We start from the raw sequence: 103,787 nt of genomic DNA, 5'->3' as shown, positions 1-103,787 counted from the left end.
TCCGGGAGGATCCCACATGCCGCGGAGCGGCTGGGCCCGTGAGCCATGGCCGCTGAGCCTGTGCGTCCGGAGCCTGTGCTCCGCAACGGGAGAGGCCACAACAGTGAGAGGCCTGCGTACCGCAAATAAATAAATACATACATACATACATAAAAAGCTTCATCTGGAGGATACCTAATTCTGTCCACAGAACTGCCAAGGCATTCCTTTCCCCAGAAATGTCTCCTCAAATCCAGCCAGTGATGGTATACTTGGCGATTCAACCCTGGACCCTGGACCCATCCCTTCACAGCCAGACCTCTGCCAGAAGGGCAAGCCATCCTGCCCCTTCAGACCTGCCACATCATGCCGTCAATAAACATGCACCGAGGACCTACTAGGTGGTAGGTGCTATAGTCCTGACAACAACATGGTGGCCATGATCCGTGCCCTCATGGGTCTTCTAATTTAGGAGTGAGGACAATTATTATAGAAGCAAATAAATAAATAAGCAAGATAATAGTGGCAAGTGCTATGAAGAAAATAAAATACAGTTATCTGAAAAAATTTCCCAGAGGACCTGCTTAATTCCAGGTTCAGGGAAGGTGGCTATGCTGGTGCTTATGGAGAGTAAGGTTCTGGAAATGAAAGAAAGAACGTTTCCTCTCCCTTTGCTCCTGTCTTTGTCTCTCTTCTTTCTTTCTTTTCTTTACCTTGGCTTGGCTCTCTGTTTTTCTGGTTAGATTCCCTCTTTGTCTGTTTCTTCTCTCCTCCTCTGCTTCCCTCCCTGCCGCTCCCTTGCCTCCCTCTTCTTCCCACCCGCCTCCCTCCCTTCTGCTCCCTCCGGAGAAACAGAAGAAACCAGATTCCTCTGTGCCTCTCAGGCTAGCCAGCAATAATTGAGCCGTGGGCTCGCTCAGCAGCTGGACCTGAGAGCAGGGCTAGAGGAAGAGAGCAAGGAGGTCAGAGGGGAGCTGGAGGGACGGGAGCCGGGAGGGGCCTCGGGAGGGTGAGGACACTCAGAGGGACTGGAGGTGACTGCTGTGCCAGGTAATCAAATCAGGGGGTGAGTCATAAAGATCACTCACTCCTGTGCACCAGACTGGCCTAGGAGATCACATTAATTTCAAGAGGGTGTAAAATCTACTGAGAATTCCCCCTCTTCACCACACACATGAAGATAAACCGTCTTCGGCATCCAGTATGATCTTACAACAGCTTGTCAGTGACAAAACAGCCTCAAATCCGCCCATTTATCAAACGGCCAATCCTGTTAACAGCTTAAAAGAGACATAATTACCTGCGGCCTATTGTGTGATTCTTTATACTAACGCCGCTTCCTTCTTCCTGGCAGAGTTCCAGAACGTGAGCTCAGAATTCATTCCTGGTGACTGGGGAGATCATCGGAGATGTTAAAGTTGGGGACAAGAGGGAATGGTTGAGGTGAGAAGTTTGCACTGTGGGCGGGTATATGGGTCAGCACCATGGACAGAGACAGGGCCGGGCGCCTGGGAGTGGTGGCCTGGATGGTGGGGGGAGGAGCCAGGCCCAACTCGTGTGGGCAGAGCGAGGGCCCGCAAGGGGCCTGACAGGCATCTCAAGGGCTAGGTTCCAGCTGCCTGTATAGAGAATGCAGTGGAGCTTCAGCTCGTGGTGCATCAGCACTGACAGTAGGGACAGTATAGAGCACAGCTTGACCTGTAGATCAGCAATTTGGGTAGAATTGTCCACCCTCAGGCAGAGCCAGGAGTCCCTTCTCTTGACTTCAGGATGGCTGACACACTTTGGGTTTTCATGGCTTCAGAATCTGCCATGCTGCTACCTGGGTGAGTAATAATGCTGGTTAGTAAAAGCTAACATTTACTGAATGCTTGCTATGGGCCAGGCTGTTCTAAGCTCTTTAAAGATATAATCTTAATCAATATAAACCTTATGCGAATCTATTATATGATCCAGTTTTATAGATGAAAACATGGGTGAGGCTAAGTTACATGTCCAAAGTCACCCAGAGCTGATTAAGACTTGTGGTCTGTGAGCTGGGCTGCCTCCAAGGCAGCCTCTGGCCATGATGGGAAATCAGTTTTGCTGCTCTGGTTTGGTCTCTCTCCCTCTCTGCACTTCTTGCTGTTCCTCAGGGAGCCCAATCAAGGCAGGTCTCTGCTCTCACAGCTTTGGGGAGAAGGATGGGAGAACAACATGACGTGACCTTTTCCTCCATGAGAAATAAGACACCCTGGAAAATGGCATCTCTCTAGCCAGGGCTGCCCTATTAATGTGTCTTCATTCCCTATCCCCTCCCTCTCTCTGCTGGCCCTAGGTACCTCTCCTCCACCCATTCCAAGAGGCCACCACACGCCTCTTCTACTTCCCAGTGCCAGACCCCCTACTTGCTACTAGCTTTTCCCACACCCCTTTCCATTTTCCAGCAGGTCCACGGGAATCCTCTCCTGGGAGGAAACCATCAGAGTCCATTTGGAAGCCAGATAAAGAGGCAGACAATGAGACAGACAGCAAGAGACAGACAACAGACAGACTGAAAATGAATTTTGAAGCACTGTTGTGTTAATGATTGTGGTTAAATCCTGTTGAGAGACAAGGCCAGTATTAGCTATCTGGGACTGTCTCACAGAATTTCTAGAACTCAGCTTTAACTCTGCTGGCTCCGTCTACCCGCCAGCCCTCCAGCCTCACCACTCTCCTTCCCTGGGCTGCCCCCCAAACTAGCATCCTTTCTTCCACCCCACCCAGCCTCAGGGCATTCATCACTTGGGTTAGTGATTTATCCAAGTCACCGACAGTTGCTGCTTGGCAAAAATCAATCTGTGAAGAATGGGACCAACCCAGGGCCCCCTGTTCTCCCAAGCCCCCACCATCATTCTGCCCCAAAGCAACTCAGCAGCTCCAACCTCAGTACTGCCTCCCTGACCTCACACTCACCCCAGCCTTGGTCGGGGGGTCTCTGGATCCCTTCCTGTTCTTAGAGGGAGGGGAGTGAGTGAAGGAGGACAGAGAGAGAGAGGTGTGAATTAGTGCCTTTCTTAAATGTTTATTTTGTTGTTTTTAAGTGAGAAAGTCCGAGCTCTATTAAATGCAATCAATACTTGGCCCAAGAGAAGCTTCCCTTCTCTGAGACATTTGAAATCTGGTCAAATCATTTTGCCCCAATACAAAGTAATTTATCAATTTCAAAACCCTTCTAATCAGTAGAGGCTATGGAGTCCCCATTCCTGCCATCTTCTGCGGCAGCACACACACACACACACACACACACACACACACACAGATGTGCGCTCTATTAAATGCAATCAATACTTGGCCCAAGAGAAGCTTCCCTTCTCTGAGACATTTGAAATCTGGTCAAATCATTTTGCCCCAATACAAAGTAATTTATCAATTTCAAAACCCTTCTAATCAGTAGAGGCTATGGAGTCCCCATTCCTGCCATCTTCTGCGGCCACACACACACACACACACACACACACACACACACAGAGCTGTGCACAAACTCCTCCGTCCCCCTCTCCCACCTCCCAAGGACTGCAGAATGTCTTCCCTTCAGCTCAGCCTCCATGCTGGGTGCCATCCTCAACGTCCCCAGCCCAGCCTATGTGCTTCTGGCCCAGAGAGGCTGCGGGGCCTCTGCAGGTCTGTGGCGCTCAGCCCTGGGGAAGTGGAGGTGGGCATGAGCCCAGCCACAGTGCACTGCTGAGTGCACTCCTCTTCACCCAGTGAAACAGCCAAGTGGGGACGATTCCTGTTCATAGACAGAGCCCAGAACTGGAGCCAAGGGGCTGGAAGGGGCTCAGAGCCACCAAAATCATCCCCTAGGACCTTGGCCCTAGTCTCCAAGGGTCAAGCAGGATCAGCTGGTTGGAGAGGGGTTTGCTGGCTGAACCTGGGGATGATGTCGCAATACTCTCCTGCCTCTGAAGCTGCTATTTTTGCCCTCGAGGACAGCCTGTGTCTAAAGGGAGACTGCGACAGCAGCGAAATCACCTTGCAACTCACCTGCCCGCTCCCAGGAAGGGTAGCTGGAGCCTTTGCCATGCCATTAGATTGGATTCTCGGCAAGCCTTTTGTGGCCACAAGCTGTGGTGGCCAGATAGGCCACTGACCTGTGGGGAGGGGCCACCCCCTGAGTGGCTGATTCAAACCGCTCTCCCCACAATGGACTCTGCACATTCCTCCCTCAGAGAGTGACTGAGGAAAGTGACTCAGCAAGCCAGAGGCCACCACACAAGGGAACTCAGGAGCATAGATGGCATAGGAGCTTTCTGAGAACTCCACCCACAGAACAGTCAATCCAAGGGTCTTACCTTGACCTCCAAGGCCCTGCCATGAGGCCTAACCTAAAACCTCCAAAAGACCTATGAAAGCATGCCCAGTCCTCCATAAATATGTGTGCAGTCAATGAATGTGTGGAACTCTCTGTGTAGCTCTGCCCCCTGCTTTGTGCATTCTCCCCCCAAATCCATCACAGCTCCTCTAGGGCTAGGTCTGAGGGTTTTGCATATCTTGGGAGCCCTCATAGTTTTTCCCCGAGGGTTCCGCACAAAGTAATATTAAACTAGAGTGAGCACTGTGCCCTACAGTTTATTAGGTATTTTAATATTAACTATCTATTCTGCAATAATGCTGGGGGGTAGGTATTATCCTAGTTTTTACTGAGAGAAACCAAGGTTCAGATAGGTGAAGTCACGTGTCCCAAATCACGCGGAAAGTGCTAAACCTGGGTTGCCGATCCAAGTTCTCTGAATCCAAATCCTAAAATCTTTCTACGTCGTTCACTCCTTCTTTTATCATATAGATATTGAGCCTCCTTCTTATGTCGAAAGCTTTTTTCATGGCAGTCTAAAGTTAGGTGACATTATCCCCTTTCTATAGACTGGGAAATAGAAACTCCATGGTGAAGTGATTTGCCCAGGTGGCACAGCGTAAGTAGGAGATGGAAGTAGATTAAACCCAGGTCTTCTGATCTCATATCTGCAGTTCTTTGCATTGCACCACACAAAATTTTCATGGCCATGCAGCATATCAAAGAGATATCACTGGAAAGGGGCCATGTTTCTCCTTGATCCTGTAGACCATCTGAGGGCAGCCGCCCCAGTCCAGCCCCCCACCATGACTGCTTGTGGGTGAGTTATGAATGTCATTCCCCCAGGAATTTGAGAAAAAAGCAGGAGTATGGCACCAAGAGCCACACTAGCTGGAGGTGGTCCCCAGTGCTAAGCAGAGAGGAGAGGCATATAGATCCAGGGCTGAACCCTTCTGGGAGACAAGTGGAAGCAGAGAATCATTGAGGAGGTGACTGGGAAAGCAGATGACTTCTGGGAACTACAGTGCCCATTACTGTCTTGGATCTCCCAACCCCGCGCCCCCCCCTCCCCAGACCTGAGGACTGCCCAAGCCTCCTCCAGGAGGGGACGTCCCCAACAAAGAATGGCTGCAGTACCAACCAGCTCCTCACTTACCCCGATTGCTTCCCACATTGATGGATGAAGGCGCCTCTGCAAATTGGAAAAATAACTAATGTGCTACTCCCAGATCCTCCTGCCTATGAGTGGAGGGGGCTTTTCTGGGCTAACCCAAGAAGTGGGTGAAATCAATCCCCTGAATAACAACCTGAAGCAGCAGCAGGGAGAGGCTCCTAGCCTGGTGGGGGTGGAATTACATTTCCTACGGGGTATTCTCAATGTCGCCTCTCATCACCATAATATTTACATGAAATGCAAAAGGCCTCCTTGGAATAGAACCCTGAGGTTGTAAATGCCCAATCCAAGAATGTTAGCAAAGGCAAAAATCAAGTTTTTTGAGCAGCAGTCTCTTCCTCCCTGCCAGGCAATGCGTGCCACAATCCCCCGGGGGGGAGGCGGGTGGGCCCCTGAGCAGCCCTGAACCTCACCCAAGATCGGGATTGGCTGGGAGCTTGCAGGGAGCTCAAGCTCCCAGAAGGGCACTCTTCTCTGGTCCTGGCATGCCAGGAGGCCTTGTCCCTTCCTCCAGGCTTTACACAAAGTCTGAGGAAATGTGTCCACATTTACTCCCTGTGAAGAAAGGACACCTCATGGACAGAAAGACAGGCGAACTCTCTTCTATGAACCCCAGAGCCTCCATGATCAGGCCTCAGTATGGTCAGCAACCCAGTTCTCAGCCCAGTGTGCCCCTCCCTTTTCTAGCTCCACACTTGGGGAAACTTTTCTGAGGTCATTTGCCCATCGAACATTTATTGAGCACTTACTAAGCACCAGGCCCTGGGAATACAATGGTGAACACCCTGCACAGCTTCTGTTCTCAAGGGCAAAACACAATGCTCTTGTGTTTTATTAATCGGTCAATATTGCTCAATAAATAACTTCAGATGGTATTAAGTGCTGTGAAGGAAAGAAATTGGGATGAAGGGATAGAGAGGGAAGGATCGAGGCCACTGTTGCCTAGGTAGTCATGGAAGGCCTCTCCAGAGAGGTGGCACTTGACCTGAAGAATGAGAAGGAGCCGCTCCATGAAGATTAGGTGGAAAAGCATTCCAAACAGGGAGGCACAGCAAGTGCAGGCGCCATGAGAAGAGAATGAGCGCATGTGCAAGAGGAACAGAAAGCCAGCCGGGCAGCTGGGGCAGAGTGAGCGATGAGGAGTGGGAGGAGATGAGGTTAGAAGTGCAGGGTCTTACCAACCACAGAACGGAAATAGATATCTTTTTTTTTTTTTTTTTTTTGGAAACGGATTTCATACTGGAGACACTGGGAAGTCGTGGGAGTGACTTAAGCAGGGAATGACACTATCTGATGTACATTTTTAAGTTTTGCTCAGATTATAAAAGTCTCAGTGTAGTTCCAGCTTCCCAACTTACTCACTGTGTGATCTTGGGCCAAGTGCCTGCATTAGTAAACCTCAGTTTTCTTAAGAACTTCTTGGGGAGTCAGAAAGATGACATGAGTTAACATGCTTAGTGTGTCTAGTTCAGGGCCTGGTGTCAGTAGGTGCACAATTAATGCCCCACATTGTGTCTCTCCCACTCTGTGTGTCCTCTGAGTCACAGCCTAGGCCAGGCTTCTCCCCAGGTGTCACACACTAAGTGCACCCAGGCCCTAGCTGGGGTCACAGAGCAGGGGGAGGGGCCTTGTCCACTGGCATCAAGACCAGCTGAGGTGCAGCCGGTGTTCCCTTCACCCAGCGTCCCAGAATTTGTGGTCCCCACCCCTTGGGCCACGAGAGATCAGACTTCATGGGACTCCCCAGGGGCCATCAGTGGAGTGGTGTCCGGGATGCTTGGGCACATTTGCATGCGGACACTCTGCATTTCTATGCCATTTGCTGCACCAGTAGGGCAGACACAGCATCCAGGGGAAAGGTTATTGCTGCTATCAAAGGTTGTGCTCCTCTATACTCATCTGCATTCCTCCCCAAGTCCTTTGCACCAGAAGTTGCCTGGAGAAGATTGGGGGAAAGGGTGGAAGCAATTGGAGGGAGCAGATTATAAAGGCTTTGGTCAGGCTGTGTGGAAACTGAACCAGGGCTGAGAGCAGATGGGTGACCCCACTTCTCCCTGGAGCTGGCCTCACTCTGCAGCCAGCTCCCATGTGGGGAGCAGGTGGCAGCTCTGAGAGAGAATCCTCCCAGCAGCTGCCTGGGTCCACATGTCCACTTGAATGTCCTCAAGAATAAGGTAGTTCTCCTCCCTCCCTCCCTGTACTGGGCTCCACAGAAAGGATATGATGAGGTTAATTAATTGCTCATAGAAAGTTCTTTGGAAAGAAGAGAAGAGGCAAGAGAGCCATCACATCTGGAAGCCAGAGGGTCCTCAGCACAGTGCTAGCAGTGAAGTCCTGCTAGACACAACAGGGAGTAAGGCGGGAGGTAAGGGGGTTGTGATGGCTGCAGGCAGGCACAGGAAAGGAGAGGGGCATCAGAGGAAAGGGATGTGAGAGAGGCCTCAGGTAACAGCCTCACGGAAGCCCTCCATCCTGGAATGTTTGGGAAGCCCACAGGAGGAAGAAAGTTTGGTTGGACAAGGATGGCAAGGCACAGATTGGCTCAGCCCAGTTCCTCAGGCAAGGAGGACGAGGAACGCAACGCAAGCCACAGGCACTTCCTCTCCCTCCTCCCCCCAACTCTAGTTACCCATGAGGGGCCCTCCTTCTCCCCATCCAACCTCTTAGAAACTTCTGTAGCCGCAGTGAGGCCCCCAACTCTATCTTGAACTTTACACGTAGGGCCACTGTACTTAGCATCTCCACCAAACCCAGAGGTATTAACATGGAGCAGGTTGGATACAAGCAGAGAAAGCGGGTGCTGCAGGAACCCCGAGGGTACTGATCAAGGTCCTGAACAGCCCAGTTCCTTCTACAGAACCTTCACAGTTCTTCCTATTCACCCTCTCCTCCCATCCCCACCCACACATCTACCCTGCTGCACTTCCAAGGCTTCATTCTGAACGTGAACCCTCGAAGGGCTGGTTAGTCAGGGAGCTGATCATAGCACAGGGAGATCACCTCTGTGCTTTGTGACCACCGAGAGGGGTGGGATAGGGAGGGTGGGAGGGAGGGAGACGCAAGAGGGAAGAGATATGGGAACATATGTATATGTATAACTGATTCACTTTGTTGTAAAGGAGAAACTAACACACTATTGTAAAACAGTTATACTCCAATAAAGATGTTAAAAAAAAGAAAAAAGAAGCTCCTCTAGGTTTCAAACCTCCTCCCGAAAGCAGCCGCCTCCCCCCCTCCCTTCCTCTCCCTAACACTGGCTCCGTCTGTTCTATCAGCCCCTTCAAGGACAGCCCCCTGTGTTCTGACCATGGCAGCAGCTGGCAGGGCCTCAGGCTGCACTTGACATCCTGATCTAACCATATTCTTGGAGAGGAAGCAGGTTGGGAGTTCCGCATGCTTGCACACACCTGCGCGTACCATGCTCACACCCTCAATGTCAGCCTGGACTAGAGAAATGGTTCTTAGATTTCCTGGGTCAGAGACCCTTTGGCTGTGATGAAAGCCAGGCACCCTCTCTCTGGAAAAATGCACACATACACAACCTTTTGTGTGTCCTATCAGGAGGGCCTGGAACAGGGGTAACCCTTCCCCTGATTCCTGCTCTCAGCAGCAATCCTTATCCAGGGGTTGGGGTTCCCCTAAGAAGACGTTTTCCAGGCAGATGGGGATTTGGCCAAATCACAGGGTGCCCTTTCATGGGTTGAGTCTTGAGGAATCTCCAGAAATAGTGCCAGTGGGGCTGGGCTAAGGGGGGCAAGAGGAGTCTGAACAATCTCCAATGCCACCTCCATTTCTCAAACTCAGGGACTCAGTAGTTCTGTCCCACGCATGCCTTTTGCTAGCCAGTGAAGTCCAGGCATTATCCTCCCTGCCTGTGGAGGTTCTTTCTGAACCAGGGCAAGTAAGCTCTGAGCTCCTGGTGTCTACTTGAATCATTGCACAGTCTGACCAGGTTTTTGCCATCCACAGTGAGCATCAACCATGTAGACAAGAAACCTGAGCTCTGTGAGGCTTCAAAGCTCCCTCTGACAAGGCACGAACCCACTGCCTTGGGTTCGGTGCACACCTGTAGACCATCCACACACAGGCACTGACACACAAAGCACGCACACACAAACTGTGCAAGAGCATAGAAAAACCACACAAGCAGGAGGAAGCGTGTAAAACTCCAAAAGGCACATACATGAACACACTAACTATTCATATACACATAATCACAGTCACGTAAACCATATGTGTGCACATACATGCTCTAATGTGTAACTTCCCATTCCCACCTCCTGGGGAGCATTCCAGCCCTACTAAACTATCTATTTCTCTCTGCCATACTTTTGTGTAGTCTGTTCCTTGTGATGGAATCACTCTTCCCTCCTTTTCCTCACATGGTAGATTCCTAGTTAGCCTAGCAAACCTTCGTATTAGGGTTTTCCTAGGGATGCCATAGCAAAGTACCACATGATGGATGGCTCATAACAACAGAAATTTATTCTCTCACAGTTCTGGAGGCCAGAGGTCTGAAATCAAGGTGTCAGCAGGGTTGATTCCTTCTTGGGAGCTCAGAGTGAGAATCTGTTCATGCCTCTCTCCTAATTTCTGGTGGTTGCAACACTTGGCACCCCTTGACTTGTAGACACATCACCCCAATTTCTGCCTCTGTAGTCACACAGTGTTCTTCCCATGTCTGCGTCCACATTTCCCTCTTCTTATAAGGATGGCAGTCATGGTATTAGGGCTACCCCAACCCACTATGACTTCATCTTAGCTTGATAACATCAACAGAGACTCAGTTTCCAAGTTAGGTCACAGCCACAGGACCTGGGAGTTAGGACTTGAGCATATCTTTTCGAGGGATGTAATTCAACCCTCAACAGACTCTAAGTCTTAGCCAAACTTTTCCTTTCTCCATGAGTCCTTCCCTGACCTGTCTCCCTAGACTGGCTAAAGTGAGCACCCCTGCCACATGCTCCCCCTTCATGACACTTAGCTCACATTATTGGTATTACTTCTTTAAAGATCTCTCTTCCCAGCTCCAAGGGGCTGGGGCAGTCTATTTCTGTATTCACATTTGTAACCCTAGCACCTGGTACAGTGCCCAGTTGTGACAGGGTCTCAGTAACGGTTACTGAATGAATTAAACCATGTATACGTGTGGTACATATATGTGAATCCTATTTATATGCATGAACACAGACACCCTACATATGTGTATAAACATGTAAATCAAGCATACACATAGACGCATGAAAACTATACACACATGCAAATCCAGCAGGTTCCAATTAGTGAACCACTAATGGCTGAGTTCCAAAAAAGTCTAACCCTTCTCTAGTGCACTGGGAGAGGCAAACAGGGGTCAACTATGGTCTCCCGTCCTCAAAGGACTGACAGGATAATTGGAAAAACAAGACTAATACGTGATGAGAGATACTACAGAATTTAGTTCTATTTTGTGAGCTACGAGGACTCAGAGGAAGGAGCTCTTGTTGTGGGCTGGAGTAGTCAAGGGAGGCTCCCTGGGGGAAGTGGAGGTTGAGCTTGGCCCTCCGGCGTGGACAGGATTTAGACAGAGAAGAGGGAGGGGAGGGGAAATGAGAGGAGAGGAGAGCATAGGAGGGGACACAGCATGTGTCAAGGCCCAGGGGCCTGTTCATGGGACCAGTCTGAGGCAAGGAACCCATGCTGGTAGGTTGGAATATGGAGGGGAGACCAAGATGCCAGCAGCCCTCAGTGCCAGGCTAAGATCTCCAGTTTGCCATGGCACCAGTCTCTTCCTGCCAAGTAATCTCTCTAGAGTCTTGTGACCCAGGCCTCAGGGGGCTGGGGATAGGTAGGGGTGTGCTGATTCTGTACCCCAAGCTGTGAGAACACGGGGGCAGCCCCTGGTAGGGCTCCTCTCCTTCCTCGGAAGCTGTGGGTAGCAGCAGTACCTGCTGGAAGGGCAGGGTCAAGCTCAGTCACAGTTCCCTCCACCCACTCCTTCCCTGGGAGAGGTTAAGTGACAAGCTGGCAGAAAGCTTCGCTGACACCTTTGTTGGCAAAGCAGCCCCTGTCGGCCATCGATGACAGGGTGGGGGCCGTGGCCAATGGGTAAAAGGAAATGGTGCCTCTGGCTCTCAAAGCTTCTTCCCATCCCCCGAGGCCTGGCACCCAAGGGCCCCTGAGGAAATGGCCAAGCAGTGGTGAGGGGAGGCTCAGCCAGGAAGAGGGGGGAGCAGCGCTTGCCCTCACCAGGGAGGGTGCAGAGATGGGGAGCTCTTTTCTGGGTACTGAGAGAAATGATCATTTGTTCTCTCATCCTGCAGCGACAAGGAAGGACTGAGTCTGGGGCTAGAGAAGCAAATATAAGGCCTCTGTCACCCTACAGGCCTCCTCTGTCACTTGCCATCTCCTAGGGATGTGGGGCTAGGAAGTAGCTGCTATCACGGGAGTTTGGAGAATCCACTAAGAAGAAAGTGGAGACCGCCAGGAAGAGGAGAGGGGCTGGGGATTCAAGGATGGGAAATTTGGCCTGAGCACCTTCCAACAGTAGACACCCTGTCCCTGTCCCTACAGGTCCTGCTTGGAAAGGCCCCCAGACGGAAGGAGGAAAACAGTAGGACAAGCTCTGTCTTTGGAAGGTGAAGTGATTTTCTTGAATCTGCAAGAGAGGGTTCTGGAAAACCATTCCCCTGGGGCACGTGGGTGAGTCACTGGCAAGCAGCTGGGCGAGCAGGTGGAGCTGGAGCAGGGAGCCAAGGAGGGATGAACCCTCACGGGCTCCCGGGTATCATCTGCAGCAGCTTGCTCTGCAGTGACCCTGGATACAGCTCTCCTGCAGGAAGCAGGAGTGTGGTGTGGATTGTCCAGCCCAAGCGAGGGCTACAGTGTGAGACAGGATGAGCAGCCCTGATGGAGGGCTGGCCGGCCAAGCAGGCTCCATGGAGAGAGATGGGCCAGAGGAAGCCCACAACTGGACATAAAGGACAGAAGTAGGTGGCAGCACAAAGGGGGCCAGAGGGCAAGGGAGGGGAGTTTGAGGTGCCAGGCAGACAGGAGAAAGCTCTAGCAAGCTGTCACGGGGCCATCTCCCCGCCACAAGGTCTCAGGGGTCCCCCAGTCATGCCCATCTGGGAGCCCAATGACAGCCTCCTAATGGGGCAACGAGGTCTTTCTCGGCAGCCCCCTGTCCAGCTCTTCACGAGGACTTGGTTTGCTAACTTGACACCATTCGCTCAAGTTTACCCCACCGCCAGCCAAAGATCATGGCCAACTGGGGAGTCTGCAGCCAGTTTTCTGGGCTTGCCTTAAGGTGGAACAGGGTACTCAGACCCCTGGATAGCCGAGCTCCCAGAAGAACTCTTCTCAGAGTCACCCACAAGCCCAGGGTTGTCAGCACCCACGTTCTACCTTCCCCCCGACCCCAGGATCAGTCTCCCAAGTCACAGCCGAGATTGGTGGGGGTCGGGCAGAGGCTGACCCAGATGCCGCCTTCTCTCCTCTTGCTCTTTGTCTGGCCCCCGCCCTGCCATGGCCGCAGGGCCCTACATGCCTCTGTGAAACCCCATTTCCTCTCCATTCAATGACACAGTCTCTCCCTCAGACTCTGACTTCCGTCCCACATCCTGAGCATTTCTAGGCCAGAACCCCTAGCCGGCAGGATCACAGAAGTCTGCCGGCCCGCAGCAGACAGCAGGGAGGAGCACTGATTGGTATTAACAGAGACCAGGCCACCAGATCACAAAAGACTCTCTCTTCCTGACCAGAGCCACGCCTGGGGCACAGCCTGCTTCCGGTGTCTGCTCCAGGGAGGAGGGGGCCCCTTTGGGGGGAGGGGAACAAAGGTGGGGGGGGCGGGGGCGGGGTGCCCGCTGGGACCCTCCTCCTGGTGCTCATGTACACTCAGCAAGGGGCTGGCCCTTCTCACTGACCTGCAACACAAGTCCTTGCGTAGCACAGAGCACACCAGGGACCTTGTCCCCTCAAAGCCCACCCTGTAGGCTCATTTAAATCTAATCTCACCTGGAACAAAAAGCTCTGAGTTCAGAACGCCTGCACTAATATTCCAGACCACACTAACGTGTGTGACCTTGGACCAAAAAACAGTGCCTCTGGTTTCTCGTCTGTGAAAGGGAATAACACTACCTAACTCACGGGGTTGTCATGCAGATTAAATGCTATTCATAAAAAGCTCCTAGCCTTGTCCCCAGCATGTAGTATGCACTTCCTCAATAAATGGTAATTGCAGTTATAGGATTATGATTATTATTTCCTGGATTCAGTTCCCTTTATTGTAAGAAGTTCCCATTTCAGGACTTCAACACTGAGCACAGAGAGTGGAATAGAGAGGCATCCCAGAGAAGTTTGTTGAATAGATGGAAGGAAGGCAAGGAGAGAGGGAAGGAGAAAGGAAATCGGATGTATTTATCACAGGTCAAATCAGTTTTACGGGTAGACAAGAAAGACAAGAAAGACCCCTATTTAATAATCCACCTGATAGACAGACTGTCACTTCCTAAAATTTCACCAATGTTGATTCATTCCTCTGAGTGAAGCACCTCCCTCTTCCCATTGGTCCCCCCTTTTTTTTTTTTTTGCTGTACGCGGGCCTCTCACTGTTGTGGCCTCTCCCTTTGCGGAGCACAGGCTCCGGACGCGCAGGCTCAGCAGCCATGGCTCACGGGCCCAGCCGCTCCGCGGCATGTGGGATCTTCCCGGACCGGGGCACGAACCTGTGTCCCCTGCATCAGCAGGCGGACTCTCAACCACTGTGCCACCAGGGAAGCCCCATTGGTCCCCTTTAAGATGCAGACAATCACACTTTAGTTTGAATGAGTTATAAGACTGACTGATGAGAGGAGGTGGTTGGAGAGCACTAGAGCTCTCCAATGGAAGAATTTTGACGTGAAAAGTGAAGGGATCATACAGTTGTGCAGGAGGCTGGCTGTAAGAAAATTGAATGCAGGACACTGCAATTTGCCTTAGTAACAGTTTAGATGTGACTGAACCTTATATTAAAGAATGTCTTCCTTATCTTTGTCCCAGATCCTTCATGCTATGGATTATAGAACAAAATGGTCATCTATTTCTCCACGTTATGGGCCGCCCAGCACAGAATGTATGACTGTATTTGTTCCTGAAGATTTTTTTTTCTCGTGGTAGGAACTATCCATATGCAATCTCAATCCTAAAGTGACTTTCAGTTGCTGGGGAAATTTGAAGACTATCTTTTGCCAGTCTGAGGTTAAACACAGAGGGAAATCTAAATGCAATTTTCCTGTTTGAGAAGCAATTACAATATTTTTAAACAATTGAAGCTTCAAAATTTCAAATTCAACATACAGTTAGGCCTCCACCACAGGAACTACAGATTTTGCAAAGTTTACAAAACAGTGAAATAGCTCCATGGCTTTTCCCCGAGTGCTGAGTCTTTGAATATTTCACAAATGAAGATGTCCCGGGAGACTAGGTGCAGTTTTCTTGGTGTTTGGCTTTTGGCTGGGGCCTTTTAAAGTAAGTGTTACATGGGGAAAAATTAAGAGGAAAGATGGTATAACAATGTATCAGAGCAACAATACATTTTTCTTTTTTTTTTTTTTTTTTTGCGGTACCCGGGCCTCTCACTATTGTGGCCTCTCCCATTGCGGAGCACAGGCTCCGGACGCGCAGGCTCAGCGGCCATGGCTCACGGGCCCGGCCGCTCCGCGGCATGTGGGATCTTCCCGGACCGGGGCACGAACCCGTGTACCCTGCATCGGCAGGCGGACTCTCAACCACTGCGCCACCAGGGAAGCCCAACAATACATTTTTAATAGCATTATTTATCAACATTTATTGGCGTTTGGACTTAACAAACACTCTGGTCCATCCCCATTGAGCATCTGAGTAAATTTAAAGAACTTGCCTTGCCTTTGACGCAGTGAAGATGACCCAAGTAGGGTCCTTGTGCCATTTTGCAGAGATGGACTTTCGGATGCTGGGCCAGAGAGGATAGATACAGAGACCGTAGCCAGTCCCTACCTTTTCCCTGGTCCATTTCCCAGGCCTGGAGAACTCAGTCTGCTTTGTGAGTTCCCCCCAGGCTTTCTCATAAACCCCACCCACTACAGCAGGTGGACAGAGGGTTCTGAGGACACGTGAATCGTGCTGTTGTTCTGCCCACCAAGACTACCAAAGGGGCAGCCATAAAAGACCTATCTCTGTTGCCACAGCTGATTTATCATTATCAGAAATTTGGCAGATGATACACAGGCGAGGAACCCCATCTGGGGTCTGGTGGGCGGAAAAAAGTGAGATGGGTTAGTCAGAGTTTCTCTTCAAGGAGACTAAATAGTCAAGCATAAGGACCATGATGGACAGGTACTGTTTTTATCTGCCCAGCACTCATTTCACATTTCTCTAATAATAACACCTCCATATTCTTTGGGGGAGCAACTGCTCTACCTCTTTCAGTCCCTAGAGTTTAGGTAAGCTGGTCCCACCCCTAGATTCAGGGATAGAGCCTCAATCCCAAGTCTGACCAGTCAGCAGATTTTATCCCCTGACCACAATGGTGGGTTCAAGAGGGGAAAATGAATAAATTAAGGTATTGGTCTGGCTACTGTAACAAAGAGACCCATATAGCCATCGCTTAAACAAGACAAAAGTTTGTTTCTTTTTCATGTAAAAGCCCAAGTGAATGCAGTAGCTCTGCTCCATGGAAGTCCTCAGGAACCCAGGACTTCTGCTGGACTTCTTCTGTCTTCTGCTCTGCCCCTCTGGGGTTTATTCTCATCACCTCCATGACCACATGGCAGCCAGAGGCAGGAAAAAAGGAAGGGGAAGCCGTGACCTTTCCTTTTAAGGGCACAGCCCGAAAGTTGCACATGTCACTGTTGCTTACAACCCATTAGCCAGAATTTAGCCCCAAACCACACCGAGTTGCAAAGGAAGCCTTACGGCCAGCTAAAAATTTCTACCAAGTTGGAAGAAGAAGAGAATGACAACTGTGAGACAACCAGAGGCCCTGCCATAGCAGCCATCCTGTCACCATCATGGGAGAGTCTGTTCAAGGATGGAGTTAACACAGAGGAAAGAAGAGATGACTGATGGCAAGAACGTCACTGAGGCCCACAGATCCAGCCATGCTGAAAGCCAGCTCTACCTCTGATTTTTCAGTTATGTGACCCAATAAACTCCTTTCCTTTTCTTCTGTTTTCTTTCCTTTTTGTTTTTGATTAAACTAGTTTGATTTGGGTTTCTGGCACCAGAACCCAAAGAGCTCCTGCTAATCCATGGCAACATTAGAAGATAAATGGTCGTAAGGAAGAAAGAGGTCAAAGAGACCATGACGAGAAAGCCAAAGGCATGAGGAAACAGGACCCTCACAAGACAAAGAAAAGGGGCAGAGAGTCAAGGATGGTGAGAGGGGAAGAGGTGGACACACAGAGGGAAGATAAGCTTTCATCTCCTTCTGTAAATGTCCCTCCTGCCAAGCCACTCTGAGGTTCAAATTACCTTCTAGTTCAGTTACAATGTAGGGAAAGTTGTTTTATTGTTGAAAATATTTGCTGCTCCTCTCTTGGGTGCCCTTTCTGAAGGAGGAGTAGACTTGCCATTGATGTCAGCCTTGGCCATGTGATTTACTTTGGCCAATAAAATGTGAAGGGAAGCTTTAAGCCCCAGTGTGCTCCTCTGTCCACCTGGGCTCCAGAGTGAAGAAAACATGTAGCAGAGCTGCAGCTGACCCACAGCAGACATGTAATATAAAGGAGAAAAAAAATTTATCATAAGCCTCTGAGATTTGGGGATTGTTTGTCACTGCAGCATAACCTAATGTAAGCTGACTCATGCACATGTCTTTAAGGCCTATATTTCCTGCAGTTCCTGCTGATCTTGAAGCTTGATTGTTCATCTTTCCATGGGTTCCCAAGCCCATATTTCCTTACAGCATTCCCTCTCCTCTACTTGGAACCGACAGGGAGTATGCCTTGGAGAATCATCCTGATGTCTAGTAAATTTGGAGAGTTCTGTCAAGTCAGGAATGACAGGCCTATGCTTCAGGAGCAAGTACCCCTTATTACCAAGTCCTTTTCCAATTCCTTCTCCCCAGTTCCACCTGTAGCCCCAAGAGGACATGGAACAGATCTGATTATTATAAAACTGAGTAACTGCATGATTATGTAGTTTCATACTTGCAAATCTTACAGAATTTCTGTAAGACAAAATCAGAAATGGATCATTTTACCGATGCTGGCTTCTCGAACTTGAGGACGTTTCACGTTAGCGTATGTGCTGTACTAGCAACGATAATGATGATGGACAAATTCATGCAGTGCCTTCTATTTTCAAAGCATGTCATATACTTGCTTGCTTTAAATTCACAATAGCCTGCACCCCATTTTACATATAGGGAGACCGGGGAAGAGAAAGTTGAAGAGACCTTACAAATTTTGGAGCTCTGGCTCTTTGTCCTGCTTCTTCTCCCTTCCTTCTACCTGAATCACAGCAGGAAAACACCTCCTCCATGACAGGAGCTTGGGAAGGGCAATCAGAGACAACCTGATTTAAATAAATAAGTGAATGCATGAATGTATGACTAAATGGATGGCTAGGTACATAGGTGGATGGATGGATGATGGATAACTGGACGAGTGGATTGATGGACAGATGAATGGTTGGATGCCTGGCTGGATGGATCCCTTTTGTATGGATGGGTAATCGGTAGGTGGATTGGGGTGGCTGCTGTGGTCGGAGAGAAAAGGCAGTGGGGCTCTCTCAGAGTCTGGAAAGTGTGCACAATACCGCTAATACTCTGCCACCCAGAATGCCTTATACTTGGCCAATATCTTAACTCTACCTGCCTAAGTATTCTAATTCCCCCTCACCCCCAAGAAAATAGAATGTGTTTTACCCAAAAGGTTGCCTACTGTTACTCTACAACTTATAAACCATGTTCACTACACCTCTCCATGCCTCAGTTTCTTCATTTGTGAAATGGAAATAGCACTTCCCTCTTAGGGTTGTTGTGGGAATACAAATATATGTAGATCATTTAGTAAAGTGCTCAATGTATCATAAGTTCTCCATAAATAATAACTATTAAAATTATTATTTCCTAAAGTTCAGGATGGTTGCCTGTGGAAATCAAGTTAAGTCCCCGCTAAGCATACCCAATTGTGATTACCGTCTTTAGCCCTTTTTCATTAGTGGTGGAATCTGTAATAATACAATAACCTTTATTTTATTACACAGCCCTTGGAAATTGAGGGTTTCATCCATGTCAATTAATTCCTTCACAGCCCACGTTGGCAGCAACAGTCAGGATGTCAAAATGTCTCAGAGGATTCCTAGGAAATCTGAGGCCCTTCACGACGAGCCTGCCTGGGTGAGAGCCCAGCCGGAGTGAATCGTTAATGTACTTCACAGGAAGCGGACTCTTCCAAAATGCTAATACAATCAACCTGAAAGGCAAACTAAGCGTCCTGCTCAGTGATCACAGAGGCGCTCCCGGAGCTGGGACGCTGTCCGCTGAGGAGGCCAGAGGCCCTGCTTCCCGCCCAGCCTTCCCGGGGAGGAGCAGCCCGTCAGCTGCCTCGTGCAAGGTCAGCAGGCGCTTCTTGCCACAGACAGCCGGGCAGCGCCCTCACCGACTCTGGCCACATGGACCTGGGTCCGCCCCAAGGAAATCGCACATTCTGGAGGAGGTTTATCCAGGAAACCCACGTGGAGCGAGAAAGGAGATATCTGGATGAAGGAGGAACTGCCTAATTCCCAGCATTTGCTCCTGGGACCCTGTTTGCCGCACCCTCTGGAGCCAGACTGCTTCAGTTCAAACCCTAGCTCCCCCGCTCCGCTTCCTAGGAGTGTAGCCTCGGGTACAGTACTTAACCTCGTGCGCCTTACTTTTCTCATTTGTAAAGTGCAGATAATAACAATATCCACCTCCTAGGGTTGTGTGAGGATTTAATGATTTAATAAATATAAAGCACTTAGAGCAATGCCTGGTGCATGGAAAGCACTGTATACACGTCTGCTATTATTCATTCTTTCTTAAATCCCTTCCTTCATGCTTGCATTAATTCTTCCACCCATCCATTTATTCCTGCACTTGTGCATTCATCTATCCAACCTGCCTATCTGAACCTCTGATGAGGTCATGTTAAAAATGAATAAATAACAAGGTTAGGTTTGAGAGACGAAGAGCTGCCCTGGGTAGCTGGGGAAGGTATCCTAAATCCCCAATTCCTGAGGCAACGTTCCACGCAATCCACAACTGGATGCCTTCGCTCATGTGGTTGTCTCTCTTTGGATGCCTGCCTCCCTCCCTCTTCTCCCCTCAGAAAACTCTTACTCATCCTTCAAGGCTCAGTTCAAGGGTCACCTTTTCTAACTCCCAGGCATAACTATTCTCCATCTCCTCAATGAATGCTTATTTTAATGAGTGAATGAGTGACCGAATGAATAAAGGCTCCCAATGCTTTGTTCATATTAGTATTATAGCCAGTATCACCTTGTGTTACAATTAGTCATTAGTACTCTCCCTTGTGCCTGGAACACTCTTTCCCCTTCTAGTAGGCCATTCCTATTTGTCACTCAGGTCTTGGTTTGGAAGTCACTTCCTCCAGGAAGCCTTCTTTGACTTACCAGATGGAGCTTTGGAGCCTCTCCTGTAAACTCTTGCAGCCCCTGCTCCTCCCCATCACCTCACTGGCCACACTGTGAGATAATTCCTAGTTCATCTGACTGTCATCCCTTTGGGACGGCATCTTCTGTGAGGTTAGGGGCCAGGTCAGGCATTCCCAGCACCCAGGAAGGTGTCAGGTACACATGCCCACAGAATGGACAGCAACCCAAATGGTTGGGCACTGCACAACTGTGGATGGCAGCCCTGCCCTGGAACGGTAAATTCATAGATGGTGGCAAAGCCTAGCACTCCAGGTCCCTGTGCTTGGTGTCTCTCCTCTGCTGCTCCAGGCCCCTTCTGGGTGCCGCAGACGTGTTGTGGCTTCTCTCTTTCTCCTCCGTCAGGAGGTTTTCTGTGTTTGTGAACCTCTCAGTGCACCTGGAGAGAAGTGGATGGTGGAATGGAATGGGATGGAGAGAGGTGGGTTCCCTGAGCCTGAAAGAAAGGACGCTGTGGCTCTCACCTTGATAACAGTAAATGCTGAGCATTTTCTGGGGATAATGTAGGCCCTGCCCGAACACCTCCCTCCAGCTCTGACAAAGGGTGCCTGGAGCCCCTCCTTCTCAAAACATTTAGGCACTGCAGGACTCTCCCCACAGAGGGAAGGACAGGGGAGTGGTTAAGAGCAGACCACACTGCAAATTCCAACCCACTTCCTACTGGCTGTATGGCTTTTGGCAGGTTGCTCACCCTTTCTGAGCTTCATTCTCTCACCTGTTTAAGGATCATACCTCACAGGAGAAATGTGAGAATTAAATGAAATGGCACATGTAATATGTCCAGCCCAGAGTAAATGTTCCACGAGTGTTTGCTAAGATTATTATTGTTGTTATTAATCATCTTGTCAGAATCAGACGGGAGCTCAGAACAGATGCGTAATGTGGTGTTGATCTCTCCCCACCTCAATGCAGTCCCTCATTGAGTCCTGGAGGCAAATGACGATTTGTCAGAAGCACAATCTGGCAGCAGAACCAGAACCCTCCCATCAGTGCTCTCCCCACCACATTGTCAGTGAAATGTCACTTACTTCATTCCTTTCCCCAGCGTCTGGAGGCTACATATACAGTGGAGGGTGAGGCGGGACACTGGATTGAAATTCTGTGTTTAGCACCTACCAGCCATGTGAACTTGGGTGAGTTACCCTCTCTGACCTTCGGCTTCCTCATCTGTAAGATGGGAATAATCATAATAGTTCCTGCCTTAGTGCGAAGCATCAGTAGATTATCAGAAGTTAATCAGGAAATTCAAGGAGAGTACTCAGTACACTGTCTGGCACAGAGTAATAACTGTTCATTATTATTATTATCTTATTTTATTAGTAAGTCTTAGGGTAGATGGCTGTTGGGGGAGGGAGGATTTAAACTGTGTCCTTGAAGGAGGCTTTTATTCTCCCTGGAAGTCCAGGCTACGGTGCTCCTGACCTGGGCACACCATTCCCATCTCAGGCCCGGGGACCACCCCCGATGCCCCACTGTGCGATTCCTCCCCACTCCCTTCCATACTGCACCTCCCACTCCACCCAGGCAAGCTGTGGCCTGCTTCTACTTTCCTGGTGACCTCACCAGGGGACGCTAATCTCAGATGCTTCTTTCTGCGAAATGCAATCCATGTCTGATGACAGAGGAACCCAGGCTCCCCAGGCTGGGTTGGCTGCTGGGATCGCTCTGTCTCGTAAGGCAGACAGAAACCTCTACTAACCACGGGGGAGCCGGCTGCTGGCTGCCTTCTGTGTGCTCTGCTCTACCTGTCTGCAGCCGGAGCCGCTGGCTGGTCCTTGAGGACGGGCAACTGACCTGGGGTTTGTTCCTAAGCTGGCATCACCGCCCTCACTCCAGTGTCATCCAAAGAGCTATTTGTCCCCCTAGGTCCCAGAGCAACCTAGATGTCTGGGGGCCCCTCTACTCTTGTCGTACCCGGGAGCTGTGGGATTCTGGGGAGGGGAGAACCCCTGGCCCCATCCCGCCCTCGCATCTCCCACCCTCGCATCTCCCACCAGCTTCTTTTCTGGGAGCAGATCTGGGGGACCCCCACCTGCAGGCGCCCAGAGGCCTGAGGAGTTGTCAAAACCACTGAACCTGACATGTATAATCATAGGAGATGCCAGCCGTCTCCTCCAGATGCGGACTAAAAATACAGAGGAGCAAGGGCCCTTGGTAATGGAGACTTTAAGAGCCTGTGACATGCGGCAATGGCTGCGCGGTCGCTAATGAGCTCTGAGCCGGTCGATGCCTGAGCCCGCAGTGAGCGCGTGGGCTGGGAGCAGGGATGGGGGTGTCACTCAGCATTTGTCCATCCTGGCTCAGAAATCTGGAATGCTGGTGTGCGACAGGGACTTGGGGACCAGCTTGAACGACCTCTGGACGACCAGATGGGGAGACTGAGGCCAAGTGACAGGAGGTAGGAAGACATCCAGGGCCCCCGGCCACACACCCCAGAGCTCAGCACACAACCTGCACGGGGACAAATGGGTGACAACTGACCAACTGAGTAAATGATTGAATGAGTGAATGAATAAATATCTTCCTCACTGCAATGTGAGCTCCCCAATGACGGGGACTGTAACTTAGTCCCCTGTCACTCTAGGAGTGCCTGGCACAGAGTAGGCACTCAGACACTGCTTGCTGGCTGAATGAACACATGATCTGCTTCTTCATCTACCCTCTTCCTGAGTGCAGAGAGAAGGAAGCCTGTGCAAACTGTTCCTGGGGTCTCTTTCCATGGGTCCTACCGCTCAAAGAGCCAAGGTGTAGTCCCACCTACCAGAGAGAAAAACCACCACGACACAGCAGACGTCTCTTAAACACCCTCCTAAGAACGTGGCACAGATTATCTCATTTAGTCTTCACGTCAACCTTATGAGTTAAATGCCACGTTTACACGCATTTTGCGCAGGAGGAAGCTGAAGGGCTCAGAGGGGTTGTGTGACTTGCCCTGTCATGCCTCGAGGAAGAACTGGGGCCAGGTTTCAAACCGGACCAGCCTGCCCCCCTCCCTCCTGAACCACTGTGCTACCCTGCCTCCCCTAAAGTACAGCAGGAGAGGAGAGGAGAATTGCGGGCCAGAGAGAGCCAGCAGCATGGAGGCAAAAAATACCTCCAGGGCTCATAAAGTGTTTGATAAATTCCAGGAGAAGAATAGGAAGAAATAATGAGCATTTGTCAGAGTCTTTTATAGCGTATAATATGCTTTCCCCTGCATTCTCTCATGTGACCTTCACCACAGGCCTGGGAGGAAGGTATTATCATTATCTACATTTTACTGGGGAGGAAAGGAAGGCTCCCACACGTCCTGCTCAGGCTGGGCAGGCTGCATACCTTTGGCGGTGGGGTCTGGGGAGATGGTGATGTGGTGATGGGGACTTGCTTCCCATCTCCTGGAGGTTGCCATAAACTCTTCCCAGACTGTCACTGGCTCAAAGGCTAAATCCAGGCTGAGGCCCATGACATTTCTGAGCTCCCTATCACCACAGGAGAAAGGCCAGAAGAGGGCAGAGGGCGGACCAAATGCCACCTCCGCCAAGGAGCCTGCCTGGGCCTGCCCAGGCCTGCAGGCCCCCAGGAATCTCACTCTTCTCTGAGCTGTTCAGCTCCTCCATTTCTTTGGCAGCCCCTCCCAAAGTAGGGCCGAGCTTGCTATTTCTGCATCATCACAATAGGTATTAGCCAACAAATAGTTACTCTCAGGCAGTGGGAAAGTAAACACCTGTGCAAGTTTGCTGGTGCACTGGTTTGTGATGGTTTCAGGGCTGAAAGTATGTGTGGAATGAAGCCAGAGGCCCTCACCCTCTCTTTGCCCCTCTGGCTCCCCCCAGCTCCTCTGTCAGCTTCTCAACCATCAGAGCTTGTGGCCGAGGTTGGGCACAAAATGGGTGTGGTGAGACCTTTTCTGAGGCTCCGCATGAGAAATGAAATTCAGAGATAACATGATGGAGGGCTGGTGTAAGGTTCCTGTCGTACGCCCAGTCACTGTGCTCCAAAGTGAAGGAGGGTGTCAGGAAGTGACTGCCCTGTGATTATTTGGAACTCCCTCAGCTCAGCATAGGGTCAATTGTGTTCAGCGTAAGTCATCATCATTACTTTTTGTGCCAGTTCTGATGGATGGAAAAAAAATATTGTTTCTCACCAACCCTACAAAAATGAGAACCCAGGGGCTTCCCTGGTGGCACAGTGGTTAGGAATCTAACTGCCAATGCAGGGGACATGGGTTCAAGCCCTGGTCTGGGAAGATCCCACATGCCGCAGAGCAACTAAGCCCGTGCACCACAACTACCGAAGCCTGCCTGCCTAGAGCCCGTGCTCCGCAACAAGAGAAGCCACCGCAATGAGAAGGCCGCGCACCGCAACCAAGAGTAGCCCCTGCTCGCTGCAACTAGAGAAAGCCCACATGTAGCAACGAAGACCCAACACAGCCAAAAATAAATAAATAAAATGTAAAAAAATAAATGAGAACCGAGGTTTTATGTGATTGAATTTCTTGGACCGCGGTTAATGCATATGGTGGAGTTTTACAGTCCTTGTGATTGAAAGGGGGAAGCCAGAGCAGGAATGTGCCTGAGCAGGATGCAGGCAGACGGTCCACACATGTATACGGAGCCCCTGCTGCGTGCCAGGCACTGTGCTAGGCTTGGAGGACACAGTGGTGAACCAGGTAGACACTCCCCGTTGTCAGGAGTTTCCAGTCCAACGGGGGACGGGCAAGCAAACTTCACAGGGCAGTAGGTGCTCCTAGGGCTGGGGAGGGGGAGGGTGTTTTGTGCACAGAGAGCATGAAAGCCCACGGAAAGCTCCTGACACAATTAAGGAAAGAGAAGACTTCTGGGAAGAGGTTGAACCTGGGCTGAGTCCTAAAGGATGTGTCGTGATAATGAACGCCTGACCTGGAACCTGGGCTCTGCTACTTCTAGGGGGTGACCTTGGGCAAGTCACTTGAACACTCTGTGCCTCGGTTTCCTCATGTATAAAATAGGGATAATAACGGTAACTTATCCCATGCGGTTGTGAGGATCAAGGGAGTTAACACATATAAAGCACTTAGAAGAGTGCCCAGCAAATGGTTAGCATCTACCACATGTCAACTATGACTATTTTTACCTCTTAGGTTGTTGTGAGGATGAAATAAGATAACACTGAAGCACTCAGCACAGAGAGTAAATGTCAGCTGCTATTATTTTTGTTATTAAGTAGGCACTTGCCAATGCTGGCCAGGTGGACGGGAGGGCCGGGCAGAAGAGGAATCCAAGGCGGACACAACAGCATATGCAAAGAAAGGCCTGGAGGCCACAGAAAGCCCGGTGCATTTGGCAAAGTTTAGACATTCAATTAGACTGGCACTTACCTAGCTTCCAGGAGTGAGGCAGGACCGGGCTGGAGAGGTAGAGGTAGGGGCTGGATGGGGAGGTGTTGGGAATACTGAGCCTCCTGCCCCTTACTGACAGCCCAGCTGAGAGTGCCTAGGCGTTAAAGGCTTGCCTGGGGTCGGGGGCTGCTCGGCTCCATCCCCCACCCTGCCCAGTGCCACTCTGCGTGGAGCTGCCGGCTGTCAATTAGGCAGCCTCAGTGCAAGAGGCTCTCTTTCCTCATGCAATACATGTCACATCCGGGAACGATCAAAACAGCTTTGCTTTGGCAAAACGTCTTGTGCTGCGTGTTTGTTCTTTGGTGTCTGAGTGTAACTCCTGTTGTTCCTGAGACACCTGTGATTTGCTGGTCCCTGACAGCCATTACCTGCTCAAAGTCTCTGCCTGCCACACACCCCGCCTGGTGGCACCACCATTCCTTTCTCTGCCAACCCCATAGCAATAAATGCCTCTCCAGGCCGCAGGGGTTGAGGCTTGCATGGAATCAGACATAGCTGGCAAGAATGGCCAATTTTAGGGCTACCCTGGTGGCTCAGTGGTTAAGAATCCACCTGCCAATGCAGGGGACATGGTTTCGAGCCCTGGTCCGGGAAGATTCCACATGCCGCAGAGCAACTAAGCCCGTGCACCACAACTACTGAGCCTGCGCTCTGCAGCCCGCGAGCCACAACTACTGAGCCCGCACACCACAACTACTGAGACCGCATGCCACAACTACTGAAGCCCGCGTGCCTAGAGCCCCTGCTCCACAATAAGAGGAGCCACCACAATGAGAAGCCCGCGCACCACAACGAAGAGTATCTCCCACTTGCTGCAACTAGAGAAAGCCCGTGTGCAAAAACGAAGGCTCAACAAAGCCAAAAAAAAAAAAGAATGGTAATCACCTCTGCTATTGGGGAATACCTACTGTGTGCCGGGTGCTTTAAATGCCTTATTACTCTGCCCAACAACTCCACAGTTCAGTTTTATTATCTTTATTTAACTGAGGCACAGTAAAGCTAAGAAACTGGCCCAAGTCCACCCAGTTGATTAGAGTCCAAGGCAGCATTTGAACCCAGATCTCTTGGCCACCACAGTCTGCACAGCTGCAACGACACCAGGCTGCCTCTCTCCAGCTCACTTCCTCCACAGCCTGCTGCTTCTGAAAGAAGGGTCTTGGGGATGGCTGGATTCAACATAGGCAGGAGATCAACAGATGAGAAGTCAGCTCCTCTGGCCCCAGGGCCTCCCAGCCCCTGAGGACAGGCCCCTTCGCAGGGAGCAGGCCCCCAGCGTTTGTCTCCAGAGCTCAGGCCCTGACCAGCTCTTCCTGCAGGCAGCCCCTCCCCTGTCTCTTTCGGCTCCTGGACCCATCCTTTGGCCTCCACCAACTACCCACCAAATCTCCCTTTGAGTTTATACATGTCAAGCATTCCATTCAAGCTAACTGTTGTTAGTACTATAATGGGTGCAATCATAGCCTTATGTAAGGCTTGAGGGCCCTGCCTTTTTCCCTACTTTTCCCCCTTTCTGGGACCAAAGGAGGTACAGGCGCTCCATTTTGTGATAAGCTCCTTGAGGGCAGAGCCCTGTCTGATTCACCCTTATTTTCGCAGTGCCTTGAACCACAGTAGGTACTCAGAAAGTATTTGTTGAATCGTCCTCTCCACAGTTGCTATAATTGAGCTGCCCTGAGCATTTCACTTACATGACCCCGTTTAGTTGTGATAGTCACCATATAAAGTGGGTATTATCTTCCCCTCAGATGAGGAAACGGAGGCTCTGAAAGATGGGGCGATGTGTCATCAACCACAGTTAGGAGGTGGTGGAGCCAGGCTTCAAAGCTCAGGGCTGCTGGGCCCCAAGCCCGTTTCTTACCCTCCATCCTCTACTCCCTGTTAATGTAATCAGTCAATGAATAGTCAGTCCGTGAGTGAATGGAGGAGTCTCACGTGCCCTCTGCAGTTAGGTGCACCTGGCCTGAGCCCTCCCACCATCTCCTAGGACACTGGAGTCCCCTGCCTATCCTGCCCCTCCCCTGGCCATGGGCTCAGAACAAAGCCTCTTCCAACAAGGCTTATTATTTCTAATCTTAGGAGAGAAGCCTCAGTTCAAAGGCATTTCAATTCCATTGGAGACATGGAACACTTGGCCCCTCTGACCCCCTTCACCCCTACCTCCTCCTCCACCTGGCGCCAATAACACAAGATAAATCTTTCCTCAGAAATATAATAGTTGTTCTTCCTCTTCCCGTTGAAGTCTCTGCCAGGTAATTAGCATACGCTGACACCTTGATAGATGAAAAGAAAGGCATGAGATAATTCCCTTTTTCTTTAACCATTATAGTATGAAGAAGCCTTTCAGTTTGCCAGTTACCCAATCCAGCATTCCTGAACGCAGCCCACTGTGTGACATGTTATTCTAGCTGATGCTACCATCTCCGGTAATCATCACCAAGCCCAGGTCACACTTGATAGAGCAAATTCTCCCTCTTCACACTGACACCTCTCTAGTAGGAGGGGCAGCCAGGGTTCAGATGGTCTGGAAATTGTAGGGATGATGCCATCACACTTGGTTGGGCACCCCCAGCTGGCAGCCTGAGGCCTTCCAAGGGCCACACACCTCCAGGGGCACTTTCAGAATCCCTCCCCTCTTTCCTGCTCCCCAAAGAAGCTGGCCTTTGACCAGGGCTCTGGAATCCCTGCATTTGATGCAGCAGGAGCTTCAGCTTGCACCTGGTGGTTTTTCTTTCTCCTCACCGACACACACAACACACACACACACACAACATACATATACACACACGCGACACACACACACACACACACACACACACACACACACACACACACACACACTCTGGGCTCATGGGCCTGGCATCTTGGGGTGGTGCCCAGCCTCTTTAGAGGGGCTGTTCCTCCATGGTCATATGTATGTTTACATGTATATGATTTTCTCCTTGTCCTTTTTGGGGGTGAGGGATAGGAGAATGAATTCACTTAATTCATTTTACTAAATGAAATAAATAATTTATTAAGTGTTTATTAAGTGTTTACTATGTGCCAGGCAGACAGGGATGGACAAGACAGGTTAGAGTCCCTGCCTCATGGAGTTTATAATTCAATCCAAAGAAGCACACAAGGAATTATTAATTAACTAGTAAAAGATATGACTTCAGATGGTGATATATGCTGTTTAGGGAAACAAAACAAAACAAGTGAGGGCATAGGGAGGGCATGGGAGGACTCTCTGAGACAGGATGGCCAGAGAGGGCCCGAGATGTGAACTGATAAATGATGAAGGTGAACAAGCCAGCTGTGTATGAGCTCGGAGGGAAGCATTCCTGGAAGTGAGAACAAATACTCACCACTCACAAACAGGTTTGAGAATGGGTCATCCTGCAGCTGGGACCATCACTTTGGAGGGGTCTGTCCCACCCTGATGCAGTTTGACTTTCCCTGGGACCCCAGAGGGTGGGGCAGGGTTGGGCGAGCAGCTTGCTCCTCCATCAGGAGATGGTGAGAAATAGCTATCTGGGTCTACCAGTCACCCAGGCCATCCGCAAGGCTGGGGACCAGGCACCCACACCCGAGCAGAAACCGAAAACAGATCAACCCTATCATCTTCCCAAAGGCAGCCCAAAGAAATCTAGCCCCCCTGCCTCAATCCTCTTCCACTCCAGGCAGGAGGCTCAGCTGCCCCTACCTTTCCCTCCACTGTTTGCCCATTGGCTCCTCCTCTTGGATGGGACAGGCTCCTGACACCCTCACACTGGGCCCAGGGGCTGGGGGCTGGGGAATGAGAGCCTGCCAGCTGCCTGCATCAGCACAGACACTACTCTTGTCAGTTAGCTAAGAGAAAGTAAGAATTTTCTTTAAAGGAAACTCATCTAGCAAAAAGAGGAAAAAATAAAAGAGAAAGAAGTCGAGGGGGGCGGGTGATGCAGAAGCTGGGAAACAGGTATCCACAGAGCTGGGGTTCTGGACTCAAGAAATTCAAACCTAGCCACAGCTCACTTGGCCTCCTGCGGACTTCACCCCACCACCATCTTGTGGCTCAAGATGCAGGATGACCTTGGGACAGAGCTCAGGTTGCCAGGTGACTGGTCAGCCATTCTGTCGGGGGCTGAGGAGCACAGGCCCAGAGCCCAGCTGGGCCACGTGGAGGCTCTCCTTCCCCTGCTTCACAGGGGACCTGTTGGCGCTCCCGGCTGCCTCAGCCTCCAAACCTGTCTCCCCACCTCACCCTGTGCCCTCCCCCCACCTATTCTCCATACATGAAAACCAGTGATTCTTTTTAAAAACAGTATATATGAATCAGACGACATCATTGATGGATAAAACCCTCTACTGAATAAACACTAGGATGGGCAAAAGAGAAAGGCCTGGATACATGGGATGAACAACATGAACCGCCAGCCAGACCTCCCACCTCCCTTCAGGGAAGGGCCGGTTGCCCCAGGTGCTGGAGTGCTGTGGGCAGACAGCTGCCAGCTCTCAGCCCCTCCAGGGACTGCCTCAGCTGCAGAGAACACGGTTCAAGGCCACGCCCCTTCCTGGGGTCTCCGAATCCTAGCACTGACTGATGTAGGGCATGAAGGACAAGCCATCAGCTCAGCTCCGAAGGGCCATGCCAGCTGTAGAGCTCCCCATCAGGTTGGCCAAGGCTGTCCTCGGCCTGGATCCCAGCTCCACCTCTCTCTCTACCCTGGCCAGCCTCCTTCCACAGGTGCTGATCCCAAAGGAACACCTTCATAAAATCTTGCACGCTAAAGCAAAATCAAAAACGGAAACAGAAAAATTCCACTGACCTCCCATAGTATTTTCAATAAAAAAATCATATTTTTTACGAGGGCCAACAGACCTTGCATGCATGCCCTGACCCCAGCCTGCCTTTCTCACCTCGTGTCACTGAGGTCCTCCCTGGCCACCTTGTCTAAAATGTCAACCTCACATAGCCATTATTTTTTTTTCTCTTTACCATTTATCACTATCTATCATACTACACATATTTTTTTTTTTTTTTTTTTTTGCGGTACACGGGCCTCTCACCGCTGTGGCCTCCCCTGTTGCGGAGCACAGGCTCCAGACGCGCAGGCTCAGCAGCCATGGCCCACGGGCCCAGCCGCTCCGGGGCATGTGGGATCTTCCCGGACCGGGGCACGAACCCGCGTCCCCTGCATCGGCAGGCGGACTCTCAACCACTGCGCCACCAGGGAAGCCCTACACATATTTTTTAAACTTATTTATCTAGTTTATTTTCTGTCTCCCTACTAAAATATAAGCTCTAGGGGGGCAAGGGTTTTGGTCTTTTTGTTCCTATTGTGCCTCCACAGCTTAGCACAGTATCTGGCACGCCGTAGGTTGTTCAGTGAAATAATCAATGAATCTCTTACCTACTGCTGTCTCACACAGCATCTGGAACATAGTAGGCATGAAATAAATATCTGTGGACCAAATGAATGAAAGAAAGAATGGAGCTGTGTCCACCAAGTGGGCCTCTCTCCAAAATCCTCCATTTGTTCTCAAGGGCTCCTGCCCCCCCAGTTCCTTAAGTTCTCTCTGGTAACCCCTCCAGGAGCCCAAGGTCACAGGGATCTGGTGACAGAGTTGTATGCCTGTCCCCCACCACCTGTAAGCCTCTGATCATAGACTCTCTGACCACGGGCTGTGTGGTCAGTGGTAACAAACTAGGGCTCTGGAACCAAACTGCCCGGATTCAAGTTCTGGTCCAACCGCTAATCAATTGGGTGGCCTTAACATCTGTGAACCTTTCAGCTGCAAAATAAGGAGAATGACTGTGCCCACCTCATGGGGTTCTGGCATGTGCCTACTGAACGCTCATCCCCTACTACCTCCTGAATGCTCAGAGGGCAGGGACCAAATATACAAGGTCACAGCTGACCCCTCAGCACTTAATAGGTACACGATAAATTGGAGAAGGAAATTCCGTGTTTCCCACTGTCCATGGCTCCCCAGATGTGCATGAGTGAGCAAAACTGGTCGGACGGCACGGCAGAGGCGGATCCCTAACGGCCGCACTCCGGGTCTCTGCCCGATTATCCAGGGTTTGCTTTCTCCTTCCTTCGCCTGAGGACTGCCTCTGTTCTCTTATTTGGAGGTGGAGGTGGGGAGGAGGAAGTCCAGTGGTGGTCATCCTACACCCAGGGGTCCCTGCGTACCCCCAGATGACCACTCTACCCTGCAGCTTCTCTGCTCATGGGCCTCTGACCGAACCCCAATCTCTTCTCCGGCACCCCCTCTCCTTACTCCAGGATCCAGCCGAGTCCTCCTACAAACAGCCTCCGACAGCTCAGGCCACAATATTCTCTCCCCTTCCTGACCACCCACTGCATCTATTGACTGAATCGTGCTTGCTGGCATTTGCTTCCACCTAGGTTGGCATTTGATTAGGTTCTGCCACAGGTTCCCATCTCACTTGCCTGTTAGATCTCTCCAAATTGACTTTAATAATAATAATGCTCCCACACATCTGGGAACCCGCTGGGCACTCATACAAAAGGTTTCAATTGCTTTTATCTCTGTCTCCACAACCACTCCAGAAAGGAGAAAGTGGGGACGTAGAATCTTCCCCACTCTGCAAGTAAGGCAACCGACGCTCAGATAGGCTCACATCAAAAACTCCTCACCCCGACCCATTCCCCTTTCACTAGCTCAGTCACTGGCACCACTGTCCACTAAGATGCCCAAGCCAGAAATGGGGGTGACATCACCATGCTTCACCTCATCCTTTCTCTCACAGCCAGACAGTCCCCAAGCCCTGCCCCGGTCACCTAAGTCTCTCCCCCGACCACTCTCCAGCTCTGCCGTCTTGGCCACGTGAGCTGGCCATACCCTTCCCTAGAGGATTGCAAAGGTCTCCCTCCTCACCTCCATTATTGTCCCGCCCCACCCCATCCTTCTGTACACTGCATCGGAGTGGTCTTTCTCTGCTGCATACTCATTTATGTATTCATTCATTTACTCACTCAACAGTTCTGAGAGCTTACTCTGGGCCATGCCACTGTTCTAGATGCTGGAGGTTCAGTGATGAACTAAACAAAGCCCTTGTTCTCACAGAGCTTATATTCCAATGGAGAGGTGGGGGACCAATAAGAAATAATCGAGTAAATACATAGCATCTAGAGAGTGTTAACCTTCATGGAAAGAAAAAAAGCAGAGGGAAACAAGGAAGTGCTTGGGCAGGAGAGAGGCTTGGGATTACACAAGATAGGGAGGGAAGCAGACTTCTGGAACAGAAAGTGAGGGAGTGAGCCTCATTAACACCTGGGGCTGTTCCAAGCAGATGGAACAGCAAGTGCAAAATCCTCAGGTGGGATTGTGCTCAGCAAATTCATGTTTGAGGAAGTGCACAGCGACCAGCAAGGCTACGGGGGGTAAGAGAAGAGGGAGGGATTTGGCAGGAGGCCACAGCTTGCAGGGTTTGTAGGCCATCTTCAAGATTTTGGCTTTGACTCTGAGTGAGATGTGGAGCCATGGGAGGGTTTGAGCAGAGGATCGACACGATTCGTTGGACATTCTAACAGGATCCCGCTGGATGCTCGATAGAGAACAGATGACAGGGGGACAAGAGTAGAAGCAGGGAGACCAGTTAGGAGGCCACTGCGGCAACGAGGGAGAGATAATGATGGCCTGGACCAGGGAGGTGGCTGTGGAAGTGGTAAGAAGTGGTCAGGAGTCATACGATTTACAAAGGTAGAGCTGACAATATTCTCTAATGAATTGGATATGGAGTGTGAAAGAGAGGATGCAGGAATGACACCAAGGACGACTGCAGATTTGATCTTGTCACTCCACTACTTCCCCATTGCTCTTTGGTTTGTCCAAACCCCTTAACAAGGATTATAAGGTCCTCATGATCTGAAGCCCCCCTTTACAGAAGAGAAAACTGAGGCCCAGAGAGGTTAAATAGCATGACCAAGGTCACACAGCTAGTAAACAGCAGACTCAGGATTTGAATCCAGGCATCCGATTCCAATGCTCCTTCTTTAACGAGAGACTGAAATTTCAGTTCCACAACCAGCCATGAGCTCATTCCCCTAAACTCTGTGACTCCCAACAGGCAGCTCCACGTGTCGAGAACATTCTCCCACCACTCACACACCCCTAACCCCCGCCCCTACTTTTGTCTGGCTAAATTGCCTTCCTCTGGGACCACTTAGGGTGAGGCACCCCTGCTCTGAGCAACCACGGCTGCCTGTGCTTGCTGTGTGACAGTCTGCCACGCTGCCTACCTAAGAGCCTGTTTATCTACCTACTAGACGATCTCTGTGTGCACAGAGGCCAGTATCCACAGAGCAGGAACGAGGGCCTGGCATCTGTAATTATCTGTGATGGATGAAGGAGACAGAGCTCAGACTCAGACATTCTACCTCTAAGAAGGATGCACTTTGTATCCCCCCTCTAATAAACTCTAGGTCTGTGCCCCTCCACTTTGCCTTCTCACAGCCCCTACACTGCTACCTACGTAGTAGATAATAATAATAGCTGACATTTACTGACTGCTTACTTTGGACCAGGCACAGTACTAAGCAGTTACATGCACTATTTCACTTAATCCTCCCAACACATCTATGAGATAAACATGCTTATTATCTCCATTTTACAAGTGAGGTAACTGTGGCTCTCGGAGGTTAAGTAAACTCCCCCAGGGTCAGAAGTACTTGGACGCTAAACTAATAGCTGATGAACTGAACTGATGACATTGGCAGTAACCTGTGCCTGCTTTCTGCGGGTCCACGGCTCTCAGCCCAAGACCTGGCACAGAGTGGACAATCGGCTCAGCCAGTGAACAGATCCACAGCCCAGCTTTCAGGCCACAGAGGAAGGCCTCCCTCCTCTCCTCCAGCGCTTCCCTCTCCTCATTCTTCTCCCCCCTTCACACCCTTAATAAAAGTCCTGAGAGTGACCGACCGAAGGCTGTGATTTCCTCCGGAGAGCAGCACCATTTACGTGGGAACATTCAAACGGGAACAGAATTCTTCCGCGAAGGCATGAGCTTCAGAAAACAGCTGTGGATGGACAGCTTGTTGTTGCGGAGGAGGGGGGTGCCCGAGGGATGGGGAACGATCCTTTATTTATTTCCCTCTCAGAGCCTTCACCTTTCATTAAAACAGCCTCCGGATGTGGGTGCAAACATTCATTAGACAAGCAAGGTACATTTAAAAAAAAACTAACAATGCCCAAACGCGCACGCGCACAGAGCAATAATCTGCGTAATGAAACCAGTCCTTCAGGCGAGAAAAGCAGGCTGTGAGCCTCCGCATGGTGCTCCCGAGGCCCTGGGTCTAGCCCTGGTGACCGTGGCTCCCTCCCTGGCTGCGTGCCCGTCGCGGTCCCTTAGCTGTCTGCCCCGAAGCTACGACCCTGGGATATGGCCCCTGTGGGATACTGCACCTGCGGAGCAGTCCGTTCCCCCACCAGCGGGTCTGACACAAGGGGGTCCTTCCTGGTGCTCCCACTCCCCACCTCGACAGGTTTGCCCACCGGTCTCAGACGCACACAGAGTTCTCACTTGCATCTGTTCGCACATCCTGACCCGAGGCTCAGACCTTGGCCCCGGGGGTCGTCTGCACAGAGCAGTGGCATTTCCCCAAAGCCCGGTGGTTGGGGGAGTGGGGGATGAAAGGCAGTTGTCCGGACACCTCGGCTCTCCTCCCCTCAATCACGACCGGCTTCCCGCAGGAGACGGCGGCGGAGCCCGGAACGGGGCAAGGAAGTGGCTCGACAGATGGGGCGTGGGAGGCTCTTCCCAGCATGTGGGGCTGCGTGGGCGTAAGGAGTCTGGGCCGGGCATGGGAGAAGGGGCACAGGGCTGCGGAGACGGTCCCCGGAGTCGAGACCCGCGCTGGAGTGGGGGTGGGCATGTGAACTGCACGGAGAGGGGAGGAGGTAACTCCCCGAAGGTGGGGGCGGGGGAGTGGGGGAGGCCTTGGATGCGCTCATCCCAGATCCTTCGGAGTGCGCAGCACGCCGAGCGCCTTGCACAAGAGCGCCCCCTGATGGCGCTTCTCGCATCAGACACGGTTTCCATTTTCTTCTCTTTATCAGTTTAACAAAATCCTTCATGGAGAGCTCCCTAGGAGCCAGGCGCTGGGCTGAGATCTTTGGAGGATCCTACCATGCCCATTTTTCAGCTAGGAGAATGGAGACCCAGCGAGGTTATACCGCTAGACCTGGGTGGCAGGAGGCAGAATTCCAACCCGTGCACTCATTCATTTCACAGTCATTAAGAAGTCCCTCCTGTGTGCTGGGGGCTAGGGATACTGCAGTACACAAGACCAACGGGTCCCTGGCCTCGTGGGGCTTATGGTCTAGGTGAGGAGACAGACAGTACACAAGTAAACAAATAAATGAGCAAGATAATTTCAGTGCTGCAGAGGAAATAAACCAGAGTGTGGAGCTAGGCAGCAACTGTTCTTGGCTTCCCCCAGCCAGCCTCCGCCTCACTGCTCCATGGGGGACAGGGATTTGTCAGCCTTGGCTTCTAGGCAGGCAGCAAAGGAAGGTGGCTCTGGGGGTGAAACTAAGGTGCAGGGGTGTGCAGATTCCCAAGGCCAGGAGCTGCTCCCCTCCCTGGCACCCCCTCCCACGTGCCACCACCAGCACCTGCAGCCCAGGCTTTCCCACTGTGGCCAGCAGGCTGAATTATCTTCTCATCTCAACCCAATGAGTTTTTAATCTGTCTTTACACAGGAGCCTGGCTTCCTGCGCCGGGATTATTACTGAGTTCTCTGCACATCGCTCCTGCCTCCCCTGGCTGTTCTGACCAAGTGAGGCTCTGAGAGGGAGGCTGGAGGAGTCTCCACTCCAGAAAGATCTAGGGGAGCACCAGTGCTTGCTGTGGGCAGGGTCCTGAAGCATTCAGGAAGCAGATGCTCAGGAGTTCAGGGGCACTGTCCTGCAAGATGGGGTGCAGCCAGGGTGTAGAGGTGTGGGGAGGAAGGGGCAAAGTTCACCATTTGAGCTCAGGAGATGGGGCTGTTCCTGTAGTACCAGGTGACTTGGCAGCTCCAAGGGGAGAGATGAAAGGGGGCAGGAGAGGCTGGGACGGCCTAGGAAGGGACAGAGATCAGGAGAACCGGGTTCCGGTCCCACCTCTGCTATTTACAAGCCATGTGCCCTTGGGCAATTATTTTTTCTGTAAAATGGAGGTGAGGAAAATATTCTGATGATATTTAATGAGGTGGTGTATGCACACGGTATTCACACAGTAAACACACGGTCGTGTCAGCTGTGGTTATTGATATCATTATCTGTAAAATGGGAGTAGGAGTGCTGGCTCTGCTTCCTGGACAGATCTCTTGTGAAACTTAAGTGGACAGAGGCACCAGGCACACGTGAAGACTATTGTTGATCTGCGGCCAGCTCACCGAGGCTAGTAAAGGTGTGAGGAGGTGTGAGGCAGACACACGTAGTCAGTCGCTTCCTCATTGGGTCAGTGACAGACACACGCTGACAGCTGTTTATTAGACATGCAGCCTGGATAACCCCATCCCCACGCCGCACCCCGCCTTCGCACTAGGCCTAATAGCAGGCACTGTGGAACGGAAGCTCCCACACGCAACTTTGTGTCTGCCCTGGTGCCGGTGGGTACTTGAGAGTGGACTTTCAAGCACGCAAATCTGAGCATCTCATTCATTGCCCTGGGATAAGACCCCGATGCCCTCTGTGGTCTGGGTATGTCTTCTGTTTCCGCCTTGCCACTCACCTCTACTGCTCCTTGCAAGCCGAGCTCCTTGAGACTCCTATGGTATACTTGGCCTCTCTCATCTCTTCCCCTAAACATGCAGTTCCTTCTTCCTGGGACACTTTTCCCTTCAGACTCTAACCCCCAATAACAGAGACTTGGTCTATTGGTTTATCCAAAGTGGATGATCAGTAACTATTGGTTGAATTGAATTGAATCCACCCCCATCCCAGCTGACTCCTTCCAGCCTCAGCTCAAACCTCAATTCTCAGGAAGAGCCTTCCTGCTGTGGAGGCTGGATAGAGCCTCGTTTCCCCTCAGAAAACCACCTGTACCTTCCCTGGGAAGTGGACTAAACTCCACAAGGGCAGGGACAGCTCCTTCTCATTTACTTTTCTGTCTTCAGTTACCCAGCTTGTAGTAGGTGCTCAGGAAATATTTTGAATGAGCAAATAAATGGATGGATGGTACCAGGACTCCCTGCTTCCTGTTTTAGTCCCTCCCACTCACCCTCCTTCCCCATCTTCAGAGGAATGACTTCTGGTATCTCAGGACCAGGTCTTTATTCTCCAGTCCCTCTTCCTTCTGTCTCCTTCTTCCATACCCATTCACTTCTAGGCCACGCCCTGGCTCCTGGGCACACTCCTCTGGCTGGGCCCTCTCAGCTTTGGTGGCCCCTCCCTGATGAAGAGTAGGGTCAGCTCTGAAATCCTGGGGCAGGCCTGGCCCTGGGCACCCTGGGCCCACCTCCCTTCCCCGCTCCAGAGATCATGGCTCTAAGCCTGCAGACACAGTGAGGCTGGGCGCCTCTCTCCCCTCACCAGCCAGCCCCGCCTAGCAAATGCTGAGTCATTGGCTGCTGCTTGTCTCCAGCTCCTCCAGCCTGAGGAGCTGCCAGGAGCAAACCCAGAAGAGCTGCCCCTGGCAGCATCTGAAGCACTTCACACCTGGAGCCAAGGAACCTCTGCTCCCTTTGTGCAGACTCCCACTTCTGCAAGGTAGGTGGAGGCCCAAAGCTGGGTGGGACCACTGACCCATCTCAGTGCCGCCTCCCCACCCCAACCTCCACTGCCAAGGGCCTCTGGACACATGCTGACAACCAGCCTCAGTTTCTCCACGGGGCCCTTTCCATTAAGGAGCTACCAAGGGAACTGTGCCAAAGCTTTAGTGCCTATGAATGCAGACTAATAATTAAGCCCCTACAAACTGCCTGTAGATAAACATAATCCCTGCATTTATACAGCCCTGCACGAATTTCAAAGCCTTTTCACATATATTATCTCATATGATCTGCCACAATAATCCTATTGGGTAATTACTGGGAAGAAAATTAATGTCCTTATTTTGTAGAGGAGAAAATCAAGACTCAGAGAGGGAAGAGTCTTGTCCGAGGTCGCACAGTTTGTGGGGGACCAGGGTCAGGCCCAGGACACAGGTTCCTAATAGTCCGTGGCTCATAATTATCCCCTTGCCTGGGATCCTGGAGTAGCCTCTACAGCACAAACCCTCTCAGCTCTTCTGCCCATGTTATAGATGAGGTGGCCAAAACTTAGAGAAGTTAAGTAATAGCTTAAAGTCACACAGGCTCTTCAGATCCAGGACATAATGCTCGTCAGTTTGACCAATCTGACTTTAATCCCTATCCTTAGGCTCTTTCTGGCTTAACTGAGGCTCCTTCTCAGACCCCAAACCTTCAGAACGTCTTCCTTGAAGTCTGGGACTATTAGAGAGCTCCCTTTTCCATGGCTGTCTGCACTCCCACGTCCTCATTCACTCACACGTTCATTTGACAAACATTCACTGAGGCCCTCCTCTGTGCCTGGCATTATGAATACCGCAGTGGACAGTGGGCCAATCTCCTGCTCTGGAGGAGCTAACCCAGGCCGGGGAAACCTGGGAAGGCTTCCTGGAGGAAGGGGCACCCAAGATGAATCTTGAAATATGATTAGGGGGCAGGCAGCAGAGAAAGAAGGAAGAATGTTCCAAGCAGAAAGAGCCAGAGGTAAGAGAGAGCAGCACCTGTTCAGAGATGCCATAAGTGAGGCAGTTTGGCTGGAGGAGAGAAGAGAGGTAAAGCTCATGCAGTGCTGGAGAGGGGCATGTGGCAGGGTCATCATCCCGTCAGGCCTGTGTTAAGGATGCTGTGGAGGCTGTGTAGATGGTGGGGCTGGCAGTGGGGACACTGTGTTCCCAGTCCTTTCTTGTCCAGGACCCTTGGAGCCAGCCTTGCAGGCTGTGGGGATGTGGGAGGGGCCTTCCAGGGCACTCTTGGCTGAGCTTGGGGGAGACTTTGGAGGCCAGGGGTGGGGGGTGGTTTGTGGATGGGGTAAGATGTGAAAGCCAAAGCTTCCCACCAGTGGTCCCCAGGGAGGTACCCATTTGAGAGCAAACAGAAGGAAGGGCATTCTAGACAATGGGAACACCATGTGCAGAGGCCCAGAGGCAAAAGAGAGCAAAGCCAGTTGCGGAGCTAGAGCCGTTCAATATGGCTGAAGAGGGGGTCTGAGCTGGGTGGAGCCCCTACTGTGCAGTAGGAGTGAACTCCGACTTTAAATGGGTGAGAGTCCAGGGGTTCTGCAGATGGTACACTGCAGGTTCCAATCCCAGCTCCTACTACCCAGGTGTCCTGGGGCACATTATGTCATTTCTCTGGTTCTCAGTTTTCTCCTCTATAAAATGGGATTGTTGTGAGGATTATACAAAACAATACACGAAACCCTTAGCATATAATAAACACTTAATAAATGCAACCTATGTTATTATCGCTCTTATTAGTATTACCATTATTAGCAGTTTTGCAGTGAGAAATCCAAAGTGGAGTACCACGTTGTAGGGGAGGAATCTCATTTTAAAAAGTAAAAACAAGTTGCAATGTGTGCTTATTTGTAATCTCCACATTCACAGATATGTGTGAAATTTCATCTGCAACTGTTTTCTCACCACGTCATCCCATCCCAAATCAAATGATGATGTTGGATGTTGGATGTTGTCACAGGAATAGTAGGGGCATCATAGCAACTGGTAACAGGCTTGAGGCTGGGAGTGGGTGCAGGGGAGGGGAAAGGGCCTCTCTCAGTCCCCAGAGGGGGGACAAGCCGCATGTTTCTGAGCTGGGATGGTGGGGGACACTTTGAGGACTGGGAGTGAATCTACCTGCCCCAGTGAGGATGAGAGTTAGAATCAGCCACACTTTTCTGGAGTGAACGCTGTGAGCAGAGTCTGGGACACGGCCCCTGCCTCCAGAAGTTTATCATTTTGTAGAGTTATGAATTAATCTCATAGAATCTGCACTGTTTAAGCACGGGGATTAAGATTTTCAGGTGTTAACCGCGAGACCCCATAGCTCCAACACGGTCGGACAGGCCAACGAGGACCAAGAAGCCTGTGCTCCAGAGTCCTGCCTGGCCGGAATCCTGCCTCCATCTGTGCACCTATGAGCCTTAGACAAGCTACTTGTCTAGGTTTTGGTTTCCTTCCCTGTACAACTGAACCAATAATTAGACCTACCTCAAGGTTTGTGTTAAGATTCAAAGAAATAACGCCTGTACAGTGCTTGACATGGGGCCTCCCACGTGATCAGGGCTCAGAAACTAGCAGTGGTAATTGCTGATATGATGTGGTCATTGCCAATATGATGTGCTTCTCCTTCTGGGAAGCTTGATGACCAATCTCGGAGCTCCAGGTAGACTGCCCATGGAGAGGGGCAACAGGAACCTCTAACAGCAATTGGGGAACAAACTGGTCCTTGGCCTCAGCAGTGAGAACAGGGAAGGAGGTCAAACCAGCCACAGGGCTGGCTGGACCAGGACCTCTAACCAGCACACGGAGTGCAGAGCCTGGGGCAGGGTGAGGTCTGCATCGGGAGTGCTGGTCTACGTCTTGGTGGAGGTAGGGAGCAAGGCCAATCATTTTCCAGGCCTTCTGAAATTCAGAAACATGAAGCTTTAAAAAACAGCACACACACAAAGAAATGGTTTTTTGCAGCTGTTTTGGCATTTGGAGTGTAATTTACCAACTTGGAGTTCAACTTAATGAAGTCGGGGGTGGGCAGCTTCCATGGGAGTTCTGCTTCCTAGCAATCTGTGTTCGCTCAGCCGGCAAAGAGGGCCGAGCGGGTGGTTGGTGGGGAGCATTAACGGTAACATGTTTTGTATTTGTCATCAGAATGGAGCCCCCAGGCACAGGGGTAGTGCCCATGGCTGCTCAATGATGCATTTGTCATGTGGCCACTGACACAATCAATTGACCCCCTTACACACCTGTGTTTACTAGCCATTGTATAAATATTTCACCCCTCCCCGGCTGACACATAATCTCTTCTTTGCTGCCTCTGACAAATGAACATTTCTCTGTAGACTCTTAAATGAGTATGTGTCACAGCTATGTCACTGATTAATTTTTTTTACCACCACGAACAACGATGCATAGAAATGTAACTTATATTCATTTCCCGGCTTGAGCCTAGCTGTCTAAAAAATTCCACCAGCAGATACGACTGACAGACAGCTATCCTAGCGCTTGGGCGTGCTGACATGTGGTTGTGTGAGTGCCAGCTTGTTAATTACGGGCTTTCTCTTCCCGCCTGGCTGCCGAGTAACCAGCCACAAGGACCTTAATCACTGTTGGGGCCGGGAAGGGCCTGCTTCGGAAGGTTCCGGGGGCTGCCTCCCCAGCCCAGCCTAACCACACACATTTTTTTCCTCCAAGCTTTGGCCACATTTGCCTCTGGGCCTTGGTTTGGGAATGCCCCTGACGTCATCCTGGTTACACTCATTGCCACCTTGAACTCTTCACCCACTGATCTGTGAGATCATGAGGGTAGGGACTGGGTCTTATTTGCTAAGCACAGGGTGGATGCTCCCAAAATATTTGCAGACATTAAATGAGCCATGGTGTAATTATTGAACAATGTAACAGCCACTTGACATGTATTGTTCATTTCATCTTTTCAATGAATGTTCTTGGAGCCCCTACTATGCAGACCTAAAGACCTGGGGCCAGAGGAAAAGGTGACCATTGCTTGGAGAAAAAAATGGAGTGCATGGTTAGACTGTGGTGGGAAGCCACTCCCGGGAGTCTTCAGAAGCTGCCATTCCTGGGCCCAACAGTGATTAAGGTCCCTGTGATGGTTCCTTGGCCGCTGGGCCAAAATGAAGTTCAGGTTCTAGTGGTGCAGGATTAGACGTTCTCGGAGTAGGCACTATTTGTACCCTGGTTTGCAGCTGAGAAAACTAAAGGGCAGTTCTTGCCATTGGAGTCTGGCTAAGAGCCTGTGTCATCGACACCAGAGCCTGCACACCTAACCATCCTCTGTCAATCTCCCCACACCCACCGTCCTTTCCTGGGGCTGCCTTAGTGTCCCCCCACTGCAGCTCACCTCCCCGCCTGTCCTTTCCTCTCCTTCATATTTTCCTCTTCCTGGCAGGTTCCAGACTCACCTTGGGCTTCAGAGCCGACTCAGCATCCCTGCCCCCACCCCGACCCTGTCCATCTACTGCTTCCCCCTCCCTAGCCACCCACCCACGGGCACAGGACTGAGCCTGCAGCAGGTGTCTAGGCTGCTCCCACCCCACCCCCTACCTCCATGCACCTGTGTCCCATGCACCTGTGTGCCTTCTCTGATGTCGTGTAACCACTGGCTGGGAGCCAAGTGCACGACACCTGGGGGCACTTCCCATAGATTAACTAACTCACAGCAGCTCCACTGTCACCCTCAAGGCTCTCAAGAGACTGACCTGAGGGAATTCCTGGGCGGTCCAGTGGTTAGGACTCAACATTTTTACTGCCGAGGGCCCGGGTTCGATCCTGGTTGGGGAACTAAGATCCCACAAGCCTTGCAGCATGGCCAAAAAAAATAAAGGGAGATTGACCTGAGATATAGGGATCCTTCCCCTGCCTAATGTCGTGTCCCTGGAGTCCACACAAATCAGTCAAAACCACTGGTGTATGTAGTACGGTAGAGAGCCTGGAATGGGAGACAGTCTGAATCCCAGTTTCTCTCTTTACCCACTGTGTATCCTTGGGCAAGTCACCCATTTTCTTCTTGTCTTTGACACTGGGGATGCTGATACCCCTTTCACAGGGCTGTTATAAGGGTGAAAAGAGCTCACGTGGAGCAACACCAGGCATGGTGCCTAGCACACAGTAGGTACACAGTAAATGGCAGACATTTCAAGGAAAGGACTTTCAAGACTCCTTCCCATCTTGACCAATCATCTCCCAGTCAGAGAAGAAAAGCTGATCGAACCCATCTCCCGAGACACACGCAGGCGCCTGTTGATACCCAGCCCACACGGACCTAGGAGGTAGCCCTCTGAGACCCCACGTATCAGATGGCACTGCCCACCTTCTCCCCTCCTGGCCTGAGTGGTGTGGGAAGAGGGGCAGCTCTAGGGAATGAGATGAAACTGCTGGGGCCGGAGCTGCCCAGAGGATCTGCTCTCACTTTCAATAAGCATCATCCAAAATGATGGCCACATATGAACATTCAGTCCAGGCAGCACTGAATGAAGGACATTTTTATGTGCATTATTCCCCCGAAAAGTCCCCCAAACCCTCTGAGCTAGGTATGACCGACCTCCTTCTACTGGTAAAGAAATTGAGACCCAAAGAGATTAGGGAAACTATAAAAGGTCATACAGAGCCAGAACTCACTTGAACTTGGGTCTACCTCCTTCCCAATTAAATGCTCTTAACTACCACCATATGTCACCTCCTTCAGATCTCCTTCCCCACTATGCCTACCAAGTGTGCTCCAGGGGGCAGGTACCACCTGCTCGATGATGTCATCCAGGGCCTGTGCTGTGACGTCACAGCCCCAGTGGGCCTGCCTTGCCCCACCTGTAGGGACTTAGTGGTGCTGAGGGCAAGGTCAGGGGAAGGAAAAGCCCAGATGATGCAGTACTGGGTCAGAACCAGGATGACAGGAGGTCCGGGGAGGGGGCTGATGCAAGAGAGGGGCCCACACAACTGGCCCTTCAGTTGCAGGCTTGGCTGTGCCATCCCCCATACATTTCCTTGTTCGAAATGGAGCGTGGAGCCCCGGAAATCAGGACAAAAGCACCACCCACAGCTCTGGTCTCGATGACTCAGATTCCACCTCCCACAGCCTCTTCCTGTGTGTGTTTCTGAATGTGTGCGTACCCGAGCATGCACCCCGCCAGTGCATGAAGCTGTCAGCTGTGCGTGCACGTGTGTGCATATGCACACACAGGGATGAGTCCACATGTTTACCTGTGTCCATCTGCAGACCTATTTCCAAGCTCGAGCCTGCAGAATATGATGACCAGCAGGGTCAGTGAATAATCATAATGTTAGTAGCAGACGCACTTCCTCTGTTCAAAGACACTGTGCTAAGCACTTTACATGTAGCATCATGAGGAATCCTTACACCAGCCTTATGAGAAAGGTACTATTATTATTCCCATTCCACTTATGATGCAACCAAGGCTCAGAGAAGTTACACTACTTTTCCAAGGCCACACAGCCAGGAAATGGTGTAATCTTCAGATGCCAAGGCCTGTGTCCAATAAGATGTGCTTTCCTCCTTGCCCCCTCTAGGGGGTTTGGAGAGAAGACCCCCAAGGGTCTTTTGTATGCAGAAAGCAGCCAGGGTCCCTGAAGGAAAGGGGTCCAGAAGCCAGAGTCTTGGAGGAGAAGGGGGCAAATAGCACATAGATGCCTGAGCAGGAGGGGGCAGGGCAGCTGTCTTTCAGAACAGGTGTTAGAGAAGCTGTGACAGCCACTTAGAACCATAGTGGTAAGCCTCCTTTACATGGCTATTTGCATATATTTGCATGTATTTGCATCACGAAATCCGTGGAATCGGCCTTAATGGTCCCTGCCTCGGAAGACTGGCAGAAGCTAAGAGGGTAGGAGTGACAGGGAGGGCCTGGGGAATTCTGGAAGGGAAGGAGGGAAGAGGCAGTTCTGTGGAGGCACTGGGAGGTGCTGGGCACTGCTAAGAGACAGTTTCTAGGGGAAAGCAGGAAGATTCTTCCCCCTGTGTCCTGAGTCCATCTCCTGAGGGCAGCGGGGAAGAACGGGGTGGAGGTGAGGGGAAGGGAGGTGGGGGTGGATTCAGAAATCAGAGAGAGCGGAGTGGGGTGTGGGACATGAGTCAGGGGGTAGGACTCGACAGGAAGGCCTAGGCTGAGTCGGGAGCCCCCAGCCCCGGGTCCTGGGAAGACTGGCAGGAGGACAGGGGAGGGCCTTGCACCGCGTGTCCCCGCTGGACGGCCGCCCACTCAGCCGCTGGAGCTCAGTGGCTCGGTGTTGGGCGCCATCTAGTGGACATATGCGGGAACGCTCCTTCTTCCTGCCTACTCTGGCGCAGCACCTTCCTCTGCGTGCCTGAAGAAAATGGGTATCTGCTTTGCCCCTGCGGAGGAAGCACATCGTGGACCACGGTCCTGCAGTCCGCCGTCTGAATGGGCCAGGGAGTTGCGACTTTCCGGAGGATCACCAGCAGGGAGCTTCCTAAGGGGCTCAGGTCAGGCTAAGATAGGCTAGTATAGCTAAGTGATGAAGAGCCTAGGCCTTAAAGTCAGAAAAACATGGCTGTGCCAGTTACTAACATTGTGACTTTGGCAAATTAACTTAACCTCTGAATCAGTTTCCTCATCCGTCAAAGGGGGGTGATAATAGTTATTTGTGGGACTGAAAGGAGCGAATATATGTTAAGAGCTTATTAGAAGGATCAGGATTAGGGAAAGGCAAGTGAGGTGACCAGGATGCAAAATTTAAGGACTTGGGACTTGCAGGACACAGAGACCTCTTTAAAATTTGTGTCCTAGGCCCCACATTCTTTTCCCCCTAGTCCTGGCCTTGCTTATTAGCACATTGCCTGGCACCGAAGGAGCTATTGTTGGTGTTATCATCATAGCGTTACTGCTGCGAGGATGCTAAGCCTTGGGAGGCAGCCATACCCCCAAGGCCCAGAAGGAAGTAGCACCCCAGGTCCCATCTGGCCTGGTCTGGCAAGGATGTGAAGCGAAACTGGAACCCAGAGAGGTGAAGGGTCACTTCCCAATGAGTTAGGAATAGAGAGGAAGTCACAGGCAGATAGGATGGAGGGGGATATTGGGTCACAAACTGTGTGGCTTCTTAGATTCCCTGTGCCCCAACTGATAGACAAGGGTGGGACTCGGGCCTGTTTCACAGAGGGTCAGTGTGATATGTTGGTGAGAGTTGGAAGTCGACTGTGGCCACATTACGGCCCTCTCAGGGTGACCCTAAAGGGCATCAGTGAGGGGAAGTCCCACCCAGTGTACAAAGCTTTAAGCGGTACTCTTGGTCCAAAAGAAGAGATGGACTGAGGTGTGGATATTCCCTGACTCCTGGGAAGTAGTGAATGTCTTGGCTGGTTGGTCAGGAGGCTGGAATGAACAAGACCAGTGTCAGTGGCAAAGAGGACTAGGGAAAGGTAGATGGACAGACTTCTGGGAGTGGGCATAAAGTATGCAAACGTCCGGTCTCAGGTAAACACCCCGCAGGGCGTCCACTGCCAGGAGGCTCTGAACCAGGCAAATAGAGTGACTCATCAGGTGGGTGAATCTCTTCCTGTCCACCCCAAATGCCTGCACCACAGCCCTTGAACAGAGCGGTCATGGTGCCAGGGATGGGGATGATGCGTGGGCCCAACAGCCTGGGCTCCCCTCACCAAGGCTGAGCTGGTCTACCACTCTGCGGGCTCAGCCCACCTACCGCGAGACCTACCCTGAGTGCGTGATGACTCTTCCTCAGAAGACCAGCCAAGCCCCTGGTGGCAGGTGGATTGCGCTGAACCCCTTCCTTTCACCCTGGAGGGAACAGTGACTCATCCTTCCTGGAACCAGTGAAGGCTCAGGATTCGGGCTTGTCTTCCTTGTCCACAGAGCCTCGGCAAAGAAGGTACAAAAAAGGGGTCATCTAAGACTTTTACACTTTCAGCTCTTACATTTAGGTCTTTGATTGTTTTGAGTTAATTTTTACATATGGTATGAGGTAATCGTGGGACAGTGATCCGCAGATTCATCGCTCTTACTCGCTTGTACCTCATCACCCACAAGCAGTCAGCCTGGCAGAACAGTGGAGCGGCCTGTTGAATGCTCAGAAGATGCCGGCAGGGGTACACCTGTGGGTTTGGGCCCTGACCTCTTTGACAGGGTATTTGTTTTCAACAGCACTGTGTTCCCTATACCTAGAAATTACAGGTCCCAGAATCAGTGTGGCAGTGGAAGTGGCCCATCTCACTCTCAGATTTGCACAACTTTTGCTTCCTGTCCCCCAGACTTTAGGCTGTGCCAGTTAGAGGTCCTAGCTCCCAGAGAGGGAGAACTTATACCAGGGAACTCAGTAATGTTTCCACTAAACTGAAAGCTGTGACTGCCACCTGGCCACCTTAAGCTCCTCATACCAGGGGACCAATAGCCAAAAAGGGCATCACTGTACTGTTCAAGGTCATTGGGACTTCCCTGGTGGTCCAGTGGTTAAGACTCCACTCTTCCAATGCAGGGGGCATGGGTTCGATCCCTGGTCGGGGAACTAAGATCCCACATGCCGTGTGGCGTGGCCAAAAAATTAAAAAATATTAAACAACAACAACAACAACAAGGTCATTGATCCTGGTTTCCAGGAGGAACTAGGGCTGTAGCATGTAGATACAATGAAGGCAGGGCAGGGTAGATCTGGACCCAGTCAGGAGATTCATGGGGCATCTCCTAGAACCTCCTACCCAGTGCTAATTGACAATGGACAACTTCAACAATGCCAATCCCAAAAGGGCAGACAATCAAAGAAGCAGACCTTTCCAGGATGAAAGGCTGTATGATCTCATCAGGTTAGTAGCCCAGATCTGCAAAGGGCTAGTTGAGGGGAGGCAGGGAGGGAGATAACATCATCAGTTATGGACTCAGGACCAGCTACAGGGGTGGGTCCTCGGCTTGCTTCATTAACCCTCTTGCCTATATCTTCCTTGAGATCCCATCAGGCACTATCTTTTTTTTTTTTTTTTTCCGGTACGCGGGCCTCTCACTGCTGTGGTCTCTCCCGTTGCGGAGCACAGGCTCCGGACGCGCAGGCTCAGCGGCCATGGCTCACGGGCCCAGCCGCTCTGCGGCGTGTGGGATCTTCCCGGACCGGGGCACGAACCCGCGTCCCCTGCATCGGCAGGCGGACTCTCAACCACTGCGCCACCAGGGAAGCCCCAGGCACTATCTTAAAGGGGATTTGTTGACAGTGGACTGTGCCTCCCTTTGAGGAAAAAGTGATAACAACTTTGTTCTCACGGAAGAAAACGGAGGCCCCGTGGTGTGGTATGGAAGTCAGGTATAACGGGAGGGCTCTAGGGGATCTCAGTGGCTCGAGCGGTGGGCCGTGCGGAGACACAAGCCTTCCTTCTCAGATGCCTTAGCTACCTGCTCGCTCCTGACGCTGCCCCTCCGCTCTCAGGCCTAGACGAAAGACCGCACTGTGCAATGTGGGATCTGGTTTCCGAGTGCCACCAGGTGCTGGATGACAGAACTCAGAAGTTTGGGGTGCACTTGACGCCCCGGGCTAGGTTGTGGGTGGGAGCTGTGGGCCCCTCCAAGGTGTGATCCTCCTCACAGGCTTCAGCAGAAGCCCCCTACCCCACGCTGCGAGCACACCGGCTGAGCCCTGCAGCGCCTCTCTGTGGCCAGTTTGAAGCACAGCCAGGACAGCAGGGCATCATTGCCCCAACTGGCCTTGCAGCTTCCCCGCCCTCATTTCCCTTTGCCTCACCCTCTGCCCCCTGGTTTTCACCTGAATCCTAGCCACAAGCTCTGCTTCTAGAGGACCTAAGACAAGGGGTGTCTGAGAGCCATCTCCCCCGTGTGTCCCACTTCGCGGCCACTGCCGGAGCCTGTCTGACCAACCCAGCCCTGCTGCCGAAGCCAAAGAAACGGAGACCTCAGGGGGGGCAGGAACCAACCAAGGACTTTCCAGATGGGGTACAGAGAGGGTGGGCATCTGAGAGATGAAGGAGGAAGCACAGAGCAGAGGGTAGAAAGTTAAGTCCAGTGAAAGTTGTCTCCTGTAAATGGGTCTATGCAGGGAGTTTTGGGGAGGGAGTGGCTGGAGCCTGGAGGTGAGAAGGGAGGACAGTATTTCCTCCCCACATCGGATGGACATGCCCATCTTCGCAGGGCCAAAGGCAAGTTCCTCCGAGCCCCCCTCAGACCTCCATATTCCTGGGTTGGGGAGTGTCTGATTCGCAGATGATCTGGACGGTGAAAAGGGCAGGCGCGAGTGAGTGGTGCTGCGGGCAGGAGGAGGCGGCATCAGGCAGAAGGTCTGGAGCAGCAAACAGTGACCGCTCCCTTTTCTAGTGCAAGGAGGCCAAGAGGGGCTGGACAGGGGCTGAGCGACGCCCCTCCTGGCCGAGGTCTCCCCGCCTCCTTTGGCTACTCCAAATCCCCCAGTTCATAAACACTGCAGGCTTCCGGCAAGACCTCATCTCTAGAGCACAGCTTCACACTACAGTGGAGTTGTGCGCCCCAAGAGGGACCATCCCAGTGGCAGTCTGGTGGTTTTCAGGGAGGCCGGGCAGGAGGAAGTTCAAGCAGACACTGAGACCAAATGTCCCTAATGTCACCCCTGCCCCCATCCTGCCTTTCTTTAGATGTATGGGAAGTACTCCAGGCTGGGGGCAGAAGTCCTGGCTTAAAACTGTTCTGCTTGGAATATAGCCAATGTTTTATAATAACTATAAATGGAGTATAACCTTTAAAAATTACGAATCACTACATTGTACACCTGTAACTTATATAATACTCTTCATCAACTATGCTTCTATTTAAAAAAAAAAAAAAGGACTGTGTTCTGCTAGTTCCTAGGGTCTTCCTAGTCATTCTTCTACCTCCAGGCCAGACCCCACTTTTCTGCATTTTTAAGGCAGAAAGAGGGGCAGGTAGACCAGGGACCTGAGCCCCAGGCAGGGGACCCTGCCTGCTGGGGCCACATAAGTGGGACTGGAGGGGGCCATCTATGATAGAGTGCGTGAGAAGGGGTCCATAACTGTCACTGGAATTCTCATAAAAGTTTTGCCCCGCCATGCAGCTTGCAGGATCTTAGTTCCCCGACCAGGGATTGAACCTGGGCCACGACAGTGAATATGCTTTCCTGGTTAGGAAAGTCAGTGGTTAGTGGCTTTCCTAATCACTAGGCCACCAGGGAACTCCCTAAAAGTTTAAGATCTGCATGTGCTGTCCAGTATGGTACATGTGGCTATTTAAGTTTAAATTAATTACAATAAAATAAAACAAAATAAACTCATTCAGCTCCTCCAGGTCACCAGCCACACAAGGTCTCAATGGCCACATGTGGCTAGTGGCCACCATGCTGGGAAGCACAGATATAGAACATGTCCATCATTGCAGAAAATTCTACTGGACAGCACTGCCCACTAACTTAAAAAAAATTTTTCCCACCTTTATTGAGGTACAATTGACAAATAAAACTGTATGAATTTCAAGCATATGTGCAACGCAATGTACATATATATATTGTGAAATGATTATCACAATGAAGTTAGTTAACACATTCACCACCTCACATAGTTACCATTTTTTTGTGTGGTGAGAGCATTCAAGATCTACTCCCTTAGCAAATTTCATATATATATATTTTAATTTATTGAGGCTGCACCAGGTCTTAGTTGCAACACACCGGATCTTCACCGCGGCATGCGGACTCTTAGTGGTGGCATGCAGACTTTTAGTTGCAGCATGCATGCATACAGGGTCTAGTTCCCCGACCAGGGATTGAACCCGGGCCCCCTGCATTGGGAGCGCAGAGTCTTACCCACTGGGCCACCAGGGAAGTCCCTCCCTTAGCAAATTTCAAGTATGCAGGACAGTATAGTTAACTGTAGTCACCATGCTGAATATTAGATCCCTGCCCACTAACTTTACACACCGGGAAACTGAGACCTGTGGAGCGGGTGACCTGCCCAAGGTCCCAAAGGGAGTCTAGTGGTAGCTGCAGGACTAGATGCTCTTCATAAAATGTCTTGCAGTGAAATTGCATTAAAATATCTCCTTATAGATACAGCTCACATCAACAGCCTGGGGTGGAAGGGACAGGGCTCTAGTTTCAGGGGTGGGGATGGGGGGAAGGGAGGTGTTCTGTGTTTGTTCCTCCCCTCTCCGCTCCCAGGGCTGCCCCAGCCCTCCAAGATAAAGGAGGCTTAGAGGCCTGGCACTCCCTCCCCTCCCCCACGATGACCTCATCCTCACAAAAATGTGCAAAGGGCACTGGGGAGGCGCTGCGTGGAGGGGAGTGTATGGGTGGGGGAGATGGCACAGTCTTCAGGCCAGAGAAACTGGGGGTGGGGAGAGCTGTGTGGACCCTAACCGATCTTCTGTGCGGGCATCTTGCTAAAAATGCAAGGGTGGGGGCTTCCCTGGTGGCGCAGTGGTTGAGAATCTGCCTGCTGATGCAGGGGACACGGGTTCGAGTCCTGGTCTGGGAAGATCCCACATGCCGCGGAGCGGCTGGGCCCGTGAGCCACAACTACTGAGCCTGCGCGTCTGGAGCCTGTGCTCCACAACAAGAGAGGCCGCGACAGTGAGAGGCCCGCGCGCCGCGATGAAGAGTGACCCCCGGTCGCCGCAACTGGAGAAAGCCCACGCACAGAAACGAAGACCCAGCACAGCCAAAAATAAATAAATAAATAAATAAAATTTTTTAAAAAAAATGCAAGGATGAACCTATCACCTGTTTGAACTCTTCTTGGAATGGAGACCAAATCCCAACCAAGAACAACAAGGGTCTTCATGGCCTGGTCCCTGAGGTCCCTTAATCTTGGGTGGCCTCAAACTCCCAGCCTATTTGATCAGTCTCTATTCACCAGGCTTTCGTCCCCCTTGGGACCTTTGCCTGGAAGACCCTCCTTCCCACCCACAGTTAACTCCTAACCATCTTTCTGATCTCAGCTTAAGCATGGCTTCCAGGAAAAGCTTTCCCAGACCCCCAGGCCAGGTTGGCTTCCTCTGTTTCATGTTCGTATAGTGCTTCCCTTCAGAACCTCATTGTGGTGTGTAACTATACATTTATTTGGGGTACTTTGATAAATGTCTCACTCCCCTAGTAGACCATACTCTCCACAGTCTGTTTCTGCTCATGGTTGTACCTTGTTGGGAAGGGGGGAATTTCCCCCTCTACCCCTCTTAAGCTCTTGTGGCTAGATTAATAATAAAATTGACACAGAGAGATTAACAGAGAAAAAGAAACAAATTTTAATTCATGGGCATGGAGATCTCATAGAAGTGGGACCTAAGAAGTGGCCAAAGCAGGCAGCTTTTAGAGTTTTTAGACAAAGAAACAATAAATGTGTGAGAAATTAACAGGACAAAGAAACATGGGTTTTGGGTGCCCAATTAGTGAAAAATTTAAACAGAGTTTGGGCTTGGGGCAGTACATTAAAGAAGTAACAAGGTTTGTTTATATAGGCTTCTTGGCCTGACTTCCTATCTTTGGTGATAAGGGTATCCTTCTACCTCCAGATGCAGGGAGTGCATCTGTCAAGTGAGAGATTGATTTCCTGCTTTCAGGGAGACAGAAAGGAAAGTCAGGGTGTCCCTCTTGCTTTGGCTGTTTCTTAAGTCACTTCAATTCAAAACAATCAGTATGTCATTGAGGCACATTTTGGGGTGGCCAACCACGGACCCCAACACTCTCTAAACCCTTGAGCAGCGGTTGGTCCATAAGAGACACTCAGTAAAAATATGAGAGATGTCTAAACATGGGGAGAAATATGAGAAATAAATGAAATGATCGAATGGGAGTATTTCTTCCTGCAAGAAACGTGCCCCTCAGAGCCCACCCCCACCCAAGCTGGCCCAAATGTGGGTGACGGTTGTGCCCTCTACCACACAGAAGGGGAGTGAGACCTGGAGGCCACTGGAGACAATGGAGGTGATCAGGAGTCACAGGGGTGACAGGAAATTAGATGAGGAATAACAAAATTGGTGGAATGGACAAGATGACAACCAGGGACCTTGGGGGATGGTAGAAATAGGACAAGTGCAACGTGGTCTAATTTAACAATAGGATGCCATGGGATGATTGATTAAAACAAGATCAGGGGATGTACCGGGGCGATGGGGTAACAGGCAAGCTGGTTGTAGTCTAAAGTCACCGTGGAAGTAACTGGCGAAAATAGTAACAAAGAACGGGAAGTGTTTATGAGCACTTGCTGTGTTTCAGGCCCTTTTGCCCATATTATCCATATATCTCCATGGATTAATCTTTACAACAACCCTGTGAGGTAGGCACTATTATTATCTCCACTTTGCAGAAAAGGAAACTGAGGCACCAAGATTTAAGTAACTTGCTCAGGTCCCGGCGCTGGTAGAGGTGGGGGTCAGGGTTTGACTTTAGAGATTTGCTCTTAATTACTACATCATACCATCCCCTTCCAGTGAGCAAAATGGTATTCTAAGTGACAGGGGCTGTAGCAGTCAGTCTATGGTGCAGGTGGGGAAGGGGAGGAGCACAGAGCCATGCAAAGGGGTATTGGAAAATTCCCTTCCATACCTCTGCTCACTAGTGCCCCTTTGTCCCGTGTGTTAGGGTTAAGATTTACTAATGTCACATTTCATTCTTACTCCTCTCTCCCTGCAAAATGCCAGAGAGGCTGAATCAAACCGCACAACAAAGACAGAAAGGCAGCGCTGGCTATGGGAAGGTCTTTGGGGAGATGGAGTATCAAGGAGTGAGAAGACCCAGACAACTGAGGTTTGTGAAGCACACAGAAGTGTTGCTGTAGGTTATAAGGTCTTTTGAGAGATGAAACATTGGAGAACCTGTCCATTGTTTTTGGTTTCTGGACTGTACCTTATTGTTAAACCGTGGCACCATGCATACTCTGGGTCATGTGAGCCCTGCAGCTTATGTTTGGATTAGACCAGAGCAGGCAGATCAGACGATGATGGTCAGTAATGCAGTCTCTCTTGCCAGGGCGAAGTGGTAGGGGTCCAGGGTTAAGGTTTGAAGAGGGACCTTTCTAAGGGGTACCTTTTGCACACGCGGTACCACTGAAGGAGCCACAGACGATAACCCCAAAAGGAAAAGGCAGCTCAGCTCAGATTACCAGCCGTGGCTGTCCATGGAGTAAAGTGAGTTCCCTGGCTCAGCCTGGCATTGCTGATCTTGCTGTAGGTGGACTCCTTGGGCAGTGAGAATGAAGGAGGTCTGGTTAAGGAACAGGGATCCAAGACAGCCCTGCAGGGAAAGAGCCCCTGCAAGGGACATGAGCCACCGACCCAGTCTCCCTCTCATTCCTTTGAGCTGGTTTACCCTGCACACTACCATTTCCCCTCTCTACCCCCAGTTTCTGAGACCAACAGCCCTCCCCTGGTCCAAATCATCTTGGGAGGCATACACCCCAACAAGGGAGGAGCTGACTTGGTACTCCACCCCTTTCTTAAGTATTCAGAGAAAAGATCAACCCCAGAACTCCATGCTCCCCTTCCTTGAGGCCACTGACCTCCCTTCAGCCCATCCATTAGGGGCCAGGGCTGACATCTGCTGTAGGCTTACTCCAGAGCCCCTGTGCCCTCAACCCAGACCTGGTCAATTGCTCAGTGCTCTCCTGGAGGCCTGGAGGAGGGCAGAGGACAGCCTCGACCTCTGGATTCCTGGACTGCAGCTCCACGGAGTGGAGCTCAGGGAAAGATCCCTTGGACCCAAGTCCAGGATCACAGGGGCTTCAGCCCTTGTCTTCTGGAGTCTGGGATGCCCCATTCCCTGCCTTTGTTCTCACTCATCTCTGTCTTGGCCTGTTTCTGCCCCTAAGAAGGCTGAGAATGGAAGAGGGGGTGGGGAAGGAAAGACCTGCATCTCCCCCCAGAGCCCGAGGCTCAGGGACATTCCCTCTTCCAGCTCCCAGTGACCCTAGAATTAAAGAGTTCTCCTTGCCCCACTGTGCCCAGGCTACAGGAATCCCCTGAGTCTGCCCTGTTCCCTCAGTGACATAATTCCCTCAGTGATTATGGGGACACAGAGAGAGACACAGACAGAGGCACGTAGAGACAGAGACAGAGATTAGAGAAACTGGGAAAAAGAGCCAGCGAGAAAGAGGGAAGGAAGATACCAGCCAAGGACCAGATGCTCCACCAGCCCCAAAGGGTTGAGTCAGAGAGGGGAAGTAGGGTTGGAGGAAAGGAGCTGGGTCTCCTTCTCTGTGGCTCTGCCCTGACCCTCTGACTCCGGTGTCCTTATCTTGGAGTCACTGAACTTGGATGGGAAAAAAATTACATTATTTTCACTAATCTCTAGCTGAAATGTAGCATGTCCTTCAATTGTGACAGCAGCAACAAACCAGTCATATTAGCCACAACTATGGCTTTGTCACCAATAGAAATCATATATATATTTGTATCATATTATTACAGTATTGCAGATAGTTTGAAATACCATGCATGCTCATCACTGCTTCACAATGATGTGAGGAATCAACCTACTGCTAGATCTTATTTAAAGCATTAATAAAGAAGTACATATATTACTATATCACTTAAAAGTTTTATAACAGTATTGCAACATAATTGGTTTCCTTTGTAATCCTACACATTTCACTTTATGCATTTTAAAAACATTATTCTGAGATCGGGACCATATACTTTACCTGTTTGCCAAAGAGGAACCTGACACAAAAAAGGATTCAGAACTCCTGCATCTGGGCCCTGACCAGGACCCCCCAGCGCCCATCCCTGCAAGCTCCCCCGTGCCCTCTACTAATTTACCCAACTCTCCTCTCTTGCTGGGTTACTCTGAGTCCTCCAAGAAGAAGCCCCAAGGCAGGATGAAATGTGCAAGGACCTGATTAAAGCAAAGCAAGGGAGCCAGGAGCTGGGAGAGCTATGAAAGAGAGAGGGAAGGAAGGAAGGGTGAGAGGAAATATTCTAGACCACTTATGCAGAAGAAGGAAAGTTCAGCAAGCCCATGGGGGGAATTCTCGAGTCAATGTCAGCTGTGAGAGGAGCCCCCTGTCTCCCAGGGCTAGGCCTGCCTTAGGATCTCTGCTGAGCTTGGTCATTGGCTGGGAGCAGCCCAGTGGGAAGCTGGCCTTAGAGTAGGAGCTGATGCATTTCAGAGAGAAGCAGCTGGGGCCCTTGGTCAATTTTCACTCCTTATAGTTGGAGGTCTATGAGGACCATTCTCCCGCCCCGCACCCCCCAGTTAACCATCCAAAACAAAGACATCCAGGAAACTGTCTCCTTATTTGTAAAATGGAGGTGATAAAATTCCCTATCTTAAGGGTTGCCGTGAGAATGAATCAAACTTTGCAAAGCAATGTTTGCACAGGGCCTGGGACACAGTCAGCTTTCAATAAGTGGTAGCCATTATTATGGCCATTTGAAGTATTAATTATTATCATTCTCTTTCTCAGCTAGAAGGGCTCCAGGAGGCTGAAAATGGCAGTCCCCTTCCAAGCTGGGGCAGCTGGGAGAGGCGGGGACCACTTCCCCACATTCCCTTCACCTTCCCCTCAGGCAGGGGTCTTCCCCTAGCTACCGGCAGTTCCTGTGTCTGCTGACTCACGGCCAACTTCCTCTCATACAAACCGGAAAGCACAGCCCGGCCAGCGGGCGCCCCTACCCCGCCCCCCAACGCCACACACAGCTAAAGGCCAGCCCCACTCGGAGGGGGAAGCGCCTCAGGCTCTGGGGGGCAGGCTCTAAGGTTAGGGCTCCAGGCAAGATCCCGAGAGGGGAGAGGAGCCGTTTCTCCTCAGGGACCCCTCTCCCGCCCCCCTCACCACACACACACAAAAACTGCAGTGGGAGGGTGGGGAGAAGGGGCTTCGCCCCAGGATGCAAAGGCTGCTCGATGGGTCACCGTGCTTACAGGGCACCAGCCTTATCTTCAAAAAGGCAGCCCCGAAACCTGACCTTCATCTCTGGGAAGAAACCTAGACCAGGCCCTTGGAGAGGGAGAAGCAGTCGGGACTCCTCCGCTGGGCCTCTGCCTCTTTCCCCCAGGTCCTACGGCTGGGCTCCTGAAGGTTCGCCAGCTTGGAAGACTGTGGGTATCCGTGACTTGTGGATATCAGCTTCTGTTCCCCCATTAACTGGGTACCAGAGTCCAGCCACCCTGAGGGGCGTGGGAGAGATGCCCTGGGGACTTAAGGCCCTATTCTTTTCCCTCCCCTTTCGGCCTGACGGGGTGGGAACAGCGGAGGGCCTGCAAAGCTGTCCCCCGCAGCACTCTCCATCTCTCTCTGGTTCTACCCCTGTCCCCATCTCCGTCTGGTCTCTGCCTTTTTGTCCTGCTCTCTAAGGCTGTCTCGGCCTCCAACCCTGTTCCGGTCCCCCCCTTTCTTGGCCTCTAAAGGGGCTGAGCTAGCCAGGCTGCAAGATAAGCGCAGCGGTTGGGTAAGGAGCCCAAACCTTTTGGAGGCCGCCGCTTGCACAAGGAGTGGCCGGGGCCCCGCCGAGGGAACCGACGAGCGGGGCGGGGCTGGGCCCCGTCGGGGGAGGGCTGAGGGGAGGCGGGGCCGGCGCGGCAGGACCCGGAGGCTCCGGCAGCGCGTCGGGCACCTGGGAGCCGACTGCAGCCGCTTAGTGAGGTGAGGACCCCCGCGCCCCCGGGACCCTGCCTCCCAGACTCCTCCCCATCACCTCCTCGAGAGCGTTCGTGGGATCCCCGGCCAGCTCCGCGCCGGGGGCCCTCCCCTCTCCCCCTCCCCGCCGCGACCGCCCCTCCCTCCGGTTGCCGGCCTCTGCCCCCTCCCTCCTTGCCCCCTCCCTCGTCGTAGCCGGAGCTGCTCCGCGCGGCCTGGCCCGCCCCCCCCTCACTCGTGCCCCGCGCACCTCCTAGTTTCCAGTCCCATGCCCTCGAGTCGGGCCTGAGTCACCGGGAAACTGGACTCTGAGTCAGGGCGGGAGGCGCAGCACCCCGGCCCTAGCTTGGGGAGGGGGCTCGGCCACAGAGAGGCAGAGAGAGGCCAGAGCTAATGCTGGGGCGAGAGGGAGTCCTGGCCGGGACCCCGCAGGAGAGAAACTGGGAGAGAGCCGTCAGGGCAGAGGCAGTGACAGAAACCTAGAGCCAGTTTCATGTGGCCAGAGACACAGATGAAACTGAAGATCTAGTTAAAATTGGAGACGGAGGCAGGGAGAGGCTTAATGACAGAGAGCAAAACAAGGAGAGGGACCAAGATGGATTTAGAGGTAGAGATGGAGATGGAGATGGAGTGCGGTAGGGACAGGGACAGAGTAGAGATAAAACTCAGGGAGACAGAATCCAAGGTAGGTCTAGGTAGTAGAGCAGGGTCAGGGTCAGGCTGGTGGAATGGGACAGAGCCTCAGAGACCTGAGTCCAAAGGCATGAGCAGGGCAAAGGAAGGCTCAGAGAAGGAAGACTTGGAGAAAGCAGAGGTAGGGGGCTGTCATTTCACATTGTGAGTTCCTGCAGGGTGGGTGCTCCTGTTTGCACACACGTACGTGAGAAGATGCTGCAGAGTGAAGACCCTGGTGTACCCCTGGTCCCTCATCTCTCTGACTCAGTTCTCTGCCCCATCCTCACTCCCCAAGTGGCCTCTGCTCAGATGTTGGTACTGCTTAGAGTTCTCTGGGCAGCCTGACCAAGGGAGGCAGGATGTGGGGGCAGCCAGAGCCAGAGGGACAGGAAGGAAGTCTGAGTAGAGACAATAGGTGGAAGGGGAGGGGGAACTGGGAACGTCCAGGATTAGGATGGCCCGAGCCTGTACCTCTGGAAACCAGCGCTGGAAACCAGTGGGAGTGGGATCTGCATCTCCCCTCTCCTCTTGTGCCACAGCTGCCCTATCCCCACTCTATGCCACAGCAGGATTAGGGCACATCATGGGCCCTTCCTCCCCACCATCCCCCCTTCACCCTGCAGGGGCAGGGTTCCGGCCTCTTGTCCCAGACTTACTTAGTTGAACGTGCAGTAATGCAGAGGCAGAGCGTTGACCCAGACACAGGGTGGGCAGGAGCTAAGGGACCAACACTGCCATCGATAAGCCAACTTGCTGTGAGCTCTGGGCAAGCCTCTTCCCCTCCCTAGGCCTCAGTTTCCTCATCTGCAAATGAAGGGGTTCACCTGCAATGAGAAAGCATGTTCTGGGATGGATCTGCCCCCGGATTACAGGCCTCTGGTCATTCTTCTTTGGAGGAAGACTGGAGTCTGGTACCCCTGTCCAGGCCTCAGACTTTGGGACAGGGAGGGGGAATCTCAGCCTGAGCCCTCCCTTCACCCTGCCCCTCCCCCCAGCAATGGCCTGAGCCCCCATGGCTGCCCCTCAGGACCTGGACATCGCTGTGTGGCTGGCCACGGTGCACCTGGAGCAGTATGCAGACGTGTTCCGGCGGCATGGCCTGGCTACAGCGGGTGCAGCCCGGGGCCTGGGCCACGAGGAGCTGAGGCAATTGGGCATCAACGCCACAGGGCATCGGAAACGCATTCTGCGCCTGCTGCAGGCGGGCACGGCAGAGGTCTCCCCGGATCCCCAACTGGAAAGTGCCATGGAGCCATCGCCCAGCCCAGCCCCACAAGCGCAGCCCCCCAAGCCTGTGCCTAAGCCCAGGACGGTATTTGGTGGGCTCAGTGGCTCCACCACCACCCAGAGGCATGGGTTGAGTCCAGCTCTCTGGAGACCAGAAGCATCCAAGAGCCCAGAGCCCAGCCCGAGGTCCCCTCCTGTCCCTCATAGGTCCCCCTCTGAGCAGCCTTCAGCCTTGAATACTGTGGAGATGATGCCCAATGCCATCTACTTCGGCTTGGACTTAAGAGGCGGGGCACACACGGCTCAGGACATGTGAGTGGAGTTGGCTCCCTGGGGATCCCATGCTGGGGGCAGGGAGAAACAGAGCATGAGGGCTTGTCCTTCCTTCTCTTTCCTTTAATGACACTAGACCTTTCCCCTAAGGACCCCAGACAGCTCCCAGACAACTGCCCCCACTCCTGCCCTCAGGCCCGCAACGGGCACAGGTAGGTGGGTTATCATGGGTTGGGGGAAGAGGGGCAGTGCCCTTCAGGACCTCAGACACTCTCACCTGACCTCTTCCCTGTCTCCCCCATTTTTCCTCCGGCCAGTGCACATCATGGACCCTGGTTGCCTGTACTATGGTGTCCAGCCTGTGGGGGTCCCAGGGGTCCCCGACAGAAGAGAAGGCAGAGTTATCTGTCAGGAAAGGGCTGAACACAGGTGAGTGGTCCATGGCATGATGATGGCAGGAAGAGGGGCAGCTTGAGGAACGATTGAGCTGGTGGTGGCCGTGTTTCCCGTTATTTGTCAAATGTGCATTGAGTGTCCACTGTGTGCCAGCTGGGTTCTTGAGCTACAGGATGAATATGACAGACCCAGTCCCCCATTAGGGAGCTTGTGACTCAGTAGGGACAGACAGAAAATAAAACAGGTAGACAAAGAAATGGATATATGATTTAAAATAGGGAGAAGTGACTTTCATTCCTTCATTTAACTGTCTTTATTGAGCACCTACTGAATGCCGGATATCGTTGTAGATACTTGGGATAGATCAGAAATCCCTGCCCTTGTGGGGAGATAGTTAATTAACAACAGATATAATAAATGAGCTACACCATATGTTAAAAGCTGATAAGCGCCGTGGAAAAAATCGAACCAGGTAAGAGGGCTGGGATGGAGTGAGGGGGGTAGTGGACTGCAGTTTTTCATTAAGAGTTGCCATTATTAAGAGGATGACATTCGAGCCAAAACTTGAAGGAGGGGACGGAGTTAGCCCTCTTCTAGGACAAAAGTGTTGCAGGTGGGAAGAGTGGCCAGAATAGAGGCTTTAAGGAGGCCAGTTGCCCAGGGGGGATCCAGGAGCGATGACAGGGTCGGCCGGGCTGGGGCACAGTGGGGCAGGGTGGGAAGAGTTGGGGGAGACGCTGCCATCAGAGAGGTAAAAGGAGCCAGATGGGTAGGACCTTGTAAGGACTTGCTTTTACTCTAAGTGAAATGGGAAGGCAGCCATCGGAAGGGTTTTGACTTACATTTTAAGAATCCCTCTGGTTGCTGTGTTGGGAATGGTCTGTAGGGGGCAAAAGCAGAAGCAGAGAGACTAGTTAGGAGGCTCTTGCAGTGATCTAGGTGAGACATCTCAGGCTAGCGTGATGGGAGTGGAGATGGTGAGAAGTGGTTGGTTTAGGTTGTATTTTGAAGGCGAACCGTCCTGGTAAATTGAGGTGTGAGAGAAAAGAGCAGTCAAGAATGACTTCAGGGGTTTTGGTCCAAGCCTGCACTGTCTGTTGTGGTGGCCAGTAACCAAGTGTGGCTGCTGAACATATGAAACGTGGCTAGTCTGGTGTGAGCTGTGCTGTAACTATGAAACAACCACATTTCAAAGATTTAGTTCCACAGCACTGTTCTGAGCAACTGAAAGTCCCTGGAGTTGCCATGGTCGGAGATGGGGAAGACTGGGCATAAAGCAGAGGTAGGTGGGGGGCAGATTAGGAGTTCAGTTTTAGATGTGTTGAATTTGAGGTGTGTACTATACACCCAAGAAGAGGTGGCAAATAGGCCACTGGATATACAAGTCTGGAGTTCGGGGAAGAGGTCCGAGCTGCAGATCCAGATTTGTGAGTTGTCAGCATTTAGATGGGTATGTGTAGCTGTGAGTGAGTGTTTATAGAGCAGAGAACCAAGCACACTCCAGTATCAAGAGGTTTGGGAGGGCTTCCCTGGTGGTGCGGTGGTTGAGAATCCGCCTGCCAATGCAGCGGACAAGGGTTCGATCCCTGGTCCGGGAAGATCCCACATGCCGTGGAGCAACTAAGCACGTGCGCCACCACTACTGAGCCCCCGTGCTGCAACTACTGAAGCCCGGGCGCCTAGAGCCCGTGCTCCACAACGAGAGAAGCCACTGCAATGAGAAGCCCGCGCACTGCAACAAAGAGTAGCCCCGGCTCGCCACAACTAGAGAAAGCCCGTGCGCAGCAACAAAGACCCAACACGGGGCTTCCCTGGTGGCGCAGTGGTTGAGGGTCCGCCTGCCAATGCAGGGGACACGGGTTCGTGCCCCGGTCCGGGAGGATCCCACATGCCGCGGAGCGGCTGGGCCCGTGAGCCATGGCTGCTGGGCCTGCGCGTCCGGAGCCTGTGCTCCGCAATGGGAAAGGCCACAGCAGTGAGAGGCCCGCGTACCAAAAAAAAAAAAAAAAAAAAAAAAAAGACCCAACACGGCCAAAAATAAATAAATAAAAATAATAAATAAATTTATAAAAAAAAAAGAGGTTTGGGAGAAGAAGAACAATCAGCAAAAGAGGCTGAAAAGAAATGGTTAGTGAAGCAGAGGGAAACTCAGGAGAAGTTGATGCCACAGGAGCTAAGTGAAGAAAATGTACAAGGAGGAGGGAGAGGTCAGCTATGTCAAATGCTGCTGAGAGGTTGGGTAAGTTGAGGACAGAGAATTGACCTCTGGAACTGGCAACATGGAGGTCACTCGGGACCTTGACAAGTGCTGAGGGTGAAAGCTTGATCAGAGTGGGCTCAAGAGAGAACGGAAGGAGAGGAGTTGGAAATGTGAAGACAACATTTTTGAGGAGTTTTTCTGCAAAGAAGAGCAGAGAGTTGGAGTGGTTATTGAGAGTAGAAGTGGAGTCAAGAAGGGGGTTTTTGTAGCATAGAATGCTACGTATGTTCATAGGTGAATAGGGATGACCTGGTAGAGAGGGAATACTAGCTGATGTAGGGGAGAGAAAAGGGAGAAGGTCTGGAGCAATGTCCTTGTGTAGGTGAGGAGACTGGGATCAAGTGCCCAGAGGACGGACCAGCTTTAGACAGGGCTATTTATTACAGTACCAGGAGGAAGGCAGTGTGTGTGTAGAATGGGGCAGATGAGGCGCTGGGAGTCTGCGGGGGTTCTCGTCTGATTGCTTCAGTTTCTCAGTGAAGTAGGAAACAAATGGGGTAGAGGTTCTCAACCTCAGCTGCACTACATCCTGGGGAACTTTTAAAACAACAGATGCCTGGGCCTCATTCCCAGAGACTCAAATTTAAGTGTCTGGTGTGGGGCTCATATACAGGTATTTTTAAGTTTCCCAAGTGATTCTGTGCAGCTGAGGTAAGGAACCACTGGAAAGTGATAGAGAATAATGGAGGACTTTCTGAGAAGGAACACTTGAAGGATGAGAAGCAGCAGCCCAGGGAAGTGTGCTCTAGGCAGAAGGAACACCATGTGCAAAGGCTCCGGACTGGGGAAGAGAATGTGGCTGGACTGTAGTAAGCGAGGTGAGGGCGATACAGGGTGAGGTCAGGGGAGTTGCCACGGGTCTCACTGTACAAAGTCTTGCAGCCCCTGGTAAGGAATTTCAATGTATCCTAAGTGCAAATGGGAAGTCATTGTAGAGGTTCATGCTGGTGAGTGAAATGCTCTCATTTACATTCTTAAAAGAGCATTCTGGTGTCAGTGGGAGAACTGGTGGGAGGGTGCGAGTGGAAGCAGGTGACCAGTTAGGCGATTCCCTTCACCTCGGTGAGAACTGATGGGAGCTTGGTCCCGGGAGAGAAAGGCAAGAACATTCTGGAGCAATAACCAGTCAGGCTTATTGATGAGATATGGGCAACTGTGGCAGAAAGCCATCTACTCAGCCCTTCCCCAAATTTTCCACCAAGTAATCCTAATGGCAGAGGCGAAGGACTGAAATTTTTCAAATGCAAAGTCCAAGTGTGCTTGGGGAAGAAGCTCCATGCTAGTGTTTTGGGTTCTCAACCTCCCTGTTCCCCTGTTTGAAAAGCAGATCCAGTACCTGCCAGGCATTCCACTAGGCGCTGAGGGTGGGGCTGTCCAGGGAACTGGGTCTAATGTGTGTCCCTCTCTGTCTTGGCCCCCAAAAGGCTCAGCAGGCAGGATCTGGAGGCACGAGAGGACGCTGGCTATGCCAGCCTTGAGCTGCCGGGGGATTCCACCCTCTCACTGCCCGCCCTGGACACGGAGACCAACGATGACCTCATTTCACCCTATGCCAGCTTCTCCTCCACGGCAGACCGCCCCACGCCCCTGCTCAGCGGCTGGCTAGACAAGCTCTCCCCTCAGGGGTGGGGCTGCTGGGAAGGGAAAGGGAGGGGGGCGCGGGAGGCTGCGTGGTGGTGGTGGAGGTCAGGTCCCAAGTTCTCCCAGCTCCTAGGACGCCCCGGGATGCAGCTTCCACCACTTACTGATCTCGGCCCCTGCCTTCCCCAGAAACTACGTCTTCCAGAGGCGCTTTGTGCAGTTCAATGGGAGGAGTCTGATGTACTTTGGCAGTGATAAGGTAGGTCCGGGAGATGCTACATGGGGCCTGGGGAAAGGGAGAGGGAGAGGGAGGGCTGAGGGAGGCGCAGGATTGGAAGGCCAATCCCCCCTGGTGGGGAGGCAGGTACTGCATGACTGGTGTCAGCATCTAAAGGAGCTAGGTTAGCGGCTGTACCCCACTGCTTGCGGAATGAGTGCTGATCTCATTAAAAGTTGGCACTGGCCCCACCGGGGTCAGCGCACATGGCTGAGTTCCTGTCCCCATGGGCCAATGGTCTGTCCCTGCAGGACCCCTTCCCCAAGGGTGTGATCCCCCTGACAGCCATCGAGATGACCCGCAGTAGCAAGGACAACAAGTTCCAGGTCGTCACCGGCCAGAGGGTGTTCGTTTTCCGCACAGAGAGCGAGGGTGAGGGCCAGGGCCTCCCGGGCCAGGGCAGGGCTGGGGAGGCCAGGTGAGCACACAGCCGGCTGACCCGCTTCCCTGTCCCCCGCCAGCTCAGCGGGACACGTGGTGCTCCACGGTGCAATCCTGCTTGAAGGAGCAGCGCCTCCTGGGCCACCCCCGGCCCCCACAGCCACCCCGACCCCTTCGCACGGGCATGCTGGAGCTGCGTGGGCACAAGGCCAAGGTGTTTGCTGCGTTGAGCCCCGGAGAGCTGGCCCTGTACAAGAGTGAGCAGGTGAGGAGGGCCGGCCTGGGGCCGAGGGGCCTGACCTAGCCCATTCTGGCCTCACTGTGCCTGCCCCCGACCCTTCCAGGCCTTCTCTCTGGGTATCGGGATCTGCTTCATTGAACTGCAAGGCTGCAGTGTCCGGGAGACCAAGAGTCGCAGCTTCGACCTGCTCACACCGCATCGCTGCTTCAGGTGGGTCCCAGACTGGCAGGAGGCAAGGCTCGGGGAGAGACATTGATGGAGGCACAGGGGTGCAGAGGACCCGGGACCTCCTCAGTAGGATTCAGTGGGCATGCACTGACAGCAGGCCAGTGAACAGGGTCAAGGATGTCAGGAGGGTCTGGGCTGGCCCACATGTGGCCGGTGGTGGCCCACATGTGGCCAGGGGGATGGAACAGGTCGGGGTGTGTGTCCATGCCCACGGACTGGCTGTCCACCCCTCAGCTTTACAGCCGAGTCTGGGGGGGCTCGGCAGAGCTGGGCGGCCGCTCTGCAGGAAGCAGTAACCGAGACCCTGTCTGACTACGAGGTGGCTGAGAAGATCTGGTCCAATCGGGCAAACCGGCACTGTGCGGACTGTGAGGCCTCCCGCCCGGACTGGGCCGCTGTCAACCTGGGGGTGGTCATCTGCAAGCAGTGCGCAGGTGAGGGCTGGAGCCTGTAGCTGAAATGGGGAGAAGGAGGGAGTTGGGGGCAGGAGGGCTCAGGGTGCCCCTGCCACATGCCCTTCACACCCTAACAGGTCAGCACCGGGCCCTGGGTTCTGGGATCTCCAAGGTGCAGAGCCTGAAGCTGGACACAAGTGTCTGGAGTAATGAGATAGTGCAGGTGAGGAGTCTGAAGAGGAAGAAAGTTTGTGTGGGGGGCCTGGGGTGGGGATGGAAGGAGAGCATGCAGAAAAGGCCTTGGGTCCTGCTTGGGGCAGGATTGGAATGTCTGGGGACTCTTGAGTTCCTGTCACTTGCCTCTGCCCCTTGTCATCCTACAGTTGTTCATTGTCCTGGGAAATGATCGTGCCAACCGCTTCTGGGCAGGGGCACTACCGCCAGGTGAAGGGCTGCATCCAGATACCGCCCCTGGCCCTCGGGGAGAGTTCATCTCCCGGAAGTACCGGCTAGGTCTCTTCCGGAAACCCCACCCTCAGTATCCAGATCATAGCCAGCTTCTCCAGGTAGGAGGGAGGGCCGGGGCTGATGGGGAGTGGGGAAAGCAGTCTCTGAGTTGAAATGCCTAAACTTGCAGTGTGGGCTGTTTTAGGTGACAGGAGGACTGAGCCCAAGGCTCTCAGGTTGTGTCTTGGGGTTTCTCCCTGTAGGCACTATGTGCAGCTGTGGCAGGACCCAACCTGCTAAAGAACATGACCCAGCTCCTCTGTGTCGAGGCTTTTGAGGGAGAGGAGCCCTGGTCCCCCCCAGCCCTCGATGGCAGCTTCCCTGGTCTCCTGCCCGCAGGTAATCCTCACAAATGCCTCCTCTCTCTCCCTGCAAGAACTCTCAGCCCCAACCTGAGCCTTGGTCCTTCCAGGGGGTGGGGGGCGGGGCAATTACCTCTCACCCAGCCCATGACAATGGTCCAGCCTGGGCAGTTTCCCAACCCTCCAGGTCCTTCAGGTCCTATTTCTTGATGTTATGAAATGACCAGTGTCTGGAGTGGATCTGGAGGTTTGAGGTGTTAGTGCTGGCCTAGCCCTGATGGGATCAACAAGTAAGCCGGGTCTCACCTCCCCAGGGGTAGTCTAATCATAGAGATGGTCATGTCATAGAGGGTGGTCTCCAGTAGTCATGCCAAAGGGGCCAAGACACTTACAGGATGGCCCATGCTCTGAGGCCTCCACCCAGAGCTGACTTGTTGTTGACTGGCTGGTGGGGACAGACAGTGGGCAAGGCCTGGCTTAGAAGCCTCGTCACTCCCTGCCACCCTCTTTTCTAATCTAGGTGGTGAGACGTCCCCACTGGGCTCTACTTGGCCATGCTGCCAGTGGAGTTGGGTCCCACTGTCTTGCTTGATTCAATCCCTTCCCAAGGAGGTCAGGCTGTCCCATTACACTGGCTTGACCTGACCGCTTCTCCTTCCCCTTGCAGACCCCTCCCCTGGCGTGTACAATGAGGTGGTGGTGCCTGCCACTTACAGCAGCTTCCTGTACTGTGGTCCCATTAGCAACAAAGCTGGACCGCCACCCCCTCGCAGGGGCCGAGATGGTAAGAAGGGAGCTAAGGGATGCGAGGAGGTGGGCAGAAACCAGGATGGGCACAGGTGTTCCATAGAGGGACAGGGAAGAGAGGACGGGGCTGGGACATGCCTTGGAGTGGACTGGGTGCCGGGAGTCAGAGAGGGACCATGGCAGGTGGCAGCATTGGGTGATGGTTGAGAGGCTGTGCTTTGAAGTCAGACTGTGGAGGTCAAATCCCAACTCTGCTACTTTCTACCCATGTGACTTGGGCAAGCTACTCAAATTCTGAGCCTCAGTTTCTCCTTCTGAAAAACAGGAGTGAATATAAAACCCACCTCATAGAGCCGTGGAGATTACGTGAGATCATACACAGGCAGAGGGCTTGGCATAGAATAAATATCTGGTAAATGGGAATTCTGACAGTGGGGACAGAGGTCAGCTGCCTGCTGACCCTCAGTTTCCTTCTTAGCTCCCCCCCGACTGTGGTGCGTGCTGGGTGCAGCTCTGGAAATGTTTGTGTCAGAAAGCAGCCCTGAACCCCTCAACCTCATTCAGCCCCAGGATGTCGTATGTCTGGGTGTGAACCCCCCACCCACTGACCCAGGTGACCTCGACAGGTAATACCCGCCGTGTTCCCTGAACTCCCCTTTTCCCTTCCTGAGCCTGAGCCTGCCAGCCCCCTCACTCACCCCCATTCTCCTCCTGGACCTCATCTTCTCTCCAGGTTCCCCTTTTCCTTTGAGCTCGTTCTCACTGGGGGTAGGATCCAGCATTTTGGCACAGATGGAGCTGACAGTCTGGAGGCCTGGACCAGCGCCGTGGGCAAGGTGAGATAGCCGAGACCCCCTCCCTGACAGCTCATGGTTTCCCTGTCCCCACCTGTCCCCATCCTGTCCTCTCTTATTCCTACAGCCACTCCTACCCCTTCCACTAACAGCTAAGGTTGACTGAGCGCTTATTCTGTACCAGGCCCTGTGTTAAACGCTGCCCACTCAATGTCTCAGTTAAATTTCACAACAACCCTCAGAGGTAAGGATTATTAATACTTCACACCTAAAGAACTCAGAGGTTATGAAGTCATGTGGTCAAGGTCACAGAGCTAGGAGGCAGCAGAGCACAGGATGAAAATCAGGCCTCTGTCTCCAAAGCTCATGGGCCAAACCTCGCTGTGCTGGGCCTCTTCCCACAGAGAGGCTGCCTCTGACTCCCGCTCCCTTCTCCCAACCCTCGGATCTCCAAGTCCACAGGCAAAGCTGCCTTCATCTGTTCCACCTTCTCCATTCCCAGGCAAGCCACTCTCTCTCCATCCTGCACCCCCTCTGTGGCATTAAAAGTTCAGGAGCGAGAGTCAGATATCCTGGGATTTGAGTCCTCCAACTCTCGCATGTGAGCTCTTCCATATGAGTAGAGTGGTGTAAAAGACCCCACCCACTAGTGTTAAGGATTAAGTGACACGCGAGGCCTACACTGCCCGGCACGCAGCAAACCCTCTACCTGTGGGTGTTGACGTAGTAATGGCAATGATGTTGACAATCGCTGCCATCCTTAAACAGCTTTTCCCCCAGCCCTGCTCCACCTTCAACTCATCATCCTGGCGCCCTCCTGACAACTCCTTAGAAAGTTGTGTGCTCTGGCAGCCTGCAGTTCTTCCTTAACCCCTCGTGGCTGCCCCCCTCTGCCATACTCTTCTGAGCTGCTACCCTGCAGGTGGCTGGTGACTTGCCCTTGGTAAAGTCCAAGGGCCTCCTTCTGGCCTCACCAGGTAGTCTCTGCATCTCACACTCCTCTGTGGGAAATGCTCCCCTGCTTTGGCTTCTGACCCCACTCGCCTGGTTTGCCTGTAACTCCTCACACCAAGAAGTTATCTCCATATCCTCTAAGGGCTCTGTCATGGCCCTCCCAGCCAGGTCCAAGTCTCTTATTATTATCTACTTTCCAAAAATCGAGCCCATCCTTTAAGGCAGTGCTACCCCAAGTGTGGTCTGTTAACCCATCCTGCCCCAGGGACTCTGTTATGGCCCATGACAGCTTAAGTACAGGGCTTGAGTTAGCATTTAGAGTCTTTCATAGCAATTTGACAGAGAGATTTTATGTGTGCAATCTAATTTTAAAAATTGGGGGCTTATTTTGTATGTCTTTCTCTTCTCATTTCATTTTTCTAGTAATTCGTTTTGTTGCTTTTTAATGAAAGTGTTGGTTAGTGACAGATTGGAAAATTTTTTTAAAACTCCCTGTTCCTTCACCGCAAGTAGCTTGAGAAGCACTGCTTTGAGGTTCACCCCGAATAGGCCTTTCTCCATGAAGCCTCTGCCTGGCCCCAAGGGGGTGGGACTTCCCGGGGCCTCGTGACTCGTCGGTTACAGCATGTAGCTACCCATTCTGTCTTCCCCTACATCCCAATGAAGGGCATAAGGCTGCCTGCCACACAGGGGTCTTCTCTGGGTTGGCTGGAGCAAGTCAAATTGAATTGCATTTCTTTCTTGTTTTTCTCCATCCATCTCCTGTCTCCTTCACCGGTCTTTCCTTCACTCTCTCCCCATCCCTTTCATTCCTCTGTTTCCTTGGCTTTCTCTCCATGTCTTTCTCTGCCTTTCCCTATCCCTCTCACTCTTACTTCTCTCCCCCACCCCTTGTCTCTTTCGCCATTTTCCTCTCTCCCCTTGTCCTCCTCCTGCCTCACAGTGGTTCTCCCCACTGAGCTGTCACCAGCTGCTGGGCCCTGGGCTGCTGCGGCTGGGCCGCCTGTGGCTGCGGTCCCCTTCCCATACTGCCCTGGCCCCTGGCCTCTGGCTGTCTGGGTTCGGACTTCTTCGTGGAGATCGCCTCTTCTTGTGCCCAGCATCGGGCCCTGGCCCCCCAGCCCCCGAGGACATGGTTCATCTGCGCCGGCTGCAGGAGATCAGTGAGCAGGGCTGGGGGCAGGGATGAAGGGTGGCTATGGGGGATTAGGGTGGGTAGTGGACCTTCATCTATTTGGGGGTCCCTATGGGAGACAGCAGGAACAGTGGATTCAGGCACAAGTTCTGGAGTCAAATTGCCCAGATTTAGACCCCCACCTCCATCACTTCCTGGCTGTGTGACCTTGGACAAGTTACTTAACCTCTCTGTGCTTTAGTTGCCTCATCTTCACAACAGGCACAATATTAGGGTTGTAATGAGTTTCAAATAAGGCAATGCATGTAAAACACTTATCACAGAGCCTTTCAGGAGGCATCTTGTAGGTGTTCAATAAATGTTATTTGTTATAAATGTTATTGTTATTATCATTATTTGGGGTTGCTTGCTTGTTGGGAACTGGAAAAAGGGACTGGGAATTCTCATTTCCTCCTAAAAGAGGAACAGTGTAGGATAGTGTTTTGAGGTTTTGGAGACAAACTTGAGTTCTATTTTATAGCAGGTAATCTGAGGCAAGTTACTTAACCTCTCTGAGCTTATGTGTCACCTGTAAAATGGGGATAACAATATGTAACTCACAGGATTTATTGCAGTATTGTTTGTAAGGCTCCTAGCATGGAACCTACCTACCTTAAATACTTAATAAATATTAGTCACTATGATGAAGATGACGATGATGATAATGTCCAATGATTCTCCTCCCAGGTGTGGTCTCAGCCACTGACACCCCAGACAAGAAAGAGCATTTGGTTCTGGTGGAGACAGGAAGGTAAGTCTTGCCGCTACCCTTGACTCTGCGCCCCCCTTTCTAGAGCACAGCTCACACCCTCCACCCTGGCCTGCTGGACCACTGCCCACTTCCTCAAAGTCACTTCCCTAGTTCAGGGGCCCTGTCTGGGTTGGGTGTTGTTGCCCCCTGCTGGTGTCTCTGGGAGGTCTGGTCCTTGTGCTCCTGGGCCTCTTAGTCTGAGGACTCCTCTGGAGCTGGCTCTGACTCGGGTCTCTTGGGTCTCAGGACACTGTATCTGCAGGCAGAAGGCCGGCTAGACTTCTCAGCGTGGAACGCGGCCATTGCCGGGGCAGCCGGCGGGGGAGGCACAGGGCTGCAGGAGCAGCAGATGAGCCGGGGTGACATCCCCATCATTGTGGATGCCTGCATCAGTTTTGTCACTCAGCATGGTGAGTGGGTACTGGCTGACACCGAGTGGGGGATGGGGAACATGGGCGCAGCGTGGGGGCGGGTATTTGCCCTGTGTGTGTGTGATTTGCCTTCAAAAGCTTTGCCTCCAGAGACTGCAGCCTGACAGCAACGACTGTATGACCCTTGGCAAGCTGCTTTGCTTTTCTGAGCCTCAGTTCCCTCATCTTTAAAATGGGGCTACTAACAGTCTCATCTTCCAAGATAGTTGTGATAGTGAGATAACACATGTAAAGCATTTAGCGCAGGACCTGGCAGGTAGTGAAGTGTTCCAAGGCAGCTGTTACTGGGGTGTGGGCATGGAATGAGGGTGGCACTGAGTTGTGACTGGAGATGCAGAGCCATGGAGAACAAAGAGGGAGCAGCTACAAGGCAAGAGCCACGCTGTGCAGCAAAATCCTTGGGGCTCTGAGCAGAATTATTCTGTGTGGGAGGTTTTCCAGCCATAAAGGATCAGCTATGCAAGGGGTTCCCAGAATTCTTTGTGAGTTTTTGGCCTCCGTTTTATTTTCTTTCCCAAGTAAGGACTAAGTTGAATCTTTTCTCCCTGCAAACCCTCTTTAGAAGGCTGGGCTCTTGAGAAGGAAAATTCACAGAAAACTAAGGAGGACAGTCAAGGGGAAAAAGGCACATCCACGCACCGACAAGTAGTCGTGCTTACTACATGGACAATGGGTAGTCAGTGGCTAAAGACATTCTCCACGCCTTGGCAGCAGCCTCGTGCACTGACTTCTCCCACTCACTAGACCCCTATCCCCTTCCCAGCCTCCCTCGTGTTCATAAGAGGATTGAAGTCAGAGGCCCAGTGAAAAAGCCCTGGGGAAAGTGTGGGTGTTCTTCCCTGCTCCTCCACGGTTCCTGCACTGCCACTCTTCATTCAACAAATGTTTATTGAGCTGCTCCCCTGTGCCAGACACGGGGGATATGGCAGTGAACGAGGAAGGTTCTATGAAGCTCAGAGACTGGTGAGAGAGATGGGTAATAATTAAGAAAACAAATACAGTCAGTTCTTGTGATTCACGGTAGTTATATTCTATAAAGTCACTGAGAGGACTGGATCAATGAATGCTGAACCGTTGCCCCAGTGGAAATACAGGGTTAGGTTCCTGGGAAACGCTGGTTATATTTTCATTAATTGATCAATATGTAACTTTGTTTTATGTGTGTTTCTGTTTAAAGACACATTTTTTTTAAGCTTCCATCTTTTTTTTTCCTCTTTTTTTTTTTTAAAGTGAAGTATAGTTAATTCATAATGTTGAATGTGTTAGTTTCAAGTATATGGCAAAGTGATTCAGTTATATATATATATATTTATATATATTCTTTTCCATTATAGTTATTATAAGATATTGAGTATAGTTCCAAGCTTTCATCTTTAAAAAAATTTTTTATTGAAGTATAATATTAGATAAATTACAAGGGTACAATACAGTGATTCACAATTTTTGAAGTTTATAGTCCATTTATAGTTATTCTAAAATATTTGCTGTCTTCCCTGTGTTGTACAATATATTCTTATAGCTTATTTTATACCAAATGGTTGGTACCTCTTAGTCCCATACCCCTGTACTGCTCCTCCCCCATTCCTTCTCTTCACCGGTAACCACTAGTTTGTTCTCTCTATCTGTAAGTCTGCTTTAAAGATACTTTATTTAATATAAATTGTTGATTCGTTAATTTTGACCTCACAGCCAGCAATACTCAGCAACTCATGCCTGAACAAAGTTTATCTGACACATGTATTTTCTCAACAAGGCACATCACAGCCTTCTTGTGCTTAGGAACACTAGACAGCACTTCAGCACTACACTTGGGGCTAGTTTAAACAGTGAAATCCTACCCCCCCCAAAAAGAAGCACAAGATGCAAAAAATGTGACTTTAACTATACCACGAAATGACACTTGTTTACCGCATGAGGCCTTAGCTAGAAACATGTCCATCAGGCAACTCAAAATTTTCTCCACTTGGGCATGTTCACAAGTGACTGCAAAGTGCTACAAGTATTGATTTGGGGGTTCCAAATAAACTTTAGCAAGTAGATGAATTCATAAATATAGAACCTGTGAATAACGAGGCCTGAGTGTAATGTGATTTCAGAGAGTGCTATTTAAAGATCAAAGTGGTGAGGGGAGAGAGAAAGAGAGAGAGTGAAGGGGGCTGCTGTGATAGTGTGGTTAGGCAAGGACCTTCTGATGATGAGGGCTGGCCCGGGACCTGAGAAGCAAGACCACAGAGGCTGATTTCTTCCTCTCTGACCCTCCTACCTCCAATAGCCACATACCATGAGGGGTGATGGACAGGATGCTGGGTGGGTGGTGGCGGGTCTTTGGGCAGCGGTGAGCTGAGATGATGGCTGTTCTCAGGGCTCCGGCTGGAGGGTGTATACCGGAAAGGGGGTGCCCGCGCCCGCAGCCTGCGGCTCCTGGCTGAGTTTCGGCGGGATGCCCGGTCAGTGAAGCTCCGACCAGGGGAGCACTTTGTGGAGGATGTCACCGACACGCTCAAACGCTTCTTTCGGGAGCTTGATGACCCTGTGACCTCTGCTCGGTTGCTGCCTCGCTGGAGGGAGGCTGCCGGTAGGTGCCTCCAAGATCCCTAAGAACTCCTCACCGACAACGAAGACGCAACCAGGAACTCCACCCACCCCACCAGAATCCCTGAGCCTCCCTTGTGGGATTGGGCGGCCCCCCTCGCCAGTACTCCCCCACTGGAAGATCACCCAGGAACTCAGCTCAAGGCAAGGTGGGAAGGGGGCAGAAACACATCCATCCTGGGTTTGTTTCTCTAAAAATCCCTCTACTGTTCCTTCCCTGACCCTCTCCAACCCTTCCCCGACCCTCTCCAACCCTTCCCCATCCCATCCCCAGAGCTGCCCCAGAAGAACCAGCGCCTGGAGAAATACAAAGAAGTGATTGGCTGCCTGCCACGGGTCAACCGCCGCACGCTGGCCACCCTCATTGGGCATCTCTATCGGTCAGTACAGCCAGACCCCCTGCAGGCTTCCTCCCTGACCCTTCATCACCTCTGTCTACCACCCTGGCTTACATTCACATATTCATCCCACAGATAATTGTTAAGTGAAGGTATCACAACATAAAGGCTCACAGCATGGACTTTGGAATCAGACAGACCTAGGCCTTAATCTGGCTCCACTATTCTAGCGCATGACTTTATTTTTTTATTTATTTTGGCCTCACTGCGCGGTCTGCAGGATTTTAGTTCCCTAACCAGGAACTGAACCCGGGCCCTTGACGGTGAAAGCTCAGAGTCCTAACCACTGGACCGCCAGGGAATTCCCTAGCGTGTGGCTTTAGAGAAGTTATTTGCTGTCTCTGAGCCTCGGTTTCCTCATTTGTAACAGGAAGACGGTATAAGGAATAGTATCCACCTCATAGGTTATACGAGATTTAAATGAGATGATCCTTGTAAACTTCTTACTACAGCACCTGGCATGTATGTAGTAAGCATTCAGAAATGGTGAGCAATCAGTATTATTTTGTTTTATTTATTATCTATGCCGGGCAAAGATTAGATGTTGAAGACACAAAGAAGAATAAGATGCACATCTACCTTTACCAGTCTATTGGGGAGACAGAGTTTTAAATGATTCCAGGGAGAGCCTCAGCTCTGTTCCACTGATTACACTATATCACAGGGACTGGACAACTATGGCCTATGGGCCAGATCCAACCCATTACTTGTTTATGTAAATAAGTTTTGTACATAAAATATAAAGTCATGCCCATTCATTTATATATTTTCAATGGTTCCTTTCACCCTACACAGCAGACTGTATAGCCTGAAAGCCTAAAATATTTACTCTCTATCCCCTTACATAAAAAGTTTGCTGACCCCTATTTATAAGTCTGTCTGTCCCCTAGACCGGGAGCTCTTAGAGCCAGGATTTTGTCTAACTCACTGCCGAATCCCAAGTGCTTAGCTCAGGGCCTGGCATACAGTAGAGACTCAATAACCGTTTGCTGAATGAAGGGAGGGGTCGATGAACGAGTGAGCAGAAGCTCACTGCATTCCTCATGACACTCACACCCCTCTGCAGGGTGCAAAAGTGTGCGGCTCTAAACCAGATGTGCACGCGGAACCTGGCCCTGCTATTTGCACCCAGCGTGTTCCAGACGGATGGGCGGGGGGAGCACGAGGTGCGGGTGCTGCAGGAACTCATCGACGGCTACATCTCTGTGTTTGATGTAAGCTTTCCCAACCCCTGACCTACAGTCCCTCTTCCTGGACTCTGGATCCTCCTCACCCTAACAAAGGCCCAGCCTAGCCCTCTGAAGGCCTTCCGTATCAGGAACCACCACCCAGAGCCCTGGGCCCCAATCTCCTGTAACCATGCCCCTAACATCCTTGCCCCATTGGTTCTTAGCTCTTCTGGCCTCTAACCCTCTCCTTCAGGTGCTCCGGTCTTGCACATCTCTCCCTGCTTCCCTCCTTTCCCGGCAACTCACCCTCCCCAATGCACACACGCACAGCGCACGCACAGCGCGCGCGCACGCACACGCACACACGCACGCACACATTTACGCGCACGCACACACGCGCACACACACACACACCCCCTTTTGGCTCTTCCACAGATCGACCCTGACCAGGTAGCTCAGATTGACTTGGAGGTCAGTCTTATCACCACTTGGAAGGATGTGCAGGTAACTTGTCCTGACCCTAGACTCCCGAGTGGGCCAGGAGGGGACATCAGGACAGGAAGGTGACCTTCTGCTTCTGGACACTGGCCCTCAGCTCTTTGGGACACAGGAAACCCAAGGAGAGGAGTGCTTTGGGGAAGGGTTTTGGTTTAGGATTTGTTCCATTTATTCCACCATGAGGATTCTTTACAAAAGGGTGGCAGGAGCACTTCAGTTTCATGTGTAAGAGATCCAAGGAAGGGTTAGCTAAGTTAGACAAATAGGTGAGAATAATAACAAATACAGTAGCAAACAGCTGAGGACTAATTATATTCCAAGCACCTGTAATCTCACTTTAGCATCACCCAACTCCAGGAGGTAGGTAGTCCCATTTTTTCAAAGAAACTGAGGTTTGGAGGGTCACTTACTCAAGGCTGTACTGTAGCAAGTGGCAGAGCTGGAACCCAGACAGTCTGACTCCAAACCTGTCTTCCCAAGCACAACTGCACTGCCTTGGGAAGCTCTGTACATAGTTCCGCCATGCCTGGAGTTTTTTCTCTTTGAAGGACCTGAGCGATGTTTGGAGTGAGGGTTGGGAGGAGGCTTCTGTGGGGCGGGGAAGCACTCATGAGGCAACCTGAGGAGTCCTCTGACCTTGATTCTTTGCACCGTATGGGTCCTCCTGATTTCTTTACCCCTCCCCTCAGCTGTCCCAGGCTGGAGACCTCATCATGGAGGTTTTTATAGAGCAGCAGCTCCCAGACAACTGTGTCACCCTGAAGGTCAGTCCTGAGGGGACAGGAGGGGAGATGAGAGGATGGTGGGGGACAGGGGCAATGGCCTGACCGGCACGGGTCCTGTGCTCTTGCCCTGACCCCAGGTGTCCCCGACACTGACTGCCGAGGAGCTGACTAACCAGGTACTGGAGATTCGGGGGACGGCAGCCGGGATGGACTTGTGGGTGACGTTTGAGATTCGAGAGCATGGGGAGCTTGGTGAGTATGACCGTGCATGTGCGCGTGCACGTGTGGTGCGGGGTGAAAGTCACCAAGACTTCTGTGTCACCAGATGTGCAGTTGCCCACTTGCTCTTCCTCAGTTCTCTCTGCTCTCTTGGCTTTCGTGGGCCCCACAAAACCTTGGTTTCCCTTCCAACTCAAAGGAGGCTTCTCTTTCTCCTTTGCCCAGACTCCAAATGCTGGAGGGACCCAGGGCTCAGTCCTCAACCCTCTTCCTTTTCTCTGTCTACGTTTTTTCCTTGGATGAGCTCATCCATTCCCATGGCCCTAAATGCCATTAATAAGCTGGCCCTCAAATGTTTATGTGTGACCCAGACCTCTCCTCTGAACTCCGGACTCACATATCCAGCTGGCTACTTGATATATCCACTTGTACATCTTATAGCATCTCACATTTAAAACGTCTAAGACCAGGACTTCCCTGGCAGTCCAGTGGTTAAGACTCCACGCCTCCACTGGAGGGGCTGCGGGGTCGATCCCTGGTTGGGGAACTGAGATCCCATAAGCCACATGGCACAGCCAAAAAAAAAAATGAAAAAAAAAACAACAAAAAAAGTCTAAGACCAAACTCAATTCCCAGTTCCCTCCCCTAACAAAATGCCCAAGCCATTTCCTAGTTTCCCTAACTCAGTCAGTGCACCAGCATTCACCCAGTTATCAAGGCCAGACACTTGGGAGTCCTCTGGGACTCCTCCCTCTCCTTCATCTTCATACCCAATGGCCAACTAGTCCTCTTGAGTCGTTTCGAATCTATCACCTCTCCATTTGCATCGTTACCACCAACCTAGTTGAAGTCACCATGATCTTCCTGCTCCCCAGCATTCACCACTAAAATGTACAGCCCGGGAAAGGGCATAGCTGGCCAAGGTTCCCTTCTCGCCCCCCAGCAATCCATTTTCTGCGCAGCAGTCAATGAGCATTTCAAGCATAAATCATCATGCTCTTCGCATGGTTAAACCCTTCCAATGGCTTCCCATTGAACTTAAAATAAAATTCAAACCCCTTACTATAGCCCACAAGACCCTGAATGTCTGGCCCTCGCTTATTTCTCAGACCTCGTCTCACATAACGTATTCTCTTTGATTGAGCCACACTGACTGTTAGTTCCTCAAGCACATCTTTCCTAACTCAGGCCCTTTGGTGTTGCATTTTGTCATGCCTGAAGTCTTCTTCCCCCGATCTCAGCATGACTTGTTCTTCCCAATCCTTAGGCCCTCTGAGTCTCACCTTCAAATGCCTCCTCTGAAAGGCTTTGCCTGGTCACCCTATCTCAGTAGCTGCCCTGTTACTCTCTCTCAGCTTCTTATTGCTTCTTTCAGAATAATGGTTTGTCTTTAGTTACCTCATTTACTTATCTGTTATTCTCTGCTCCCTCGCCAGGCTGTGGGCTTTGTGAAGGCAGGCCATGTGTTTCATGCTCCCCACTGTATCCCCAGGGCAGCCTAGCAGCTGGCACAGTCAGTGCTAAATAATGTCTGTGGCTGGCTGGTGGAATGGACGAATAATTGAATGAGTGACTGGTGGGTGAGGAGGTGGGGGCTCCAGGCTGTGGATCGATATCTGGTTGATACCTACCCTCATCTTGCCCATTAGAGCGGCCACTGCACCCCAAGGAAAGAGTCCTAGAGCAGGCCCTACAATGGTGCCAGCTCCCAGAGCCCTGCTCGGCCTCCCTGCTCTTGAGAAAAGTCTCCCTGGCCCATGCCGGCTGCCTCTTCACAGGTGAGCCTCCTGCTTCAGCCCAGCACCTCCCAGGCCTCTTTCAGAGACCCTCCACCTAGCCCTGCCCATCTGTGCCCAGGTATCCGGCGTGAGAGCCCACGGGTGGGCCTGTTGCGGTGTCGGGAAGAACCGCCCCGCTTGCTGGGAAACCGCTTCCAGGAGAGATTCTTTCTGCTGCGTGGCCGCTGCCTGCTGCTGCTCAAGGAGAAGAAGGTGGGCCCTGGGCGAGCAGGGAGGGATCCTGGGTGGCCGTGTGGGAGGAGCCCTGACTGCACTGACCCTGTCACTCCACAGCCCATGTTCTCATCAATCTCATTGCTTCCCTGGCCCTTTGACTTCTGTGACCCTTTGACCTCACACAACCCCAGTACTTCCATGACTTCTTGACCTCCTTAACCACGATCCTTCTCTCTCACCTCTCAACCTCACTGACTGCCTTCATGTTGTCAGAGCTCTAAACCGGAACGGGAGTGGCCTTTAGAAGGTGCCAAGGTCTACCTGGGAATCCGCAAGAAGTTCAAGCCTCCCACCCCGTGAGTTTTTTTCCCCAGTCCACACTTCTAGAGCCTTCCTGCTGCCACCCTTCTGGCCTTTCTGATTACCCATCACTGTTCTCCTTTGCCTCTCAGGTGGGGCTTCACGTTGATCCTGGAGAAGATGCACCTGTGAGTACCTCCCAGCCTGGCTTCTCCTGTGGTGCAGTCAGGCTCCCTGTCCTCTACCTCCTCGCTTTTTCTATCTTCCATCCCTCTAGTTGTGCCCCCTTCCCCTCCTGCTGATTCCCCTCTGATCACCCCCAGCTACCTGTCCTGCACAGACGAGGATGAGATGTGGGACTGGGCCACCAGCATCCTCAAAGCCCAGGTGAGGGGAAGGAGAAAGCTGAAGGGTAGGTCTGTGGGCTCAGCACTAACCCTCAGCACCTCCCATGCCCACCAGTGCCACCCCCTCACCCTCTCTCCAGCACGATGACCAGCAGCCAGTGGTCTTACGACGCCGTTCCTCCTCTGACCTCGCCCGTCAGAAGTTTGGCACCATGCCTTTGCTGCCCATCCGTGGGGATGACAGTGGGGCCACCCTCCTCTCTGCCAATCAGACCCTGGTGAGGTCCCCCTAGCCTGCCCCAACCCCTCCGGGTCCCTGCTCACACCCTTGCCACACTGCAGGAAGGAGTGGCGTGCCTGCCAGCCTGGTGCCCCCTCTGCCTTCTCTGTGCCCCAGTCTCTACCCCTGCCTCCTGTTGCCAGGCCTCACTGTGTCTCTGTGTCTCTCCCTCCCTGCCTCCCCACCCCACCTGTGCCCAGCGGCGACTTCACAACCGGAGGACCCTGTCCATGTTCTTTGTGAGTACTGTGCCTGCTCCAGCTGTGTGCCTGTCAACCCTGTGTTCCTCTGTGCTGCCTGAGCCGGTGTGCTCTCTGTATTTGTCCTGATGCAGAACATCATTGAGTGTGTGTGTGTGTGTGTGTGTGTGTGTGTGAGAGAGAGAGAGAGAGAGAGAGAGAGAGAGAGAGAGAGAGAGAGAGAGTGTATTGGGACCAAAAGGAATGAGGAAAACAAGGGATGGTAGGATGCAGTGAGGAAAGGGGGAAGTGGTCGCAGGACCTGAGAAATAGAAGGGAAGTGGCTAAGTGAATGCATTTTGGAGTCAGACAGACCTGGGTTCAAGCCCCAGCACCACCTTTTACTTAACTGTGTGATCTTGGGCAACTTATTTAACCCCTCTGTACCTCAGCTCACTCACCTGCAGTGTAACCATCCTACAGGGTTGTTTTTGACATCATACATGCAAAGTATTTTGCAGCATTTGGTAAAGAGGAAGAGCTCAATAAATGTTAGCGATTAATAATCTGGTAACTCTAACTCTGTGCCTGCCTCTGGTTACCCCATCCCCATCCAGCCGATGAAGTCATCCCAGGGGTCTGTGGAGGAGCAAGAGGAACTGGAGGAGCCTGTGTACGAGGAGCCGGTGTATGAGGAAGTGGGGGCCTTCCCCGAGCTGACCGAAGACACCTCCACCTCCTTCTCCATCACACCGGAGTGGACAGCCAAGCCAGAGACCCCACTGGCCAGCCAAAGGTCCTTTGATCAATCTCCTCTGTCCAAAGTAGGCCCCCTGGGCTGGGAGGAGAGACCACCTGAGCCCCCTCCGGGGCCCCCTTCAAAGAGCAGCCCCCAGTCACATGGGTCCCTGGAGGAGCAGCTGCTCCAGGAGCTCAGCAGCCTCATCCTGAGGAAGGGAGAGACCACTGTAGGCCTGGGCAGCCCCACTCAGCCCTCCAGCCCCCAGCCCCCGAGCCCCAATGGCCTTCCGACACAGACACCTGGCTTCCCCCCCCAAGCTCCCTGTACTTCCAGTCCATCCCCCAGCCAGCCCCTCACATGACCCCGGGACCAGCAGTCTGAGGGGTAGGTAACCAAAGACCCAAGCTCTCCCCATGGCAGACACTGCTGGGAGCATCCTTTGCCCTGGTTGATAAGACTCTAGAATCCAGTATGGTGCTGTGGAAGGAGAACGGGGCCGAGAGCTCCCGAGGCTGCGTCCTGCTCAGAGAAAGGCAGGTCGTGGTGCCTCTCTGGGCCTCCGCTGACTTACCTGTACCATGAAGTAACTGAAATAAGGAGAATGGTGAATCTCAAACTGTTTCTCAGAGGTGTAAGCCCCACATAGTTTCCCTCGAGAAGGGCAACTTCCGCTTTATGTATTTGATATGTAGGGGTTCTATGAGAGATTTGGGGTTTGAAAAGAATGGTTTTATGCATTAACAAAAAAAAGATTTGGAAGGCACAGATTTGAATGATCTCCAAGTTTATCCTACCCCACCTTCAACATTCAGAGACTACAGTGAAGCCCCAGAGTGGGGAGGTTGATTAGGGCTGGGAACTGGGGCAAAGAGGAGCCAAAAAGGATGGGTCATTGTTAATAAACCTTGGAACAAAAACTGCCATTTTTTACTTCATTCATTCATTCATTCAATTATTCAACAGATGTATATTGAACACCTAATTGGTGCCAGCTATTGAGGATATAGTGTGAACAAAAGATATGGGGATCCTTGCTTTAAGGGGAACAGGAAATGCGCACAGAAACAAAGTCAGGGCTGTGAAGAAACTAAACCAAAGTGATGTGCTTGTGGAGGTGACATTTGGGCTGGGTGGAAGGGGAAAGCCTCTGTGAAGAGCTGAAATGTAAAGGTAAGAAGCCAGGCATGTGGAGTGCTGGGAGAAGGAGCACTCCAGAAGGAAAGGGAAGGCAGTAGGCATGAAGGCTCTGCAACGGAAAGGGAGATGGCATGTTGAGGGAAGAGCAAGGAGGCTGGAGTGGCTGGAGCACAGTGAGTGGGGACCTGGAGAAGAGTATGGGCTGAAGGGGGAAAGACTGGCAGGGACCCAATGATGAACAGCCTTGTAGGCCATGATTTTATTCTGAAGCAATTGAGGAGTCTTAGGGAAGAGAGGGATGAGATTTTGCTTCCTTTTAAAAAAAAGATTAATCACCCTGGCTGTTTTCTGAACAATGGGTTGTAGGGGGAAGACTGGAAGCAAGGAGGCCAGATATCAGACCAGGAGACTGATAATGGGGCCTTGGACCAGGTTGGTGGTTCTGGAAATTGAGGGAAGTTGATCAATGGGAGATAGAACCTATAGGACTTGCTGATGGATGGAAGGTGGGGGTAGGAGGAAGGGTACATAGACTCTGGCTTTCTGACTCTCCTAACTGGATGGAGAATGGTTCCATTTAGTATGTTACCTGGGGGAGGTGACTGGGGAAGGATCAGGTAGAAGGAGCCGTTTGAAAGTTTGAGGTATCTATTTAGATAAAGTGGTGGTGTCAGGTGAGCTGTTGGAAATGTGAATCTGGAGTTTGGGCCACAGATATCTGCCTTTTCCAAGTTGGGGGTGTGGTGAGGAGGTGTTGGGCCATGGATGGGTGAGGAGGATGAGGAAAGTGTGTGTGCAGATCCTCAGAAAGCAGTGCCAGGGCGGGGATAGGGGGTATGTCCTGGGGTGTAGAATCTTAAGGGCAGGCCCTAAAGGCGATAGGGGCTTTCTGGGTTGCAAGTCCCCACTCATCGCCCAGCTCATGCCCACTCGCTGGTTTCGTTTTCGTTGGCCCTGTCTTTTCCTCTGGTACTGGTTCCTTCCTGGCTCCAGGCGTCTTTCTCACCCTCACTCACGCTGGCTTTTCCAGTTCAGTGGGAATTGGGAAAAGGTCTGAGATCAGCCCTGTTTCTCTCATCACACGCATCTGCGCTCAGGCATCCAGTGATTCAGTTTCCCTGGTTACAGATTGAGTTCCTCACTATCCTTCACCCGTCGCATCGGGATTGGAGATCTGCATATGTAAATGAATGATTAGCAATAATTACGAGCTAAGTCAGCAGCGCTCCACCAGAAATAGAACCCAGGCGTCTTGACACAGAAACCTGGGGTTCCCCCTACCGCCCAGCGGACGCGGCGTCCACAGGGCGGCGCGGACCCTTTCCGGGGTATTCTCAGCAATAACAGAGGTTTAGTTCCTGCCGCTCTTGGCGCTTCGCGGCCCAGCGAAGAGACTGATCAGGCGTGGGGCGAGGGCGGAGCTGGGTCAGATCCTGGGCGGGGCTTAGCTGTGGGCGGGGCTTCCTCGAGTTCCGGAGTCGAGTTGCTGCCTGGGCCGGAGCGGAGATGCAGCCGCCGCCCCGAAAAGTGAGCTTGGCCTGGGGACGGGGACTCCTGGCGGGCTGGGGGAGTGATGCGGCCCAAAGGGGCACCAGACCTGCGGTGGGGGACGAAGAGTAGGAAGGGGTTCAAGGGCCAACCCAGAAGTAACCGAGGAAACAGCCCAGCTCCTCCCTGGCCCCGCCCCCTCACCGCTCCCTGCGCGGAGTGTTTTTCACGTCCCTGCGCCAGGGGTCTTCATCCTCTTCTTACCCACACAGGTGAAGCCATCCCAGGAGGTGAAGCTTCGCTTCTTGGAGCAGCTGAGCATCCTTCAGACCCGGCAGCAGAGAGAGGCGGACCTACTGGAGGATATCAGGTAGCCCTGACCCCCTCCACGTACCCCGACTTTCTCTGTCACACGCTCCGCCTCTTCTCCAACATACTACAGCTGTCGGGGTGGGCGGGGGGTGAAGAGCTCTCCAACCTGCCCATTCAAGGCCGTCATCCTAGGCCTCCCTCTCCAGATGCCGGATACGAATTATCCTTCCTCGCACCCCAACACACATAAACACACAGGGACCCTCCCTCAAACCCCTTCACTCCACACTGCCCCCTCCACACCCACAATCAAGCTTAGGACAGAATCCCCCCTCCCTCTTCCAGACCTGTTGGAAGGCTGGCACACACTGTACTGAGCTGACGCCCATCAGTCCTCACCTCCAAGCTCACTGATGGTTCTCCAGGGGTGGGGAGGATCCTGCTGAGGCTCTGAGCACTGAGGTGAGATTGTCCTTTGCTGCGGCTGCCCGAGGTGATCTCAAGGACTCTCTCTTCAGTCTCAGGCCCTCCTGGTATAGTCACACTCCAGGCCTGGCTCCCCTCTCCCTCCTGCCCAGGCTAAGGAGAGGGTCGAGGGTGGGAGAAAAGGACCAAACAGTAACACCACCCCATCCCCCTAATCTCCACAGATCCTACAGCAAGCAGAGGGCAGCCATTGAACGGGAGTATGGGCAGGTATGGGACTCCTTTCTCTGGACCTCCCCTTTTGTTCTAGCCTCCTTTACACTACCAGCAATGTGCTTCCACACATACTCCTGTTCTGGTCAAGAGCAAATTCCTAGAACCAGGCAAATTTGTGTCAAATCCCTGCTGTGGTACTTTTTAGCTGTGTGACCTTGGACAAGTTACTTAACCTTTCTTGGCCTCAATTTCTTTCTCTGTAAAATGGGAATAATAATAACTGTACCTTCACGCAGGGTTGTTGTAAGGACGGAATAAGTTAATGCGTGTAAAGCACTTAGCAAAGTGGGTGGCATCATTATACTCTGATCGTATGTTCTCCCAAGTGGGGAGAGTCTTTGAAAGGGAGCTGGGTCTGTGATGACTTTCCCACCAGGCACTCCAGAAACTGGCTGGGCCATTTCTGAAGAGGGAAGGACACCGGAGTGGCGAGATGGACAGCAGGTGGGTCCCATGGTGGGGTGGCAGGGAGGCCAGGGAGCCAAGAAGGGATGAGGAGCTCAACCTCAGGAACCTATGAGGAGGGCATGTGAGCGGCAGGTAGAGCTGACACAGCAGCGGGAGAGCAGCTGACCCAGCAAGGACACTGGATGGGGGCGGAGGGCATAAGTGATCCTTGTGGCCGAGCTAATGGGCTGATCGATTGATGGGCTCCCAGACGAGGGGGATGGGAAAGCAGTCTGTCTCCCATGGTGTTGGGGGGGGCAACTCGTGAAGATTTGGAGTGCTCCCCTCCTCAATGCAGACTTTCTCTGGGGAGAGGCAGGATGGTGTTTGGTGCCTGGCGCTGCCTGCTGGATGCCACCATGGCTGGGGGCCAAGCCCGGCTCCAGGCATCTGACCGATACCGTGACCTGGCAGGAGGCACAGGGCGGAGCGCTAAGGAGCAGGTGCTTAGGAAGGTATGGCTCAGTGGATGGGGTGAAGGAAGGGCTGACTCGGGGATGGAGGTGATCTGGATCAGGACTTGTGTGTCCATGCCCCTAGGGAGCAGAGAACCTCCAGAGGGCACAGGCCGAGGTGCTGCAGTCTGTCCGGGAGCTGAGCCGAAGTCGAAAGCTGTATGGGCAGCGTGAACGGGTGTGGGCCTTGGCACAGGAGAAGGCGGCTGATGTCCAGGCCAGGTGGGGTCATGGGGAGTTAGGAAGCCTGTGGCATCGGGGGGTGGAGCCAAGGTGCCATGGCTGGGCCTGACCTCCGCTTCTCTCCCTTGCCTGCACAGGCTTAACCGAAGTGACCATGGCCTCTTCCACACTCGGACCAGTCTCCAGAAACTCAGCACCAAGGTTCAGAGGATGTGGGCATGAGTGGGGCAGGGAGAGGTGGGCAGATTAGTCTAGTGGTTTGGAACCCAGGGGCATAAGTCAGAGAGACTGGGATGAACCCAGGCTACCCTGCTTCCTTGGTGCATGACCTTGGTAAACTTGATCTGTCTGAGCCTCATTTTCTTCATCTATAAAATGGAAATAGTACCTTTGTTTTTCATTCCTTTAATATGCAGTTATTGAGGACTTCTATGTACTTGGCATTGTTTGAAACACTGGGGATATGGTGGGGAACACTACCAGCAGAGCTCCTGCCTCCACAGCCTGGTTAGGGGAGACAGATAGTAAATAAACAAAGACTCACAATAAATGTAAAGAAGGTGATATGATAAAGCATAATAGGGGAGTGTAATTTAGAGGGAAAGCCTCTCTGAACAGGTGGCCTGAGTGTCAGGGAGGAGCCAGCCATGCAGAGATGTAGGGGAAGAACATTCCAGGGAGAGGCAATGGTGAGTGCAAAGGCCCTGAGGTGGGAATAACTTTGTAGGCTCGAGGAACTGAGAGAAGGCCAGTGTGGCTGGAGCACTGTGAGCAAGGGGACGAGCACTGTGGAAAGACTCAGAGAGGGTGCTGGGGCCAGCTCATGTTGGACCTGGTAGACCACGGTAAGGAGCAGTTGGGATTCTATCCTAAATGTATGCAGTTGCCACTAGAGGATTTTGAGCAGGAATTGTATGTAAAATTTTTAGTATGGTTTGCCAGTTATCTCAGTAATGTGAGAATCCATTCTGGATCTGGGTTGGCCGTGGAAGGACCCCAAGGGTCCAGGGCTCCCAGTTGACACCTATGTTCCTCTCCTAGCTGTCTGTCCAGTCGGCCCAGTACTCCCAGCAGCTGAGAGCGGCCCGCAATGAGTACCTGCTCAACTTGGTGGCCACCAATGCCCACCTTGACCACTACTACCAGGAAGAACTGCCGGCCGTGCTCAAGGCCAGTCTTAGCCTAGATACCCCTGCCTATTAGCAGGGAGGGCATCTCCCTGCTTCCCACCACCATCAGGCTGGGTGGGGCTGGGGACCTAGTCTGCTCAGAGTGGGCAGAAGATACATACCTGGGTTCTGCTTCTGCTTCTAGCTGGCTGCATGACATTGTGCAGAACACTTACCCCTCTGAACCCCAGTTTCTTCATCAGGACTAACCCCTGCTCTGCCTACTCTATAAGACTAATGGGGCTCAAGGGAGAGAATGAATGTGAAAATGCTTTTTAAACTGTTAAGTGCTGTGTACACATGAGGGCCTATTATTAGAAGCAATAATAATGTCTTATTCCTTCTCAATTTCCCATACCTCATACCCATCACCCATTCAAACCTGGACAGAGAGCCTGCTTGGGGGCAGGGTGGTGTCAGCATCTTGGGGTTCTCTTCAGGCCCTGGTCAGCGAGCTGTTGGAACACCTGAGGGACCCGCTGACTTCACTGAGCCGCACTGAGCTGGAAGCTGCAGAGATGGCTCTGGAGCATGCCCACCGTGGGGGGCAGGCGACCTCCCAGGTAAGCTCCCCAGAGATCCTCTTTACCCTTCTCTCCCAGTACAGCGCCCCCTCCACCACTGTATGTCTGCCCCTTTCCTTCTCACCTTGTCCTCTCTCTACCAAGAAGGCTGGGGACAGGCTTGGCGAGGGAGCCAGTGAGTGGCTGACTTTGATTTTTTCCAACTCCCAGGTAAGCTGGGAGCAGGATCTGGAGCTTTTTCTTCAGGAGCCTGGAGTATTTTCCCCCACCCCACCTCAGCAGTTTCAGCCAGCAGGGACTGATCAGGTGAGACCTCTCTGCTAGGTGGAGTCAGGCCACTTGGAAAGGGGACTGTGGTGTAGGCCTCTTCCCCATTTTCCTTGTCCCAGTTTTAACTTAGAGACTATTAAACCACGGAGAGAGGGTTTCAGAACCCCACTTCACCTCCCTCCCACCAGGACACAAAGTAACACACTTCCTCCTACCCTTCTGTCCCTTCACTGCACTATCTTCTTCATTCTACCTCTGTCCCTCAACCTGGATCCCACTTCTGGGACTCTCTGTGTGTCCACGTGAATGCACACCTGTGTCCACAGTCATAGGTGTGTGCTCCCACCTATTTGTCCCTGACCCTGGAGGTCAGGAGACAGGGAAGAAAAAAAGGAGGGAACTGGAGGGAGGGGGAATGAAGAAGGAGCAGCATCAGGTCATTCTGACAGCTCCCCATTCATTCAGGTGTGTGTCCTGGAGCTGGAGCGGGGCGCAGGAGGTGTGGCCGGGGAGAGTGGCCTGGAGAAAGAAGTTCAACGCTGGACGAGCCGAGCTGCCCGAGACTACAAGATCCAGAACCATGGGCAGCGGGTGAGGTGGGGAGTGCAGGTGTCGGGGGGTGGGCAAGAAGAGCTGAGAGATGGGGATCCCGGCGTCACTGGGGATGTCATGGGGCTGCAGGCAGGAGGGGAGGGAAGGGTAATTTAAGCCGACAGTGTGGCACAGTAATTTAAGAGCATAACCTTTGGGACTAGACTCACCTGGGCTCAAATCTTGCTCTGTTGCTTCCTAGTTATGTAACCCTGAGTGAGGGAGTGACTTAAGCTCTCTGGACCTCAGTTTCCTCATCATTAAAGTGGGGCTAATGATAGCACCCACATCACAGGGAAGATGAGATGACATAATGCATGTGAAACAACTAGGAAACTACCGGGTTATTAGTAAGTTGTGCCCCATAGTATCTCCACCCGCTCCTGTCCTCTGCGTCCCCAACCAGGTCCTGCAGCGGCTGGAGCAGAGGCGGCAGCAGGCTTCAGAGCGGGAGGCTCCAGGCATAGAACAGCGGCTGCAGGAAGTGAGAGAGAGCATCCGGCGGGCACAGGTGAGCCACAGCCCAGGGGTTAGAGCCACTGAGATCGCACCTTCTCCGGCAACACCCTCCTCCACTCCTTTATCTGATGGTGGGGAGACTGGAGGCAGGAGGTAGAGGGTGGACACATCTGGGGAGGAGGCTCCACTCACCTCCCAAGGGCAGGCCCAGCCATAGCCTTGACTGACCCCCTCTTCCCTGTGTCAGGTGAGCCAGGTGAAGGGGGCTGCCCGGCTGGCCCTGCTGCAGGGGGCTGGCCTGGATGTGCAGCGCTGGCTGAAGCCAGCCATGACCCAGGCCCAGGATGAGGTGGAGCAGGAACGACGGCTCAGCGAGGCCCGGCTGTCCCAGAGGGACCTCTCTCCCACGGTGAGCTCCCTCCACTCCCTACCCATACACACCCAGGAGGCTAAAGAGCCCCAGTGGAAAGCAGAGCTTATAAAGTGGGAATCACACTAGTAACTAACTCAAAGCGTTGTTGTGAGGCTTAAATGAAATCACTTAAGTATGACTCTTGGCACAGTTTGTAACATAGAGAGCTCTCAATGAACTTTTATTATGGAGTATAGATGGTGGTTATGAAAGGTCCTGAGAGCAGACTATAAGCAGTTTGAGTACCAGCCACTCCACTTACTAGCTGTGTGATCTTGGAAAGTGACTTAGCCTTTCTGAGCCTCAGTTTCCCATTAAGTAAAATGAGGTTAATGGTTTCGCAAAATAACACTGGGTTATTAAGAAGTTTAAACAGGACAATGTACATAAGATACTTAGCACGGTGCTTGGCACATATAAGCGCTCAATACTGTAACTCTGTGATTATTGTTAGTGTTATCTTGCTCTGTGGTGGTTCTGCCTGTGACCCAGGGTGAACGGATGGGGGGTACTACCTTGGAGGAGGATCCACAGTGTTAAGGATAGGATGGGGTAGGAGGGAGGCACAAGAGCTAGGGGATATGGGGATATATGTATACATGTAGCTGATTCACTTTGTCATACAGCAGAAACTAACACAACATTGTAAAGCAATTATACTCCAATAAAGATGTTAAAAAAAAAAAAGGTAGAATGGAGGAGTGAGAGATATAGTGGGTGCTTGAGACTGGCCTCACAATGATGTCTGTTCTCTGTCCCCCCAGGCTGAGGATGCTGAGCTGTCTGACTTTGAGGAATGTGAGGAGACTGGGGAGCTCTTTGAGGAGCCTGCCCCACCAGCCCTGGCCACCAGGCCCCTCCCCTGCCCTGTCCATGTGGTGTTTGGCTATCAGGTGTGAATGGAGGTGGGGACCTCAGACAGGCAGGGATGGGGAACAGCCAGTCCTGAATCCTTCTTTGTGGGGCCCAGGCAGGACATGAGGATGAGCTGACCATCACAGAGGGCGAGTGGCTGGAGGTCATAGAGGAGGGAGATGCCGACGAATGGGTCAAGGTGGGTATGGACCCGGGGCTCTGACCTTGGCAAGGGGGCAGTGGGAGGGGCTTCTCTGTGGCCCGGAAAGACCCAGCCAGGCAAAGCTGGAAGCCTGAGTGGAGGAGGGCCAGGGCCGTGGACTGCTGAGGCAAGCCTGCTTTCTGTTCACGTTGCTGGGTGAGCAGGCTCGGAACCAGCACGGTGAGGTAGGCTTTGTCCCTGAGCGGTATCTCAACTTCCCGGACCTCTCCTTCTCTGAGAGCAGCCATGACAGCGACAATCCTTCGGGGGCAGAGCCCACAGGTAAGAAAGGGAGAAGAGTTACTGAGTGGTTGTGGCCCTGGTCTGGGGGCACTGCTGCCCGCCTCTTCCCCTCACCGTCTCTCCTGGGCTTCCGCAGCGTTCCTGGCCCGCGCCCTGTACAGCTACACGGGACAGAGCGCAGAGGAACTGAGCTTTCCCGAGGGGGCACTTATCCGCCTGCTGCCCCGGGCCCAGGATGGAGTGGATGACGGCTTCTGGAGGGGAGAATTTGGGGGCCATGTTGGGGTCTTCCCCTCCCTGCTGGTGGAGGAGCTACTTGGCCCCCCAGGGCCATCTGAACTCTCAGACCCTGAACAGGTGAGGCTTCCTTTTCCCTGGGTCCCCAGGCACCAATGGTTTGACCCTCCCATGCCAGGGAGGTCCCATATTTGTCTTAATGCCCCCTCCCCCCCTATAGTGGCTTGGGACTCCCCATCTCCTTTGGCACAGAGAAAAGGGAAACCAAGGCAGTCTTCATTAGAGTTTGGTTGTCCTTCTTTAGAGCTGGATCTTAGTTCAGATGCCTATTCTGTTACTTTAGGCAGTAATTAGACCTCTCTGAGCTTGTTTCTTCACATGCATGTAAAAGGGGGACAATAATGCCTCTTTCAGGAGGCTAACTATCCTGATTAGAGATAATGGAAGTAAAGCGCTTAGCACAATGGCCCATAGGTGCTTTGATATATGGTACCTGTTGTTCTAGCAAGAAGAGCATAGGAGTCCGGAGTTCTAGCCAGGACTTTGTCACTAACTAGCTCTGTGATTTTGGACAGATGGATTAACCTGAGCCTCACCTCTGACATAGGAATCATCAAATCCTTACCTCATGGGGGTGGTGGTGAGGACTGAATGAATTAGTGCATGCGAAGTGCTAGCAAAATGCCTGGGACATATTAAGTGTCAATATATATTGGCTGTTGAAATGTGTATCACCTACAAGCCCCACCCAGATACAAGCATTTGGTCACTCTCTGGACTGGGGAGTGACGGGACAGGAACTGAAGATGGGATGGGAGGAAGAGCTGGTGAAACCTTCCCACATGCCAGGAATAACTCTTTGCCCCCTCATCCCCAGATGCTGCCATCCCCTTCCCCTCCCAGCTTCTCCCCTCCTGCACCCACCTCTGCCTTGGATGGGTCGCCTGCACCTGTCCTGCCCGGTGGTGAGTAGAGGAGCTGGGGGCCCTGGGAGGGTAAGAGACAGGAAGAAGGAGGAAGTCTGGAACTCCTGGGTTACACTCAGCCCCTCTGCCTGCCCTCAGGAACCTCCTCCATCAGGCTCTCTGAAGCATGATGGTAGAAGAGCTTGGGCTTTGGAGCTGGGCCCACTGTTCAAACTCTGCTCTATGACTTCCTAGTGTGATTTAACATGTCTGGGCCTTTACAGAGTGAGGAGGAAGGTCCCTCCCTCACTGAGTTGTGAGAGTTAAAGGGATGTCTGTAGAGTGCCCAGTGTTGTGCTGGGCACATAGCAAGCATGCAATTAGTAGCTGTTTTCTCATTATTTTAAAAATTAGCCAGTTTCTCCCACAGTGTTTTCCCAATACACATCCTCTGCTCTTAGTGTTCTTGAATCCTGCAAACACCTGGTTAGCATCATCATTTTCCTCATCCATCTTTTTTTTTTTTTTTCTTGTTCTTGTTGTTACCTCATCCATCTTTTCTAAAAGGTACTTTCACTTTCTTCACTGCACCCGCCCCCAACTGCGACCTTGGAACCCCTGTGAGCGTTTTCTGCACCCCGCTTCTCCAGCATCCGTTGTTCACTTTGAATGATTTAGTACTCAGTCATTCATTGTGTCTGTTGGTGTTTCATTATGCAGTTCCTGGCAGCCATTAGGGGTGGGGGCAGTGTAGATCCCTCCTGCCCCCGGTACCTTTAGCAGGCCCGATTATACAGTAGGTGCTCAATAAGTGTTGAGGTTGGATGGATTGATGGATATTATGACCCAGGTTAGTGACTATTAATTAATTCAACAAATATTTACAGAGTGCCACTGTCCTAAGTGCTGGAAATACAGAACCAAACAAAACAAAGTCATAAGACTGACTTGTGGTTCTTATTTCCAGACCAAGACCTGGACTGCCCTGGACCCCTGGACGTGATGGCGCCTCGACTCAGGCCGGTAAGGGCCCCGCCCTTGGAGGAGAGTGTTTGGAGAGGGGTCACTCCAACTTGTCCTGTTTTATCTGCAGGACAGAGGGAATGGACAGGGATATCCCCAAGGGAGGCCTCTGGTGCACTGACTGTGTGTTCCTTACAGATGCGTCCACCGCCTCCCCCGCCAGCTAAAGCCCCGGATCCTGGCCACCCAGATCCTCTCACCTGAAGCCAGGGGGAATCACTTTCCCCCAGTGATGCTGCTGCCCCTATCTCCGTGCTATCAGAGACCACCCCTCCCCACGGTGATCCAGAGCGACACAGCCAAAAGCTGGAATCTCCCTGATTTCTGTTCTCACCTTCATGGGTAGAAACTTCTTCTCTCCCCATTTCTGGGGCTGGAACCCACTCCTTTTTTGCCATCATCCTCCAGCCATCTCTAAGGGCTGAAACTACTCCTTTGTCTTCTGCTACCACCCCATCTCTAGGGTGGTGAAATACCCTGAAATCTCTGGGACTGGAATTCATCCCCCAAAGTCTCGAGTGGCTCTGGCTTATTTGTGTCTCCACCTTGGTTCTGTGAATCACCCCACTCCAGATGCCAGAGCCACTGGGGTTGGGGGCTGGGATGGGGGCAGGCATGTCAGAAGGAGCTGGAGCCAGTATGCGAAGCAGCTGTAATTGTCTGAGCGGATTTATTGACAGTGAATAAAGGGCACAAAGCCCAAGCCAGGGCCTGGGCCTCTTGTGCCAAGAGGGCAGGGGGTCTAAGGTGCTATTGCTTTAAGGGCCCACCAAGGGCAGGGGCCTGCTCCCAGCCACACGCTCTAGCATATGGAGTGAGGTGATGGGGAAGGCAGGTCAGGCGGCCTGTTGGCAGGCAGGGGAAGGGGAAGAGACTGAGGACCGGAGGTGGGACTTCTCCCAAGGTCCCCCAGCCTGAGACCGTGCAGTTCCAGGTGGAAGTAGGGCTGGTCCCTCAGCTGGGGGGCAGTGCTGTCCAGTGGAGAGGAGGGGCTTCATGCCCAACCACCCCTTGGCCCTGCCAGCTGGTAGTCCATCAGCACAATGAAGGAGAGGAAGGGTAACAGTGTTGCCTCCTATTCAAGCTGTGTCCCCGCTTTTCCCCAGGGGCTGCAGGACCTTCCCTATCCCCTGGAGCACAAGCCCACTCCCCACCACCAAACCAAGGAATATGTACCAAAGGCTAAGCCTGCAGTTTAGCTTGGGGGTTTAGGGAACCAATGGGCTTAGGTAGTTTAAAGTAGGGGGTGGGAGGATGAGATTATTTGACTTGGGGCCCAGGCAGACTCACCTCACACACCCCCTGCCCCCCGTGGTGGGGACACCTGAGAGAGAGAGGAGGGGTCAACAGTGGGAGAACAGGAGGTGGGTCATATCAGTGCCCCGTAGAGTAGGGGCAATAAGAGCTGAGCCCACCGCAGCCCACCACATGTCTTCATACCTGGTGATCTGAGGTGTCCGGTGTGCTTGGCTGTCCATTTTCCTCTTGACTGGCCAGCCCTGGGCTTGGGCCCCTCCCCCCAGCCCCCAGCATCGACTCTGCAGAGGCTCCAGGGCTCCTCTCAAGTGCACGAGGGACTAGGCTGCTGTCCCTGAGTCCTCCATTCTGCACTGGGGGGCTGGCAAGGGCCTGGGGCTGTGGCCTCTCAGGGGGAAGGCTCTCAATGGCAGGCATCTCTGTCCTGGGCTGCCCTCCGCCAGACCCCTGGCCACCCCCTGGGTCCTGCCCCCCACCAGATCCCCAGCTCCTGTCCGTGGGGGAGCCATCACGATGTTCATGCAGCCCATAGCGCTTCTCAATGTGTGTCACCCGGAACCTGGGAGGGGAGGGAACACTGGGGCTTAGGACCACCACTCAGAGGCTGCTTGGCCCTTCCCTCTGATCAGGGACATCCTGGGTTTGATAGGCACTTCCCTCTGGCCTAGGGCAGGGGAGACCAGATCGTGGGGCACAATCTTGTGCAGCCTGGCTTCTGCTGTGGCTCACAGTCCACAAAGAAAGAGCCAGGGCCTACCTTTGGAGGCAGGTGCCTGACCGTTGGGGTCCCCACCTCAACTTCCCTTTCCCTGGGGCACTCTATACCCACCTGCCCACGGAGAACACAGTGGTCTCCCCAGGCCGGGGGCGACTCTTTCCTTCCTTGGAGCGTCCCTGACGGACAAGTGGGGGTCTCTTGTTGCGGCTGCAGTGGATGCAAGGGGCTGCGGAGCCCAGATGTACTGTGTGATGATGGGAGGGGGCTCCGTCCTGCAAGCTGGAGGTGGCATCCACACTGGACAGTAGGGAGGAAGGGACCAGGGGTGACATTCCCAGTTTTCTTCCTGTTCCACTTGCTCCTGTTCTTTCAGCGTGCTCCTTAAACCCCAGATGCCCCACTTCCCCCAGGCCCCACCATTTGTTTCTTGTCTTTATCTAATAAACTCAATATGAAGATATTAGTGACCATGTGTTCTCCCGGGGCTAAAAAGCGGGCAATGCTTAATGCAGAGGAGTGGCATAAGGGGTGAAGGTTAGGCTTGATGATATCCACAGGAGAGATGTGGTTTGAAGGACTCAGGATTTCTACAAAACGTCCTTCTTCCTGTGTGTTAACCAGCCTTACTCTCCCCTGTCAACCCAAACATGCAAGGAGACTGGGAGAGGAATGTGCCGGAGGAGAGGGTACTCTCCAAGGCAAGCTAAATCGTACTGGCCCTTGTTCTCAGCTCACCTGGACAGTTGCATTGTCCCTTCTCCTTCACTGTCCCCCAGCATCTCCTTCAAGGCCTCAGCATTGGCTGAGGGGAGAAGGAAAAGAGGGGGTCAGTGGAGGCAAAGGCCAGGGCAAGAGAAAGATGAGGAGGTGGGGAACAAGGGGCCAGCATACACCCACCTTCATTTTGGATGATGCATCGAACAATCCTCTCTACCGTGTCGTCATTCATGTCATCGTCCTCAGCTGAAGGATGAAAGAGGTTGGTAAGGAAGCAGTAAATGAGTCAGCTTTGGGGGTACATTACCTGGTGGCTTCTGTGGCTTCTTGCTCAAGACCTACCCCTTTAGCAAATTGCCATCATGCTGTACATTAGCATTTCAAGGGCCAGGGCAGAAAAGATGGGGAAATCAATGGGAGTCCAGGACTCATCAGTGGGCCCTTCCCACCCATGCTGCCTACTCTAGCCCTGCTTTCAGGGTGGTGGCAACCCACTTGCTCTTGCAGAGTCAAGAAAGCATTACTAGACCCCCTGAAAGCTTGGTCGGGATTTGGCCTGGGTCTGTTGGCCAGGAAGAGTTGTGGGGAGAAGGGTCAGGGAGAAAGGTGACTGAGCCAGGTTCTAGGCTGTTCACTCACGGGGCTGGAGCTGGGTGTCATCAGGCTCCGAGCCCCTCGAGGTGCGGCAGCGGTAGCCTTTCTTCTTGAGCACGTGGCAGATCATGAAGCCTACCAGGCCCATGAGGAAGAAGACCAGCACAAGCAGGAAGAGCATGTACAGCCCATGTTGGGGCGGCTCCAGGTCAGGCTGTGGTTCCGACATGAGGCCCTGGGGGGCGAGCGCTGGCCAGGGCGCCTCCTGGGGTTAGGGGGCTGCAGCTAGAGATGGCGGGAGGGATACGAATGCCTTCTTCAGGATCCGAGACAGGAAAGCCTCTGAGGTCTGGTCCCACCCCCTACCCAACCAGGGAGCTGTCCGTGCCAGGGGTGCTGGTCCGGGCCAGGGGTGCCAGACGCAGCTGCGCAAGCTGTCTTCCAAGACCCTGGTCCGCTTCCCCGACGCCCAGAACGTTCCCCTTTCCAGCTTGTCCTGAGCTTCCGTCCCTCCCAAGGACACTGCAGAGCGAGATGGGACGGAATTCTCAGGCGGCCTGCACAAGGATCGTGCCTGAGTCAGCGTCCACACCTCCTCTGCGCCGGCCTGAGCCAGGCCTCCACAGCCCCCTCCCCTTCCTGTATTCTCGCGCACACACCCCCCCTCCCGCCTTTCTGTTCCTCCCATCCTGACCACCTGGCCCACCGGTACCGGTGGTTTAGCTCTGGCTCCGGCTCCGGCTCGGGTTCCGGTTCCAGGGGCGTCCTAGTCCGGCTCAGGGCCCCCGACGCCCTCCCGGCGCTCATCCCTTGCTTTCTTCCCCTCCCCCCCTCGCCGCCTCAAGGGCTCCGGGCTGCGGCCGCAGATACCCGTGCCGCGGCAGGCGGGGGGAGGGAAGGATGGAGAGGGATGCGGGCTGGTTGGGACCGGGGAGAGGCTCCGGACAACTCCAGCCCTGGGAAGGGAAAGAGAACGGGGACGCCGCCGCCGCCACCCTGGGTTCCCAAAAGCCTTCGACCGTCGCCGGCCCGGGACCAGGGGGCGGAGCGCAGGTGTGCCGGGCGGAGAGCGAGAGCCTTGCGCGCTTGTGAGCGCAAGTGTGATGCGCGCGTGACTGCGCCGCTCCCCCCGCTTCCCCGACCCCGCGTCGGGGGAGTGTGCGGTGCCGAGTCTGGGTCCGGTGAGAAGGACAGGCAGTCAGGCGAGAGTGCTCTCTACTGGTCTATCGGGCACGGCTGGCTTGGCTCCTGCCCTCAGATGCCCCGGCCGGATGTGTAGCAGGGAATCTTCCCAGCGGGCCGGGGGGAGCCGGCTTTCTGCACCCGAAAGGGACAGCGTGGCCGGTTCTCCGGAGCCTCCTAGAGAGGTGACATGGCCTGCGCCCCGTTTGGGACAGGTAGTTGGACGGGATGGCTCGGCTTCCCGAGGATTTGACCCCCGCCCGGAAGGAAATGGCCCTCTCATCCTAGGACCGAAGCTACAGTCCTCCGGCCGAGGCCAGACGCTCACGCCCCAGAACCTAGAAGGGCGTAGCAAGGCGAGGGCGGAACTCCGCAGGGGGCGTGGCCTGGGCGTGGTCTAAGGGAGGCCGGCTTGGGTCTCCCGGTTCCGCAGAGGCAGGCTGCGTGCTTGCGCAGCACGCAAGACCGGGGGTGGGGCAGGCGGCCAGGCTGGCGGCGGAGGCGCGGGGCCTTCTCCCGCCGGCACCATGGCCAAGACTGTGGCCTATTTCTACGACCCCGACGTGGGCAACTTCCACTACGGTGAGGGAACAAGGTTGTAGGCGAGGGATTTCGGGACGCGGAGGTTTCGAGGTCGGGGCTACAACTCCAGGGGTGCGTACTGACGAACTCTCTTCTCTCACCCCCAGGGGCTGGTCACCCTATGAAGCCCCATCGCTTGGCATTGACCCATAGTCTGGTCCTGCACTACGGTCTCTATAAGAAGATGATCGTGAGTCTCGCGGCTTCTGCTGGGGATTGAGGGTGGGGAGGAGCTGCGGCCCTAGGGATGGGTAGGCTGCACTGAATGCACCAAGAGCGACCCACCCCTAGAGTGTGGGGGGGGTGGTAGAAGGAACCAGGAGCACCCCCATATGCAGAGTGTTGGTGGGTGCATCCACTGACTTAATGAGAGATACTTTTTCACCTTAGGTCGGCCACCTTTTGACCTCAAGTGAACCAACTCTTGGCCTAGCGTTAGGGTGGAGTGAGGCTGGTTTGAAGACACAAAGTTTTTCCCTCCCCAGCATCTTAGGGCAGTTCTGTGGCCTCAAAGAAGGGAAGGCGGCTGGATCACTGTATCTGGATGTGAGGTTTACCCTCATTCCCATCCCTTCTCTGCCACCTCTCTCCACCTCCAAGCTAGAGCTCCAGGGAGGACTTTGCAGCCCTCTGTGTAAATGTGTATGTGTGTGTAGGACAGAAGGAGATGTCCTGGGTATTCCCTTTTCAACCTAGAATACCACCCCCCCCACACACACAGTTATACTTAATTACTACCTATCTCTCCATCTCCTGGATATACACATGCTGTCTGTCCCAGGCCTGGAATTTATAGCAGTGATATGTGATTATAAACTATTGCTCGGCCCTGATGCATTGCAAGGGGAATTAGTCAACAGTATGAATGAGTGTCCACTGCTTGTGCTGAGGCACAGACAAGTGAATTGGTCGTAGAAAAGACTGAGGTGATGTTAGTGCATGAATCCCTGACTCTCTTGAAATTGTTTGCCAGTATGTGCCTTTGAGCATTTTCTGGGGAGAGAAAAACTTTGCTCTTGTCCAATTTCTAAAGAAGTGTGTGAACCCCTCAAAAGATAGTAAATCTCTGGTTTTAATAATAATAATTAAATAATAAATCACCTGGGCATCTTGGGTTTTAATTAGAAGGTTGTCTTGTGTCCCATATTATTTGATTCCAAAATTCAGAACTCAGAGGAGAGAGAGGACAGAATCAGAGCCCAGGGGAGATGAGTATGAAGAGAATCAGGAATAGGAGATCCAAGGAACAGGGCAGGTGGAAGGGGGTTAAGGTCTGAGAAGGTAGGAAAGGCTGGGCTGGAGGTGGGATGGAAAAGGCAAGCCCAGTGGTCGTTAGGGGGCTTGATCATAATAAACCACCAGGCTAATCAGAGTCTCTCTTCACTGACATTTGTCTCAGAATAACAAGGATAGCGGGGCGAGGGGACTGCTGTGTGTGGTTTTGGACAGTCCCCAAGTCTGGGCTCAGTGTGGGCAGTCTCAGCCCAGTGACTGGGACTGACCCTGCCTGGGTTCACCTTGTGTTTCCATCCGAGGTCTTCAAGCCATACCAGGCCTCCCAGCATGACATGTGCCGCTTCCACTCTGAGGACTACATCGACTTCCTGCAGAGAGTCAGCCCCACCAATATGCAAGGCTTCACCAAGAGCCTTAATGCCTTCAACGTGGGCGATGACTGGTGAGGGGAGGACTGGGACCTTTGATGCCAGACACCTTGTTGCCAGACATTTCAATGAGAGTACTTGAGTGAGGTCTTGTGGCAGCAGTGGGAAGATATGATGGAGGGGGGATACTTGTCAATGAATCATCATTTACTCACTTGTTTATTCAACAAATATTTATTGGTCATTGGCTCTAGGCCAGGCCCTGTGCTAAATGCTAGGGACGCAATGATCAACAACAACAAAACAATTTTAATATTGCACTTGTGCTAAGGCCTCTGAAGGAGAGGTACATGACAGACTATGAGAGTGTATACATGGGAGAATTCTCTAGCCTGGGCGGGGGCTGGTCAGTGGAGGCTTCCTAGAGGAAATAATAAAGATTGAGCTGAGATCTAAAGAAAGTAGGAGGTAATTAGAGGAAAGGTAGTTAGGAGGATGGAGGGTGAGGGGAGGAATGTCTTGGGCAGTAGGGACAACATGTGCTAAGGGTCTGTGGTAGGACAGAGTGTGACTTATTTGAGGAACAGAAAAAGGCCACCCACAGAATCTGAGAGTGATCTGAATCGAGGCTACAGAGATAGGTAGGGCCTTTGAAAAGTAAACAGCCCTATTATGAATTGGGGTTTTTAACCTCTTGAGTAGGGGGAAGTCATCAAAGGGTTTTGAAAAGCAAGAGAGTGATTAGACACTACCACATTTACCTTAAACTCATATCATACGAAGTAGACTCAGAGTTAGGCCCTGTGGGAAGAAGGTGGACAACAAAGATAAGCCATGATCCTTGCTTCCATTCTAGTCTACATCCACAAAAATATAGTGACCACAACAGCTGCCATCTACTCAATTCATTTTTAAACTTTTTGTTAGGGAAAATTTCAAACATTTCTGAAAGTGCGGTGAACCCGCATATATCTATCATTGAGCTACAACACTTAGAGCAAATGGCTAATCTTTCTTTGTCTATATCCTCCTATGTTAGATTATTTTAAAGCAAATTCCAGATGTCACACCTTTTTATCCATAAATACTTTACTATATATCTCCAAATGATAGTCTTTAAAAAAAGTGAACAATATCATCACACCTGAAAAATTAACAGTAATTCCTTCATATCATCAAATATGCAATCAGTACTTAAATTTCTCCAATCGGCTCAGGTTTTTTCCTTTTTGCAATTGAATTACTTTAATTAGGATTTAAACAAGGTCCACATATTATATTTGGTTGCTACATCTCTTAAGACTTTTAACCTATAATGTTTCCTTCTTTCCTTTGAATTTATTTTCTGAAGAAACGCGGCTGTTGATCCTATAGTTTCCTACAACAGCTACAGTTTATTGAGTACTTACTCTGCTATGCCAAGGATTACTGGTATATCCACCTAATTCTCACACCACCCGCGAGATGTAATAGTCCTTTTCCTGATGGTAGGCGTAAGTACATAAACTGAAATTTGAGGAGATTTTGGTAACAGCCTGAGTCACGTAACTGGTCAGTGGAGGTGGCGGGATTCAGATCCAGAGCCTAGGTTTTTAAACACTACACTAATCCGTTTCCCTGAAAGATCCTACCAATAGAAGCAGCCTGGGCTGGAGGATAGAGGCCAACTCCTCAGGCTGACACTGAGCACCTTCCCAACCTTATCCCCACACCTCTGCTGCACAGGGTGTCTTCCTGGAATACCCTTTGTTCCCCATTCAGCCTCTCCAAGGCCTTCTTAGCCTTCACACCACCATGAAGCTTCATGCCATGAAGCCTTTCTTGACCACACCAGTCGCAGTGGTCTGTCCTGCACACACTGCCCTGCCCATTGGGTTTTTCAGTTACATGCTGTCTTGGGAGGTTTCTTGTTTTTTGTGTTACTGCTGCTGCTATTTCTGAGTTCACTTTATAGATCTGGGAATGCAGAGTCAGCCCTCAGGCCACAGCTGGGGCCTGTAAATGCTCTTTGTGCAGCTAGGGAATACTACCACTGGGCTTCTCTACTTCCCGTCCAGTGCCTCGCACAAGGCTCGGTACATGGTTTGGTCTAAAATATTTGTCAAATGAATTTGCAGGTAACTCAGGTATGTAGGAGGGGCAGGGGGGTTATTGAAGCATGGAGATCAGAGGGCTTTGGGGTAGGGAGAGAGGTGTAGGAAGGGAGTGGACAAAGGTAAAAGGGCTCCAACTTGCTCTTCTTCCTGCAGCCCAGTGTTTCCCGGGCTCTTTGAGTTCTGCTCCCGTTACACAGGCGCATCTCTGCAAGGAGCAACCCAGCTGAACAACAAGGTGACCATAGCCCCAAGTCCTATTTCCCCCTTCCTGTGGGTCCCTGAATCCACGGACTTAACCCTGATCCTGAGCTCCCAGCTTTGGCGGTGGGCAGGAGAAGCCCTGTGAGTTGGGTGTTTGTCTTTCAGATCTGTGATATTGCCATTAACTGGGCTGGTGGTCTGCACCATGCCAAGAAGTTTGAGGTGAGTGAGGAGGAGATGGGGGAGACAACAGCTACTGTAGGGTAGGAGGTCAGGATGACACTAGGGGGCAGCTGGGTGGAGGAGTTGTTCCTCTCTTTGTAAGACCACTCTCTTACCATAGGCTTCTGGCTTCTGCTATGTCAATGACATTGTGATTGGCATCCTGGAGCTGCTCAAGTAAGTAGCCTGGGAAGAGATGGGGGAACTTAAGAGGCTCTTGGCTGAGGAGGTCTGAGACTGCCCTGGCCCTGACCCTGACCTCCACCCCACACTAGCTTTTCCCAAGTTCTTGATGCTTTTCTCAGGCTGCCTCTTCCTGTGCTCTGCTGCAGATTCCCTGCTGCCTGCTCACATTTCAGCCTTCTCTGCACATCCCTCTCCTGTCCCTGCCTCCAGGCTGGAGCCCCAGGGTTGCCCTTAGGGAACTGGTGGTATTAGGTTTCAGGTGACTTGGGCCAAAGTAGACTCTTCATAATTCCAGACCTTGTGTTTGGGAGGAGTGGGTCGGGGGGTTTTCCTCCTGGGGTTCACCTCTGCCTCAGATCCTGGCTTTGCCCTCACCCCAGGTACCACCCTCGGGTGCTCTACATTGATATTGACATCCACCACGGTGACGGGGTTCAGGAAGCCTTCTACCTCACTGACCGGGTCATGACAGTGTCCTTCCACAAATATGGAAACTACTTCTTCCCTGGCACAGGTATGGGAGTAGGAATGTCTGTCCCCTTCATACTCTTCAGCTCTTACCATGACTTTCTCCTCCTCAGCCTCAGGTCTCAGCTCAGATGGCCCCCTCCTTGGAGAAACCTTTCCTGATCACCCCGTTAATCTGTCACATCACTCTGCTTGTATTTTTCAGGATACTCACTGCTGTTTGAATTTATTGTGGTGTTTTGTTTTGTTTACTGCCTCCCACCTTTCATGCCTACCTCCCAAGAATATAAGCTTGGTGGGATTTCAGTCATTTCGTTAGTTCTCTTTACTGCTGTATCCCCAGTGCCTAGCTCCCAGCTTGGCTCATGGTAGGCCCTCCAGAAGTATCTGTTGAATGAATGCAAGCTTCAAGGGACTTAGTGGTTCGAGGGAGTGAGTGGTGGGCGCACATAGATGGAGTGAGAGGCCCTCGGAGTACAGATGGGGTTGAAGCGGCTGGGTTGTGGATACCTCCCGGGTACTGCTGCCACTCCCACCCCCCACTTCCCTACAGGTGACATGTATGAAGTTGGAGCAGAGAGTGGCCGCTACTACTGCCTCAATGTGCCCCTGCGGGATGGCATTGATGACCAGAGTATGTACTGAAGTCTTCTCCCCACTCACTAGGCTCCTTCTCTCTCTCCTTGAGTTAACCTCTTCTGCCTGGTGTTGTCTGCTGTTGGGCCAGGTGTCCTTAAGGATGAATGGCCTTCAGAGGGACCATGAACTCCCCGGAAATTGTATGCAACATATTGTATGTGCATTTTCCTGGGAAGAGGGTCATTAGCTTCCATCAGTCACTCCAGAAGTTCATCAGACCCCACCTAGAAGTTCAGAACCAATGGTTGCCCCTTTGGGTTGCCCCATTCCTGGGCTCCACGCTCTCTGAATCCCCTTTTTCCCTTTGTTCCCTGTCTCCCCATCCCCTTGGGGTGCCAGGTGCCCATCTTTGGCCCTCTCCCAGGTTACAAGCACCTTTTCCAGCCGGTTATCAACCAGGTGGTGGACTTCTACCAACCCACGTGCATTGTGCTCCAGGTAATACTTTCAGTGCCTCCTCAGGCACTGGGCTTGAGGGAAGAGAGTAGGAAAGAGGAGAGTCCCTAGGCTGGTGGGGGAAGGGAAGTGAAGGACATCTGTGACATTCTGAGTAGTTACCTCACTGTAGCCACCTTGGGTTTTGCTTTTTGCAGTGTGGAGCTGACTCTCTGGGCTGTGATCGATTGGGCTGCTTCAACCTCAGCATTCGAGGACATGGGTGAGACCTGCCCTCCTTCCACTCCTCCAGGTTTTCACGTGGCCTTGGGCCTCAATACGTGGAATGGGAGTAGTTGGGGAATGGGCCTCACCTCCTTTTGGGACTCAAAAATAGCTACATGTTGTACTTTAAACCAGAAATGTCACCTTAAACAGTGTTCCCCAGTTGGTCATTCATTCATAGTAGGTTTTTATTAAGCACCTATTATGTTCCAGGTGTTGTGCTAGGAGATGGGAAAACTCCCATGGAGTTTACAGTTTAGCCTAGGAAACAGACAAAAAATAAGTAAGCAAACAAGACAGGTAGATATAAATTCTATAAGGAAAAAG

At 52.3% G+C, this 103,787-nt stretch overlaps 4 protein-coding genes across 7 annotated transcripts; 3 read left to right on the top strand and 1 right to left on the bottom strand.

Moving 5' to 3' along the window:
• Window positions 1-59,409: 59,409 nt before the first annotated feature.
• ARAP3 (ArfGAP with RhoGAP domain, ankyrin repeat and PH domain 3) lies at window positions 59,410-81,632 on the top strand. Its single transcript, XM_007102072.3, has 32 exons — window positions 59,410-59,936; window positions 60,048-60,109; window positions 60,215-60,326; window positions 63,978-64,178; window positions 64,324-64,393; window positions 64,663-64,783; window positions 64,873-65,057; window positions 65,137-65,243; window positions 65,496-65,695; window positions 65,794-65,879; window positions 66,040-66,222; window positions 66,367-66,502; window positions 67,133-67,249; window positions 67,691-67,838; window positions 67,946-68,048; window positions 69,904-70,123; window positions 70,822-70,885; window positions 71,132-71,295; window positions 73,679-73,891; window positions 74,183-74,288; window positions 75,373-75,520; window positions 75,911-75,979; window positions 76,663-76,737; window positions 76,836-76,950; window positions 78,567-78,695; window positions 78,775-78,908; window positions 79,146-79,228; window positions 79,325-79,360; window positions 79,496-79,559; window positions 79,660-79,797; window positions 80,000-80,038; window positions 80,596-81,632. The coding sequence occupies exons 1-32, from the start codon at window positions 59,410-59,412 to the stop codon at window positions 81,079-81,081; spliced, it is 4,641 nt and encodes a 1,546-aa protein (XP_007102134.1). The 3' UTR covers window positions 81,082-81,632.
• Window positions 81,633-81,713: 81 nt separating this feature from the next.
• Window positions 81,714-92,611, top strand: FCHSD1 (FCH and double SH3 domains 1). Of its 2 annotated transcripts, none has more exons than XM_007102073.4 (20): window positions 81,714-83,384; window positions 83,618-83,715; window positions 84,308-84,353; window positions 84,736-84,803; window positions 85,126-85,261; window positions 85,347-85,483; window positions 85,582-85,645; window positions 86,486-86,614; window positions 87,054-87,176; window positions 87,348-87,443; window positions 87,873-87,998; window positions 88,405-88,509; window positions 88,705-88,866; window positions 89,634-89,762; window positions 89,840-89,923; window positions 90,091-90,208; window positions 90,306-90,526; window positions 91,284-91,371; window positions 92,279-92,334; window positions 92,473-92,611. In XM_007102073.4, exons 1-20 carry the CDS (start codon window positions 83,364-83,366, stop codon window positions 92,536-92,538), a joined length of 2,073 nt encoding a protein of 690 aa, XP_007102135.2. In that variant the 5' UTR covers window positions 81,714-83,363; the 3' UTR covers window positions 92,539-92,611. The 2 variants fall into 2 exon arrangements, with proteins under 2 accessions (XP_007102135.2, XP_023981842.1); XM_024126074.3 differs by having other exon boundaries at window positions 85,105-85,261.
• Window positions 92,612-93,580: 969 nt separating this feature from the next.
• Window positions 93,581-97,084, bottom strand: RELL2 (RELT like 2). The gene is made up of 7 exons (XM_028484180.2): window positions 96,333-97,084; window positions 95,666-95,905; window positions 95,207-95,272; window positions 95,045-95,111; window positions 94,421-94,606; window positions 93,775-94,150; window positions 93,581-93,658 (listed from the first exon to the last, which is right to left on the bottom strand). Exons 2-7 carry the CDS (start codon window positions 95,847-95,849, stop codon window positions 93,626-93,628), a joined length of 912 nt encoding a protein of 303 aa, XP_028339981.1. The 5' UTR covers window positions 95,850-95,905; window positions 96,333-97,084; the 3' UTR covers window positions 93,581-93,625.
• A 177-nt stretch (window positions 97,085-97,261) lies between these two features.
• Window positions 97,262-103,636, top strand: HDAC3 (histone deacetylase 3). 3 transcript variants are annotated; one of them, XM_028484182.2, is made up of 10 exons: window positions 97,262-97,384; window positions 97,492-97,574; window positions 98,920-99,062; window positions 101,238-101,319; window positions 101,451-101,507; window positions 101,629-101,684; window positions 102,074-102,207; window positions 102,715-102,795; window positions 103,165-103,238; window positions 103,394-103,606. In XM_028484182.2, exons 1-10 carry the CDS (start codon window positions 97,330-97,332, stop codon window positions 103,460-103,462), a joined length of 834 nt encoding a protein of 277 aa, XP_028339983.1. In that variant the 5' UTR covers window positions 97,262-97,329; the 3' UTR covers window positions 103,463-103,606. The 3 variants fall into 3 exon arrangements, with proteins under 3 accessions (XP_028339983.1, XP_028339984.1, XP_028339985.1); XM_028484183.2 differs by lacking the exons at window positions 101,451-101,507; window positions 101,629-101,684 and adding an exon at window positions 101,867-101,952 and having other exon boundaries at window positions 103,394-103,636; XM_028484184.2 differs by lacking the exon at window positions 101,451-101,507 and having other exon boundaries at window positions 103,394-103,608.
• Window positions 103,637-103,787: the final 151 nt, after the last annotated feature.

Source organism: Physeter macrocephalus, unplaced genomic scaffold, assembly GCF_002837175.3.
Source record: "Physeter macrocephalus isolate SW-GA unplaced genomic scaffold, ASM283717v5 random_139, whole genome shotgun sequence".
Lineage (NCBI taxonomy): Eukaryota > Metazoa > Chordata > Mammalia > Artiodactyla > Physeteridae > Physeter > Physeter macrocephalus.
The sequence above is the reverse complement of the archived record's forward strand: the minus strand, read 5'-3'. Positions and strand labels throughout refer to the sequence as shown.

What these genes read in the sequence shown, in the direction of transcription:
- ARAP3 (XM_007102072.3), top strand. Translation starts at nt 59,410, where the DNA reads ATGGCTGCCCCTCAGGACCTGGACATCGCTGTGTGGCTGGCCACGGTG. An exon ending in CCCTGGTCTCCTGCCCGCAG is followed by an intron (nt 66,503 to 67,132) that starts GTAATCCTCACA and finishes TTCCCCTTGCAG; the next exon opens with ACCCCTCCCCTGGCGTGTAC. An exon ending in GCTACATCTCTGTGTTTGAT is followed by an intron (nt 75,521 to 75,910) that starts GTAAGCTTTCCC and finishes GCTCTTCCACAG; the next exon opens with ATCGACCCTGACCAGGTAGC.
- FCHSD1 (XM_024126074.3), top strand. Translation starts at nt 83,364, where the DNA reads ATGCAGCCGCCGCCCCGAAAA. An exon ending in GACCTACTGGAGGATATCAG is followed by an intron (nt 83,716 to 84,307) that starts GTAGCCCTGACC and finishes TAATCTCCACAG; the next exon opens with ATCCTACAGCAAGCAGAGGG. An exon ending in TGGCGCCTCGACTCAGGCCG is followed by an intron (nt 92,335 to 92,472) that starts GTAAGGGCCCCG and finishes TGTTCCTTACAG; the next exon opens with ATGCGTCCACCGCCTCCCCC.
- RELL2 (XM_028484180.2), bottom strand. Translation starts at nt 95,849, where the DNA reads ATGTCGGAACCACAGCCTGACCTGGAGCCGCCCCAACATGGGCTGTAC. An exon ending in TGACACCCAGCTCCAGCCCC is followed by an intron (nt 95,273 to 95,665) that starts GTGAGTGAACAG and finishes TTCATCCTTCAG; the next exon opens with CTGAGGACGATGACATGAAT. An exon ending in CGGACACCTCAGATCACCAG is followed by an intron (nt 93,659 to 93,774) that starts GTATGAAGACAT and finishes TCTCTCTCTCAG; the next exon opens with GTGTCCCCACCACGGGGGGC.
- HDAC3 (XM_028484182.2), top strand. Translation starts at nt 97,330, where the DNA reads ATGGCCAAGACTGTGGCCTATTTCTACGACCCCGACGTGGGCAACTTC. An exon ending in ACCATGCCAAGAAGTTTGAG is followed by an intron (nt 101,508 to 101,628) that starts GTGAGTGAGGAG and finishes CTCTTACCATAG; the next exon opens with GCTTCTGGCTTCTGCTATGT. An exon ending in GGATGGCATTGATGACCAGA is followed by an intron (nt 102,796 to 103,164) that starts GTATGTACTGAA and finishes GCCCTCTCCCAG; the next exon opens with GTTACAAGCACCTTTTCCAG.